Source organism: Ostrea edulis, chromosome 9, assembly GCF_947568905.1.
Source record: "Ostrea edulis chromosome 9, xbOstEdul1.1, whole genome shotgun sequence".
NCBI classification, from domain to species: Eukaryota; Metazoa; Mollusca; class Bivalvia; order Ostreida; family Ostreidae; genus Ostrea; species Ostrea edulis.
The window spans coordinates 53,384,563-53,528,741 of record NC_079172.1 but is presented as its reverse complement, the minus strand read 5'-3'; the positions used below and the strand labels follow the sequence as shown (position 1 = coordinate 53,528,741).

Genomic DNA, 144,179 nt, shown 5'->3' with positions numbered 1-144,179 from the left:
GATTAAAGTTGTAGAAAGACATGAGACAAAGAGACAAACAGAACAAAAATAACATGCTCCAAATCTTTGATTAAAAGGGACATAACTCCTGATTACCTTCACCCATTTCAGAAATTCCATTAGATGCCCGAGAGTTTTCTCCCTTGTCCTCTTCATTACACAAAATCTGTGAGGAGGGTCTGTAGTAAGTCCTGCCTAACAGATTGCGTAGTACCAAATTATGTATGATGTGTTCATCATTTTTCTGTAGGAGAGTGTCGAACAGCTTCAAGGTAATCAAACACAACTAAAACAGAACAAAAATACCGCTATAAATTGACACAAATACCGCTATAAATAGACACAACAGAACAATTATAGAAATACAGCTATCAACAAACACTCTGATTTGCGTCACAAAAGTTTTCTTTTGTTATTTTACTTTTGTTCTTCTTTTTTTTTTAAATTCAAACTATTTCACTCTATAGAATAAAAAAACCAAAATAAACCAACAACAACAAAACAAGAGGCCCACAGGCCTTAATATGAGGGCCTTAATTATCGGTCACCTGAGTACTTATAGCTAAAAGTATCACTAGTCCCAAGGGCTATGAAATCTAGAGAAAACTTCCTGTTTTCTGAATTAATATCTAAGCTAAAATCTAATATTCAGCAACAGCATAAAACAAGATGTGTTCTTAAAAACTTCAATGCCCCCCAAAGTGCATACACTGATGAAAGGTTTTACATAATATAATAACGTATTAACATTAAATGATATGACTAATTTGGACCCATCCTAGAGACAACCGTCACAAAACTCTGGGTTGTCAAATTCACCAATTTTTGTACATCCTTTTCTGCTATTCCTAAATATGCATTTACATTTTATACAGTATCAGCAAACTTGAAGTCCTTCAAATCATCATATGATAATTTTAGCACCACCCTGAAGCCAAACCCTTACACCCTAGGATGATCATCAGAGTGACTCTTTCTAAATATCCATTTAATTCCATTCAGTACACTGTATCAATAACAAGCAGATACACCTGTATCATTTATTTGTTTTGCACATACACTATATATACCAAATTTAGCCCCACCTGGAGTCAGAACCTCTACCCCGGGGATCATGAAAAATACAATTTCAGTAGAGGCCTTCCTGCTCTATATATCACTATGCATTTAGTTTTTCTTAAAGATATGCAAGTGTAGAGAAGAAGAATGATCAATTTTTGGCAGTTTTGCCCCCCCCCCCCCTGCCTTAGGGGTGTAAGAGTCCTAAAATTTACAATTTATGTCCCCCTTGTCCTAATGATGCCTCATACCAAATCTGAAAAGAATTAGAATGGTACTTATCAAGAAGAAGTTAAAAATTTCTGTTGTTCACATATTTCATAACTGACCATTTTGGCCCCACCCTGCTACCAACATCCCTGCCCCTGAGCTCACCAAATTTACAATATTGGTAAAGGACTCTGCTCTTTCGAAATATCCATTTAGTTTCAATTTAGTATCAATAGCACTAAAGAAGATGTTATTGTTTTACACATAAACACTATATATACCAAGTTTGGCCCCGCCCTGAGCTCAGAACCCCTATCCCAGGGATCATGAAATATACAATTTTGGTAAAGGCCTTCCTGCTCTACATCACTAAGCATTTAGTTTTTCTTACACATGTGCAGTTGTAAATAAGAAGATTTTTGAAAATTGGACAAAAGATGCTTCAAACCAAATTTGAAAGGAATTGAAATTGTAGTTATCAAGAAGAATTTAAAAATGTTCAATTGTTAACACACAACGGTGACCTAAAAATCAACAGAATAGAAATTTATTTTATTTTTTCCAAGCTATCATATACAGAAATCTGATTGGGATTGGTTACATTCATGAACATAATCATCAAATGTTTCTGTAGTATACAGCAACTGAGCATTAAAACATTACAAGAAAAACAGATGAAAAAGTGAAGATAACAGTGATCAATCTAATTCCTATAAAGAATACAAAACTGAGAGCAGGACAAACACGGACCACTGGACACATCAGAGGTGGGACTGGACGCCTAGGATGAGTAAACATCCCCTGTTGACCGGTCACACCAGCAGAATCACACCTATCTTAAGTCCTATACTTATATTAGTTCTGCAGACTTTTGAAGTACATATTAGATTTTTGCTCCATTAAAATAGATGACATTTCAACAAATTAATTAACTTTGATCTTTAAAGAGACTCCCAAATCCAAGCACTGTATTAGTCAGTATATTTCTTCAAGTTCTGATGGAGATGTAAGACAATATCAGCACACATTCATATTAAGAATTTATTCTTAAATTATCATATGTTAAAAGCAATGGCACATATGATTAATTGTTGTGCCTTACTTCCTCAGATAAATGGTTACAGCGCTCGATGAGGCGGTGTCGGATTCCTGGAGTGATCTCCCCTTCTTGCTCTGGTAACCTCTCTGATCCAAGAATGAAAAAGCAAAACTCTGAAAGGTCAAATTAAAAATAAATCAACGAAATGCATTAACATAGAGTCAAATTATGCTGTACATCATAAAATAATTAACATCAGCTAATGAACACTGTGAAGTCATTAATTAGAAATACACAGCTCCATAAGAAATTATTTAACGACACCAATAGGACGATTAGCATACCTGTTGTGTAAAGTGAGAAATTCTGAATATTTTACTTTTCTCTATCACCTTGCTTCAATCTTTTTGAAGGGAAGTCAAGACATTTTAATTGAATGCATCACAGGTATCAACAACAAAGTAATGCATCACAGATATCAACAACAGAGTAATGCATCACAGGTATCAACAACAGAGTGATGCATCACAGGTATCAACAACAGAGTAATGCATCACATATCAACAACAGAGTAATGTATCACAGGTATCAACAACAGAGTAATGTATCACAGGTATCAACAACAGAGTGATGTATCACAGATATCAACAACAGAGTAATCCATCACAGATATCAACAACAGAGTAATGCATCACAGATATCAACAACAGAGTAATGCATCACAGGTATCAACAACAGAGTAATGCATCACAGATATCAACAACAGAGTAATGCATCACAGATATCAACAACAGAGTAATGCATCACAGATATCAACAACAGAGTAATGCATCACAGGTATCAACAACAGAGTGATGCATCACAGATATCAACAACAGAGTAATGCATCACAGATATCAACAACAGAGTAATGCATCACAGATATCAACAACAGAGTAATGCATCACAGATATCAACAACAGAGTAATGCATCACAGGTACATGTATCAACAACAGAGTAATGCATCACAGATATCAACAACAGAGTAATGCATCACAGATATCAACAACAGAGTAATGCATCACAGATATCAACAACAGAGTAATGCATCACAGGTACATGTATCAACAACAGAGTAATGCATCACAGATATCAACAACAGAGTGATGCATCACAGGTATCAACAACAGAGTAATGCATCACAGATATCAACAACAGAGTGATGCATCACAGGTACATGTATCAACAACAGAGTAATGCATCACAGGTACATGTATCAACAACAGAGTAATGCATCACAGGTACATGTATCAACAACAGAGTAATGCATCACAGATATCAACAACAGAGTGATGCATCACAGGTATCAACAACAGAGTGATGTATCACAGATATCAACAACAGAGTAATGCATCACAGATATCAACAACAGAGTGATGTATCACAGGTATCAACAACAGAGTAATGCATCACAGGTACAGATATCAACAACAGAGTAATGCATCACAGATATCAACAACAGAGTGATGCATCACAGGTATCAACAACAGAGTAATGTATCACAGGTATCAACAACAGAGTAATGCATCACAGGTACATGTATCAACAACAGAGTAATGCATCACAGATATCAACAACAGAGTAATGCATCACAGATATCAACAACAGAGTGATGCATCACAGGTATCAACAACAGAGTAATGTATCACATATCAACAACAGAGTAATGTATCACAGGTATCAACAACAGAGTGATGTATCACAGGTATCAACAACAGAGTGATGCATCACAGATATCAACAACAGAGTGATGCATCACAGATATCAACAACAGAGTAATGCATCACAGATATCAACAACAGAGTAATGCATCACAGGTATCAACAACAGAGTAATGCATCACATATATCAACAACAGAGTGATGCATCACAGATATCAACAACAGAGTAATGCATCACAGGTACATGTATCAACAACAGAGTAATGCATCACAGGTATCAACAACAGAGTGATGCATCACAGGTATCAACAACAGAGTAATGCATCACAGGTACATGTATCAACAACAGAGTAATGCATCACAGGTACATGTATCAACAACAGAGTAATGCATCACAGGTACATGTATCAACAACAGAGTGATGCATCACAGGTATCAACAACAGAGTAATGCATCACAGGTACATGTATCAACAACAGAGTGATGCATCACAGGTATCAACAACAGAGTAATGTATCACAGGTATCAACAACAGAGTGATGCATCACAGGTATCAACAACAGAGTGATGCATCACAGATATCAACAACAGAGTAATGCATCACAGATATCAACAACAGAGTAATGCATCACAGGTATCAACAACAGAGTAATGCATCACAGATATCAACAACAGAGTGATGGATCACAGATATCAACAACAGAGTGATGCATCACAGGTATCAACAACAGAGTAATGCATCACAGGTATCAACAACAGAGTAATGTATCACAGGTATCAACAACAGAGTAATGTATCACAGATATCAACAACAGAGTAATGTATCACAGATATCAACAACAGAGTCATGTATCACATATCAACAACAGAGTAATGTATCACAGATATCAACAACAGAGTAATGTATCACAGATATCAACAACAGAGTCATGTATCACAGATATCAACAACAGAGTAATGTATCACAGATATCAACAACAGAGTCATGTATCACATATCAACAACAGAGTAATGTATCACAGGTATCAACAACAGAGTAATGTATCACAGATATCAACAACAGAGTAATGCATCACAGGTACATGTATCAACAACAGAGTAATGCATCACAGATATCAACAACAGAGTGATGCATCACAGGTATCAACAACAAAGTAATGCATCACAGATATCAACAACAGAGTAATCCATCACAGGTATCAACAACAGAGTGATGCATCACAGGTATCAACAACAGAGTGATGCATCACAGATATCAACAACAGAGTGATGGATCACAGATATCAACAACAGAGTGATGCATCACAGGTACAGGTATCAACAACAGAGTAATGCATACGTTGTTCATGCAAATTATTTCTCCTGTGATTATCGGAGACACATAGCACTATGACTACATATCAAACACCTATAAGACATCTTTTTGCCTTCTCCTACATTTTACATAAAATTTTGGAAACTATTTGTAGGAAGACAGACAATCTTTGTTATATTCAAGGAAGTCTTTAACTTTAAGGTAATTCCACCCTTCTAGAGTTATAGGTCCAATCTTATATTTGATTGTTTATTCTTCAAATAATATATCTTAGTAACATATAAAAATGATAAAATAAGTGTGTTGTGGTATTAATAAATTTTTTATCAATTAGCACACATATACATGCAATTTTCCTTAGACAGCATTATCAAAATTTCGCAACAACTGGTTAAAATGATATAATAGTATTCAAAACAATTTCATGAAACTGTTTCTTTAAAAAGACATGCAAATCAGACGGAGGAAGTGGGGCTGGATTGGACACACCCTAAGGAAGCCACCTTCCAGCACCACACACCAGGCCCTGACCAGCAACTCGCAGGGCAACAGAAAGAGGGGACGTCCAAGAAACACCTGAAGGCGTGACTCAGCGGCAGAATTAAAAGCACAGGACATGACATGGCGCGATGCAGCAAAAGCAGCCGAGAATCGTGTTTGTTAGATGACTGTCGTCTATGGCCTATGTTCCTCACAGAATGACAGGCCTAAGTAAGCAAGTTTCTTTAAAAAATATACAAAATGTTTGTGAAAAATAACAGAAATTTATCTCATAATGGACTGGATAAATAATTTCATGAAAACAGAGCTATTGCCCTTGGATTCAATATTTTGAAAAATATAATTCATTATTCATATATAACTTAGACTTTTGAAATATTTTATGGTTAACAAGAGTTTTTACAATAACTATTTAAAAAGACTTCAACAAAATTTATGTTCCTGTCGTGCATAAATCTTATTAAAACATTGACTTTGCGAAATTTTATGTTGTCACAGGAGGGTGGAACTATAATGTTTAAATAAGGAAGTTGAATCAGTTGTAACTGAAAATGGGCTCCAGAACCCAAGAAAACTATGGAACAGACACCTACCAAACTCATGATAATAATTATGATAAAGAGAAGGCAAAGATAAATAGTTTGGAATTGGGGAGATGTAATCAATTTCATTGTTAGGTGAAGGCAAACAAACAACTACTTAATTTTTGTCATCCGATATTACTTGACATACTCAAGTGCCATATGAAAAATTTAATATATCATTAAGTGTGTTGGATGTAGAATTTTATATCTACTATTTAACAATTAAGTGTGTTGACTGGAGAATTTTATATCTACTATTTAACAATTTTAAAAGTGTGTTGACTGGAGAATTTTATATCTACTATTCAAAAGGGCAAGGACAGGATTTGAGCTGAAAATGTTCAAATTTTATTTTTTCCATGCTTAAAGGTATTTCTGATGGTCAGCAAAAATTTGAATGTCAGTTGTCGAGTTACAAGACAGACACAGGACTCACAATTCTTTTTTACATAAACAACTAAGGCTCGTGTCATGTTTTTGTTTAGATAGGTTAAATATACATGTACTAGTAAAATTTTTGTTTAAATCAGACTTTTCAATTTACAACTTAATTCTGAACACAATTAAACAGATTCTGTGTTTGTCACATCTCAATTTCTTTTAAACATGATATTTTCTATGAATCAATACCTTTATGTAAACAAAAACATGGCACGAGCGGCTCAGCCTTGTTTACATAACAAGGAATTGTGAGTGCTGCATCTCACTTGTGACTCCATAAATGTCATTCAAATTTTACTGACCGTTAGAAATTACATTAAAACTGTGGAATATAAAATTTGAAAATTTTCAGTTCAAATTGTGTCCATGCCCCTGTTGACTAAAAATGTATAAAGTAATATTAAACACTGCTGTCATTTACATAGTCCTAACTAGTTAATGTACTATAAATTACGTCTGTGACATCTTGATTTAATTCCTTTATATCAAATGGTCTTCAGCATATCAGTAATTCATTATTTTTCATTCATTAAGAATAAATTGTGAAGTTTACAACCACAATAACAGATATGTCCCCTACTTTTAGTGCAAGGGGAGAAACTGTAAATCTGTAGGTCATCATATTGATCTGTTGTTTCAATATGATCTGTTAATTTGGAATTGATGCAAAATCTACAAGAATTGTATTATTAGTTACACAGTTACATGTAGTTAGTGACCTGATACGGAAAAATACATGGTGTGAACAGAAAACCTGTATGGGGCTCGGCGATACTGGTTTTCTGTTCACACCATGTATTTTTCCGAATCACGTCACTAACTAACTGTGTAATGAATTTATCACGTCAAAGACCTCCAACTTATATGTGGGGTCTATATCATACAATATATCTGTCCAAATCGCTTTGTCACCGCTGCAAGCCGAACCCGACAATAAATTATTCGCTCAATACGGATTTTTCTCGCGTGATATGGGTTTTTTTCATGGCGTCATGTGACCAAGATCTGACCAATTAGATTTCAACAATTTTGTTTGAGGCATGATAAATGCAGTTCTCAGACATCTATTGAAACTGTTTACACACCTGATACATACAATTGTCAGACATCTATTGAACTTGTTTACACACCTGATACATACAGTTGTCAGACATCTATTGAACTTGTTTACATACCTGATACATACAGTTGTCAGACATCTATTGAAACTGTTTACACACCTGATACATACAGTTGTCAGACATCTATTGAACTTGTTTACATACCTGATACATACAGTTGTCAGACATCTATTGAACTTGTTTACACACCTGATACATACAGTTGTCAGACATCTATTGAACTTGTTTACACACCTGATAAGAGTGGTGGAGAACATACCGTTCTCAGACATCTATTGAACTTGTTTACACACCTGATAAGAGTGGTGGAGAACATACCGTTCTCAGACATCTATTGAGGTATGCTGTAGCCAGTATAGCACCTGATTCACAACTGAAACATTAATAAGAAATTTACATGTAACAGTCAATTTGAATGGCTGAGCACATTGAAAAATTTAGGTTATATTGTATAACATAACTTGATAAACAGACACACCCCTTGACAACCCAGGACAGCACAAACTTTTTTTTATTTTAATTTACATTGAAACACTGTTGATTTGTAGACATTTTATGAAATGGAAAATCAATATGCACAACAAGTTACTTCTCTTTCATATATTGTTTTCTCAACGTCAAACAAGATGTAGAATTTACTTGTACGCAAATCAATATATGTACATTCTCTGTACGATATTTTAATAACAGCATAAAACAAAGATGTATTCAAATTAATGGTATACCAAGTACTTGCAAAGTTTGCTTTATTTCATTCTGAAATACATTTTTCACTGGGGAAAAAATTGCTTGATCCACCTCTCAAAGCATAACTGTGTCATCTTCCATCAGAATTTAATGTCACATGGACTTGTGGATTAAGCGATTAGTCATTAGCTTATATCTTGCTGTGCTGGATTTGTTGCATGCAATGGTAAGTTTTGATGTAGTCTAAAACTTGCATCAAATCAAAAACTGCAAATTATTGCATTTTCTGATATATCTGAAAGGTTGTTTTGTGTGATGTCAAAGAGTAAACAATTTTCCATATTTTCTGTCAGAGTGAATTCTGAGTTGATCTTTGAGGAGCAGCAAAGTAAACAACAATACATGCACAGTCTACACACATTTTCTGTTATAAAGATCTGTGACAATTAAACTTCACCCTCAATGACTATACGTTTACAAATTTGATAAATAAATTACGGTACAATCTCTATTGACCTAAGATGGCTGCCTTCATCAGTAGTTGCTAAGTATATCCTTGATTTGTATTAATCATGTACATAATAATATAATAACAAAGACTTGAATGTAGTTTTGTCTTTTTGCATTAAATTAAACGGACCCAAACCAGACTTTATTGCATAAAATACCCAAAAATTAAATAAATTCCTGAAATGCATTTTCATCCACTAACTTGTGACCAGGAAATATTATTCCATCACAAGGTATAGCAATCAAAAAAACATATGCAATTAAGAAATACATTTCATTTTTGACAAGATTGCTACGTGTAGCCATGTCCCTCACCGCAGCAACAAAAGTTGAAGAACAAAAGTCCCGTAACTCCTATAAAATTTGTCGATTCAAAATGACGGCAAAATATGATCAACTATATAGGGTGACTAACAATCCTATAAAATTTGAACAAAATCTGTACAGTAGTCTCTGAGGAGTTGCATCCACAGCGTTCCTATAGTGTAGCAAGTACAAATTCAACAAAGTCCCATAACTCTTGTAAAATTTGTCAAATTAGAATGGTGCCGCAATATGATCAACTAAATATTGTGACTAACAATCCTACAAAATTTGAACAAAATCCACTGAGCAGTGTCTGAGGAGTTGCATCCACAAAGTGTTCCTATAGAGTAGCATGTACAATTCAACAAAGTCCCATAACTCCTGTAGATGAATCAAAATGACGGCGCAATATGATCAACTACATATGGTGACTAACAATCCTACAAAGTTTGAAAAAGATCCGTTGAGCAGTTTCAGAGAAGTGTCCACAAAGTGTTTCTATAGTGCAGCATGTACAAATTCAATAAAGTCCTATAACTCCTGTAAAATTTGTTGAATCAAAATGGCAGTGCAATGTGATGAACTTCATATGGAGACTTAACAATTCTACAAAATTTGAACAAAATCTGTTGAGCTGTTTCAGAAGAGTTGTGTCCACAATTGCAAGTGGGAAGGATGGACGGATATCAGTATTTCTATGTCCCAATCTGCATTGTGGTTGGGGACAAAAATACATGATGGTATGAACTGCGATGCTTTACGCCAGCACACTTCATAAAGCATGTAAACGCTTCATAAAAAGTATGCTAGCATGAGTGTTGCTGTTGAACATACCCTCATGTATTTTCAAAAATGAAATTTATATTTTGTATTGACATTTAATTACTTTCATTTCCTTCAGAATATTCCCAACCATTAAAATGGCCACATTATATTTATCAAGATTCATGCACTCTGACAGATTCATAAGGAAATGGCAATCATTTCAATTGGTACAGATATCAAAGGTAAAAACATTGGAAATGTAAATATTATAATATGAATTGCTTTTAATGTACCATGAATTATCATACAGGGGATTGTGGAGGTTAAGTATTAAGAATGATGCACATATTTCCTCTAAAACATTGTCACAACCTAGAAGTGTGAAAAGTCCGTTTTTTTTTTTTTTAATCCATTCCACACTCTCTTACGTTTGCATTACTGAGGGTTCCATGATGACATTCAGGAAAAGTTCCCGGATAGACTTAGCCAGACTCTTGGCCACCATTGGACTGGAAACTGAAATAAGCTGATCACAGTAATCCAGCCAGGACAGAAAGCTCACCAGGTGGCGCTTTCCCACAAACGTCTTCTGATCCTCACTTTCTGTGATGACATCCAAGCTGTGAAAAAACATTAAATAGTTAGATGACATCCAGGCTGTGACAAAACATTAAATAGTTAGATGACATCCAGGCTGTGACAAAACATTAAATAGTTTGATGACATCCAGGCTGTGACAAAACATTAAATAGTTAGATGACATCCAGGCTGTGACAAAACATTAAATAGTTAGATGACATCCAGGCTGTGACAAAACATTAAATAGTTAGATGACATCCAGGCTGTGACAAAATATTAAATAGTTAGATGACATCCAGGCTGTGACAAAACATTAAATAGTTAGATGACATCCTGATTGTATTAAACAGTTCATTTGTGTTAATTACAACATCAAAATGCAAGATCCTTTGTTACTGAACAAAATACAATTGAACTTCAGTATCTCAAACATCAATATCTCAAATACCACAGATATATCAAAGGGAGTTGGAAGTCCCATGCAACGAATTACTTTCTTTACATATGTCAACCTTCATATCTTGAACCCTGGGATATCCCAGTTTTGCTTGGCCCTGTTGAGTTCAAGATAACGAGGTTTGCATGGCTGTGTTCTAATTCACTTAAATCCAATCCAATTATGTTATCTATAACATAAAAATTAATGATATCAAACTTTTTAACATGTCAATTATCTTTCAAAAATTTTGAACTTCCTTACCATTTCTTACTCATGCACTTACACAGAAACAATTATATCAATGTACATAAATAAAATCACTGTTGTATGTGCAGCTGTACTATCTTCATTACAGTCAACAATGCATACCTATAATGTCAGTATATGTAATATTCAACTTCATTGTAAGACCATGCACTCTTAGACTACTCGTTATCCAATACAAAAACAAAATAAATAATATTAACCCCCATTTCGCCTCCACATTTTCAAGATCTGCAGGATTGATGAAGGAAGGCAGTTTGAGATAGGCTTCTACAAGCCGCTGACTCATCTCGGTACAGAAAGCTGTATCCTGAACAATACACGAAGCAGCCGTTTCTTCTGGCAAACTTGCACAAAGCATCAAACCCTCGCAGGCCTTCACTGCTACTCGACTGTCCTGTTGAAATAAATTACTTTTATTTCAATCTGATTATTGCCAGGTTGTGATTTATCTGGAAATTGTGTTTTCAATATAAGTGTTAAAACAACAGACCCATGGGTCACAATGCTCACCTTAATCAACTAGTTCTTGCAGAAAATGGGCTACTTGTATTTAACGTGAATCATTATAATTGCATAAACTGAAAATTTACCAGAAAATAAAACCACAAACATTTTGAACGACTTTTTAAATTCTATTTCTAAAATATTCTGCCAAATAACACTCCTGATGCCAAAAAGGCTTTATACACAGTACTTTCAACATACATTGCATGTACAATAAAATCGTCACTTAAGTTTCTATTAACAATTAAAATATTGAACAGTAACCTAGAGGTTTATTGGCCTGAATGCATGGGCAAGCAATATATTCATTAAACTTAATGAAATCTTAGGCCCATCATTCAGGGTGTTTTATTGGCCCACAACACCTTTATAATTTTACAGTCTTAGAATTTTATCAAGTAGGACATAAAAATTAACTTCTTAATTCTGGACCATGATTAAAAGGATAGAGTGTGTTACAAAAGGAAGAAAAAATATCGGAGTGAAAAAAAGCAACCTCCAAATGAATATATATATTTTGTCAAATTTCTCCACACTAAATTATTTACTTTGAATCCATACAATAATGTTTCGGCAATTTCTTTCTATATAATCAAAAGAAATTCTAAATTTAAGATTACAACAAAATATTTCAAGATGTATGAATTTTGATATATGTCAGTGATGATTTTAAGTACAGCGAAGCTGTTTAAGTTATTTAGGTAACAATTAGAAAATATGATTTAATTTGGTAGCTAATGCCTCTTTAAGGAAAATGTTAATGGAATTGTGTTAAAGTTCAAAAGTTACAAATTGAATGAATGAGGTTTAATTGTTTAGAAAACAAATTGACCATTATTATAATGTAAATTAATTACTAATTGTCTAAATTTGGATTCTTAACATGCACTGCAAAACAACATGACATTTAAATGAAAGAAATTAATTATGAAATTAATGCATGTGTCATGATATTATTTATTACAATCAAAATAGAAATCCATTACAGCTAGTGCATGTTTAAATGAAGGTTCATAATATCACAATAAAGATAATATTGAAAGTGAAAGTAGATTGTATATACAGCCCTGCTGTGGTGCCTATAGCTAAGCTCAGACCCATGACGAATGCTCGTGATTATAATTTCTATAGCTATATAATTTCTCCTTGTTTATTTCCTTTATGTACAGGAAAACAGAAGCTTCTTAACATTTACAGTAAAACACACCTACAATGACCACACTTATAATGAATTCACACTTACTGCAAAGTAATACAATGTATATTTATTCCCCTGTGAGAGGAAATCAAAGTCCTGAAAGTACTGAAAGACGGGGTCAAATTATTCAATGCATAACTTTCAGAAATGGTGCAGTTATGCTAATTTGACAATTCATATGAAAACTCTCCAGACAAATACTTTAATCAGACATAGGTCTTGAATTGCAGATTTACGTACAACTTCCTATTCATGTTTTTGATACAAGAAAAGAAGTACGTGTTCAAATTCGAAATTTTCTTGAAGTCTGTTCCTTTTTTATGTTTTTTATGGTTTTGAGGCCAAAACCAATATCTAAAGGAATGCTTGTATTAATTGTGACCTCCTAGTCTTGTGGCCAGTTTTGTTTAATCAATATAATCCAGAACTCGATATTCTTGGTTATCATTTCGCCGAGATAGTTCCTTCCTTATTAAACCTCAATATTCTTGGTTTGTATCTTATAGTGAGGGTCACCATTTTAACTTGTGCACTTAGCTCTTCAGCTATTCATAGCTAAATCAGGTGATGAACTCTTGTGAAAAAGCATGAATGATATAATAAAGTAAATGAAAAGAAATATAGATAAAGGTATGGAACAAAGTTTAATATGTCAACAGAACAGAAAGATAACATGATAGGTTGACATATGACAGTATACATGTATGTTTAATAGCTTATTTTTTATGGATCAACATAATGAAACCAAATGTTAAAGATAAAATTGATAATGGCATACTTTGGAATTGCACAATACAACCTGTCAATAACACATGAAAGGTTAAAATCAAGTGGATATGTAAACACTCCAATTCTTTCTTTAGTAAAGGAAATTTTCTAAACTACTAAAACTGTACACAAGAACATGTAAATTGTAAACATTGTAACAAAATTGGTAACATAGTAATTTCAAATTTTTGACACACATTTAGGCTAGAAGTTTCCTATGCAATGAAAAATATTTAAATTTTACAGTCCAACATAAATAAACAAGTCCACAAGCCAGACAACTATCTTCTCAAGTGAAACAATATGACATGAAGTGTTACAAATTCAGGCATTTTAGAATATTATGCATATACCAGTATCTGGACAATTAACAATTGTAAAAGCATTACTGTTGAATAGTAATAACATCGATATAGAACAGTGAACTATGGTTGTGTAAAGAATATAATACTGTTGCAATGTGAGATTTTGAGTTAATAATACAGACTGATGCCTGATCAGGGTTAAATAAATTGCAATGCTGGGTTTCCATTGCTATTTTCAGTATCACAGAAAAGGTTATAATGAAATGGACATGTAAACACTCCAAACTTGTATAAAACAAGGTGTGTTTATGAAACACAAAATGCCCCCGATAATGGCCAATTCCGAAGATGGTCAAGTCACAAAGACCAATATCTTGGTCCCAGTAGAAAGACCTTGTCACAAGAAATGCTCAAGTGTAATATGAAAGCTCTAATATTTACCATTTAGAAGTTAAGACCAATGTCAATCTTTTTAAAAGTAGGTCAAATGTCAAGGTCAAAAGGTTCAGTACAAACTGAACGGTCTTGTCACAAGGAATACTCATGTGAAATATCAAAGCTCTATCACTTACTGTTCAAAAGTTATTACCAAGGTTAACATTTTTAAAAAGTAGGCCAAACTCCAAGATCAAATGGTCAAAAATGTTGGTACCCACAAAAAGGTCTTGTCACAAGAAATACTCATATGAAATATCAAAGCTCTAGCTCTTACTGTTCAAAAGTTATTGGCAGGGTTAAAGTTTTTAAAAAGTAGGTCAAACTCCAAGGTCGAGGTCACAGGGTCAAAAATGTTGATACCCATGGAAAGGTCTTGCCATAAAGAATACTCATGTGAAATATCATTTACCGTTCAAAAGTTATTAGCAAGGTCAAAGTTTTCAAAAATAAGGTCAACCTCCAAGGTCAAGGTCACAGGATCAAAATTGTTGGTACCCACAAAAAGGTCTTGTCACAAGAAATACTCAAATGAGATATCAAAACTCTAGCTCTTACTGTTCAAAAGTTATTGAAAGGTTAAAGTTTTTAAAAAGTAAGTCAAACTCAAAGGTGGAGGTCACAGGGTAAAAAAATGTTGATACCCATGGAAAGGTCTTGTCATAAGGAATACTCATGTGAAATATCAAAGCTCTATCACTTACTGTTCAAAAGTTATTAGCAAGGTTAAAGTTTTCAAAAAGTAGGTCAAACTCCAAGGTAGAGGTCACAGGGTCAAAAATGTTGGTACCCACAAAAAGGTCTTGTCATAAGGAATACTCATGTGAAATATCAAAGCTCTATCACTTACTGTTCAAAAGTTATTAGCAAGGTTAAAGATTCAGACAGAATTACAGAATGACTGACAGGACAAAAATAATATGCCCCCTGATCTTCGATCTCGGGGGCATGGAAATAGTTTCTAAACTACTAGAACTGTAAATATGTACATGTAAATTGTAAACATTTTAACAAATTATTTACATAATTTCAAATTTTTTGACACACATTAGGACTAGAAGTTTCCTATGCAATAACTCGACTGTATGACTAACGGGATGATTTCAGCTTCTCCATCGTCAACTTCCCATAAAAATGTAGCAATATTCCATTATCACCTGCATATGGTGTTTATATATCTCAACTGATTCGATATGCAAGAGCTTGTTCTGCATATAGTCAGTTTTTAAATCGAGGTAAGCTACTGACAAACAAGTTGATGGTACAGGGGTTTCAACAGTCTCGATTGAAGTCAACATTTCGCAAATTCTATGGTCGTCAATACAACCTATCATTGGGTCAAATGCTGTCTGACATGTTTCATACCGATTGTTAAGCCATTCTTGGCACACTGATTTTGACTGCGGATAACTCTGTTTACTTGATCCGCATATAGGGCTCACGGCGGGTGTGACTGGTCAACAGGGGATGCTTACTCCTCCTAGGCACCTGATACCACCTCTGGTGTGTCCAGGGGTCCGTGTTTGCCCAACTATCTATTTTGTATTGCTTGTAGGAGTTATGAGATTGATCACTGTTCGTTATCTTCACCTTTCATACATGTGATAGTCAATCATAAATATACAAGACCACAAGGCAGACATCTTTTTTTAAATAATATAATATAAAGAGCTGTAAATTATATAATTTCAAAATATTAAGCATTAAAGATGCGTATGGCCGAGTTGCAGTTTGGGAAATTATGCACCCTTGCATTCATAAAGTAAAACCATGCACATATTTTATATAGTTTATAAGTATGAAGCTTTAAATGGCCGCAGTAGGTAATTAGTGTGATAATGACCTTGACCTTTGGATTTCAAAAGCAACATGAATCTTGAATGTCATCAGGATTTGAAGTCTAATAAACATGCACCAGCAAGTACATGTATAAAAGTTAGAGGCAAGCTCAAATCTACAGTATATAGTGAAAAAGAGACTGACCTTTTGACCTCAAAAAGAATAAGAAAAACGTCCAAAAAACTCGCCTGTACAGTTGTTGGGGGTTATATTGTTAGCTTGCATTAAAACTATTTTTTTGCGTGCATAGAATAAATTACACAACAAACTCTGGATACATTCGCATATTCTCGGTTTCTTCCATAAAAAAGGCCGGATGTACACAAAGTAAGAATATTTGCTCATGGAAACAACAATCGTTTCTGTTTGAAAGATAATTCAAATTCATCTAAGAAATCAATGAAAAATAAAAAGATTGTTTTTTTCAAAATATTGATCTTATATTTTTCAAATCTGTGTACAAAATGATCAGCGCAATTTATGCACTCTTTTCTTCCATGTAGATTCAATTCATTGTGTTCTCCGCACGGCTTCCGTTTTGAGACCTTGACTGACAGTAAACTAATAGACGGGGTCACATGACCCCGTCTAAAAATGTAAATATTTCATTGGATATAATGAAGTTTGGTTATAACGATGTGTTTTTCGCTGGCCCCGGAGATTCGCTATAACTGTGTTTTACTGTAATATATTTTCACTGCATGATCCATGTAAGCTCCACCCCTGACTCAGGGCCATGAATTTCATAATTTTGGTAGCTAGTCTACGAGACTTCTATTTTTAATATAACTATAATTGCACCAAGTTTAAATCTTATGTCAAATCCAAATGCCCATGAAGAAAGTATATTATTTTCAAAAATTGTACGCTAATATTAAAGCTTTAAGTCCTATCCCTCGACTCCAAATAGGACATTGACCATGAAATTCAAAAATTTTGTTCCCTTCCTCATAAAAAATATTTTTAAAAAACTACTGACAAATTCAGTTTCTCAGAAGTCAAAACCATTCTAATTTAACAACACATGATTATGGATATTATGGATGGGCACAGATTGTGTAGCAATAGCTCTTTCAAGTGACTCAGGTGACCTAAAAATCTGGTGTGTATTACACTTAAACCTGTCTAAGCTTACACCATGTAATCCATTTCACAGTGAATTCTGATCTAATCTATAGTCAAAATCAGTATGTAAAGAATGGTTTAACAATTGTCATGAACATGTCAGACAGTGGTATTTGCAAATTAGATAATAAAAACCATAGTATTTGCAAAATGCAACGTTAAACAAGAGCATTGAAAACCCTGTTACATCAACTTATATGTCAGTAAGCCTGCCTACCAGTAAATTTAACAAGAGTACCACAAACGGTACAACATACACCCATTAGACCTTCAGTACAATATCTGTATCAATAATGAGAAAAAGTTCAGAAAACTATTTCCTACTTTTAGCCCTAAAGTATGCCAAGGTGCACCAATCAAGTTGAAGTGTGAATTGATTATGTATTTTTTTGAGAGGGAGTTTGTGACAAAATTTCAGGGCAATACCTGTATTCATAATGAAAGAAATGTGGACAACTGTTTGATCTACTTTTACCCCCTAAAGTAGGTCATGGTGCACCAATTCAGATGAAATGCAAACTAAACTTATATTCCTTTGAGCTTGTGACTAAATTTAAGGGCAATATCTGTATCCGTAATGAAAACAAGGTTTTTCTACTAAGTGATACTACAACCTTGACCTTGAGAAACAATAGGCATCCTCTGCTAAGTTGGAAAGTCCTAGCCCCAACGGTTCAGTCTGTATCCTGTCTACAAGGTTTTCCTACTAAGTGATACTACGACCTTGACCTTTGACCTTGAAGAACAAAGGCGTCCTCCACTTGGCATGAGGAGTATGTTTACTAAATTTGATGGTCCTAGCCCCAATAGTTCAGTCTGTATTCTGCTTACAAGGTTTTCCTATTCCTCTCATCATGGTGATCAAATGTACCAAGTTGCAAGATCCTGGAGCTTAGGGTTCATTTTTCATTTTGCCTACAAGGTCCGTAGAGACGGACAGACAGATGGAGGACGCCATACCATTACATGTCCTGTCTTTGACCCGCATATAAAAATTTATCATATGAAGAACACACTCTTGTGTATTGAATGATTTGAGAGACATAAACATCATATGCAGGTGACAATGGAATATTGATAGATATAAATATAGGAATTTGATGATTGAGAAACTTACCCATTTGTCAGGAAGTTGTGTTGTTGATTTGCTGTTAACATTTATACTCAATAAAATATCCAACACTTCCACTCCTCAAATTTCTCAACATTTCTAAATGACCATTCCAAACTTAACAAGAAGATATGAAAATAACTTATTCACAAAAACAAGTGTTTTGTGCACTAAACCCAATCATCGAAGAAAACAAAATAACCCTCATGAATAGAACAGGAATTTCTTTCTATGATGTCTTTTGATTTTATGAATCCAATATGAATGTGCACTTTTATTATCAAGTTCCCGGGGACTCAGATGACAATGACAGAGTATATATATAAGAACCTATAATTAGCTCGCAGTAGGTGTTGCTGTTCTTCCCCCTTCTCAGTGTGGACCACCACTTCATGATTCAGTCTGATAAAGCTACTCATGCAATGTCAATAATAAAGCATAAATTTCACTGACCTTTGTTAAATTCAAACATTGATTTCATTAAAAAAAAATACCAAAACAAAAATATGACACGTACGATAAGTTCACAGCTAGAGTACAATTTTTACTACAAGAAATAAATTTCTGAAAATAGGGTATGAACTGCAACCCATTATGCACGCATACTTCATGAAGCACACATTATTTTCAAAATTAATTTTTTTCCTTATATTTGCTTTCTATTTTAATTTCTGTAGGATTCCCAACTGTTAAAATAGACATGATATATTTATCAAGTATATAGTTCTGTATTCATATGCAGGATATTGTTTACAACTGCAGCACATTCATGGAAAATGGCTATCATTACAATTGTAAAGAAATCAAAGGCAAAATCATTGGAAATGTAAATATTAAGAAATAAAGGCAGGTACACTTCATGTAGTATTAACATATACACACATGCCCTTGTGTGGATTTAAGCTTACAGCCTTTTGAACAGCCTTCAGGCAAAATATGATCATGAGGCACACTAGATGTACTGCTTGACCATATCTATAGCTTTGCTGAATTATATGTTTTCAATGCACATGAAATTCTCACAATTATGTCACACATGCTACATAAAGCAAATAAATCTTTCCCATAAGCTAATGGGGGGGGGGGGGGGGGGACTTTGATAAGTTCACTAATTCACTGGAATGTGTTCTTGTGTTCTCTATTGCTGATTTAAATTCTAATACATGTAAATATTCACTTAAATAAATAGTATATATGTTTGTTGATGTTCACTTTTCATTTGTGTTCCATTCCGTAATGTGTTTACATTTTGTTCCATGTCCATTCCCCAATCACTCCTTACTGTTCAACCTCCCCAATCACTCCTTACTGTTCAACCTCCCCAACCACTCCTTACTGTTCAACCTCCACAACCACTCCTTACTGTTCAACCTCCCCAACCACTCCTTACTATTCAACCTCCCCAATCACTCCTTACTGTTCAACCTCTCCAATCACTCCTTACTGTTCAACATCCCCAATCACTTTCTACTGTTCAACCTTCCCAATAACTCCCTACTGTTCAACCTCCCCAACCACTCCTTACTGTTCTAGTTCCTCCCCAATCACTCCTTACTGTTCAACCTTCCCAATAACTCCCTACTGTTCAACCTCCCTAATCACTCCCTACTGTTCAACCTCCCCAACCACTCCTTACTGTTCAACCTCCCCAACCACTCCTTACTGTTCTAGTTCATCCCCAATCACTCCCTCCTGTTCAACCATCCCAATCACTCCCTACTGTTCAACCTCCCCAATCACTCCTTACTGTTCAACCTCTCCAATCACTCCCTACTGTTCAACCTCCCCAATCACTCCTTACTGTTCAACCTCCCCAATCACTCCTTACTGTTCAACCTCCCCAATCACTCACTACTGTTCAACCTTCTCAATTACTCCCTACTATTAAACCTTCCCAATCACTCCTTACTGTTCTAGTTCCTCCCCAATCACTTACTACTGTTCAACCTCTCCAATCACTCCCTACTATTAAACCTCCCCAATCACTCCTTACTGTTCAACCTCCCAAATCACTCCCTACTGTTCTAGTTCCTCTCCAATCACTCCTTATTGTTCAACCTTCCCAATCACTCCTTACTGTTCAACCTCCCCAATCACTCACTACTGTTCAACCTCCTCAATCACTCCATACTGTTCAACCTCCTCAATGACTTCCTACTGTTCTAGTTCCTCCCCAATCACTCCTTACTGTTCAACCTTCCCAATCACTCCCTACTGTTCAACCTTCCCAATCACTCCCTACTGTTCAACCTTCCGAATCACTCCTTACTGTTCAACCTCCCAAACCACTCCTTATTGTTACACCTCATCAACCACTCCTTACTGTTCAACCTCCCCAACCACTCCTTACTGTTCAACCTCCCCAATCACTCCCTACTGTTCTAGTTCCTCCCAAATCACTCCCTACTGTTCAACCTTTCTAATCACTCCCTACTGTCCAAACTCCCTAATCACTCCTTACTGTTCAACCTTCCCAATAACTGCCTACTGTTCAACCTCCCCAAACACCCCTTACTGTTCAACCTCCCCAATCACTCCCTACTGTTCTAGTTCCTCCCCAATCACTCCTTACTGTTCAACCTTCCCAATCACTCCTTACTGTTCAACCTTCCCAATCACTCCTTACTGTTCAACCTTCCCAATAACTCCCTACTGTTCAACCTCCCCAATCACTCCTTACTGTTCAACCTCCCCAATCACTCCCTACTGTTCTAGTTCCTCCCCAATCACTCCTTACTGTTCAACCTTCCCAATAACTCCTTACTGTTCAACCTCCCTAATCACTCCCTACTGTTCAACCTTCCCAATAACTCCCTACCGTTCAACCTCCCCAATCACTCCTTACTGTTCAACCTCCCCAATCACTCCCTACTGTTCTAGTTCCTCCCCAATCACTCCTTACTGTTCAACCTTCCCAATAACTCCTTACTGTTCAACCTCCCTAATCACTCCCTACTGTTCAACCTCCCCAATCACTCCTTACTGTTCAACCTCCCCAACCACTCCTTACTGTTCAACCTCCCCAACCACTCCTTACTGTTCAACCTCCCCAACCACTCCTTACTGTTCTAGTTCCTCCCCAATCACTCCCTACTGTTCAACCTCCCCAACCACTCCTTACTGTTCAACCTCCCCAATCACTCCCTACTGATCAACCTCCCCAATCACTCCCTACTGTTCAACCTCCCCAATCACTCCCTACTGTTCAACCTTCCCAATCACTCCTTACTGTTCAACCTCCCCAACCACTCCTTACTGTTCAACCTTCCCAATCACTCCCTACTATTAAACCTTCCCAATCACTCCCTACTGTTCTAGTTCCTCCCCAATCACTCCCTACTGTTCAACCTCCCTAATCACTCCCTACTGTTCAACCTCCCCAACCACTCCTTACTGTTCAACCTCCCCAACCACTCCTTACTGTTCAACCTTCCCAATCACTCCCTACTATTAAACCTTCCCAATCACTCCCTACTGTTCTAGTTCCTCCCCAATCACTCCCTACTGTTCAACCTCCCTAATCACTCCCTACTGTTCAACCTCCCTAATCACTCCCTACTGTTCAACCTCCCAAATCACTCCCTACTGTTCAACCTTCCCAATCACTCCCTACTGTTTAACCTCTCCAATCACTCCTTACTGTTCAACCTCCCTAATCACTCCCTACTGTTCAACCTCCCCAATCACTCACTACTGTTCAACCTCTCCAATCACTCCCTACTGTTCAACCTCCCTAATCACTCCCTACTGTTCAACCTCCCTAATCACTCCCTACTGTTCAACCTCCCCAACAATGTAATAATAACAATAAGTGTAATCATTTTCAGATTTTCTCCTTTTTGATGAGTTTAACCTTGAGGCAAAATCTATGTCTGATAAAACCATATGATTCTGATACAGTTCTAAGACATGCATTTAGAAAATTAATTAAAATATAATGGTACATGTATACTATAGACATTTTTAAACAAACTCTTTCAACATAAGATTTTTGCATAGTGTATCTGAGGGCCACCTTTGACATATATTACATGTGACTGGGCCACCTTTAATTTATGATTGGGCTACCTTTGACATTACATTAATTAATTACTTCTAATTATTACGAATTAATTAATACATTGTATGTGATCGAGCCACCTTTGACACTCACATGTACCTTTGCTTGCGATTGGACCACCACATTTCACATATATTATATATCATTGGACCACATGTTTCATATATATTATACATGTATGTCATTGGACCACCACGTTTCACATATATTATATGTAATTGGGCCACCTTTGACATCACCTTTGAGATACATGTACACTGCATTTGATGGGGCCTGTCCTACCTCTGTTTGCCCTCTCATGATTCTATATCAAAAGGTATGATATCTTAATGTACCTTGGCATGTTTTTCTTAGGGTCATTTAGGAAAAAATTGTCATTTGATTGTTAGATCAGACAATTTTACTAAAAATTATTTCATGCTAGTACATGCTAATCATTATAACTATATATTTGAAACAGCTAAAATTTTGAATTTTAAGTGCAAAAAGGTTAAATTCAATGTTATCTTATTGTCTCGTTAAGGATTTCTGGTAGATTTTGTAATTGTCACATACTATATGTATAGGTAGATAATGAATACATATTATGCAAACTTTTCTTTGATATGACATTCATAACGATGGAGCACATATCCTTGTTGTACTCATTAATGTACATTTCATTAAGTTCCTGTTTCCCTAACCTCCGACATTTTGGTGATCAACATTTGAAATTTTTCAAGGTCCTTTCCTATGTAGATTTGTTTGTTTTGTAAAATTACGTAACTTTCCTCAATCTTTGAACAATAATACAACACCTAATGTTGACATTTTTGCTTGCACATATATCATTCTGTATCAGTACAAAGGGAAACACTCACCGCACTGTGAGAGAGATTCAGTAGAGAATTCATCAGGCTGAAATTCCGTTCACCACTGGCGTCATTGGTGGCACTGGCCAAGCTGTTGGCATTTGCTGTGTTGGCAGTGGTCACATGACTTGCAGTTTGATTTGTTGGCACATCTTTGGTAAGACTAGCTTTTCTTGCATCAGTTTTGAGCTTTGGCACCTAATAATACAAAAAGCGTTTTCATATATAATGCATTACACTTAATATTCAATTGCAAATTTTAAAGAAGAATACATAACATATCCTCATAATGACTGACTTCCTTTCAAATGAAAAAAAACAAATATCAGCAATATGCTCATTATCCTTTCTTTGTAATGACAGTCATTTCCTCATGAATGCGGTGCAGTTGTAAACATTGCATGTAATATCAACCTTGATAAATCAGTATTATATCTTAATGGCCGGGAATTTCAACAGAAATTATTTAGAATGTATATACATATAAGAACAAGAGTTTGATGATCCACAAAGAGGGGCATCCCCTCATAAAGTCCCAGTCAAGGTACCTTGACCTATGACCATTTGACCACAAACTCTAGTACAGGATTCTTTCTCTTAATATCAAAGCATAAAACATGTGAAGTATCAAATAAATTGAGTACAAAATGTGGCCTGTTGAGTGTCTACAAGCTTTTTTTTTATGAACTTCCACTGTGACCTTAACTTTGACCTTTTGACCCTAAAATAAATAGGATTTCAGTTCCTCTATGATAATGATAGTAAGCTATACATTCAATTGTTGTGACGTATCAAATCAATCAAGCATAAATGTGGTCTGTAGTGTCTACAAGCTCAGTGTTACACACTCACACACACACATGAGAGTATCAAATCAAATCAATTGAGCATAAAAAAAAATACCCACACATGAACAGTCTCATTACTCTATCCGCTCTCGCAATAAATGAAATTATCAATAAACTTTTTGAAAATACATGAGGGTATGAACTGTACATTACAGCATATTTTTGATAATGCTCCATGAAGTATGCCAGTGTGAAGCATACTGTTCATATATACCCTTAATTTTTGTTAGTATAAACGTATTTTTAAAATTCTGAACTGCACAGTGAAATATATTATGTACTTGTACAAGAAAATGGCTATTAATTTCCGTACAATGGTGAGGTCCTTGGGTACATTAATATACTATTCTATTCAATCTGCTACAAGTCTGCAATGTATGCACTACAAATGGAATATATAATAATCAAAGTACAGAATGTATTCCATGGAGTTGAACTTTTAAAAGTTTTCAAAATTCAAAGAAAAAAATCAACGCAGTATTAAGTCTTCCCCGGAAGACATGTGTCGCCTGCTAGTTCATTCTATATGTAATATATCACGTATAATGTTGAAAAAGTAAATTATTCAAATGGTTTTTGTCAGTTTAATACTCCTTTTAAAGGTTTTGAGAATTACTAAACATTCTTTAACGATAACTTAATTGAAATTGAAAGATGAGACATTATTATGGAATGGAATTTTTGGGAGAATCTGTTTGAAATTAAGACATTTATTAAATGTAGACTGAATGAAAACATATGTTTGAAAATAAGTATCAACCTGTTACTGTGCTCTTCAAGACAATGGTAATAACCATAAGTAATTATCTGTTGGGTTTACTGCTTAGTCTTGTTGTCTTTTTATATATCCAATTTACTGTTTCTCAAGAAAAATCATAATTAGTGCTGTTCTGAAATCATATACTGTCCTTCAGTATGGGAATTACAAATACTGTTCTTTTGTACATAAAAATACTGTCCTTCAGTTAATCATAAAATAAAATTCTAAGTCCCGGCAAACAGGAAGTTGATAAGCGACAGATTCGAAAATGTCTTACACAATACAGTTGGCCACACTGATGCTCTGTGCCAAATATCAGGGAGTTGCCCCATGTGGTTCTTGAGAAAACTGTGACAGAAATTTTTTTGCTGTAAAAAATTCTAAGTCCCGGCAAACAGGAAGTCGATAAGCGACAGACTCGAAAATGTCTTACACAATACAGTTGGCCACACTGATGCTCTGTGCCAAATATCAGAGAGTTGCCCCATGTGGTTCTTGAGAAAACTGTGACAGAAATTTTTTGTGACGACGACGACGCCAGATGACGACGCAGGACGACGCATAGTGATCCCTATATGTCGCCACTGCGTGTAACGCAGGCGACACAATTACTGTATATATCAAAGTAAATTCCAATGTTTTTTAAAAATCAATTTTGGCACTAATTTATTTTCACTAAATTGATGTTGTTGTTTATTAGTCAAAAGCAAATACAACTTATAGACAAAGTATACAATGTAATAAATTTATGATCATATTATATATATATATATATATATATATATATATATATATATATATATATATATATATGTGTGTATGTATGTATGTATGTATATACAAATGTATATATATATTGCAGTACTTATCAGAAGATTTACAGGCTATTTTTGGCAAAGAATTTAATTGACCTGCAGTGATTATTAGCAATTTATGATTACTATTAATCAATTTGATAGGCAGCCTTGGGAAGTTGATTGTAGTGTAAGCTAAAATTCCAGTACTACAGGTACATGCTTCATCTAATCATAAAAGGTAAATCATATTGTGTTTCTAAATTACAATGAATATATTATATAGTTTTCAATCCCACTAATTGGTTCACTAATAACTATCAAATATTCAACTGAAGATAGATGACCGACAGAATGACAGTTTACATCATTATACTTTCATGTTAAATATTCAACTCTGATTGGCAGAGAAATGTTGGAAAAATCATGTTTCCCTCTGTGAGTAAAAACCACACCCTACATGGTGAAGATAATCTAGGAACTAGAAACAGTGACTTGACAATCAGGGTTAAACCTTATCAAAATTGTTGTATAGTTTTCAGTATGCATTTCAGAGTTTGAGATGATCTAGACAAAGTAGAATCAAATCATATATACATACAGACCCTGAAACGTGCTGCTACACCTCAAAGTATTTCATACAGTTCTGTACAAATCGTTCATTGTTTTCTGCAAACTGTTCTACGTAACATTGCAAACCATGCAGGTTTTCATTCATACCATTCAGCAGAATGTGCAATTAACTGTTCAGAGAACCATTCCCTTCAAAAAATGCTCCATTAGGAAAAATGATTGAAGAACAAACACTCCAATGTACACCTCTAAAAATGTATTGACTGGGCAAACTACACTCCTAAAATGTGTAAATGTTAACTGGCTGGCACTAAACCATTGCATGTAACATGATCTAATATGCTTTATTCTAAATCTGTAAAGAAAGGCCAGGAAATATATAATTATATTGCCATTTTTACAAGCACAGTTCAAACCATTAATTCAGTGTTTCATGCAAACTATTCAGTGTTTCATGTAAACCATTTAGTGTTTCATGCAAACTATTCAGTGTTTCATGTAAACTATTTAATGTTTCATGCAAACCATTTAGAGTTTCATGCAAACTATTCAGTGTTTCATGCAAACCATTCACTGTTTCATGTAAACTATTTAATGTTTCATGCAAACCATTTAGAGTTTCATGCAAACTATTCAGTGTTTCATGCAAACCATTCACTGTTTCATGCAACCCAGTTAGTGTTTCATGCAAACCATTTAGTATTTCATGCAAACTATTCAGTACGTGTTTCATGCAAACCATTCAATGTTTCATGCAAACCATTTAGTGTTTCATGCAAACCATTTAGTGTTTCATGCAAACTATTCAGTACATGTTTCATGCAAACCATTCAATGTTTCATGCAAACCATTCAATGTTTCATGCAAACCATTCATTGCTTCATGCAAACCATTCAATATTCAGCATTTCATGCTAGAATAGTTTTATACTGTCCCAATTAATACAAGTGTTGTAGTCGTACATTTTGGAGTCTGTATTTTACTGTACTGGAAAACATTTTTATAATTATCATCATCTGTCCATTATTAACAAGATTTCCCCACAATACTGTTCCTTAAATCATTATGGTCATCAGGTACTTAAAACTCAGGTGCCAGTACATGAAAGGTATTGAGATTAACAAAGACATTAAATTCACCTCAAAATTCAGCCCTAATATACTTGTGTGCATGTATCTAGTTGTACTTAAATTCCCAATTAAATGACATATTGAGAAGTTTATTTCAATGATGACATCACAAACTGGGTCAAATAAGATTTAGTACATCAATGTCTCCTTAACATTAAAGTGTTGTAAATTAGACCTCCATTTATTTATCCACAAATGAAACATGATTAATGTTAATTTATATGTCATCGTCATTAACAGACAACATTAACTTCATTTCAAGAATGGGGAAACAATTTCTTAATTCAGCTTTAAATAGCACTATATGTGATTGCATGTCTTTTTAAAATTTCATTTTATATTTATATAATCATATATTTATGTGGTGAACACGATGAGAATCAGTAATTAAAAGGATAATTGTATTTAGATGTCCCTATCATTTTCCAAATGATTTGTTAATCAACATGTTGCTGAATCATATAATGTTTAAACATTTAGATACCTAGTAAAATGACTATAAAAATATTAGCAAATGGATTCACTGTTATTAAATGAAAAATACAAACAAATGCTACAAATTATTGTGGGGAACCTGTCAACCAATAACTGTCATACAGTTTCCAAAAGATAAACAATCTTACGTTTACTGAAAATACTGTAGCTTTTTACAATGCTCAGCATTGCTAGATTATATATCCTTTATAAATAAATTCTACTGCAAACGTTATACCTGTTCATGCTGGGCATTGCTTTCTATAATTATCCTATATACATCAACTCTTTGCAAACTGTTTAATGCTTGGCATTGCGGTGAAGCAGTGAAATACTGAATAAAAATGGATAATTTCAGTGTGAAAATAACAACTGTCCGGAACTACTTGCCGCAATATTCAAATGTATTGATTTCTACAATGTATATATTTGACATATTTCTTAAGGTACTTAGAATAGAGTAATCCAATCAGAGATTAATATACACTTATGGAACTCAGAATTGACTTATGCCTCATTCACACAAAGAATTTCATTTGCATATAAATGTAAGTTAATGCGTATTAAATCTGAACCTCGTTCACATGGAGATCTTGATGCACATTAGTTTACTTTGAATTAAAATTATCCCAGTGTGAATGCAAAGCGAAGCTAATGTGATTAAATGTAGATACATGTGTAATGGCAAATTTGGGTCACATGCGAATTTATTCAACAACTTCTATGTGAGAAGAAAAAATCTCTTGCTGTCGCCTTCAATTCGACATTTAGTTATATCGATGGTGTATCATCTATTAACAATAATAACTTTCATTCATATGTTGATTCAATATATCCCAGTGAACTCGAAATAAAAGACACCACAGAGTCGTCCACTTCTATTTTATTGAAAGTATAGATATTAACTGCAAACTAACAACTCAACTTTATGACAAACGGGATGATTTCAACTTCTCCATCGTCAACTTCCCATATCTATGTAGCAATATTCCATTATCACCTGCATATGGCGTTTATATCTCTCAACTGATTCGATACGCAAGAGCTTTTTCTGTGTATGGCCAGTTTTTAAATTGAAGCAGGCTACTGACAAACAAGTTGATGGTGCAGGGGTTCCAACAGTCTTGTTTAAAATCAGCATTTCGCAAATTCTATGAATCGTTATAACGATCTAGTTTCCCAATACAATGCTGTCTGACATGTTTCATGCCGATTGCTAGGCCGTTCTTGGCACACTGATTTTGACTACGGATAACTCCGTTTACCTGATCAGGATATAGGGCTCATGGCGGGTGTGACCGGTCAACACGGGATGCTTACTCCTCCTAGGCACCTGATTCCACATCTGGTATATCCAGGGATCTGTGTATGCCCAACTCTCTATTTTGTATTGCTTATAGGAGTTATGAGATTGCTCACTGTTCGTTATCTTCACCTTTCATGCATCATACCCGTGGTTAATTATAGGTATTAATGTTACTAGTTTTGAGCGAAAAACTTATTTAAATGATAGTATAATCCCTAAAAAACCTGACAGCACAGACATTATGTCATCAGATAATATCAGATGTAAATCTGTGCTCTGCATACTGAGTAATATATATGGAAGGAATTGCTTTTAGATACGATAAAAATGTTTTAAAAGGTGATATTAATTTTCTTTTTTTTTTAACATTCAACAAATGTTTATTTATTTCATACCATATGACATCATAGTTGTAATACGCATCCGTAATTAAAAATTACGTCACAACATTAGTCAGCGGAAAGGTGAAAGAGACATTCCGAGGGTTAACTGGGCTCTCTCGAAGCAATACATTGTCTTGATTGAATGCCATCAGAGGAAATAATAAGTAATTTCTTGGGAACATATAAAAACTGCAAACACAATAAACTCCTTCTGTGTAGATCAGTTACATATACTTTGTAAATATGTGCACGTAGTATAAGTGTTTTGAACAATGAATTCTGTATATTGATCTGTATAATATTCATTAAAATATCTATGAAATAATTTTCAATGATATACATGTAATCTATTTTATTCATTTTGCGCACCCGTTTATTTAGAAATGCATAAGAATTTAATGCGCATTAGTTTAGTTCGCATTAAATATTACCACCATGTGAATGCTATTTAATTTGAATTGATTTAATGAGCATTATTTTACTTCACATTCAATTTAATGCGAAGTAAAATTTAATGCGCACCCATGTGAACAAGGTATAAAAGAACACAGAATAGAGAACTCCATGTAATTTGAGATTAATATATTGTAACACTGCATTGATGTGTCTCAGGCTTTAATTGCATTTCTAAACAATTCTCTGAACAAGTTCTTGTATAACATAGGTAAACATTATTTGGGAAACAAAAAATTCTTTTAAAGTTTAATCAAATGTAATACATTTAATTAATTTTTTTCATTTTTTGTTAATTTGGTTCATGTTTTATCATACACAATGATAAAACTGTCTACCAAGGCCATTAAGAATAAAATATTGTGATCAAGGGTTCAACAAATTAATACATCAAGCCTGAAAATTCAGTTGACCATAGTGTTTAATGTACATGTATATACTTGTCCATTTGCCCAACACAAATAAATAATTGTGAGGATCGATAAATCTAAAAGACAGTCTGCCGGTAAAAAAAAAATCATGTTTGGTTCAAGAAAAATCAAGGCCTTCACCCATAACAGACCAGGTCAAAATGTACAAGATCAGTAACTTTGCTGGTTCTGTTAAAATACACTGGTGACCAGTGCTTTGTTATGAACATGCAGAATAATTCTCACCTCAATAAAGAAATTGACTAGATAAGGAGTAGATTTAACTAATGAACACACGGTACATAAGAACTGGATTTCCTCCGTCTCCGTGGGGGCTGCCTGTACTTCACCACAAGCCTTGACCAACCGCTGAAAATGGAATGCAAAAACTCAAAGAATGCATGACTGATTTGATTTCATAAACTGCTTTAAATTTGAATTAATTAATATGCAAACTCTCAAACTCTCTCTCTCTCTCTCTCTCCTTAAATCATGTTGTTTTAAATTAAACCCAACAATTGATAAGGATCATCTTCATCTTAAAACAAGTCTCTGCTGACTCCAGGTGTGATGGGAAATCACTTAAAGCCCAGAAACTGTTTTGTTATATCGGGTCTCCGGTTCACTTGACCTTTGACCTCAAATGATGATTCTTGTTCCATGTTTTATTCACCATTGGTAAAAGTAAAATCAATTCAACTTGAGCAAGTAATTGAATGTCAATTTTAAAAACTTAACCAGATTCCCAGACAGATTTTATGCACTTGATTTAATGAACTCTTCTCTCACATTCTTACTTGTGTTAGACATTTGTCCACTGAGAGCTTGAGACAGCAGTGCGAGATTTTTCTGTATGTGTTGCTACTTGTGTTAGACATTTGTCCATTGAGAGCTTGAGACAGCAGTGTGAGATTTCTGTGTATTGCTACATCATTGATTCTAATGTCATTATATTTTCTATGACTTATGTTACATAAGGATCGTAATTAATATATTTTGTTTTATTTAGTCATCATTTCCATATAATGAGAAGTCTGTGTCTTAAGTTTCACTACTCTCAGTAAAAAGGTAAATTATCAGTATTCTGTTGACCCTACCTTTTGACCCTATAAAATTTCATCATTCTTCAGCACAATACTGAAATTGAATAATTGCTTTTAGATGAATCTCAACACGGTGATTCCTGTACATACCACCCCCTCCCCCAATCAAACTTAGTAAAGTGAAGGGCAGATTAACAAGAGGCCCATGGGCCACAATGCTAACTCTACAGATGAATAAAATTCTAAATTTTGATCCCAAATGGTTACATGACATAGACCCTACATTAGAATTAGTGGTTCTTGGGAAGATTCTTAAAAAATACACTTTTTCATAATCCTCAATCATCTCCCATTTGAAAAGGATATGGTAATTCATATAAACAAATTGAAATCCCCTTCATTCAAGGATATGTTTGTGTCAAGTTTGGTTAAAATTGGCACATCAGTTTCTTAGAAGAATTTAATTATATAAAATGATAACACTAATGAAAAAGACTATGTAAAAAACTCACTCCAGTTCAGGTGCACTAAAAATGAAGACAATTTGGACTCCCTGAATACCTGACACTAAATATTAAAAGCAGGTATATTTCTGTTGGCATTATTTGACACCTGATTTCCGATGCTTGGTTTGAATTTCAATTAAATACATAAGGAAAGTAAGTATGATCTTACAGCATAAATCAAGCCTTCAAAAAACATCAAAATCTCCAAATGTCAAATGATCAGTTTTCTTATTCCCACAAAACTTCAGTGGATAATTAAATGCAAAAAAAAAAAAAAAAAAAAAAAATCCAAAACACACACACATATTGTAATTCAATGAATGTTTTAAGACACCATTTTTTCTAAAAATATATAAATATATAATATACAAAAACTTAGGAAACATTGAGTGATTTATCTTTCATTTACTGGGAATTTACAAAACAAAAAATTTAGACTTATATATACATGTAAGCAAAAACAAACTAAATTAACTTTTCTATGAATTTTTTACATTCTTTGAATATAGATTTGGTCAAAAGCTTGATAAACATGTTTTGAATACCCTAGCTAACACAATTCTCAAAAGAAATATCTTTAGTTATTGCAAGTTAAGATGATATACTTTAATATTGACAGCTCATTCAAACATTCATAATATTGCTATTTAAAAATACTAAGTAACAACTAACCTTTGAAAGCCAAATCATGCAATTTGGGTTTTAATTAAAGCATTTAGCAGATGATACTCCATATTGCTCTTAATGGTAATCCCGTATATATAATTATAAGTGATTAATGGTAATCCCGTATATATAATTATAAGTGATATTTCTAGTGAATTACCTATTTTTCTATAAATTATGGCTGATTTTAGCGACTTTATAATTGCAAGAAAGATATACATGTAGCTATTAATTACCTCTGATATGGAATAAATATTAGCGATATTAACACTGTCGCTAACATTACAAAATTTAATCCTCACTTAAGATTCTGCTTACACGGAGCGTGTAAAGAATCTGGGTTGATGTTTTCTTCAACATAAGTCATGGATTGAGCTACTAATTAAATTTCAGGTTTATATTGTAGAAATTACTGGACATTCTGCCACAGAAAAGTGGAGACAAAAGTCCACAATCTAAGTGGAGACAAAAAGTCCTCATTCTAAGTGGAGACAAAAAGTCCACATTCTAAGTGGAGACAAAAAGTCCACATTCTAAGTGGAGACAAAGGTCCACATTCTAAGTGGAGACAAAAGTCCACATTCTTTGGGAGTATGATCATATTCGATATTTTTGACGCAATTTTAAGAGCACACAAGACAAAGTTCCAAATATAATTGATACAAAACCATTTTATCCTAGGTTTTCTGGACAAAAGGAGGGCACATAAAATGTTCTGGATGTTATGGACATATATTTAATGGTGTTGAGTGAGTTTGCGGAATTATGTTAGAATTTTTTTTGAATTTTAACACAAACATAAAAATGACGAAAATGAAAAACTTGACACCTGCTAGAACCAAAGTCTTTCCCTCAAAAACGTTTTTATGAAACTGTTACATGCTTGATAATCAACTGAAAATTAATTGAAATTAAAACTGTCACGATAAAAAACACAAACTGCAAGTGTTAATCCTAACTGACACCATTTTGGCTAGCCAAGGGTTCCAATCCCCCACTGTTAAATTATCTTCCTGACAGTAGCAGTTCTGAAACCAAGTCTGCAAATGGTTCGTAAAGATGAAGTGGAACTAGAGGAGACATATAAATCTTGTTTATAAAACATTAGAGTCTTACAAAATAAAATATTGGATAATGGTGACCATTGATTTCCATCTGCACTTTTACATGACTACTAGATTTTCTGAACTCTCATAGTTTAAAGTAAACACCTATTTTGATGATCCCCTAAATATTTAACAATACATAAGAATTTCATATTCTCTGACAATCTTTCAATTTTTATATAATGACTAACCTTGTATAATTATTAAAAAATATTCAAGATGTTATAATTAAATTTTGCAGCTTTCATGATCTGTTTTTAATGAGTTTCTATGGTCCAATATTTAATCACATTGAATTCATATTCTGTCTGTGTAAGTTAAAAACTATACATAACCTCACAGCATGCTGCATTCATAGACACAGTTGAGTTTCAGTAATAAGAAACGCAGTATCCACACTGGATCTTGCTGCTCAAGCAGCGAGTTTGACAGTGTGTTTCAGATGATGCTGAAATGCCCCCCTGACCATGACCATATAGAAGCTGGGTTGGGTGGGGGTGAAAGGGATTAGCTCTGTTTCAGTAATCACATTTAAAGTAGCAGGGTGGAGTCACATGTGAAATTTGAACCTGAAGCTGCCCCAAATTAACCCCCTTACCAACAGCTGCCCCAGAATTAACCCCTTACCAACAGCTGCCCCAAAATTAAACTCCTTACCAACAGCTGCCCAAGAATTAAACCCCTTATCAACAGCTGCCCCAAAATTACCCCCCTTACCAACAGCTGCCCCAGAATTAACCCCTTACCAAACAGCTGTCCCAGAATTAAACCCCTTACTAACAGCTGCCCCAGAATTAACCCCTTACCAACAGCTGCCCCTGAATTAATCCCCTTACCATCAGCTGCCCCCGAATTAACCCCTTTACCAGCAGCTGACCCATAATTAACCCCCTTACCAGCAGCTGACCCGGAATTAACTCCTTAATCACTCCAAGCAAAGTTAGACCACTTTAATACTTCATCACATTCAAGTAATAAAATAATAGAAGACAGGTGACTCTCAAAAACTCAAACTCCACTGGCTCACAATAAAACTTTGAAAGATTGAGATTTTCAGTTTTCATAAGTCCGGAAATCGGCACTTTGATGAACCAGTTAACTGGATACAACATGTGAAAGTGATAGAATTCATAATTTCATTTTCGCAGGTAATCAATTTAAAACTTTAGATGAATTCATTGATAAACAAACTTAGTCTATCAAATATTTATATTTCTATCAATTCATACTTGATTTGTTCCAATGAAAAAATTAGTGTTCCAACTCATAATCATCTTTCAAATTCAAAATTTAAAAAATTGAATTGATAGTTAGAGCTTAATTGCGATCATTAAAAACACTAAGTAATATATCCCTATGCTGGTTGGATATCTGGTGCATTGTCCTTACTAATTACGAAGTCTGCAAGTTGTTAACAACGGTTTTCCAGAAATTAAGGTCAAAGTGTTGTTAATTAGGCCATGAATGACCAATAGCTTGTGTAAGCAATTAGCACTTAGCAATATCAACTATTAAAGATTATATAACAGGACTGAAATCAACATTTTAAAAATATCAAGAGTTTGAAAGAACAAGAGTAAATTTGCTTATTTTCATATCAGGGGAAAATCGGGACCAAGAGATTAACTTCACAAATTGAGAACTTTGAGTGATCAAAGTTCAAGTCTGGATTGAGAGTCGCCTGTATACATGTACATGATACATTGAACATCAAGGAGTCACCGACCATTCCACGGAAAACACACTGACATGAGCTAGGATTGGTTGATGGAAATTTATGTGAACAGTCCTGTGCACACTGACATGAATTACAATTGGTCCCTGTTCATGCATGCACACTAACATGAGCTAGGATTGGTTGATACAAGACCTATGACTGGTTGATAGAAAACTTACGTGAACAGCCCTGTGCACACTGACATGAGCTAGGATTGGCTGTTTTAGTCTTGATAGTAATTTGATGAAGAACTGAAGAACTATTTGCTTCATACCAGGAGGATGCTGAAAAAATGAATTTACATGGATCATGTATCTAAAATTTAAAAGAAAATAGACAGTTAAACTGCATCAAGTTTGAAATACAATGTACAGATAATTTGCCATAAAAAAAATGTAATTCCATGTAAGTGAATCTATTTGATTTGCGTTTTTAAAATGGGAAATACATAAATAGGATGAAGATAAAGATACTCTCTGCATGCTCCATGATTGCTAAATCACAACATCCATCAAAACTATACAAGTATATCAATGTCAAAGTTCATTACTAAAGCTTTAATGATATCATAGGGGACCACTTAGAAATTATTTCCTACAAATTTTTGTGACCTGATGACCTTTGATGTTTAATCTACAGAACAATGAGTATCACACTTAAAGTGCTTACACTTTCTGTGAAGTTTCATAGCTTACACCAAACCACAGGCACTAGACTGAATGCATCATCAGGGGCAGATGGACTTGTGAACTGCCTGTCCCTGGAACTGAATTAGATATGTCATCCAATAATGAGTTAATCCTAATGTGACCCAGTCCTGGTGATCGATAGGGTTAATCTTCAGTCACAGAGACTTTTTGAACATCCATATCATACAAGTCCCTACACCAATAGTATTTCAGAAAACACCTAGAAACCATTTCTTATAATTTAATTGTCAACTTGACCTATGAATCTAAAAAAACCAACAAGGTCATTCCTGTGCGAGGTTTCACAACTAACATTTGAATCTGAGATACTGATTAGTAACCAAGACATTACAGACTGACTGGTGGGTGGGCTGACCATTGATGAAGCCTACATTTTCGTTGAGATCACTCTAAATCTTAACTGCTGTGGGCCGGGACCACAAGAGTAACTTTATGACTTTGCATGCAAAATAGGTGCCAATACTTGACATCAGATCCCTCTAAAAATGAACAATAACGCACATTGGAGTACTAAGGCGACACCTACACCAAGTATGGCGACTTGGCATGTTACCATTCCAGAGAAAAAGTAAAATCTGTATCAACAAATCAAAAATTTTGGTGGCCATCTTGAGTTCTGCAGGACAACTGAGGTAAAATTGTGGTGGCTGGGTAGTCAGTCAATCTGGAGAAGTTGATCTTGTTATACGATCAAAATCCATGGTAGGTAATTGTATACATGAATTCAGATTCCTAAGGAAACTTGCTATACTTGTAAACTGTGTGAAACCATTCAGAAGAAAATATAAATGTAATAGTCTACTACAGTCTTCTACAGATAACATCAATCACAGACAAATAATGATAATGGAATAGGTTCATATGGGCCTAAACAGCCAAGTGCCAAAATGACAAACCAAAACAGTGTTCAAAGCTGAACAAAACAGTTAAACAGCTGACACATTGTGCCAATGGAAGTCATGACTCCCAACACATATAACAGACACCATAAAATTACCACATAGTTAATTCTGTGGAACTGAACAGAAATTAATTCATAATATCTTTATGACACATGTTGAATTCTTTAAAAATTCACCATTAAATATAACGTGGATATTTCTTAAAAAGATCTCATCTGGCCTAACCAAAAACTATTTATAAATAATTATATAAATTCAAATATAGAAATTTCGTGAAAATATTTATGCGCATGACTAATGTTAAGGTTTAACGCTATCATTAGTATTCCAGGGTGCACTGCTTTAATTTACATGTGCAAGTCAATTCTAATTCCTTTTCATCATTTCTGAAAACTTTTTTATGATCAGTTCTTGAAATTTAAACCACAACCCCCTCTGTTCAACCATGTACACACTGTTAATTAAATGAAGAATAATGCATTCATTAGTCAACGATTTCAATCTATCACTTCCACTGACAAGCTTGTCAGGAATAATTATTTTCATTATTAACTCCTCATTTTCATAACGTTTTATGTATGAATTAAAAAATATAAGTACATTTTGCAACATGAAGTAAATTGATTTTAAAATATGACTTTAAAAACTAACTGAATGCCATATTTTAAGACCTACAGGTAACTACTATAAACAACAAGTGAGACAGAAATAAATATGTCTAAGACCACTGATTGAATTTAAGAACATGTACCACAGAAATAGTCACCTTCCTTAAGGACATATACGACGTTTCTCAATACAGTGTAATGTATAATTTTCATGTCATTTCAGACACGCATAATTCACTTGCATTCTATCTCGTTTCTACAAAAAATTTGGGGGTATATTTCCATGTCTGCATTAGAGTTAGTGTAGTTTGATAGTCCCTGGTTGTTGCAAGGAAAAATGTTAAGTCAGCTCTAACATAAGTTGTACAAATGAATATTACTGTAGCAAAGATGGATAGAAAAATCTTTGGAACGATCGGGTATTGAACGTAGGGCCCTTGTATTACTATAGTTACAGTGTAGGTGATATAACCATTGAGCTACCCAGATCAAGACTCAAAGTATGGCAATATTACTATAATATAAAAGTTAAAATTTTGGAAATCATACAAGAACTCTACATATCGAGGAGATGAAAAAATTAATTTAGAGAAAATCTCGGAGACGTCACGTACATCCTTAATGGTCTTATCATGAGTTAGACTAAAAGAGTTCCTATGAATAAGACTTTTTAAGAGTTCCCATAAGTAAGACTAAAAGAGTTCTGGCATAATATGATCAACTACACATGGTGACTAACAATCCCACAAAATATGAACAAAATCCATTAAGCGGTTTTGGAGGAGTTGCGTCCACAAAGTGTTCCTATAGTGTAGCATGTACAAATTCAACAAAGTCCCATAACTCCTGTCAAAATTGTCGAATCAAAATGGCAGCAAAATATGATCAACTACACATTGTGACTAACAATCCTACTTGATATGAACAAAATCTGTTGAGCGGTTTCTGAGGAGTTGCGTCCACAAAGAGAAGTGGGACGGACGGACACACGGACGGTAAGACGGACGCACGGACACCGGTATTTCTATGTCCCCTTCCGTGTTGCGGTGGGGGACAAAAATAGTCCTGGTCAGTAATTACAGGGTCCTTATTGTTGTTGAATGTACTCCATCTTGTATCTATACAATGTATTTGTGAAGTACCATTCCTACAGTGAGGTAAGGCACCATTAGTATGTACTGTAGTATGTACTCCATGTAAGGCCTTGTATCTGACAGTTATTCCAATCATTTTTGTAGTACTTGTGCTAATGCCGGTCCTTACCAGTCAGCTAACAGTCTACAGCTGTTGTAGGTATTCCATTCAAGTCTTGTGTTTAACAATTCATAATAGTAGTACTTAAATCAGTCCTGTCCAGTGAGTAGTTGTACTTACATCAGTCGTGTCCAGTGAGTAGTTGTACTTACATCAGTCCTGTCCAGTGAGTAGTTGTACTTACATCAGTCGTGTCCAGTGAGTAGTTGTACTTACATCAGTCCTGTCCAGTGAGTAGTTGTACTTACATCAGTCCTGCCCAGTGAGTACAGAGTGTCCAGTAGTTTGTGCTGTAGTAGGTACTCCATACATGGCCCTGTGCTGTCCAGTTCCTCGGTGTTTTCCTCTTCTTTCAACAAAACCACTATCTGGTCCAGATGTTCCGGAATCTGTGTCTGGTCTATAGGAAGCTTCTCCCCTAAAATCACAGCCAGAATTCAATTTAATAATGTTGATATCATTCCGCTTACACCCCTACAATCACAGCCAGAATTCAATCTCATAATGTTGATATCATTCCGCTTACACCCCTACAGTCACACCCAGAATTCAATCTAATAATGTTGATATAATTCTGCTTACACCCTACAATCACAGCGAGAATTTAATCTAATAATGTTGATATCATTCTGCTTATACCCCTACAATCACATCCCGAATTCAATTTAATAATGTTGATATCATTCCGCTTACACTCCTACAATCACAGCCAGAATTCAATCTAATAATGTTGATATCATTCCGCTTACACCCCTACAATCACAGCCAGAATTCAATCTAATAATGTTGATATCATTCCGCTTACACCCCTACAATCACAGCCAGAATTCAATCTAATAATGTTGATATCATTCCGCTTACACCCCTACAATCACAGCCAGAATTCAATCTAATAATAAGGCCACACCAATTTGTAAAATAGTTCTTCGGATTTTCAAACAAAAAAAGTGAGGCGAGAGGGCAAAATTATTTTACAAATATTATTTTTAATTTTGGAGATAAAAATAATGAGGCGAGCGAATACAAGAAATATAAATATTTTTAATTGAATTAAGTGTGATTTTAAAAAGCGGGCGCCTAAAAATAAAGATCTAAAATCATCAGATATCATTTGTTTATCACATAAACATAATATTTTTCAACTTTGTTGATATAGTTTACGTCAATAAATAAGAAGTATTTCAGGTTTCAAAGACTTATTTTCTTTATACCTAATACATGTACTTTGCAACATTAACTGATAAGGTCTTTTTGAAGAATTTTTTTTAAGTTTCATTTCTACAAACTTTCGATTCAGAGATATGCATATTGCTAGGGACACATCCAGTTTTGACATTCATTGCAAATGCAATATCCATTGCATCGCTTTGAGCATTTTCTTGAATTTTGATATGACATCACCAAACCTTTTGTGAATTTGTCGTTAACTGTCGGTCCGGTTTAAAATAGTCATCGATCAGTACCCCTTGCTTGTTGTAAGAGGAGAATAAATGGGACGGTCCTTCAGATAGGACTGCGAAAACTGAGATCCTTGTCACAGCAGGTGTGGCACGATAAAGATCCCTCAGTGCCATAAGCGCTGAGCATAGGCCTAAATTTTGCAGCCCTTCACCAGCAATGGTAACGTCTTCATGTAAGTGAAATATTCTCAAGAGAGACTTCAGTCAATATATCGGCTAATCAAACAATCAATCATACGCTATCAATGTTCTCTAAATAGTGGCATCGAATAGCGCTTCAAAAGTTTCATCGGCTTCCAGTTCGATTCCAGCATAAGGAACAACTTCCAATCCAGTGTTATGAAGTATCGTACATATTAAGATTGACATCATGAATAACTTAACCGTATTACACTGTTACGAAATTTCTCGAGAGCCCGCGCTTCTGTCATTTGTCAGCATATACATCAAGGTTATTTGTGCGCTTGTTGTAAAAACTAAAAAAAATATTTACAGATATTTTTGAACACACGGGCGGATATTATTTTTTGATAATATTATAATTTGGATTTGTTACAAATAGAAGCGGCGAATCCGACGAACTAGATTACAAATTGGCATGGCCTAATGTTGATATGAAATCTTGACATGTCACCAATGAAATCTGACACAACAAACAACAATATAACAATTTGAAAATGATTTTTAGGTCTAAAAACCAGAAGTAAATGCTGCTTGTATAAAACGCCATCAGATTATCACTAAGGTTGATTGTATCACTAATGTGATGTTGTCACTAAGATTGCTGTTGTCACTAAGGTTGATGTTATCACTAATGTGATGTTATCATTAAGGTTGCTGTTGTCACTAAGGTTGATGTTATCACTAATGTGATGTTATCATTAAGGTTGATGTTGTCACTAAGGTTGATGTTATCACTAATGTGATGATATCACTAAGGTTGATGTTGTCACTAAGGTTGATTGTATCACTACTGTGATGTTGTCACTAAGATTGCTGTTGTCACTAAGGTTGATGTTATCACTAATGTGATGTTATCATTAAGGTTGATGTTGTCACTAAGGTTGATGTTATCACTAATGTGATGATATCACTAAGGTTGATGTTGTCACTAAGGTTGATTGTATCACTACTGTGATGTTGTCACTAAGATTGCTGTTGTCACTAAGGTTAATATTGTACATATGTACAGGGAAATCCTAAGTGAGAGTGTTTATAGATATCCAAAGGCAAGCTACAGCAATTAGATTAAATGAAGTTGTACAAGTGGACCCTGATTCATTCTACAATGTTCCTTTCATTCACCACGTACTTTGGCTTTGAGATTAGACTATTGCCTTGCTCAAAAATTAGCAGAGAGTTTGAAATGTCTTACCCCCAGAACTGGATTTCAATGCTACAGTATGGTGAAGAATTATAATGTATTGGTATATAAAGTGTTAAGTATTATTTTATAATGTACTGAAAAATATAGAGAATATTTAAAAAAAAAAAAAATACCATAGTTTTAAAGGTTGGTAAATTCTAAGAAATAAAATTTCATTTATCTCAATCATGCTGACTTTTAGAATATCAGGTGAGGTATGCTACGCTTGCAACAAAACTGCAAATTCAGTCTGAAGTCATTGAAAGTCAAACAAAATCAACCAAATCAAACATCAGGAATATATTCATATTGACGCTGATAAATGATTAATGGTATCAACAACAAAACTTAGTGAACTAAAGAGCATGTCAGTTGATGACAAAGATGCTGCTGATCTTGCTTGTGATATGAACATAGACCTGATTTCTGCCTTCATTTGCCAAGATAAATGTCATTTGCACACACTGACAGTTTTAAACATTAATAACTTGGTGTTTCAATAACTGAAGGGATCGAATCATCATGCAAATTAAGAAAAACAAATACTAGGCTATCTATAACTGAGCAGTCTTTAGCAACAAATTAATCAATGACAGCTATATGAACATTTGTGAATTGATCTATTATTTCCAAGGCTTTGATAAAAGTTCTGAATAAAAGAAACTTATCCTAGAATATTTCAAACTTGTTTCAATGATCAAATTTTTACTAAAAATATTACTATCTAATATCAATGAAATATCACAATCAATGATTTTCTGTGGTCTTCAACTTCCATACGATATAATTTAAAATTCAGTGTGTCAATGTGCATTTCCTATGTACATGTCATATGAAAACAACTGATTTTCTGATCGTTAGTATTTTCGGACAAATAACGATATATTTCTGGTTTATTTTCTAGGTCCTCGGTAAATGGGTCTGCTGTATATAATCATAGTACACATATCTTCTAACTGTCTGCTGTATATAATCATAGTACACATATCTTCTAACTGTCTGCTGTATATAATTATAGTACACATATCTTCTAACTGTCTGCTGTATATAATCATAGTACACATATCTTCTAACTGTCTGCTGTATATAATCATAGTACACATATCTTCTAACTGTCTGCTGTATATAATCATAGTACACATATCTTCTAACTGTCTGCTGTATAAAATCATAGTACACATATCTTCTAACTGTCTGCTGTATAAAATCATAGTACACATATCTTCTAACTGTCTGCCGTATATAATCATAGTACATGAACTATTTTTTGCTGGCCCTGGAGGTTCACTATAACTGTGTTTTACTGTAATTTACAGACAATATCCTCCAGGTTTCCTGGATGTAACCACAGAAGCTTCATGAATGTGCAAAATGACACTGGGCATTAAAACTAGATACAACAGAGATAGAATCTATCATTGGTTTTTGTTTTGCATATTAAAAGGAGGGAGTGGATCAACAGGGGTGTGGGTACAAATGTCAGGTGCTTGTGGTACTTTTCTTAATACACACTGTATTACACAATCACTGCCTACACATTCTAGGAATCCTCATACTCCCTACCTTTGTTGTCCATGAAGAAAGAGGTAACTGCTTTCCAATGGTAGACAAACTCTTCCTTCAAAGACAGTTGAGGTGCCAGCTTCAAATAGAAATTAGAAACAAACACTGGTGCTGCAATTTAACTGGGTAATGACAAGGGTCAATGTCATACATAACTAGAAAGTAAATGTGCGTGTAAGAAAGTCTAAAACCAGCTGGAATTGTTTTCTGTAAGTTTACAACCACAACCTTGACCTTTGATTTTTTGACAAGGATATCAATTACATGTCTATATATACAGACATCATTCTGTCTTCACTTGCAAAGTTCAGGTTACAGTGCTGTTAAAGTTTATGTACCATGCCAAACATTGCTATGGGTGGATACGAGTACACACATACATGTGTAGCAACTACATGTAGTCCAGTTTATACTACATGTATACAAGTGTATGCCCTGCAACAAATTTCAAGTTAACAGAAGTATGGAGATTCTTTATCTTGAGAAATAATTAATAGAAAATGAATTCAAAATAGTGCATTGTATTGTAGCGAATGCAGTGAGCTCTAAAGATTAGGACAGAAAAAATTCCAGCAACATCTACATCCAAAGAATTTTCGACTTCAAAGTAAACTACCATAACGACCACCCTTGTTTATCGCAAAGTCACATCTTGTTGAACTGAGATTATGAACTTACGCGCAATACATCAATTTCATCCTAGTCTTATGACATCCCCCCCCCCTCCCTACACACACGATGCAATGAACCGTATTTCTTGGAAATGAAATATGATATTAAACAAAGCTGGGACAAGACAATAGATGTGACATATAGGTCTTTGTTTTGATGATTGGATCTAATTGAGGAGACTGTTTTGTGCAACCTCTGGTCTTCCTGCATCTGAAAATAGCAATTGCTCATGTCAAATTTCTTGTTCACACTCTTCACTATTAACTGCCTGATAATTCAAAACATGGTGACACCCACAACCACACTCTTCATTGCTTTAATGTTAGTTTAGAATGCAGAATTTTTTTTACAACATATGTCTATGAACATCATATGGATTAATTCTAGGCTTTTGAATAGATCTTTAGTTACACACACAACAAAAGAGAAATGGAGGGGGGAGAAGGTGTAAATCTAACATGTCACAAATTTGAATCTAACAACACAATGTATTTGCAAATTTTAACATTTTAAAATCATTCCTAATTTGTCAAAGATTTAAGATTCTGTACAATATAGTATTGTTCTATTTTGCTTTTTAAAAATATGTCAATGCTACATGGGTATCAGCTATAATTATATAAAACTGCTATCAAAGAGAGTTGAAGATTATTTTGTATTTTTCGTGCAATTTTCATTATACTACAGATATTTTTCTCATTTTCTTTTAAGGATATTGGCAGGACAATGACATAAAAATTATTTGTCACTGAATTTTCCTCATACTAACTTGGTAAAATCCTAGTATAGAGGACCCTCAATACAAATATGTTTCAATCATGTGAGGGTTGTTGTCATTGAAGAGAATTAGGTTTATTAATTAACATGGTCAATAATTGATCTTGATGAACCTGTGAGTCTTGAATATTTGTCTATAATTTGCTTCAGATAAGAAATATTCAAGATGTCCAACAGTATAACGTCATAGCATACTAAGTAAATTGACAGCCACTATTCTTGTTCTTGGATAGCCGTCAAATCGACGATGCTTTCAGTGTCGCATCATGTGACTGCAGAGTCCAAATGCGGATGTGCAGTCTTCCACACTGGACAAACTATGTTGCGTTAACTTGCGTATGTTGCGGGATGTGCTCTGATGTCTCTCTTTTCTTGCCCGACGTTTCACTTCCAGTTCCAGGCCATCAAGACATTTGGTTTCCTTGCATCACGGTCTTTGGCCAGGGACTCCCATCCATCAACTTTGATGTCACAGGCTTTGAGAGAAGTCTTGACTGAATCTTTGTAGCGTTTCAAGAGAACTCTTAGATTGCATGTGCTCATAGCAAGTTCTGAGAGAAACAACTGTTTGGGGATACAGTCATCACCTGCTTCTCATCAAATGACCGGTACATCTGAGTTTAACCTTGATTAAACAAGGCTTCAACCCCAGGTAGATTTGCACACTTTAGCTCCTCTGCATTGGTGATCCTATCTTGCCACTTGATACCCATTATTTTGCATAGGCAGCAGTGATGGAATTGGTCCAGTTGCTTTATGCGGCGCCTATATGGAGCCCAGGTCTCACAACTGTACAGTAGTGATGTCAGCACAACTGCTCTGTACACAACTACTCACTCCACAGTCTAGTCCAGAGGTGACCGAAGGAAGCACTAGCCACTATTATGACAGTGTTTGAAATTGGTTTTAAACTTGGTATAGACCACGAGTCTATGCCAAAACAAGATGACATAGACCTCATTGAATTGGCATAGACTGCAACATTGAAAAGAAATATCACAAAAAACATTTTCATTTACTTCTAATGTACTTAGAAAGCATATTTCCTTTCCATTTCCATAACGATATCCTCCTTTCCTCATAACATTTATCAGACATCGACTGACCATGTACCTTGTAAGGTCCTTTGGAATAACTTTAATGCTTTAAATCTGGAAAATCGGCAGAGACAATTTGGTCTATCTCAATTACAATTCGCATAGACCTGTGTCATTTGATATAGACTCGGTTTATCGGTCTATGGTTAATTTCGAACACTGTTATGATGTATGACATAACAATGGGAATATTAAGGGGTTGTAAAAATATTATGCCAGGATTGTGTCTATTTTACCTTTCCCAATCTAAGGAACCACATAAGATGCCATTTATGATTTGACTTTCAAACTCTTTCTCGATACCTGGAGAAAAGGACATGCCCTATCAGATTCTGCTTCAAATTTTTCTGGACATCTGGATAGTATGTTCCCCGATCTGAGTCTGTTACCTCTAATTATATTTAATTTCCAACATCCCCAAACAGTATATGTCATCAAAAGAACGCAAGATCAGTACTGATAATCTAAGTGTTGCATGTTTAGCAAAGCTGAGGATTCCAGCATATAATGATTTAAACAGAACAATATATTGACTCAACACCAAAAATCACCTTTAGCATTTTGTTCAGATTTTATATTCAAATTCTAAAGTATGCATAAAAAACTGAAAATTTCCAAATATATGCATGGGTACTGGAAAGATAATGATAATTCCCATGTAAAATTTACATTAACTTTCAGCAGTGTAACAGGTTGGGAACAGTTCCCCTATAGCGAGATCTTGCTAAAAGTAAACATTACCCTAATAAGGTGTTTTGGTGTCTTTGAAAATAAAGGCAAATTCCATGTATTGCTGAATAAATGTGACAAACACTAATTGTCACTATAAAATGTACAACACAATCAAGAAATTTCATATCAATGTTGCTGCATAAGAGGGAAGGGGGCTGAAATATAATACACACCATGAGTGTTTTAGTGGGTTAATATATTTGCAGAAGTATCAGACATTTTAGCACTTTTTCTTCTTTTCACATGAAACACAAAAAGAAGTACTCCACGGGTGTTTTTTTTCTTCTTCGGTTGTACGGGATATATTTACTCTCGCAGAGAAGGATAATCGCGTTTGTGCGAGAATATCTCGTTTTGTTCAATACCCATGAATCTTCTCCCAGTTCAATCGCCATGCTCTTTCTTACTACAAGATTGGGAAAATCCACGGTTTTGAATACATGTATGTAGCAGACGTTTAATCTAATTGAAGAGACAACTGAACGGGGTGTGCAGCAACATAAACATGGTATACAGTTACACACTGCAAGGAGCAAGAAAAGAACATACCGCCTCAACTGCGTGATGAAGGATGTTTGAAAATTTAGAAAACATTTTCTTCTTCATCTGTGTATCATTTTAAGACAGTAAGCCAAGCACAATTCGTATCTAATTAAATTAGACAATTTACACATACGAAGGCAACATCAGATTTGTTTTGAACGGAACCGGAAACATGAACGCATATAATTTTAAAATTCGCTCGACATTGACTAAATATTTCCGAAATAAAATCTCCACATAGCCTGTCGACAGCGAGCGAGAGAGAAGAGCGAGAGAGAGAGAGAGAGAGAGAGAGAGAGAGAGAGAGAGAGCGAGAGAGAGCGAGAGAGAGAGTATCTTCATATTAACCAGATAGTTTTTATTAGATATTTATTATTGAAAACCACAGATTCGCAGTCGTTTATATATACACATACGCGTGACTGGTAAAATTGTCCATCATGCGTCACGATATTGGCACCGCAGTCTGTATTTCTAAATGTTGCTTAATTAATTACTGATGCAATTTTATGAAGTACAATTGAATAGACTGGGCTATTCATTGTACATGTATATGCAATTTTAGTTTTACACATTTTAATTCACCTTGTATAATGAATTTTAGTTTTACACATTTCATCTTGCATGATGCACTTTCGCGTTAAAATTTTAATTTTGATTACGTAATCTGAAATGTGTGCTTATGGTGAGAAAATGTGTAATTTTTTCAATGTTTAAAGTAAAAAATATGGCTTCATTCGAAACTTATGATTTGTGATGATCACGCTCTACTCCGTTAAGTCTTAGAATACTAGAAAATATAAATTCGTTAGTAATCTGTATATGATATAATACAACGGTACAATCAAAATAGTCATCAAAATTTCGAATCCACTACTAACATTATTTTTTTAAATTAACGTCAAAACAAAGGCCGTGAATTGGCACATTCATCGACTTGTCCCGGCTATGATTGATATATAACATTTAGTTATACTCAATACGGGTAATTGTGCTCGGAGGGGGGGGGGGGGGGGCTAGGCTGAAATTAATGTAATGCACGTAATTCATAATATCAGTTCAACGAGATGTGATTTTGCGAGATAAAAGGGGTGGGGTGGGGTGGAGTTTATCCTAATCCGCTTGCTGATATGCTGAAGATGCTACAGTTAAAGACGAGCAGCTAGATACTTCAATACTCTCAAACTTTTATATCATACTTAAGCTTCTGTTTATATATATTTTAATTCTGATATGTCAACATATTCAACATTCGAATTTTCAAAAGATAACCGAAAGAGATCAGTGTTTTCACGTATTCGATATCAGGTATCACAAATGTAAAATTATATGAAGCGCAAGAATTTTTTTTTAACCGTTTAAATGAATGGAGAGGGGCCGGGCTTGACTACGGGTGAGCTGTCCAACGATGAGGGGAAGTGTCGTAATCCTGAAACCAGTGAAGAACGAATGCATTAAAAAGTGCAGATCAGCGCGCCCTCTGTCGTCATTAATTAATGGTGCATTTCCATACAAAATATTTGATTTACTGGCATGCATTCTAACCTCCACATTTTGATTTATTTACATTTTCTTGAAATTTACAGTCGGTCTAGTTCTAGCAGTCTAATTCTGACTAAATATTTTTATATATTTATAAATTTTTACTTATTATTCAATCAATAAGCAAACTTATGATTCAATGCACATTTAGCTATTTTTTAGGTAACCTAAATGAATAAATTATGTATGATTATATTACACACAAAATCAGATATATTAGGGATGCATCTCTAAACCAATAGTTGATTTAGAATGACGCTGCATCCTCGATAATTGATATTCTAGTGAGACTCTGATAAACAGCACGAATTTGTAAATTTGTAATCATACAGACACATTTCAGAATTAACACAAGGTCATGGTTAGTTTAAACAAGCATTCTGAGAGTATTGCATGGCAATACATAGTCCCCTATCGGTTGCAAAAATTACTGTACCACAACAATATTCAAAGTTCATTATGAAGCTAAGTTATGGTTAAATGGAAAATTGGGGAACCAGGATAGGAACTAATATTCCAGCAGAGACTAGACCAGGGGAAAAGGCAAATTTATAATTACGTTTAGGTCTTTAACCAAGTCAATACACTATGTCATGTAGGTGATCATGAATAATTTAGTTATATTGTTATATTACTATGCTAGAAGTTTTAATGAGTGTAGTATTCTTATCTACAGAGATGAGAAACTTGGATGTAAACTAACAATTCGTGCTATTTTTCTAAGTCCAAGGGCCATAACTTAATGGAAAATCAACGGACCGAGATGAAATTCGAACTTGATCTGTAACTTGTTATGACAAAGCAATGTACCAAATATCAAATGAAGGAATCGGATTCATTCGTCAACTTTGAGAATGATTTCCTCACTCACAAGGCCTATCACTTCGCGCATTGTGGATTAACTTAAAGGACACACGTGCTAATTCGCTCCCTAAAAATCGTTGATTATTGCGACGTTCATGTAATCTGCAGTGAGGGCACTTTTGTAGATGTATTGTTAGTTAACCACCTCGCTTAAAACTTTTTCATTCGGCCTGAGGACGGGTCCGGTCATCCCTAATTTTTGACAATCTATTTTTTCGTGTCGTTGGTCATTTTCCAAGTTCCAGAGAAATAAAAGTTTTTGTAGATATTCGTAGAGGGGAGAATGCTTTATATATCAACAGAGGACATATCAGACAAACTTTTATTATACACGGAGCAACAATCAAGTGATGTAAATTGAAATGACTGTAGTTAACTTTTTCACAACACCTGATTCTCGTGATGTTTTCCCCCCATTTTCCTTGACTTTAAACTGAACTATGTGTTGACCTATATCCGGATTCCTTACCATTTTTATTATAATTATCATTACAAAGTTCTACGCCACCAGAATTTTCAGACATCAAATATAGATACTATAGCTTTTGTTTATTTCCTGTTACCTCTAGATTAAAGCTAATTAGCAAAATCTGTATTACATCATTACACTTTCTCATTAGAGCGTTTCCATGTCTCTTAGGAAGCAACAAACGAGAATGTCTTCATTACGTAAAATACTTTCAGGCTTGTGTCCTGTGTCTAACGTAGCAAATATTATGTAAACTGTCGGGAAAATGGATTAAAGTCGTACAATTTTGAAAATTCAAAGCCCCAGCCTTCTTTCACTTGTCATATGGCTTATAATGCCAATGATTCGTTTGAAACAGACATGCTCTTCACTAATTAATAATTGCAATAAGTTACATTTTAGATACTTTGTGCTTTTTTTTTTATCGTTGATAACAGTAGAGGACTACAGCACACGTTTGTATCAGATTACCTAATTACACCCTTGTCACACTAATTCAAAAATACTGGTTTAATTGATGCAAATTCTATACATTTATTGATCACAATTAAACATGATTCGATTTAGGGGTAGGGGGAATAGAATATTATCCAAATAAAGAAATGGCTTGAGATGAATTCACGATATTCTGAGGGATATACACGCTCCCTCAATATTTATGATAAATTTTCAGTCTAATTCTCCGTTTCATAAGTGAATTAATCTTTTTTCTTTTCAATTTTCATCTCTTTTTAATTTCAGCAAAGGGGGTCATCTGTACGAACTGTAAAGTGAAGTTTTACTTAAAATCTTAAATTCTCCACAGGAAACAATATTAAGAAACTAGTCTGTCCAAAGAATCCAAAACCTCATGAAAGTCCTTTTTTTTTTCTTCAATTGATTGAAAAATTCCAATAATATTTCACTGTACTCATGCGGAAGTTTAATGATGGCATGTGTAAGGTTTCCAACAACTGACTACTGTAAAACCGTACCTGACTTGCATTAAAGCGTTAAAATTTATCAGAATTTTGTGACATGATCAGACGTGACATTAAAGTTTTAAAATTTCAAAATTGAAGGAAATACGAACAATCTTTTTTGTAACATCTGTACTTGGAGATTTAAGAAAGACTTGATGATGTCGGTTTTAATTAAATATTCATTAGCCATTCTGAGTATTAATTCTTACTAACTTTGGTCTTCCTTGCTGACCTTTTGAGAAAAATAACCCACGGAAAGAACTTGATGACAATGATCATAAGTAATATCACAATGAAATTGACTGACGTGCAGTGACAAAATTTTGAAGGTTTTCATCTCTAAATGATGATTTATGACATGTAAAACGCATGAGTGGATCAGTAGGGATATTTGGTGATTTTGAAAACTGTTTCCTATTGGCAGGGCCTCTGTATATATAAACCGTCGGTAAAAACAACACTCTGTCACTTCTGCCCAATCCTAATCAGGGAGTTAATTTGAAGGAGGTGAGTTGTGAAGCACAGTAAATCACGGGGAAATTGTCATTAGGTATACGTAGATTGCTAACCTGAAACGTTTCGCAGATATAGGATTTATCATAGCTTCTGAATAGCCTATTTTGTGTAAAGTATACTATTCAATTTTTTTTAATCAATTGATAAATAAACCATCAATTATTTTTACGGTTAACTATAAAAATAATTGATATTCACTATATAATAAATATATTTTTATTAAAACAACATAAAAACTTTGCATTTAACTAAAAGTCAATTTTTTGAAACATAGATTTATAAAACGTGCATGCATATTTTGTTTTCTCCAAATGATATGAGTCATGAAACTCTCTTGAAAATATATTTACTTAAGAAATGAATTTCATTTAAAAAGAAAAGAGAAGAAGAGGGTATGAACAGCGACGCGAATACTGGTGTGTGCGATGTATGTCTGTTTCTTATGTTTACATTCTCCTTTCATTTCTGTCGGAATTCTCAGGCGTTAGAATAGACATGCTATACTTATAAGGTAGTTCTGTATTCATACGCGCATTGTTTACAACTACAGCGTGTTCATGAGGAATACCTACATGTATCATCACTGTAAATGTGAATATTATGTACTGTATATGATGAAATTTCATTGTCTTAAAAAAATTACTAATCGAGTCTGACATTGATAACTTAAGTTTTAATTTCAGTTTCAACATTAATAAATTGCAAAATTACCAATATTCATATCTAAATTGCAGTTAATTTCAGCATATATAACAAATCAAGATTTTAACATCAATGAAATCTATATATGATAATTTTAGTTTCAACATACTACTTTTAGTTTTCTCCACAGTAATATGGTTGAAATAATGACAAAACCATAAACAATCAATTAACTCTTAGTCCCCCCCCCCCCCCCCCCCATTATGATACTTATATCTTGCGTTCAGTTTCATTATTATAATACTCATATCTACATTTCAGTTCAAACGACCATGAGAGTTCTACTTTTCGTTGTTCTTTTGGGCCTCGCTTTGGCCGACGAGGAGGATAATGTCGGCTGGAATTGTGATGGCCAGAACGGACAGAACTGTAACGACTTCTTCAGCCAGTTCCAACAATGGCAGGCAAGCCAATCTAGTGGTGGTAGCGGCGGAAGTGGTGGTAGCGGCGGAAGTGGTGGAAGCGGCGGAAGTGGAGGATCTGGCGGTGGTGCCGGTGGTGCCGCAGCCGGAGCTGGAGCTGGAGCCGCAGCCGCAGCCGGAGCTGGTGCTGCAGCCGGAGCTGGTGTAGCTCTCGGCGCTGGGATCGGTGCAGGTGGTCATGGACAAACTGTGTATCTTGTAAATGGAGGCAATTTCTTGCAGTCTCTCCTGGGCAGTGGTTCAGCTGCAGCTTCCGCTTCAGCAGCCGCATTTGGTCGTGGTGCAGCCGCAGCAGGTGCAGGAGCAGCCGCTGGATTTCGAGGAAGAGGCAGATTTGGAGGAAGAGGTTCTGCCAGCGCTTCTGCATCCGCTTCCGCTTTTGCCGGCGCTGGTGGACGGGGCAGACAAATCATCATAAATCGTCATCATTACAATTTCAATCACTATAACCCATGTTCATACCCCTACGCCCTCCAAAACGCACACCTTTGTGGACATTACTACCCACGACCCGCACCCTACCCCGTGCCTTATTTCGGAGGATCTGCCTCTGCTTCTGCTTCCGCCTCCGCCTTTAGTGCCGGTTCCGGAATCTTCGACGGAGCTCTGAGTCGTGGTCCCTTTTCTGGTCGGGGATTTTCTTCAGGCTTTAGACGCTCCGGATCTGTATTCGGTCATGGTTCACGTTTTGGAGGGTCCAGGAGAGGTTCGGGTCTCATTGACTCCATCTATAGCGGAAGTCGTCATGGTGGAGCCGGTTATTACCCCAAAAAACATTATGTAAGTTTTTAAAACTGATATCATCATTCGGTAATGTTTCTATAAATAACCACTGGGTGAAATACGTTTGACATTAACATTGCTAGCACCTGTAAACACGGTGTGTATGTTTTTAAAAATTACAAGCTTCAAACGTCATGTCTGATTTAACGGAATATCACTTGAACAAAGAACCGTTTTATCAATAAAACTACGATGAGTTTAATGCACAAGAAAAATTGTCATAAAATGGCACAATTTGTCCAGTGCATTTTAACCAGAATAATTTCCCTGTTTCTTGTCAATCTGATTTCATATTAATTTTTTAGGACCTTAAACTAATATCATTTGTTTTTGTCATTCCAGTGGTAAAGGCAGCCCCGTGAAACCACAATCCTAGATTTATTGTAATTGTTTGTAAATAAATGTTTGTTATTTATCTTTGAAAATTTATTTCATACTTATTCAAATCCCCATCTTCGACAAAGAACTAGGGGTAAGATGTACTAATTCATGACTTCAGTCCATACGTCAATGACTTTAAAACTCTTCGGGTCATTTAAACATGGAACAGATATACACAATTAGGTAAAGTTTTACACACATTTCATGTAAAAAAAAAAAAAAAAAAAAAAAAAAAAAGTACGGTTGCTTTTTTATTTCAAAACTGCCATAGTATAGTAAGCACTGCTGTGTGGTTGTCATCCTTTACATGTTCACCAAGGAGATCCTGAATTCAAATCCAGTTGGATCTAGAACATTTTTGAATATGGTATTCAGTCCGATTCCGAATGATTCTGCAGCTTACGGAAGGTAAAATGCAATTTTTAAGAAGAGATAATATATGATTAGAATGTTCTCATATATAGATGTCAGTTACCAACCGCCCACGTGACAAATTATATATCCTTACCTTTCCTATCATGGAAAATCAAAGGTACCATCTGCTACATGTAGATCATGTGCAGACTTCAAAACTAATTATGTCAGCAGCAATTTTTATATTACTTGAGAGGAATTTTCATTAAGAATCATCTTATCAGAAAAATAATGTTCCTCTTCCTCTAGGAGAATATGTTCCCTGCCAAATATAAACAAAATATGTGATAACTTTAAACCTACTGTAGGAATTTATCTTTTCCTATAGAAAATTTTATTTCATGTAAGAGAATTTTTCAAATAAATCTAAAATCTATATTTCATTATATTTTTTTGAAAATTTTGTTCTATTCGTGTTTCCTGTTTAGTATTTTACTCGCAACTGAGTCATCTGTAAATGATGTACTTAGCGAGTTCTCCCTGGTTCACCCTCGTTTGCTGAGAAATGAAATTACAAGATCATGACGCTTGTTGTGGTCAGTCAATATTTCATGATTGATTTTATGTTGTTTAACGTCCCTCTCGAGAATTTTTCACTCACATGGAGACGTCACCATTGCCAGTGAATGTCTGCAAAATTTAGAACAATATTTTATGAAGATACATCAGCGCATGCGAAAAGTATGCGGGGCGTGAAGCGTCGCAGTTCATACCCTCATGTATTTCCAAAAATGAAATCCATTTCTTACATTTACATTTTGCTTTCATTTCTGTCGGAATTCTCAGCCGTTAAGAGAAACGTACTATATTCATCAAGATTCATACGCGCATTGTTCACATCTACATAAAGTCCCATAAACTCCTGTAAAATTTGTCGAATCAAAATGGCGGTGCAATATGATCAACACATATGGTGACTAATAATCCTACAAAATTTGAGTAGTTTAGTAAGAGCTGCGTCCACAAAGTGTTCCTATAGTGTAGCATGTACAAATTCAACAAAGTCCCATTACTTCTGTAAAATTTGTTGAATCAAAATGGTGGCGTAATACGATCAACTGCATATGATGACTACCAGTCCTACAAAAAAATTTGAACAAAATCTGTTGAGTGGTTTCGGAAGAGTTACGTCCACAAAGCCAAGTGAGACGAACAGAACAAACGGAATGACGGACGGACAACGGTATTTCTAAGTCCCCTTCCGCGAATAAACCACTAAAAAACAACAACACTCAACATCCAAAGTGTCAGATCTAACAGTATAAATAGGATATAAAAAGCTCTAAAATGACTAACGACACGAACAACAGTGAATTGTGAAATTTTGGTGACGACCTGTCCATTCCTCAGGCTGATAGATATACCAAAAAAATAAATAAATAAATAAATAGAAAAGCAAAATAACTACAAAAGCTGATAACAAACAAAACATCTATCCACATATTAAATTCATCGAGTGTTATATGTGGCAATAGGAAAGTCTGTTCTGATCGAGTGTCACGACTGAAATGTAATAATCAGTATCACACTGGATAAAGTTAAAAACAAAGAACGAGTTCTCTTATTTAAGTATGTTAACTCGTTCTAATGACGGCTTATACTGAGTATTTCGTACCTGGAGGTGTAAAGTTATATAATTAGTGTTGAACTGTGGTAAAAAATAGTATTATAAATAAAATGATCTGAAAAGATGAAATAGAATAATAAATCAATAAAATCTAGTATTGGAGTATAGAATAGCGTGAAGAAAAAATAAATAAATAAGGGGACTAAGTACATAAATACATGTAATAATGAATAGATATTAAAACATGAATCGAAAATTATAAAATTGACTCTAATGATAATGTTGTCACAAGAAGTAGACGGCAAAATGAAAGTGTAAAACAAACAGAGCAACACTGAGGTAGTGCGCATGCGCGGTAAATCGGGACGTCAAAAATGTCGACCTCAAATTTTTCATGATTACATGTATTTGGATTTTTTGGAACTTTATCATCAGATGGTAAAAATTGTTTAATGTTAAGTGTAAGTATCCAATCCCGCTCGCGCCGATAAGTGAGAAAGTTTCCCAGTTTACTTTCGGAAGGTCGGTGGTCTCTTCCCAGGTACATTGTATCTGGGTTCTCTTTTCCACCAATAAAAAAACTAGGCGCCACCTGCAGATAACTGAAAAAGTGTTGAGTGTGGCGGAAAACATCAATAAATCAATCAATCAATCCGATCACTCATCATCGATCGAAACTTTTCTTCAGACACTTATTAGACACCATATACATGTAGGACCATCCCAAAACGGCGGGGAGACAAGGTAGACATACACGAGGGAAGAAATTAACATCAGAGCGTTCTGAATCAGGTAACATTGACAGCGACAATATAATTATTTGTTCGATGTGTTTGGCACCGTGTCTGGAGGAGGATGACAAACTGTTAGGGTGTGGGGGATGCGAAAAGTGGTATTCTACTGAATGTGTTGATACAATAATGGTGGCGAACAAGTGTTTGCATTGATTCTGTGAGGAATGTGAGAAACCAGCACGGTCGGCTGTTAGGAGTGATTAAGACATTGAAGAAATGTGTAGAGCATACATGAGCAAGTTAACAAGTAGAATTGATGGAATAGAGGAGAACTTGAACAGAAAGGCACCCAAAACAGATGTTGAGGATCGTGTTGGACAACTGGAAAATACAGGCAGGGCTAAGGACCCGCAGCAGGGAGTAGTAGTGTAGCACAAATTGACACAGTTAGAGAGACAATTAATGAACAACGGGAGAGGGAGCTTCGTGTGAGGAACATTTTTATACAGGACCCTCTAGAATCCGAGGAAAGTGAATTCGAAGTGAGGCAAAAGGAGGACGAAGAGCTGGTCAAGAGATGACTGAGAGTGATTGATGTAACATATGAAAGGATTGAATCATGTATCGACATAAAGGAAGTTAATAAGGTCCGTATCATGAAGATTACTGTGGATAATGTGCAAATAACACAACAACTTTAAAGAACAATAACGATTACAACGATGTCTTCATTAGACCTGACCTAACTAGAATGCAGCGAGAGGAGAGATTCAGACTGAGGGAAGAACTACGGGAAAGGAAAGACAGAGGAGAGATTCAGACTGAGGAAAGAACTACGGGAAAGGAAAGACAGAGGAGAGACTGAATTTTTTATCAGGGGGAGAAGAATTGTACACTATATGTATATTATATGTTAAAGCACATGGAGTTGATGTTTTAGATAAGGGTGAGGTCACTCAGGATCTTAAAGAATCGGTATGGGTGAATGTAAAAGTGGACAGAAACAAATCGGTGGTTATAGGATGTGTGTACTGTAGCCCCTCAAACACAAGCGACAATAAAAGGAACCCAGAAGTGTTACTGCGTGGAATATCGGACATTAATTTCCAATGTGGAATGGAACTCTAAGTTAAAGAACAAAGATACAAGAGGCATGGGACTGTTTCAGTGAACATCTAGAAATTACGATGCAACACCATATTCCGACTCATACTCTGTCCGTGTTTGCCCAACTATCTATTTTGTATTGCTTGTAGGAGTTATGAGATTGATCACTGTTCGTTATCTTCACCTTGCATACTAGTGGTGGGAGGAAAAACAAGAAGAGACAGTCGTATATGGATAAGCAGGACATGAGATTGATGAAGGCTAAGCAGCAAGCATGGAAGCACTATACTAACACTGAAGACTCTTAAGACTATCAGAAATACTGTACAGCAAGAAACAAGCTCAGGAACTACACAAGAGAACTATCATGACAGAACTTCGAGTGGGGGGGGGGGGGCTTGCACAGGCGGTAAAGACTACAGCAAAGGCTTTCTGGAAATATACGAAATCCAAGATGATCGTAAAGAGCGGAATGGCTGACTTATAGGATGAAGACAATGTTATTCAAAGTGATGACTGTGCTAAAGCAGATACATTGAATGACTTCTTCTGGAGTGACTTTACAAGAGATGTGGAAAATGCTCCAAAAATGGAAGATAGATCTGGCGGACAGGAACTGTTGGACACATATTTAACGGAAGAAACTCTCATACGACATTTACAGAAATTGAAAATTAGCAAGTCATCGGGCTCAGACGGATTTCATCCTAGAGTGTTGAAGGAGCTGGCACCTTGTATCGATATACCCCTCAACATCATCTATAGAAAGTCTTTGGACTCCGTACACTTACGGACGCTGTAGAAGCAGGGCCAGGTTACACCCATCTTCAAGAAAGGGGACAGAAGTACACCAGGCAACCATAGACCCGTTAGTTTGACATCGGTTTTCTGTAAGGTTATGGAAGGCATTGTGAAAGATGTAGCAAATGATGAAGCAGATGACTAATCAGGACTTGTTTTGTGATGTCAGCAACACAGGTTTGTACCAGGACGCTCCTGTATGACACAGCTGTTAGTGTGGCTGGATGAGCGGTCAGAGGCGCTGAGTAGAGACACCCCCTTGACACAGTCTATCTAGATTTCAAAAAAGTATTTGATAAGGTTCCACACAAGAGACTACTGAACAAGATTGGAAGCTATGGCATCAAAGGGAACAACAGAACATGGATAACCAACTTCGTAAGCTATTAAATAGAATCCTTCTTGATTAGTAAATATTCTAAAATTGATTGAACCTACTTTAGTTTTCGATAAACTCTGAAATAGCAAAACATGAGAGTAAAGTGGCATTAGCGGATCAAAACCAGTTTTCTTTTTATCGAAAAAAAAGACAACTGAAGATAATACGATATGAAGTACATGTAAATCTGTTGTTTATCGTTGCTTGATTTTGATCTTACAAAAGAAATAAGGTTTGATAATTATTGAATAAATAAAATATGCCAGTTTGTTTCTTCAATCCGTGATTTTAGTCTTGAATCAGCCTTATGGAAATTTCCAGAACGAAGCGCCCAGAATGAGGCAACATCATAGACGCTTAGATCTATAACCAATCGCACATTCTTGGGTCTTTCCGGGAAGCTGAGAAGCTGCGATTGGTTTACAGCATGATCAGCATAAAATTGTGTTGGTGTTCAGTGTCAGTTATACTTATAATAGTTTTGACTAGGCCCATTTTTATCATTTTATGAAGATTTATAATTATGCTACTTATATACATCTCATTCAACGAAGGACCCCCCCCCCTCCTCCGGAGACCAACGATCTGATGCATCGATAAATTTGTAGATATGATATTCATATGATATTTTCGATGTTTAATTTTTCCCGTGATCATAGAAGTAACTCTTACGACTTTTTGGAATAATTTATTAACAATTAACATATGGATAAACACAAAATGTTCTTATTTTCGTTGAACATGTTTTGTGATGACACAAATTTTGAAAGTATGTCTAAAGCTGTCTAATATGTCAGATATTGAATGGTCCGGGACTCTTCTGGAAAGTTTGCGCTTTATAACTTAAACATTTTACTGAAATTAGGTTTTACACTACCAGGTAGCCTGACAATGTTCAAGAAATCAGGCCACTGTTTACAATAGAGCAGTTTTTCCTGTTCGCCATTCATTATATGGTGCTCTCTGTTTTCAATTATTGCGTTTGACGAGAAGAAACGACATCTAATGATGATTTTGCCCTGAAATTGTCACAGTGTTATGCTGGCATATTTCTGTCACCTACACCCGAGTTATTGTTCTATAATTTATGTCTACATGCAGGATAATTATGTCAACATACAGGATAATTATGTCAACATTGCAGGATAATTATGTCAACATTGCAGGATAATTATGTCAACATTGCAATATACATGTACATGTAACTATGTTGACAAGCAAGAAAAATGTAATCAGATAAGAATTGGTAAAATATTCTAAAATTATCAAATATCGCCCACATGTGACTTCCAACATGCTAGATGCAACTTATTTATGTTGACATGCAACTTGATTATGTTACCACACGAGATAATTATGCAAACGTGCAACATATTTATGTCGACATGTAACTTATTAATTCATGTCAAAATGTAACTTATTTATGTTGTCATGCGACTTATTTATGTCAACATGCAACTACATTATTTATGTTGACATGAGAGATAAAAAAAGGGGTCCGGTGCCAATTTCACGATATAATAGTCCAACTGTTTTTTTAAGTGTCCATGCATTCAGGAGTCCGGATCGATTTGTTGGACAATCTGAATCTGGATGGTATGGCCGCCATGACGGTTTTGAAGATGGCCGCCACCGGAATTTGTTTTAACCCTATCATAGGTTGTCATGACTAGAATTGATTGATGTTTACATCAATTATACCAAAATCCAACACCAGGAAGTCATTTATGCGTTTTATTTTTGCATTGGATCACGAAAATTCATGTTATCGCCAGTCTTGTTTTTTAAACATGAGCAAAAACAGGCAAAACTGAAGACAAAGAGTACTTTACAGCAGCAATCTTCTTTTGGTTAACTTTAAATGTGTACTATCTGTACTTATCTTCACAAACAATTGTTATTATTTGTTTGTCAAATTGCGTACATGCACACATCGACGCGACATTTATATAACAAATTTGGCAAAACCGATACATTTCTCAGTTTAACTCTATTGTCAGGATTATTACTGATACAGTAATTTTAATTGTCATGATAATGTTCATAAAGGTAATGGATTCATTTTATGTCAGTTATTTGCGTCAGATTCTTTGTAACATAGAACACGGCCTTACACAAACCTTAAATGGAAACCGCAAACACAGCTCATAGTTGTCAACTGATTTTTAACAGTAAAATGATTCCTGCAATGTCATTTGCATTCACATGCTTGTGTGCATCGAAGTCCATTCTGTGTAAATTTGCAATGTCGAGCTGCACAAGACACACAACATTTGTATGTTGTAAGTTACAAACACATTGCAGCGATTGGCTTGCCAGTCATCAATCTTGGCTGAAGCACCTCAATGTCTTCTTTTCCTCCAGTTCCTATCCACTATCTTCAGGTGCAGGCGGCAGATGTGGTTTATTTTCCAGGGCTCTTCTCCTCACAAAGGTCTGACAATGTGTCCGCCTGATGTGAAGGATCAGAGCATCACGCATTGGAGGCAGATTCTCAATTGTTTTTGATTAGATCACGCCTGACGTCCTAAATGGAATAATCTTGGCTATTGGGAGCATATAGCTTGCAGACAAAGGACTCTGCATCAGCAAACACATTGTCATCTGGAAAATCTTCCCTGTCTATATTCTGCAGAAGCTGAGGATACTTCTGGAAGACAGACCATGCAGAGCACTTCCCAATTCCAACAAACTGGCTTGTACTGTTGCAGCATTAAATGCCAGAATCTGTAATGTTGATGGAGTGAACATGAACAGAGTGCTGCTTCTTAGTCGTTCCAGCTTTCATCCACACAAAGAGGCTGAGCTGCGACAAGAAGAAAAATGAGGACATCAGTGTCTCGACTCACCACAACTGTTTGCAGATATCCCTGCTCACGTGCGTTCTTCGCATGAAGAAGAATTTTCATATATATAGTTTTCCCCTAAAATAGCTCTAGCAAGTTTATCGTTATTTCGGATTTCAAACATTTCGGTTGAGCATCACCGAAGAGACATTATTTGTCGAAATGCGCATCTGGTGCATCAAAATTGGTACCGTATAAGTTTTACATTATGACCCCTGGGTCGAGGCCTCTGCTGGTGGACTGTTAATCCCCGAAGGTCTCTACAGCGCAGTAGCTAAGTACTTCGTTACTAGCTTGAAAATACGGATGTATATTTAATTGCTGTGATAAAATTTAGAAATTCATTTCAAAATTAAGGATTATCTCCCTCATGCATAGCTCTTATCCTTAGACGAATTTGACTCCACTTTTTGGCACTCTGGTTTCTCCTAAAATAGACATTATTTGTCGAAATGCGCATCTGGTGCATCAAAATTGGTACCGTATAAGTTTTACATTATGACCCCTGGGTCGAGGCCTCTGCTGGTGGACTGTTAATCCCCGAAGGTCTCTACAGCGCAGTAGCTAAGTACTTCGTTACTAGCTTGAAAATACGGATGTATATTTAATTGCTGTGATAAAATTTAGAAATTCATTTCAAAATTAAGGATTATCTCCCTCATGCATAGCTCTTATCCTTAGACGAATTTGACTCCACTTTTTGGCACTCTGGTTTCTCCTAAAATAGACATTATTTGTCGAAATGCGCATCTGGTGCATCAAAATTGGTACCATATAGGTTTTACATCAACCTCTTCATGCTCAGGGGATGACAGCTTTGAGACATCTCTTCCTGACGACGTCCACACGTTTGCAGGGTCTGTGAATCCTCCATTCAGTACCAGCTCTCGTCCTTGTTGATTTTGGAACTTGGGCGCTAACTTTGTGATTGGAACGTTTGCCAAGCTAGCTTTGTTTTCATCAGAGGTGATGAGTCTCTCCCACTGCCCCGTGGACTGGTTTCTTGTATGCATGCCTCGTCTGACTGCCTTCTTTTCCCACACCCTCTGACTGCGAGCTGTTGATTTAATTGTTTCTTCGTGTACTGGTCAAAGACAATATCAACCAAGGAACAATGGTTTGAGAACATATGACTGACATGGTCAGCAACAGATGAACAACACATTCCCCGAGAGTTTTAACGTTCACCCTGTTCCCAAATGTCCGGATCATGGCCATTACATCAATGACAGTGCATGTTGGCATTGGTCGGGGCACATCATTGTGTTAAGCTTTGCAGGAGAATCTTGCTGAGGTCAGCTTTGTTGTGTGGTAGGCACAGTGTGCATCAGGCATTGCCAATGACAGTGGAACTGCACAAATCTCTTGCTCCAACATTTTGATCTCTCCCTGCTTTCATAGAGCTGACCACACGTGCAAGAGGCTTTCTGTCTGCCTTTAGTGCAACAGTGTTTTTCCAACATTTGACTTTAACAGTGTACATACTGTCGTACGTTTGCAGGTTCTTTGACTTGGTTCTGTCATGAAAACCTGTAGTCTTCTTGATCAGCCTCGTCTCAACAAACTCCGACACAATCTGCTTCCCAATGGCTTTAGTATGCAATAGGTCCATCGTTATTCGTCAATGACAATATCCCCTTTGGTAATCGAAACTAGTTCTGGGAAGTACGATCAAATGGGTTGAACAGATTGAACTTTCGCACATACTCTTGGTCTTCCATTCATTCTCTCAAAATCATTGTGTGCACATTCATGATCATCATCATCGTCTTCAGTGTCAGCTACCTTGTATATGGTCTTGGTGTTTCTGGTCAGCTGAGCTCTCACGTTGAGAGTTAGGCTCCATCTGTCACGTGTCGTGTCTGTTTTTGTAATCCCCACAAGTCATCCAGCTACCTTGCCGGCCTTGCTCACATGTTCAACAGCCTGGTCATCAGGTATCGCATTGAACTTCTGTTTTGATTTTTTTGTGACAAAGTCTCCTGCAAGAAAGCCTCTGTAAACCTCTGGAGCAGTCAAGGGCAACATGCGCATATCAGCGAGGAAGACAGCTCCCCGGTGTAAGTAGTGGAAATGATCAAATGCTGCAAATCAAGACAGCAATTAGCAAATGATGTTAAAAACAGGTACCAGTCTCCCTCATGAAGAGCGTGCGTGAATCTCAAGAGGATGGAGATCAACTTCATGTTCTCTGAGGAAGCTTCGAACTCATCAAACAGGACGTGCACCTCTTCAGTTTCTGACAAAAGGTCTTCATTAGAAGAACTCGTTCCTCTGTCATCCTTACTGTTGAAAAATGTGTAAAAAAAAAAAAAAAAAAAAAAAAAAAAAAAAAAAAACAACAACAAAAAACCACACACACACAGCTGAAATTCTGCATACAACAAACACAACACACACAAGTACGCACGCACACACCACTTAAATAAGACTTCCTTATGCCTAGACACATTACAACAAGAGGTCCATGTGCCACATCGCTCACATGAGTCACCTTGCAGATTTTCCCTGTATATTTGCATGTAAAACTTTGATACTTATTGTAGCCCAACTTACTCCCGGAGGCCATGATTTTTACAAACTTGAATCTGCATAATGCCAGGAAGTTTTCATGTAAATTTAAACTTCTCTGACCAAATGGTTCTTGAGAAAAAGATTTTCCCTATATATAGTATGTAAAACTTTGATCCCCTGGGGGGACACGATCTTAACAAACTTGAATCTGCACTATGTCAGGAGACTTTATATTTGCATATTTCCTGCCTTTTTGGCATATATTTTTATGATTAAATCAATTCGTACTGATTTGATAAACTATTTCAGGGTGTAGAGAGCCACCGTTGTCCAGGTAAACTCCCCTTGAGGGCACAAATTATCAAACCCTCAAACCCATCCAATACAAAATTGCACCAATCAAGATAAATGCTGATGATCTTGATTAGAGGATAAAAAGTACTGAAGCATTATAATAAATTAGAGACCAAAAAGAGTTTTCAGTTCTCGTGCGAAACATGTACTAAGTATGTTGTTAAACTTTTCGTGCGAAACATGTACTAAGTATATTGTTAAACTTTTCGTGCGAAACATGTACTAAGTATGTTGTTAAACTTTTCTCTCACCACTCGATTGGTCCCTCGCTTCGCTTGGCACCAAATATCTTGGTACTCGAGAAACGTTTACCAACATATACTTCAAAAATATTTTGAGCAGTATTTGTCTTGATTACATATACATGTAGTTAATCATGCATGGAAACAAATCATTGGGAATTTCAAAAATCCCAGATGAGTACAGTCCAATTGAATTGCGAAAGCAACCTGTATTCAGAACCTTTGTATGGAAATTACTATGACAATAACTCTATTTCATAGGTTTCCTTTTAGCTATTGCAGTTCTGTTTGGATTCAAGTTTTCGGGTTTTTTTTTTTAGAATAACCCCGTCAGAACAAACAATGAACAGTGTGAATGAAAGATTGATTGCACTAACAATAACCAGACCAAAGGACAACACAATCCAAGCAGAAGCCCAAGGGCCACATCGCTCACCTGAGTTACCTTGGCCCATATTTCAAGCTTTTCCTAAAATATTCGCATGTCAAAACTTTGATCCCTATTGTGGCACCAACTTACTTCCAGGGACCATGATTTTTACAAACTTGAATCTGCACTATGTCAGGACGCTTTCATGTAACTGTAAAATTCTTTGGCCCAATGGTTCTTGAGATGATTTTTTAGATTTTCCCTATATATTTGTAAGTAAAACTTTGATCCCCTATTATGGCCCTATCCTACCCCCAGGGGCCATAATTTTAACAAACTTGAATCTGTACTATGTCAGGAAGCTTTCATATAAATCTGTACTTTCCTGGCCCAGTGGTTCTTGAGAAGAAGATTTTCAAAGAATTTACATATATATTCGCATGTAAACTTTGATCCCCTATTGTTGCCCCAACCTACGCCCCAGGGGTCATGATTTTGACAAACTTGAATCTGCACTATGTCAGGAAGCTTTCATGTAAAGTTCAGCTCATCTGGCCAAGTGGTTCTTGAGAGGAATATCTTTAAATGACCCCACTTTATTTTTGCATTTTTGTGAGTATCTTCCCTTTGTAGGGGCATAGCCCTTCATTTGAACAAAGTTTAATCCTCTTTACCAAACTCCAAAGGATGCTTTGTGCCAAGTTTGATTGAAATCGGCCCAGTGGTTCTTGAGAAGAAGATTTTTTAAAGTTGTTAATGTATTTTCACAATTTCGCTATTATCTCCCCTTTGGGAAGAGGCGTGGCCCTTCATTTGAACACACTTGAATTCCCGTCATCATGTTGTGTGCCAAGTTTGGTTGAAATTGAAGATTTTAAATGTCGTCAAGGTATTTTCACTATTTCGCTATTTTCTCCCCTTGGAAAAGGGCGTGACCCTTCAGTTGAACAAGCTTGAATTCCCTTCACTCAAGCATGCTTTGTGCCATGCAGGTTTGATTGAAATTGTCCGGTGGTTCTGGAGAAGAAGATTTTTAAAAGTTGTTAATGTATTTTTACTATTTTGGTATTAACTCCGCTTGGAGAAGGATGTGGCCCTTCATTTGAACAAAGTTTACAGACAGACGGACGATGGACAACGGGTGATCATAAAATCTCACTTGATATAAAAAATATTAACTGCTAACATTCAACAGAGATCTAATATTTTTTTTATGAAGGAAGCAGAGGTAGACAATGCATGTGTAGCTAATTCATTTGTTTGTATTACTCATAAAGAGTTTAATGAAAAATCACTAGGAGCGTGAACTCCCATCTTCGCAAGCCAAGTGTCCGATTCGCTTACTCTCATCAATGAGAGTAAGCGAATCGGACACTTGACTTGCGAAGATGGTGAACTCCAGGAGATACTCAGATTTGCTCCATGAAAGAGATTCGTTGTACAGAAATGTTAGACGTTCATGTAAACATTAATATCTTTATCTACATGATTCGCCAAATCATTTCTACATCTGTACCTTCAAGATCAAATCATACACATGTATCAATATCGAAGTTTTACTCGGGTGATATGGTTGATAGTTTTGAAAACCACTGAGATGTTATATTTTAATCTAATTCTATGGATTTAATCCACGTGGAAGTGACGCTAAATGTTAATCCAAACTATGATGCTGTTTTATTGACAGTAGGTGGATTAAATTTTGATGTGCCTCCCGTTGTTATCTGTCCTGTTGTTCCCCCTCCCCCTCCCCCTTTTCACCTCAAACGCACCAATTCTTCTCTTACTAACAGCATGGGGAATTGAACAGAATAAATAAAGCAATTTATTATCTTTGTGACATTTTGTATCGCTCGTAACTTTGATTTTTTAAAAAGATATATGTATATGTGCTTAATGCGTATTAACAATATTAACCTCTTTCACGAAGTCGCTGTATATTCGCGGAAATTATTTCATCAGGATTTCAAAAATTTGGAAATACTAGTTATATAATATTTTTGACGTCATAATCATGTCGAGGGTATATTTTTAAACATCAAAACAAAGTTAGCTTTGCTTCAAACACCTAAATGGGATTGGGGGGGGGGGGGGGGGGGGGGGGCAAAGCAAGCTCATTCAATATAAGTACAATATAAGTACATACATGTGGTTATGTTTACTCTCGTAACAGAAGTTTGCTTGAATTTTTTTTTCAACTGTGACTTTTAGTACATTTGTATATAACTTCTAGAAATAAATTTGAAGATTAAATATAGTTTATGATAACTTATGTTTTGTGGGATAAAGGAAATGACTACAGCATAGTGAACTTTTAATTCTTTTCTGTGTGGTATGCGCTAGAACTTAGAAGATTTGCCTGGTAAACCGTGAATAAAAATGGGACGAATAGTTTTCTAAATCAATATCATTGGTAATAAATTAATCTATCTGATGTATTTCCCTGATGTAATTGAGACCCAAGAAAATTGCATGATTATGTTAATTTTCCACATGTTAATTTTATGGATTATTTGAGTGGGGCGCGATTTTCGTAACAAACAATCACATATTTAACCTTTGAAGGATAGCTTGATATTTTCATTTGATGTCAATATTTTAACTCTATGATCATTTATGTACCATGCATACCGATATATAGATAAAAAAAGTCTATCTGTTAAAGCATTTCTTTCCATACGTTCTTCCATTTACGACTCCTTCTCAGAAGACGAAAATATTTTAGTATTTGCAGTTTTTTCTTTCATTTTAGATATTTGGATTTTTATTTTTGCTTCAACAATATCGTTTTTCTGAAAGTTAAAACGTGAAGTAATCGAAGTTTATTTCAACAATTTCCGTTTTATGTGACGTTTTCAGATAACAGTATCAACATCTTTTCTCTCTCTAAATCTCTCAATGGCAAATAAATGTATAAGAATGACTAATAAAAAGATTTCCTTTATACGAAAACAAAAAACCCCATAAAAACCACATAAGATAAAGGCTTTTAGTGTGAAGAAGTATTTAAGGAAGAATAAACATCTTGTGTGTTGATCACCAAAATCGCATATTCGTTTGCCTGTTTTTGAGGTTTAAAAAGTGTTTGCAATAATTAAATGCTAGTGTTATTATTGAAATAATATACGAAAACAAAAAACCCCATAAAAACCACATAAGATAAAGGCTTTTAGTGTGAAGAAGTATTTAAGGAAGAATAAACATCTTGTGTGTTGATCACCAAAATCGCATATTCGTTTGCCTGTTTTTGAGGTTTAAAAAGTGTTTGCAATAATTAAATGCTAGTGTTATTATTGAAATATATAATATAGAGCAATTTTCATTGAATTCAATTTCCGGTAACAATATTACAGTCCTTTAATGAAATTCATGTAATTAAATAGAAATAAAATTATCAATGGTTTTTCTGTGATAGAGGTTTCTGATTTGAATTATTCATATCCATGATGTGGCATTAATATCAAAATGCACTAACAGTATTTCTGTGGTTGAGTTTTTGAGTATTAAAATGCAAAACTGGGTGCATATGCGAACGGAACAGAAGTATTTACAAATCATAAATCTGACCAATTAACACTAAAATCTCATTATTTTGATTTTGCCAATTCATGAGTATTTTAAACTTAATGTAGATTTCCCCTTATTCAAACCTCGAGTAATAAAAAGGATGGTGAATGAGACTGTAAATTCCCCAAATTGTTTTTTTTATTAAAGAGGTCAATTAATCTATGATTACATTAATTGGTTTAGAAATCTACATGATAATTCGGAATGCGTAACGAGAGATAACTCCTACAAGTTTTGCGTAGTACCAGGTATTCAAAAACTTTCGAAGTATCACATGAAAGTTTTTGAATTGCAACATAAAACGTAATCAACACCGCCGTTTTTCTTTTTCATACCGTGAGGACCCGGGTTAGTATAGGTCCTCAGCACCCCTTGCTTGTCGTAAGAGGCGACTAATTTGGGCGGTCCTTCGCATGAAATTGCAAAAAACCAAGGTCCCGTGTCACAGGAGGGGTTACGAAATTACAAAATTTTGCGTATTATCAGGTATTCAAAAACTTTGAAATATTCAGCCGAGCCGAATCTCATCCGAGATTATGGAAAGGGGTATTCCAATATTACCTAAATTTATAATGATCTTGGTTTCTAGGTTAAACAAATTCAATTCGCCAGTGGGAGGAAATTTTGAAACCCTTGTGGAAAAATATATGGTACATTTGTTAATGTTTTTACATTTCCAATGTTTCTGCCTTCGACCTCTTTACCACTTGTAATGATAACCATATAATCCTCATGAATGTGCTGTAGTTGTGAACAATGCGCGTGTGATTCTTGATAAACATAGTGTCTCTATTTTAACGACTGGAATTTCGACAGAATGTAAATACAAAATTTTAAAATACCTGTTTACATGAAGGTATAAACAGCGATACGTCGCGCGTTTACTAAGCCTGTTTTACTAAAGAATTTACGAACACGACCAAAATCCTATGTTGATTGTAAAATTTTGCAAATTGAATGGTTCTGTTTGAGATCGCTAACATTAGAATACCTTACTACATGTAACACTTCAAATCAGCGTCAGAAAGTAATAAGCTGGATAAAAGTTTGGTCTTGTTCGTAAGTTCTTCTGTAAAACGGGGCCCTGGTGTTATTTTACGTGATGCTTATACATGTAACGTCATAAATTGTGGCCCCCAAAAAAATCACCAAAGCAACGTCACATTTAAACAAATTCATTATCTCCAAGCTGTAAAATCATAATTAAAGCACATGCATGATTTATCGTTTAAAAATTCTGAAATAAATCTTTGTATGCGTATAGTCGTAGAATTATGAATTCTTAGTATTTTCAAATGCAAAAACATTTATGACGAAATACTCTAAAGTATACGAACTGTGTTTATTTCATCGTGCCTACAACAGCAGGTATGTCCGTCTTCATATGAAATAAGGATACCCGTTTCGGTGGGTTTTGTCTAGTTTCGGTATATTTCGTTTCATTTCGATTTTGTTTCGCATTTTACAGTACCCATCCCATGAAATAAGACTTGTAATTTTTATAAATGACCTCTGAGTGAACAAAGTAAAAAAAAAAAAAATTGCCTTTAATCCTCTCATGTATTTTCAAAAAAGGAAATTTGTTTCCTAATTCAATGTCATTTCTTTCTAACTTTCAGGATTAGTCTAAGGTCCAATTGGTTTTCAAGGTTGAATATAAATATATATATATATATATATATATATATATATATATATATATATATATATATATATATCCAATAATAAAAGTCAAGAAACACAAAACTCGAATAACATTTCACTGTTAGCGCTTTCGGCTTTAATGCCTCTTCAGACAGTTATAAGTATATATATATATACATGGAGAGAGAGAGAGAGAGAGAGAGAGAGAGAGAGAGAGAGAGAGAGAGAGAGAGAGAGGAGAACCATTTTCATATTAACCAGAGTTTTTATTAGATATTATTGAAAACCACGAATTCGCAGTCGTTTATACATACATACAGAGAGAGAGAGAGAGAGAGAGAGAGAGAGAGAGAGAGAGAGAGAGAGAGAGAGAGAGAGAGAGAATTAAAGCAAGTTAAAATTTAAATTACATTTCTTATATTTCTTATTCAATTTTCTTAAAATTTTCTTGAATGAACCCCTACACAGAAATCTAGCTGGGTGGCCATTGTTTTAAAAAAAAATATGTAGAGGGCAGGGACACTGGGAGGGTCACTCTAACATGTGTAAGTTCCTTGTAGTACACTCTGCGATTTCACTCGCAAGGATGCTATATTTTGGTTTCTAATGATTTTCAAGATACTAGATTTAAAAGGTCATGGTCACTGAATGGTCAGAATTCCAAAATTTAGGTATGTTACCTTGCGAGGACCACACAATCCCGGGTACATGAGGTGCATAATCATACAATGTGTATAATACAAACAAAAAGCATACATAGTACACGTAAACATTCATAAGAGAAAATGCGAATTAACACAGAGAACTATGGAGGACAGACGTTTAGTGGATTCAATGAAGTCAGCAGTTGACAATAATACGAAAAATTTGTACAATACTTTTTATGCATATATTTCTTCCTACATTTCGCAAAGAAACTTAGCGGAATCCGTGTTTATACTGTGGTATTGATTGGTAGAATCCGTGTTTATACTGTGGTATTGATTGGCGGAATCCGTGTTTATACTGTGGTATTGATTGGTGGAATCCGTGTTTATAATGTGGTATTGATTGGCGGAATCCGTGTTTATACTGTGGTATTGATTGGCGGAATCCGTGTTTATAATGTGGTATTGATTGGCGGAATTCGTGTTTATACTGTGGTATTGATTGACAGAATCCGTGTTTATACTGTGGTATTGATTGGTGGAATCCGTGTTTATACTGTGGTATTGATTGGTGGAATCCGTGTTTATAATGTGGTATTGATTGGCGGAATCCGTGTTTATACTGTGGTATTGATTGGTGGAATCCGTGTTTATAATGTGGTATTGATTGGCGGAATCCGTGTTTATACTGTGGTATTGATTGACAGAATCCGTGTTTATACTGTGGTATTGATTGGTGGAATCCGTGTTTATACTGTGGTATTGATTGGTGGAATCCGTGTTTATACTGTGGTATTGATTGGCGGAATCCGTGTTTATACTGTGGTATTGATTGACAGAATCCGTGTTTATACTGTGGTATTGATTGGTGGAATCCGTGTTTATACTGTGGTATTGATTGGCGGAATCCGTGTTTATACTGTGGTATTGATTGGCGGAATCCGTGTTTATACTGTGGTATTGATTGGTGGAATCCGTATTTATACTGTGGTATTGATTGGCGGAATCCGTGTTTATACTGTGGTATTGATTGGCGGAATCCGTGTTTATACTGTGGTATTGATTGGCGGAATCCGTGTTTATACTGTGGTATTAATTGCGGGACAGTACAGCATCCTATAACCCCCAACACCCACCTCAGTTAGTAGCGCTAGATTAAGTTCAATGAGTAAAGTGAATACACGATATAATTGTTCCAATGTAGAGTGACGGAGATATAATCAGTGAAATTTTGAAACGCTAATGATTTCTTTATAATTTAATTACTTCATCGTTTAATTATAACCATTATGATTATTATTTCACCTGCTAATAAAATCAAGATACATGCATATACATCTATATGTACGTGACCCAGACCCTGATTGACGCGACACTTCCGCATTGCTGATCACCAATCTCTATAGTCTCTTCTGTCGAATCAATTATTTCTGACCTCGAAGAACAAGATGGATGACGACATATCATGTCTGATATACAAATGTACATGTAATATGAATATTGCATGGATGTGAAAGTTTGAAATTTAAACCATTTTAAATATGCTTCTAATGTTATATATGCCACAGATATGTTAACATTGATTGGTACAACGCTCACCCAATTACATACATCTACATGTCCAGTGTTTTTGCTTTTGATATCTCTACAATTGTAATGATAGCTATTTCTTCATGAATATACATGTATTGTAGTTGTAGATAATGTGCGTATGGATACAGATAAATATAGTACATCTAAATAACGGCTGGGAATTCCGACAGAAATGAAAGTAGAATGTAAATATAAGAAATAGACGGTAATTTTGAAAGTACATGAGGGTATGAACTGCAACGCTTCACTCCGGCCTACTTTTCATGAAGTGCTTACGCGCTTCGCAAAGTATGCCGACGGGAATCATCGATTCAGTTCAGTTTATTCACTCATACCAAATGTTGGTACATGAGGTACCATGATAATATATATACACAAAAAAGTCAGAGGTACAAGAGATGGGACAAAAAAAGTAGACAAATGAAATTGGATTAGGGTGGACGTAAGATTTTTATGATGAAGATAATTTTATACGAAGTCGCAGTTCATACTCTCATGCATTTTAAAAATCTATCAAGAGACCTATGTCTCGTGACGTCAATTTGAGAACCAATTAATTCATGATGAAACTCAAGCAGTTTGTACTATAAATGGAATAGGTAGCACTTTTAAACTTCAGTCAAAACTGTAAAAAAAAAAAATATAAATAAATAAATAAAAATAAAATAAACGTCACTGACAAAATTCTGCATATGAAAATACCCTTCGAAGAAATGGCGAAAGCTTCAAGTGACCGCATTATTGCTTTCTGATTGGCTAAGATTTGAGGGGCTATTTAGAAAAATTTGTAACACAATGATATTGAGGTACTTGATGGAAATACTAAATAATGTATAAATTTAGAATTTAAAACAATTTAATGTTCCAATTAAATATTCGTCTATCAAGAGAGACCTATGTCGCGCCACGTCAATTTGCTGTCCCCCGCCAAATGAGAGTAACTTCAAAACAAGGCTTATTTTCGTGGATTTGTAATGTTTTTTATTATTTTTTTCCCCTCTTTTTGATTTTTTTCCTGTTTTTGAAATGAATTGTTTTTTTGTTGTTGTTTTTTTTTTTGTTTTTTGTTTTTTTTGCTTCTGAAATGACTTTTAGCTCACCAGAACAGAAAGCTCAAGTGAACTTTTTCTGATCGCTTTTTGTCCATCGTCTGTCTGTGTCTGTAAACTTTTACATTTTCGACTTCTTCTCCAGTACCACTGATTTCAACCAAACTCGGCAAAAAGCATCCTTGGGGATAGTATTGTTTCGCCGCCTACCTTCTGGTCAATTTTTAAAAGATATTTCTAAATGATTTTTTATGTCAGTATAGATATTGATATGAATGATTTTTTATGTCAGTATAGATATTGATATGAATTTCCATAAAAGTTTATTTATTTGACAAAACAAAAAGAGATAACTCTGTTGGGTTAAAGTCACGTATTTCACTATAGAAATCAATGGGAAACGGAAAATACTTTAAACACCCCCCCCCCCAAATGTTCACTCTGTGATCAACTGAAAATGAGATAAAGTGTGAGAAATGGAGATTAACCATTTTTTACTTAATGATATATAGTAATTTGACAAATTAAATGGTTATTTATTGATATCAATAAGCATTTCAAAATATATGACGTTTTAAAGCCCGGATTCATATTTTTCTACCCTCTAATCAAAAGAAGTTGAAATTAAAAGCAATTAATTGATTAACACTGGTATTAAAGTTAATACATGTAGTCAATTACTAATGGATTCTACTTTGCATTAAAAAAATTAACACTAGCAAAATTGCAAACCTTTTTAAAATATACGAGTTGAAAATGTAGGCAGGAATCCAGAGTTAGCGTGCGTGGTTCTTTGGAAAAATCATGGCACCCTTGCGGTAGTTTGGGGCCACAGTAGGTATCAAAGTTTTACATGCGAATATATTGGGAACATCTTTAGATATGGACCAAGGTGACTCAGATGAGTTTGTGGCCTCTTGTTTATTCCCCTGTGTTTGAAATGATTTTTTCTATTTTTGAAATGATTATTTTCTTCTGATTTTGAAATGATTATTTTTTCCCTTTCACGGTCATGCTACTGAGGACACACGAGTTACAGAGGACAATGTTTTCTTATCATTGCCTTAGTACAGAAAGGTCCATTCAATAAAATATCGGAAATGTCTAGTTCATTTGTTAGAATCAGTGTACTTTTTTACTCAAAAATAATTTTTATCTTCTTACTATCATGTTATTTTAGAACTCTTTGACAAAGGCCCCCGACAAAAAGGATGGAGTTTGCAATAGATATAATAAAATTTTCTTTTAAAGTTATTTGGAAAAAAAGATGAGTGTATTGCGTTTTGAAAGTCCTTGATTATATGCTGTAATTCCAATATACCCGGTAATCTCAAGAGCGAACATGCAAAAATACAAAAACTGAATGTCCATTACATCGATTTGATATCCCAAAATAAAAATCTAAAATCGTAGCTACTGTCAATTATCAATTTAAAATCACACATTGATTGCTCAATAATTAACATTGCTGAGTACTAATCAAAACTGTTCCCTTCATTAACTAATGCGATACAATTATTGACCTTTTATGTCAATAGGACGCTTCCGTTATACCCGGGGAAAACACTATTCACCGAGGACGGAGGATGAGATGAATATTGTTCTTCAAAGGTAGCTCAAGCATTGTATTGACTGAAAAATGTCAAAAATTGTTTAATTATATGATCAAATGATTTAAACCTCGAAACCGGATACTGGAGTCTATGGAAAAATACCCGATCAACCATCTTTGTTTGCAGCTAGAGTGCAATATCTATTCGAAAGTTAGTAGAAACGGGAGTTTTCATTGGACCATCAAATATATCACTAATCGTATCGATATGGAAATTCCCAGATCATTTTTGGTCCGATGTAGGAATATTTGCCTTTAAGGAACGTGGACGCTTGATTGACTAACAATGCTTATTAATAATGTTCTCCTATAAGTTTTTACGTACATGCCACCATAAGCGCAATGGACGGATATTATACAGTTTGTCTTTAGGGCCTCGTGTACAGGTGGAAGCCCTCTAGTGATCAGCATGTACTTGCCGTCTGTCAATCTCTACCCAGAGTTATCGTTCCCTACACTCACTTACACCTCTGTCAACGTCTCAAGGGTTTTACAAGATTTTTGTAAAACGGCACGTATGCTCAAATAAGGTATGGTTTTGAATTCAGTTACAAAAATATACGTAAATAAATAAATATTGAGCAGATGTCAAGTCTTTTTGTGACACAAGGAACATTGATTTGGGTTGAAACGTGGATATTGGGTAGTTCTAATGCACCAGGCCTATACATAGGTACATGGATATATAGTAATGGAAAAAAATCTACAAATAGTTGCTTGTCCTACACTTTCAAGATATCTTATAAAATAGTTCTTAGTTTTATTAGCCGTAAAAAAAAAGTGGATTTACATGTGGAATAACATTGCTTATTTTGAGACGTTAACAGAGATGTAAGTGAGAGCAAGGAACGACAACTCTGGGTAGAGATTGGCCGTCTGTGTGTTCATGCATTGACCGTTTTCCGGAATTTTATTGACTATCCGTAACAACAATTGAATTAAAAATATATATTAACTTATACCGAAGGGTTTGAGTTTGGTCTTTGTTGACATTTTTTCAAAAGAGTTAATGAACTTTAATTTGAACTTAGCAAACGATGCTACAAAGCGGGACCATGTTACCCGCCATCACAATGATATCTAGTTGGTTGGGTTTAAGCTAAATTCACATCACATGTATCTGCATGCATGTACATAAGTTTGTAGCCTGTGTACCCTAGACATGGGCATGCTCGTGATAAGTACATGTACATTTGTCTATTTATGGTCATCGATTAAAATATTGCGTTCCTTTCAGCAATTTAAATTAACTTCATAAATTACTCAAACTGAACTTTTTTAATGGCTGTTTGTCACATAATAATGTTGGTGACAATATCAATGTTTCGGAACACTTTGATTTACACTACTGCCGACAATAAAACTGCTGACCCCGTGACATTGCGCCTGTAACTATAAAAAGAGCTGACCTGGAATCCTGGGGAACACAGATGCTTCTAACTTTTTGTTTGGAGACTTTATTTTATAAGTAAAGGTGAGTAACATTCAACGCATATGAGCTAATAATTTGATATTTACATTTTCCATTGTTTCGTCACTGATAAACATTTGCTATTTAATTTATTGATAAAAACACCTTTACTTGTATCTAACCAAAGTATATACTTATCAAAAATGCACCTTGAATCACAAAATATAAATACTAGGAATAAAGATTATTTTTGCGCACTAGTATGTGTGATTTTCAGTTATAAAAACGATAGGAACACGGATTAATTTTTATGTAATAAATTAGGGTGATTATTCAAGTTAACCCCTTTATTTTTATATCCCACACTACAAAAAGACTAGACATGCATTCCTTAGATAATAGTACAAGTACAAACTTTGTTGTGTTGGTATCACAGGAACTGACAAAACATAAAGAAAAAACCATTTCAATTTCAATTCTATTTGCAGTGCCAGATACAAAAGACAAGATGAAACTGTGGATAATTCTTTCACTTTCATTTGTGATTGTTTTTGCGGACTCTGAGGACTTTTATAAGCCTTGTCTCATATTCAAGTCGGAGCAGGAGTGTTTAAAAATTATAAACAGTGAGATTCCAGAATTTGGTGCGTCTGAGTCAGCTAGTGCCGCGGCAGTAGCAGACACACCAGGCAGTGGTGCTTCTGCGGCCGCTTCTGGTTCCGGAAGTGCGACGGCTTCTGCCGCCGCAGCAACTGCATCAAATGCAGTTGGATCTTCAGTTCTTGCTTCCGATCCTGTGAGTTTGACGGCTCCCGTTGGCGCGGCTGTTGCAGCTTCAAGTCAAGGCGAATTTCCAGAAAGTTCAGCGGGTGTCTCAGTTGCTGTTGCGGCGCCGCCGAGTGTTGCTGCGGCTCCTGGACAAGTTGTAGTTGGTGCGTCAGCAACTCGTAATGGCCCCACTAAAGTAACGAAAGCTGCTGCGGCAGCGTCTTCAGTCGCCACATCAGGCGGGGGTGTGGCTGCTTCCGCCTCTGCTGCAGTCGCAGAAAGCTCATCCAAACCTGCATTTGCTATAAATCCTTTAACTGGAGAGACAAAAATTTACATAATTCCCGGATTTTCCAGCGAATCAAGTGGCTCACCCAGTATCAGCAGTAGTACGAGTTCGAACAATGATGCCATCTCCAAGACCGTTACTAGTGTACACCCCGATGGATCCGCCACTGCCACGGCTTCAGCCTCCGCTTCGGCATCGGCCACAACATCTGTCCAAAACCCTCCTCCAAATGTCATCGTTAATCGTCATGTTTACAATAATGTCGATCCTTGTCTTCTTGTTCACCCCGCCTTTGCTAGGGATTGCTACAGATCACTGTACGGACCCGTAGTTCACCCACCGCCGCCACCGCCTCCCCGCTTTTACCCTGCAGTCATGTACAGAAGAGGACCCGGACCGTACGTCTACTATCCTCAGGTGCAGGAATCCACTTTCTATTTTCCATGAGGGCACTAAATGTAGCATACATGTAAGTAGTTATGTGTGTGTTTGTAAATGACTTATGTACACTTTATGTAAGTAGTTATGTGTGTGTTTGTAAATGACTTATGTACACTTTATGTAAGTAGTTATGTGTGTGTTTGTAAATGACTTATGTACTCTTTTTGGATTTGGTGTGATAGATTAGCTTGTGAAATAAGATATATGTTGAGCAAAGAAAATCGAAGCTGCCTTTCCTCATTCATACTCAGAGAGAGAGAGAGAGAGAGAGAGAGAGAGAGAGAGAGAGAGAGAGAGAGAGAGAGAGAGAGAGAGAGAGTTACATATTTCATTTTGACAATGATGAACACATGACTAGTGAGTCTAGTCAGTATCAAGTTCCCTGAATTTGAAATTGGCAACTGAAGTTATGAATTATTTATTTGTGCTGCAAAATTGTTGTTACAGGTAAAGCTGTGTATCCAGGCGCTACATCAGTCACGATCTTAATTGAATATCCAAAAAGCGTCCTTTTTTCTGACACCCCCCTTAATTCTTTCGCTTATATATTTCACGTACATGCAGCATTATGATAACTATGTATATTATCACTAGCAGTTCATATTAAAGAAGATGAATTATTTCTTTTAGTTTCAATGAAAGCAGCAATTCAAGATGAGGTGCTACAGCCAGCCAGTTGGAGTCAATGTCAATAACATACTGTGTTATGTGATATACCTTTACTGCAACTATTGACAATCATGATATGTTGTTTAATGAATTTCTAAATAAAATACATTTAAAACTGTTATATTTCTCTCCTCTCTTTCTCTCTCTCATAGAAAATAGACGTAAATTCAATTTTTATTGGTATTGTACTGGTAACACATGTCAATTTTATTCTAGTATATACATATATGTTAGGGCTGTGCGGTGCACCGAAAATTTCGATGCACTGCAATTCATACCATTGGATTCGATCCACCGATTTCAAATACCGACGCAGTGGCCTAGTGGTCAGAGCGTTCGCCCCGCATGCGGAAGGCCGGGGTTCGAATCCCGGCCGCGACAGACATGAAGACCCTTTCACACATTCACGGATGAGACGCTGGATTATCCCGGATTTGCTAAAGGCATTCTCAGTCTCCCTACGCCACAAGATTTTCACCCCCTACGCCACACGGGGTTTTCAGTCAAATACTCGTCATATCATGGTTTTGTGTAGGTGTGGCACACTAAAGAACCTTCACTGCTCAAAGGCTGTAAGCGCCGAGCAAAGGCCTAAATTTGAAGCCCTTCACCGGTCTTGGTTACGTCTCCATATGAGTGAAAAATTCTCTCTCTCTCTCTCTCTCTCTTCTCGAGAGAGAGACGTTAAGCAAGATACAATCAGTCAAATTCCGGATTTCGGCTTGGTTCGGTTTAGATTTTACATACACCAAAAACAATAAATATAGCGTCCGAGTGATGGATTTTTATGCAAGAGAGATTTAAATCACTACTGTGTTGAGATTTAACATTTTCACCACTCAGATGCCAACCACTGGTATTAAACTGATGATAGTAACGATCTTTACTATCATCCCAAGATGGCGGAAGGAAATTCCGGAAAGACCACGTTTACTTATTATATCTATTTGTATTTTTTATTTGCGAATGAAATGTAGACAAGAAATATCATACACTAACAACAATTACGATCAGGTATTATTTTATCTTTTATACGGCTCATATGAACAGAAAATTCGTCGTTGAAAAATCAGCGAGGATGATAGTAACGAAAGTTCTTACGTTACTATCATCATTCATTTCGTTACTATCATCCTCGCTGTTTTTTCAACGACGAATTTTCTGTTCATATGAGCCGTATAAAAGATAAAATAACACCTGATCGTAATTGTTGCTAGTGTATGATATTTCTTCACAATTAACTCTTTGTCCGAAAGAGATGTACAAAATGCATATTGTCAGTGTGGTCCAACCTAAAAGAAAAAAATATTGAATGATTTCTTTTATTTTCTAGGACCTGATCTCTATGACGTTTGCGTCAAGTTGACCTTTGGGGCCAATAAGATGCTTTCTACATCAAAGGGCGAGGTGAATATTGTACTTTGAGGATAGCAATTAAAGCATCGAATAATTCCGTGCTTTCTGGGTGACAGAGATCCAACAACCCAGGAAAAATACATGTCGAACGTTACATTCACATGCACCTGTCGTCGAGATGATTATGGCATTTGAATTCTAAATCATCGGACCAAAATTTCAAACTCGATACGATTGATTATTAGTCCTCTACCGGCGTACGTCAGTCCATCTCTAGTAATGAATGACATTGTACTCTCTCTAGCTTTCCGTATTCTTTGTTGTGCGAAATCTACATATATAATTTGATGCATGCCCATTTCTAATCCAGTTCGTCTGGTTTACAGCATCTATCGACAAGAGATTGTAATTACATTTATAATATTTCCTGATTTTAGATGTAATACATGTAACCCCCCCCCCCCCCCCCTCGATCATCCATTGCCGATTATGGATTTTCGATTTTTTATTCAAACACACAAGAGATCTAGACCCCATGTGGCGACAGAAACACAAGTATAGAAAGTTTTGAATATTGAAAACGTTAGGTATAGAAGCGAGACTTCTGATTTCTATATACGTGTTTCATTCTTCAAAATACTGGAGGTGAGGTTGTTCCTAACTCCAGGCCGAGGATACGAATGAAGAATTTTATTTCGTAAACTGAAGTAAGGTATAATGATGTATTCTTCTGCGTTTCCTCTATTCACAAGCCTTTTAAAGATATCGGGCTCGGGATTTCAAAAATCCTGAGACTTCCTTCTTCCGTTGGCTTCTTTCACAAGTCTACTTTAATCGTGACTTTTTCTTCGATAAATTCGTGGTTTTTGGTGAAATATTTGATTACTTGCTTTATTAGACACGTTGTGTATACTATATAGGCACGTTGTGCAACTTTTTGACACGTTGTGTTGTGCTTATTTTACGGCACGTTGTGCATTATGGAGAAAGGCCATTTTGGCGACTAGTCTTCTGATAGTGACCCATATGAGTCGGGTCAAGAATCGAGTAGGGATGGTTTTAGTGAGGGTGAAATTGCCCAGGGGGCTCAAAGTGATGACAATGGGGACAGTTTATCAATTCATGCTGACAATGAGTCAGACATTGAAAAATTTGACCCTACTGAGGATGAATCGTCGTTCATGTTGGAGGGGAGCATGGCATCGTACTGTAGAAAGTACTTCTATAAACATCTGACAGATGAGAACATCAACAGAAATATTCTAGATGATGCTCCTGTCTTCAAATGCTTTCTGTAACCCTCCAAAGGTTGACGAGTTTGTAGAAGATTTCATAGACTACAACTCTGAAATTTCTTAAGTTGCATGATAAAAGTTTAGCTTTTATACAAAAGAAAATAACACAAGTTATGGGACCATTGGTCAAGGTTTGGTCAGCTATTGATGGGGCTAGGAAAGAACAGGAAGAAAATGACAATTTTTCAGTCATAGATATGCTCAAATTAGTGGAGCAAGTGGTCGTCCTAGTCGGGCAGGCAAATGCTACTTGTTTGTACGAACGACGCCTGAACTTCCTAGCCAAAATCATGAAAGGTGTAAAAAGGCCAAAGAGCAATTAAAAACTTACGAGCATGATTTAGCTCAGGAGACCGATACCCTGTATGGTGACACCATATATAAAGCCCTGGATCGTAGATGCAAGAAGCGTGCAAGAAAATATCCCGTGAGATCCAATCAGAGCGTAGACGTTTTGACTAGCCCTTTCGGGGGAAGCCCTCACGTGGATACTCGCAAGGTCATAGCCAAGGATGTGGGGGCAGAGTCTCGACATATCAGTCTTTCAAGCAAAGTGGGCAAACCCAAAGAAGGGAGGTTTTGGATTTAGGATCCCCAAGAAGAACAGAACTGGAGACAGCAGGTATGAAATTAAAAGAGGGCATACGTCTAGTTTTACAACAAATAGTGAAAATCTCGAGTCTGAGCAAACTGCATGCCTCAGTAAGTCAGATAGAATTCAAAGAAATTTATCAAAATAACATTCCCTTAGGGGGGGGGGTTAAAACACTTCCTAGAAAATTGGATATTGATAACAAGAGACAAATACTTGTTGAAGAGTATTTCCGGATACCAGATAGAATTTCATGCAAAACCAATTCAAACAAATTCACAATATCAAATCGTTCTGCCAGAAATGGAAACAAATGTTCTAAATTCAGAAGTAGAGGAAACGTTATCAAATAGGGCAGTGGAGTTTGTTCAGTCTCCGACAAAAGATCAGTTTATCAGTCATTTGTTTGTACGCCCAAAGAGAGATGGAGGAATGAGAGCAATCTTCAACCTGAAAAGCCTGAACAAATACGTGACTTAAAAGATGGAAGGCTTTCAGGTTGTGAGAAATCTCATACAGAAAGGGGATTGGCTATGCAAAGTAGATCTCAAGGATGCATACTTCTGCATACCAATTCACTCAGATCACAGAAAATTTCTTAGGTTTCGTCACAAGGGTCATACACTGCAGTACCGGAGTCTACCCTTCGGACTGGCATCAGGTCCACAGATTTTCACAAAAATAATGAAACCAGTTGTTGCCATACTGAGGCAAATAGGGGTCCGTCTAGTGATATACTTAGACGACATATTGTTGCTAAATCAATCACAAGACGGGCTGCAAAAAGACAGATACACTTTGCTGTGGCTCCTTCACAATCTGGGTTGGCTTTTAAACTGGAAAAAATCAGTTCTAGACTAGAATTCTTAGGTCTTACAATTATATTCATTAAGAATGGAGATAACTCTTTCAGAAACAAAAGTGGCTGGTATAAAGCAAAAATGTTCAAATCTACTAGGCAAGGAAACTGTATCAATTCAAGAATTAGCAAGTTTAATCGGTACATTAAGTGCCACAGTAGAGGCAGTTATCCAGGCTTCTCTGTACGTAAGAGAGTTACAAATGTCTTCTGAAATCACAAGAGAATTATCAGAAAATTATTACTCTTCCCAAAACATACAAAGAGGAGACAACTTGGTGGATCCAGCAGCTGGATCAATGGAATGGGAAACAAATTCGAATGTCAGTGAACCCGGATCTAATAATAGAGACAGATGCCTCAAAAACCGGGGAGGGGGGGGGGGGCAGTCTATCAGTAAAAATGGGAGGACCATGGACTCCATTAGAGAAAAAACTGCACATCAATGCTCTGGAAATGAAGGCAGTTCAATTTGCAGTTCAATCTATGACGAAGGAAAGCAAACATATTCATGTTCACATAAAGTCAGACAACAAAACAACTAAAACATCTAAACAAGATGGGGGGGGGGGGGACCCATTCAGGTTTGTTACTAAAAATAACGAAAGAGATATGGTCATTATGCCTATCCAAGCAGATCACATGCTTACTGCAGAATATCTCCCCGGGAGACTGAACATTCAGGCAGACTCAGAGAGTCGACACATGAAAGACTCCAGCAACTGGGGATTTTCAAACAGATCAATCAGAGATGGGGCCCATTAGAAATGGACTTGTTTGCAGATCGCTTGAATACTCATCTACAACAGTACATGAGTTGGCGCCCAGACCCACAATCAAAGGGAACAGATGCATTTCAAATACCATGGCAAAAGATAAAAGGGTATGCATTCCCCCCATTCTGTCTGATAACAAGATGTCTAGCAAAAGTGCTGAAGGAAAAAGCAGAAATAATAAGAACTCCAGCATGGCAAACTCAGCCTTATTACCCAATGCTTTAGGCACTGTCAATAGACAATCCAGTACTGTTACCTCCCATTCAAGAGCTGCTACTATCACCAGGGGGTCAGATGCATCCACTAATGAGAACCCACACGCTGAAATTAGTGGCATGGAAAGTTTCAGGAGAATCAAGGAAGAAGCAGGAGTTTCTAAACAAACTTCCGAACTTTTGTCAGCATTTTACAATTTTTTTACAGCCTCTACCACGTGAATGCCCTCAATTCATACGCATATTACGAAGTAGTTCCAAATTTATGATTAGAAAGTGTTTGCAGACGATTGTTGACAAGGTTTAAAGAAAATGCAAAAAGCGATATCATTCAAATTTCAAAGGGACCATGAGCTTATTATTACGCTAACTACTTGACTTGGGGCCGGTGGGGGACATGTATTGTTATAGAATACTTACACAATGCTTGCTATTCTTGATCACTAAATGAAAACTCGCGTCTCTAATCAATATAGACTATATCTTCCGATAAAATTGTAAAGAAAGGGTTACTTCCATCACGAACGAGAGCAACAATTGCTAACTTAAAGATGACCAATCAGATATCATTTGGTCAATCTAATTAAAACCAGATCCTAGAATACGCTCACAATCGCTACAATCTTACGCAGGGTATACGGCGCGGATCTAAGAAGTCTGGTTTTAATTAGATTGTCATTTGGTAAGTTCTCATGTTGTTGTCGCCGGTTTCGATGTGTTAAATTTTTACTCAAACAATAAACAAAAAATGCGTCTCTAATCACTTTCGACGAGGTGTTCTAACTGTATACAAAGGTAGTCGACCAGGTATTGTAATTTTAAAAAAAATAATTATTTTCTTCAAATATCTCCTACAATTCTCCTGCTGGATAATACAAACCTTTGACTGACGGTATTATATATGGCAGTGAATTGTCATAAAAGACAATTTACTTTTGTACAATTTAAACTGTCGCTACTTCATTCATTATTAGAAACTGACTGAACAGGACTAAATCAGACATGTAGCAAGAAGTGGAGGGGGGGGGGGGGGGCTGTCTTAATGTACGATTCTCTCCCATGCGGACCTCGGACGCAGTTTGAGACGATAATACTGATTTATAATTCAAACTGTTACAATTGCGTAAATACCAATGCATTGAAAGATGTGTTGTATATAAAGAAGTATTTATCATATATTTTTAAATAGATACACGTGCATTTGCTAAAATCTTGAATCTTAAAATCCTGCAAGATTATTTTCAGTTATTCTTTTCATTGTGATAGTGTTGAATACGTGTGCAATACATTCTTAATCCCAATGTAATGTTTTTTGTTTTTTTTACAAGGCATTTTAATATTTCTTCTCACATTACTTTGAATGAATTTCATGTTATTTTCACTATATCAAATGTAGCATTGTTTAGTGTCTTCGCTGAATACACGTTTAGTGTTCTTGGAGGGGAATTTGAATATGGTGTATATATACACATAAGTATAGTTTCATGTACCCACTCACCATGTATACAATTGATATTCATTTAATTCATATTTAAACAATGCAATTTAATCCAAATGTAAAGACACAAACATGTGCTGAATGATAAAAAATTAATTGAATATGGGTTACTATACAATTACTAAATACTGTTACACAAATTCGTCATTCAAATCGTAGCATACGCCACATTTGAATCATTTACAAATCATGAATTCATGAAAACTTTCGGAGTGAGTCATCCCGTGGGGATCCGGGTTAGAATAGGTCCTCAGTACCCCTTGCTTGTCGTAAGAGGCGACTAAATGAGACGGTCCTTCGGATGAGACCGCAAAAACCGAGGTCCCGTGTCACAGCAGGTGTGGCACGATAAAGATCCCTCCCTGCTCAATGGCCATAAGCGCCGAGCATAGGCCTAAATTTTGCAGCCCTTCACTGGCAGTCTCCATATGGGTGAAATATTCTCGAGAGGGACGTTAAACAATATTCAATTAATCAATCGGAGTGGGTCAACTAAACTTTTCAAATAATAATCACAGTACACTGATACGGCACTCTATGTAACAACGAAACGGTCCCGGAATCAGCCTAAAAAGGGGCAGTCCCCGCACGCGGTTGCAAAGCGTTGCGCGAATGACGACGCTATGTACCAAAAAGTATCGTTACACTGTGCATACCTTTGCCATTTCTGCCACTGTATATAACATACCCTCTCGTTATTATATACCGTGCCGTCATTCTATAATTAGAGGTCGCGTCATCAAGCTAGCACGTGACCTGTGTGTACACAATGCCGTGCCGTATCAATGCACTTTTATTTTTGCCAAAAAATAATAATAATAAGACACAGCCTTCTTGTTCATGACGTCGCATAAAGTAACGTCAAAATGGCACAACGTTATCGTAAACTATACTGTATTTACGTATGTATTGTATAGAAATAAAGCTTCTTACGGACATATGATAATCATTTTATAAAAACATATACCTTATTAAAGAACTTTAAGGGATATCTTTTAATTTGAACACGGGGCCAAATTTGGCCCCAAACGCACTGAGTCCTTTACAACATCATGCCTAGTTTGGTTTAGTTCTACTGAGAAGCACTTTAGGCTTCACAAGATTTGATCACGTGACCGTCCCACTTAATTCATATCTAATGCCATTATAACACGTTTCTGCACTCACACAAAAGTGAAAACAGGGGTTTACATACTGAGTTTTCATGTACAGTGTATTTTATTGATTATATTTCTGAACCACAAAGTCTGAATAATCATTGAAAGGGTATCAATTCCCTATAATCGGTTCAAAAGGACATTATTTTAGGGAAAGCTTAACGGAACAATAATTCACTAATTTTCAAGTGAAGTTATTTGCCATAACTCCATAAAAAAACCAACATAATTCCAGCTATAAGTTTGTACAGAGTGTACTGTTCTTTGCACGCCATCTAGCGTCCATTCTGTTAATGACTGATGGTTTTGCATTTGTGATAGTTCGTTCTCAACGGTGTCTGTTGATTTTGCGACTGAGTCTATTGATTTTTATTCTAAGCTAGTCTGTTATGTATTTCAGTATGTTTTTTTTTTTAAAAATTCAGTTGTTTAATTAAAAGTCTTTTTAAAATATTTTATCCGCCGCCCATAGGCTTACTATTAAGGTTTTACCAAACATGAGAAAACTAATTCACTGATATTTTTTCATGCCGTTGTCTTGTCTATCCTTAGATACCATATGGATTTTTATCCACGGTTTCTTTCCTTGAATTTTGATAAAAATGATATAGAAATCAAGATACTTGGAATTTAATTTTGCAAAAAAAATATCTATATCCTTGAAAACAAATCGGAATTAATATTGTCATTCTAAGTGGTATTACTGAAAGTTTACCAAATGTTCCTTATTCACAAGGGGTCTCAGAATTTCTCTCCTAGAGACTTTGATCGTCCACGTATAATGTACCATTTCTCCAAGTCTGACAAAAGCCTTATAAAATTGTAGCTTAAATTTTGTACACAAAACTTTGAGAATTTCTCACAAAAGATTTGGATATACATGTACATTGTAGATACAAAATGTAACAAGCTTCTTACAGAGACACACAAACATACAAAAACTGATATAATGTGTTTTGGTTTAATTTGCCACTTCCCCATACCCCACAGAACTGAAGTGAAATCTTTTGATTGTTCTGTTTTAATTCTTATTTTAAGTCGTGGGTGTAGGGGGATTTATATGGTTCTGTCGGAATTTCCTTTACGTACGATGAATTTAACCTTTCACCTACAACCTTGAATAGTATCAATCGTTTAAGTTTGATGATAACTGGTTAAGAGATGTGGCTTAAATATTGTACACAAAGCTGAATTAGCCTACACATTAACACGCAGGTAAGTTGCTATTATAATACATTACTCTTAACGTTACTGATAAAATCTCGAATTTCAGAGTAATCTTCCATTACAACGAAACACAAGTACATTTTACATTCTCTTCAGTTTACATAATTCATTTTCATTTCTTACTTTTTACAGCAAATACTATCACAATATTCACGGTTATATAAGGGAATAATCGCAGGCAAATTAAGCTGTTTCAGTCTGCTGAATTAATTGCTATCAGCAGATTCCTTATTCAGTCCCTCCTAATTAAAGAAATAATTCTATGGAACCATTGATTCATTTAATTTGCGTCATGGCAGTGTAGTTATGTGAATAAAACACATTCTTGGAAATAGCATATTTCAGACAATGTTTGTTTGCTTAACTCGTCTCCAAAAAGACATAAATTTCAGCGATTTTTCCGTGTTCATGATCATCAAATTCTCTCTTGACATTTTCAGGTATTAACCGCACGTTAAATTTTCTAATTAGGAGATTCATAATGGCTCGATAAGGCGCTTGTGATAGTCATTAAAATTTCAATCACGTAGAGGAAATGATTTGGATGGCCGCGGCTGCTTTTGTAGGTTTTACATATTCATCTTGACAATGATCATTGCTTGATGAGTTTAAACTTTGGAATGTCAAAGAATATCAGCTGCTTAAATATCATGACACAATAAAACTATATTTGTCACAAGACAAGACAGTTACAAATCTTTTCGCATTGTTCAAATATCAATTCGTCTTACATTGTAACCTGAAGAAATCTACGAAATAACAAACAATGGATGTGTTTGATAAGGAGAAGGTTTTATTTGTTTTAAAATATGAAATTAAAGCGTGGTAAAAGCAATTAAAAAAAAAATAAAATCTAGACAATGACGAGGTCATTTATCATTAATTGCTGTATTGTATGACAATGCCATACTATGATTCTGCTAAACGAATTCGAAACAAGATTCGTGTAGGAATTGTGCTTTCCTGAACAAGGTGGTGCCTTTGATTGCCTGTGTGGACTGCATTGTACGAGAGATTGGCAGGGACAGCCTCACCGTAGGTGTGATTGTAATTCTACGGTATGACAGCAACATATATTGAGAAAGACTGACGAGTAACTATGCTGTCATTACTTTGTAGTTTCTCATACCATTTATAATGCTTACGAAAATTCTGGATGGTTATTCAGGTTTGGATCCAGAAAATGTTCAAGTTCAAAAGCCAGATGGAGAGAGAGAGGGGGGGGGGGGGGTGTAGTGCTCAAAATCCAAAATGATAAAAAAAACAAAAAACACTTCTGCTAAAATGTTCAACCAAAGGGTTTCACCCACCCCCCCCCCCCATAGCCCCCTCTAAATCCGCCAATGGCTATATGAAATACATTTAAACCTTTGATCATAAATCACCTACAACGTATGGTAAATATTCTAGATACGTCAAATGAACGTGTTTTTTTTCTTCAGAGTATATTTTTCCACGTATAATATAGTTTGGTCCTGGATTCAAAATGGGCGTTGTAAACAGGTTTTTAACTGCAAATAATTAGTTTTTAAACCGACTTCGGGTTTGTTGAATCCGAGTTGTTTTTGTTACATGTAATCTCATATTTGTTATCCAAAGGGGTTTCAGTCTGCTCCTCCCAAACCCTTAGCCGATGCCGGTCAAGTTTAAATGGAGAGTTGCAGTCATCAATTAAATTTCATTTTTCATATCACGGCCTTCAGCTCGGAAAACATGCGTTAACATTTCATTTGAAATGGACTAGATCTATGAAATAATCTGCCTTACGTTAAAATATCCTCAAAAGCAGCGTGTCAAAGTTTTACAATGCAAACCCGGTACAGGTACATGTACGTATGAATAAATTTCAATTTTAATGGATAAAGTGAAATTCATTAAGATTGTCAATTCCATATGCCTGTTTTATACATATGAATAAACTTAAGTTTTAGATGATAAAGTAAAGATATGCTTGTTTTATGTTTTGAAATACAATCCACGCAGCTTTCTCTATCCGAACTTCTGTGTTAGCAATCGTAATGATTCTCGATTACCGTTCTTTGTCTATCAATAGAGGAGAGTATCAGATTAGCACATACTGACAGGTAGTTTGTATGTGAACAGTAGCACATACTGACAGGTGGTTTGTATGTGAACAGTAGCACATACTGACAGGTGGTTTGTATGTGAACAGTAGCACATACTGACAGGTGGTTTGTATGTGAACAGGAGCACATATTGACAGGTGGTTTTTATGTGAACAGGAGAGTATCAGATAAGTACATATTGACAGGTGGTTTGTATGTGAATAGATGTATCAGATTAGCACATATTGACAGGTGGTTTGTATGTGAACAGGAGAGTATCAGATTAGCACATACCGACAGGTGGTTTGTATGTAAATAAATGTATCAGATAAGTACATATTGACAGGTGGTTTGTATGTGAACAGGAGAGTACCAGATTAGCACATACCGACAGGTGGATTGTATGTGAACAGGAGAGTATCAGATTAGCACATACCGACAGGTGGTTTGTATGTGAACAGGAGAGTATCAGATTAGCACATACCGACAGGTGGTTTGTATGTGAACAGGAGAGTACCAGATTAGCTCATATTGTCAGGTGGTTTGTATGTGAATAGATGTATCAGATAAGTACATATTGACAGGTGGTTTGTATGTGAACAGGAGAGTATCAGATTAGCACATACTGACAGGTGGTTTGTATGTGAACAGGAGAGTATCAGATTAGCTCATATTGTCAGGTGGTTTGTATGTGAATAGATGTATCAGATAACTACATATTGACAGGTGGTTTGTATGTAAATAGATGTATAAGATTAGCACATATTGACAGGTGGTTTGTATGTGAATAGATGTATAAGATTAGCACATATTGACAGGTGGTTTGTATGTAAATAGATGTATAAGATTAGCACATATTGACAGGTGGTTTGTATGTGAATAGATGTATAAGATTAGCACATATTGACAGGTGGTTTGTATGTAAATAGATGTATAAGATTAGCACATATTGACAGGTGGTTTGTATGTGAATAGATGTATAAGATTAGCACATATTGACAGGTGGTTTGTATGTGAATAGATGTATAAGATTAGCACATATTGACAGGTGGTTTGTATGTGAATAGATGTATAAGATTAGCACATATTGACAGGTGGTTTGTATGTGAATAGATGTATAAGATTAGCACATATTGACAGGTGGTTTGTATGTGAATAGATGTATAAGATTAGCACATATTGACAGGTGGTTTGTATGTGAATAGATGTATAAGATTAGCACATATTGACAGGTGGTTTGTATGTGAATAGATGTATAAGATTAGCACATATTGACAGGTGGTTTGTATGTGAATAGATGTATAAGATTAGCACATATTGACAGGTGGTTTGTATGTGAATAGAGGAGAGTATAAGCACATATTGACAGGTGGTTTGTATGTAAATAAATGTATCAGATAAGTACATATTGACAGGTGGTTTGCATGTAAATAAATGTATCAGATAAGTACATATTGACAGGTGGTTTGTATGTGAACAGGAGAGTACCAGATTAGCACATACCGACAGGTGGTTTGTATGTGAACAGGAGAGGATCAGATTAGCTCATATTGTCAGGTGGTTTGTATGTGAATAGATGTATAAGATTAGCACATATTGACAGGTGGTTTGTATGTGAATAGATGTATCAGATTAGCACATATTGACAGGTGGTTTGTGGGGGAGCGGAGTAGACTGCCACAGATATGTGGCATCCTCGATATTTGATCCATTAGTTATTCTCACCTGGAGGGTGTGAGTTTCAGCACCACTTGTACCTGGCCGCATGAAACCCTAGACGTATAAGAATGAAGATACTTCCTACGCCAAACGTTCGGCATGTAGAAGTGTATGGCATGTCATTCGTTGCAAATCTTGATTTATATTCGATAATCTTGATGTTTATATTTCGTAAATCTTAATCTATATTCGATAACCTTGATGTTTATATGCGTAAATCTTGATTTATATTCGACAATCTTGTTACATGTATGTATATTCGATAATCTTGTTATGTATATTCGATAATCTTGATATTTATATACGAAAATTTTGATTTATATTCGCGATATTATTGATATTTATATTTGTATTCAATAATTTTTTGTTTATATTCGTTAAATCTCGAATAAACATAACAAAATCGTCGAATATAAATCAAAATTCACGCATATAAACATCAAGAATATCGAATATAAATCGAGTTTTGTTTCATGTTGCGATGTTTGAAATGACATAGAAGTGAGAGTCGCTAGTCTGTTTGAACAAGACGTTAAGCTATGAAATGTCATGACTACCTTATGTGGGTGTGTTTCATGATAAGGAGGTGCTTTATAGCTCACCTGAACAGAAGACTCAACTGAACTTTTCTGATCAAAGCTTTCCGTTGTCTGTCGTTGCAACTTTTCACATTTTCATCTTCGTTCCCAGATCCAATTTAAATTAAACTTGTCACAAATCATCCTTGGGTGAAGGGGATTCAAGTTTGTTCGAATAAAGGCAACGTCCTTCTTCAAGGGGAGATAATAACGAAAATGCAAAAATAGGGTGGGTCATTTAATTTAGATATATCGACGACGTTTTATTTATTAACAATATTCATTTTCACTCACATGTAGATTCGATATATCCGAGTGAACTCGAAATAAAATACATGTACATCATAGGGTCTTCCACATTTGCTTTATACCTGGATATTTTAACATAGATGTTAACAACAAACTCACAATTCAACTCTTTGACAAATGGGATGACTTCAACTTCTTCATCGTCAACTTCCCATATCTATGTAGCAATATTCCTATTGCCTATGGTGTTTATATCTCTCAATTGAATCGATACGGACGAGCATGTTCTGCGTATGATGATTTTCTGAATCGAGGCAGACTACTGACAAATAAGTTCATGTAACAGACTCGTTAAAATTCAGCATTTCGTAAATTTTATGGTCGTTATAACGATTTAATTTACAAATACAACCTGTCATTAGGTCGTTCTTTACACTCTGATTTTCACTACGGACTACTCCGCTTTCCTGATCAACATACATGTATAGGGATCATGGTGGGTGGGAACGGTCAACATGGGGACGCTTACTCCTGTTAGTCACCTGGGCCCACCTCTGGTGTTACCAGGGGTCCGAATTTGCCCTACTTTTAATTTTGTATCCTTTATATGACTGATCATATATCGTCATCTTCACTTTTTCATGCAAGGGTATATAACTTTCGGCACTTGTACAATATATCGATATAAAGTCCGAATGGCTTCCATTTTCTAGATAGTCCGACGAATCAAAACATGTTCACATAAATTCTTATATAATCATATATTCGGCAGTATGTACTTTTTTCAAGCACAGATGTATGCAAGGATATGTAACTTTCGGTAGTTGTTTTGCAATATGTCGATTTAAAGTTCAATTGACGATTCGTAATTTTATTCGATTCGAGCATTTGCTTTACGTATGTGTTTTGTCTTTGGTACTGCATATTACGATTAGGGAAAACAAAGATGTTTTCGGATGATTTTCATACAGACAGATACATGTATATATCAGTGTATAGGTTTAAGGTGTTCGTTCATTTAAAAAAAACAAAAAAAAAAACAACACAAATACACGACTTCTAAAATAAGTCAATACCATTCTTATATATATTTTATGAACGTTAACATTTCTACAAGTCTAATAACAATTCGCTCGAATTATAAATCGAGTCAATAGCTACGGTACATGAAACTAATGAATTTGTTCAAACAATATGACCAAAATATATCAACACTGCAATGGTACAAACTCCTATCTTAAGAAAGTTGTGATCTTTTCCACAGGCTGAAGAAACAAAAGGATGGAATATCGCAAGACTCGTTGCAAGGCGTTGGGAATGTTTAGCGGATTTTTCTCAAACAAACAAAAATATAAAAAACAAACAAACAAAAGAAAACTAGCTTGAAATCTTAGCGCTTTATTTTGGCACAACCTTTAACAAGTGTACCATTGACATGAATACAATATATGGCATTTTCTCATCCGCCAGAGGAGCCAACATTTCTAATGCACCAAAGTATACAGGTCAGAATCACGAGTTTACAGTCAGAATCACGAGTTTACAGTCAGAATCACGCGTTTACAGTCAGAATCACACGTTCGTGAGAAGTTTACAGTCAGAATCACGCGTTTACAGTCAGAATCATGAGTTTACAGTCAGAATCACGCGTTTACAGTCCGAATCACGCGTTCGTGAGAAGTTTACAGTCCGAATCACGCGTTTACAGTCCGAATCACGCGTTTACAGTCAGAAGCACGCGTTTAGTCAGAAGCACGCGTTTACAGTCCGAATCACGCGTTTGCAGTCAGAATCACGCGTAAAGGAGACGTTTACGGTCAGAGTCATGAGTTAAGGAGAAGAGGTAAGACTTAGAATCCTGTATACCTGGTGTAATCGTTCCCAATTTTCTCTCTAATTCTGTTGACATAATAATTTGTGCTAAATGCCACAGAACCAATCCTTAGCTGCGTTTAAATTAAAGTTTCTCCATCTTCCTGTAACTTTCGGGAGTTAATATTGATAAGGATCCTCAGTTATTGTGACATAGCCATTTCAATGGTGTGATCAAAACTGTTATAGGAACTATTGTCTGTTCAAGGCTTTAATAAAAAATAAAAAGATTCGGAGAGATAATTAATATTAAATGGTTTAAACTAAAGCTAACAATTATGAATATTTCTCAAACAAATATGGATTCTAGCATGGCTATCAGACACCCATTCGAACTATCACGAATGTAATATGTGATGTATGTGCACATGTATATATGTAGATCTTGTTTTTTTTTTTTAAAAAAAAAAATAGAAACATGATTACTCGCTTACTTATCCTCTCCGCACCCCGGAGGACACACGAGGTAGTGGAATATATGATTTTGCTAATCAATAACTGGTCTTTATTAATTCTTGCAATTCTGGTTACATTGTAAATGTTTCATTTACAACCCAAAGAAAAATATAGCATTCCTTTTCAGAAAGAGATTTATATAAATACTTGTAATACTTAAATTCGAGTTACGAAGTGCTACATTGTGATAAAGGTGGAAAACCATCAAAAGTACATCTTAATGGCCTCTGAATTGTTGATTTCTTGTTGACGTATATTATCATCTGACAGGTGTTCACAATATGTTTAACATGTAAATGTACGTTTGTACAAAACTGTCACGCACACGTGTTTCCCACAATTCTCTAGCTTTCAAATAATGGCGAGAAGTCTGTGTTAAATTGTTAGTTATCGTAGTACAAGGAGAACAGATGCAAGGAGACTGACGAAGACTGTGAGAGATGGACGAAGAAACTCGGCGCCGCCTACACTAACACCTACAAACAGTCATACAGTTATTCAATATCTAAATACAAATCCGATATCACTGTTTGAAATAGAATTGGTTGTTTGCTTTGAAATTTCGTTTTCAGTCATGGAGTCGTTAATTAGATATTGTTTCAAATCTGATCCTTCTAGATTCCAATTCAGTAATACCTGTATCTTTTCAGTAATACCTGTATCTTTTCGTTCGATTATAGGGTAAAATAATATTTGTTTACACATACATTTCAAATGTAGGTACATGTATTTTAGATGTATGCTTACCTTGGGCGTATTTTGAGCAGATAAAACCCAATTTTGCATTACAGTTGATTGTGAAATATCTTCCCCCAAATCCCAGCCAAGTGCAGTCCTTAGTGCCTTTAGGGTCTAGCGGTTCTCCCCTCCAGTTTCTGAAATTTGTGTACTTTGCTTAAACTTTTGTAAATCATGTTTTCAGGAATTTTGGAAAGGTTGGTTCTTTAAAACACGTGTAGATAGATATGTAGACAGACAGACAGACGGACGGGCAGACAGAGAGAGCTTTTTGTCATTTTGTTCTTTTTACAAAGATGTTGGCATATTAGAATCAAACATTAAAAGTAGATAAAGTACAAAAATTATGCATTAGTTCGATCAACAAGAGGCCTATGGGCCGCATCGCTCACCCCAGTCACCTTGGCCTTTGAAAAGATTTTCCTCCATGAAATACATGTATGAAGCCATATCACTCACCATTCAAAAGTTACGAGGAAGGTTAAATTAAATTTAAAGCTTTAAATAGTTACAATTTTGAAATTCAGGTCAACTTCGGAGGCCACGGTAACAAAGTTAAGGATCAAGAAATGAAATATAACTAAGGTTTTTTTTTCAAAAGGAGGAATAAACAAAATATTAAACTTAAAGCCCTACCTTAAATAGTTCAGGAGATATTGGGTCCGACTTTAGTCGCAGGGACATAAAAAATTAATCCACGGAATACTTGCATTTTGATATCTTTTAGTATTTTCCTTCTAATCTTGAAAAGAATTTGTTTTAATAAATAATCTGCATATTTCCATATAAAACTTGTTGCCCTACCCTACTCCTGAATTGAACTTGAATTTGAACTACTTGAAAATGTTTGCATATTGATATTACTAATCATGGCTCTGCTATTCTTCAGACGAAGATTTTATAAGATATTTGCCTTTATATTCTTAATCTTATGTAAAAATTTGGTTCCCTATTGTGGCCCTACCCTACCCCTGGAGGTCAAGATTTGAACAAATTTGAATCCGCACTACCTGGAGATGCTTGCATATTTTTTAAATATGACTAATCACGGCCTTGTTGTTCTTGAGAAGAAAACTTTTAGAAATTTTTTCCCTATATATTCCTATGTAAAACTGTTGTGGCCTTACCCTAACCCGGCGGCCATGATTTGAACAAATTTGAATATACACTATGTCAGGAAGCTTTGAATCTACACTATGTCAGGAAGCTTTCATGTAAATTTCAACTTTAACTTGTCTGGTCCAGTGATCCTTGGAAAGATTTTTAAATGACCCCACTCTATGTTTGCCTTTTCTAAATTATCTCCCCCTTGAAGGGTACATGATCAACTTGAAACCCTTTATCCAAGGATAATTTGTGCCAAGTTTGATTGAAATTGGCCTTGTGGTTTTGGAGAAGAAGATGAAAATGTGAAAAGTTAACGACGACAACGAATTTCAATCAGAAAACATTGGTTCAGGTGAGTTAAAAACACTCGGTAACATTCTGCATGTACTGCATTGTGCTACGAATAAATTAAGTTGCATTTACTCAATCTCACCTGTTTGTCATTTTTTAAAGCAGTGAAGTTATTTTCTATATCGGCAATTCTTCTAACGTTTGTAAAAATTTAAAAAACCCAGATGTTACTTAAAACGTAGCAACACAAAAAAAATATTTGATTTTACCTGGAGTCGCATAACTCTTGTCAGATGAAATATTTCAACGAACAAAATATATTGACGCTGTAGGGTACCTGGATACATTAACATAATGCGTACTCACATGACTATGTTATTAGGCGGGTTGTCTAATGCGTACTCACATGACTATGTTATTGGGCGGGTTGTCTAATGCGTACTCAGATGCCTATGTTATTGGGCGGGTTATCTAATGCGTACTCACATGACTATGTTATTGGGCGGGTTGTCTAATGAGTACTCACATGACTATGTTATTGGGCGGGTTGTCTAATGCGTACTCACATGACTATGTTATTGGGCGGGTTGTCCGTTTTGTAGGGATATGTCCAAGTTCCCTCAACATTTCTGTCATTCAAACCCGTCCAGAACTGTCCGCGCAGTGTAGCAGCAGTAGTGATGTTCGGTAGTATACCTTGCAGCCATTGCTGTAAATCAAAATTTGATATATTCACATTGGATTCAACCACTTCTACTATTGATAGCTTGACATTGAATTAATTTAATTCATAACTATAACTTTTAATCTGATTTAGTGGGGTCCTGCTAATCTTGAAAATGATTTGTTTTAATTTCCACTAAATTTCCATATCCGACTTTGATCTTTTGTGGCTCTAGAATTGAACAAACTTAAAATTTACACTACTTGAAGATACTTGCATATTATTATGACTAATCATGGCCCTGCTGTTCTCGAGAAGATTATTTAAAGATATGTTCCTATATATTCCCATATAAAACTTTGATCCCCTATTGTGGACCCATCCAACCCCGGGGATCATGGTTTGAACAGACGTCAATCCACACTACCTTGGAATGCTTGTATATTGAAATGAGCAACCCTGACCCTGTTCAGTGTTCTTGAAAAGATTTTAAAAGATGTTTCCTACATATCTAATGTAAACTTTGATCCCATATTTCGGTCTCAGCGTACCCCTAGGGACCACAATTTGAATCTGCACTACCTGGGGATGCTTGCTTATTAATATGAGTAACCATAGCACTGTTGTTTTTCAAAAGATTTTTAAAGATTTATCGAATATATCCTCTTGTAAAACTTCGTTCCCCCTATTGTGGCACCATCATGTCCCTGGGGTCAATGCTTTGAACAAACTAAAATTTTCACTATGTCAGGAAGCTTAGAGTCACAACCCTGGAATTGCAAAATTTACAATTTTCTTACATCCTTTTTTGCTTTTCCTAAATATGCAATTAGTTTCATAGTGTACCATATCAGCAAACTTTAAGAAGTCTTTCAAACGATAAAGACAATAATCACTATAAGCATTTTGCTCTGGAACCAAACCCTTACCTCCTAGAATCATTTTGGTAAAATACTACTTACTCCTTCTAAATATCCATATAGTTTCAATTTAGTATCAATAGCATCAAAGCCATATGTTTTGCTAATATACACTATATCACTATATATACACTATATCACTATATATACACTATATCACTATATATACACTATATCACTATGTATACGAAGTTTGGTCCCGCCCTGGAGTCAGAATCGCTACCACCGGGATCATGAAATTTACAATTTTGGTAGACGCCTTCCTGCTCTGCAACACTATACATTTAGTTTTTCTTATACATTTGCGGTTCTAGAGAGGAAAATTTTTGAAAAAAAATTCCCTTTTAGCAGTTTTTGCCCCACCACTAAGGCTCAAGGATGCAGGAATCCTGCAATTTACAAGTTATGTCTCTCAAGTCCCAAAGATGCTTTACACCATTTGAAAAGAATTGAAATGGTAGTTAGCAAGAAATTAAAAATGTTCAATTGTTAAGGCACGACGGACGCAGACTAACTGAGTTTACTCAGGTGACCTAAAAAGGTTTGACACTTCATTTGAAGAAACTTAAATTCCCTTTACCCAAGCATTTTGTGGCAATTTAACTGAAATTAGCCCTTTGGTTCTTTTAAAAGAAGTTAAAAATGTTAAAAGTTTACGGACGGACAAAGTGTGATCAGAAAAGCTTACTTGATCTTTCAGTTCATGTGAGCTAAAAATCAGAAATGCTAATCAATATCTTCAAGTGAAAGCCGCTTTCCATTTAGGGCAACTTAACAAAATATATTAAAGGGAAAGGCAACCCTAACCACATTGTTGCTTTTATGAATAAAGTATTACTTACCGGTACTGATATAGTAATGACAATCTTTAACAACAACAACAACAACAACCCTTGTTTAACGATAAAATCAATATTAATCTATCATATACATGTATTTTAAATTACCCGCCGCTAAGAGAGCGGTCATTGAAGTTTAATCTATGACGTCACACTGTTGGTTCCCATTTATTTCATCAGCAGCACTGTAAACATGACAAGTCACGAACAGTTGAGTTTGGAGCCCTATAGATTTGAGCCCGTTCTTATGCAAGAAGAAATTGTGAAAGGAAGACTTTCAGTTGAGTAGCAGACGATATACATTTCTTCATACAAATGTCTCGAATCTCAGCCTGTCATTACGCAAATGATGGATCCACAGTCTACATAGTCTTTTCTTTTCAAATGACTTTGTTGAGTCAGGAATTTCGGGGGGGGGGGGGTTCACATCTCCCCTTCGCATTAGTGCAATTAACAGCTTGAAAAGAAGGCATCAACCTATTTAATTGTAAAATCTACCACATGCACATCTTAGAATCTCATCAAAACCGGAACAGACGGTGTAACGTCAAAATTATTGATTTTTGTGGTCTTGAAAACAAAAGAGCTTCACATCATGGCAGCCTCTATAGATGGCGAGAATTTCAATTTCTATCGTTTTCAAATTAGTACCGAACCTTATCTAGGATGTATATCAACAGAATAGAATGCAAATTTCTATCATATGATTGATCCTATCATCTATCATGTAAAATTTTTGTGGGTTGCCTTCCCATTTAAGGTACATTCTGCTATCAATCTGAAACTATCAAAATTATAATACTAGTCGATGAACTGGACCATCGACGTTTCAAATACTACACGGGTGTGATCAATAAAGCAACAGTAGATGATGATAATGACGATGATAATAATAATGATGATGATAATGACGATGATAATGACGATGATGATAGTGATGGTACCATTTCTTCCTGATCGTTGACTGCCAGTAATTTAGCTGGTTGGTTGACATCAGTCGTCATGCTGTAACATTGAGTCTTGGCTTCAAACCAGTTTCTCGTATCATTGAATGCAGAAAAATAGTAACATTCATAATTATCACTTCTCTGCATCCATCCAGGGGGACAATCACCTAAGCACGAAGATATACAATGTGAAAGGAAATATAGTCAGAAATAATTAACACAAAAACATGACGATAAGCATTTACCTTGATTTAGATTGGGATATTCGCAGATGTACTGAAAGGATAAGGTGCAGTCTGAATCGTTCCAAATATAATCTGGGTTAATGGTAGCACAATCCTCGTTACCATTCCATTGATTGGGTTCTTGGTTCCAGTTTCTAAATGGATGATATATAATAGTCAGTAGGTTGTGTTAATACGGGTGTTTCTGAATGGATGATTATCAATCTGTAGGTTGTGTAAATACGGGTGTTTCTGAGTGGATGATTAACAATTAATCAGTAGATTGTGTAAATACGGGTGTTTCTGAATCGATGATTAACAATAAGTAGGTTGTGTAAATACGGGTGTTGCTAAAACGCGGGACGGGGAATATTGTATGCAGTAATGTTACGAGGAAGTCAGCATTTTGTAAAATGAAAAGGCTTATTATGAACAAGAGAAGCAGAAATTACAGAAAGTCATCCTCAGAATTCAATGTTTCATATACTTCATACTAATGCATACATATTTTAAAACCATTATAATTCATTATGAAAAATTCAAAGCAAGAACACCACTCCCCTCTTCCGATTGTGACAATATGTTGTTTCTCTATTAAAAAGCAAAATAAATTTACTGAAAAAAGACTTGAATTATCTAACTCCTTTATTTTATTACTCTATCCTGGCTGTCACCTTAGGAAAGTATTTTATGAGCCTATCCAATGAATAAAAGGTTTTGTACCCCCTCCTGAACACATTGTAAACGATAAGATAATTTTTAAAATGTACATTATGTGATAGTTTGAACATCTACCTGTACCGATGTCTCGCGGATTTGTGTCCAACCCGTAGAGATACAGTAAAAAATCCGATTGATTGATTGATTGATTGAATATTGTTTAACGTCCCTCTCGAGAATATTTCACTCATATGGAGACGTCACCACTGCTGGTGGAGGGCTGCAAAATTTAGGCCTATACTCGGCGCTTATGGCCATTGAACAGGGAGGGATCTTTATCGTGCCACACCTGCTGTCACACGGGACCTCAGGTTTTGTGGTCTCATCCGAAGGACCATCCTATTTAGTCGCCTCTTACGACAAGCAAGGAGGTACTGAGGACCTTTTCTAACCCGGATCCCCAAGGGATTAAAAAAATCCGATTGATACGGATATCCTAGTAAGAGGAATTAAAAAAAAATTATTTCAAAATATAAGAAATAGCTAAAAGGCTAACAGAGAATTTTTGTTTGAATAGAATTAAATGGTCATCTCATAATGATATACAAGTATAGATTAGAAACGAACTGCCATGAGTTATCGCCTATTTAGGATTGGAGTACCTCGGTCACTCAGCCTCTATAATAAAAAAATAATAAATCGAACACAATATGTTTAAAGCTGTCGGCGGCGGCAATTTTTTTAAATGTGTCGCTAAAACGTTTCTTCAATGCGAGATATAAAATTCTAAACTCAATTTGAACTCAACGAAGGTCTAAAACGCACTGAAAACGAGAAAATTAGCAGTACCAGAATTTTTGTCTTGCAAGACAGTCTTTTCCTGACGTAATCAGAGATATGCAAGTGACCTCTGGGTCAAACCCTCGGAGGCTGATATACGCATGTGCAGTGTATCGGACAGATTCAGCAAGAAAAAGGAATAAAAGAGAAGTTAATGCTAGATTAAACAAAAACAAAATATATGTTGGGGACCAGTACGATCGTTGGACGAAACTGTCTTTGAAAACAAACATCGAAGTTGCAAAGATTCTGCTTGACAAGTAAGTGTGTACAACTTTATTATATCCATTATTTTGCACGATATTAATGATAAGATCATATATTATCGTTGTTTTATACATACCACACTCCCTGTTGGGTATACACATACACAGTATACTGTGTAAATACATGTGCGTTAAATACGTATTACCACGAAAGGGGAAGGGGGGCATATAAACTCGGTGTGTTCTTTCTTTTCTCTACCTCGCTAACATCTCTGTCAATGCCGAAATTACAAGCTTCTTGTATAACGCTTTGCAAACTTTTATACAAAATAGTTTACCTACCTTAATCAATTGATGGTGCAGAATTTTAGAGTAACATTGTTTTACCGTTTGTAAAAAAAACTCAAAAAAGGATGATATGGATTTGCTCGAGGAATCGATCCAAAGCGAGATTTAGAATTCCGGCAAAAAAGTTATCAATTTGAGGTCAAATTTTTGTCTATCAGCACTCAAATATCTCCAAATTATAAAGTTTCTTAATTTCACTGACAACAGGGTTATAGTTGTTTTTTTTTTAAATAGATGATCTATTTGGCAAATAACACTGTTTTCTCATTTCTGTGGTCAATTTTGACAGTACTTTCCCTTCAAAGAGCAAGATGGCAATTGTGCCCATGGACAAATTAAACATTTTCAGATTTGTTGTGAATTGCAGATTTATTATAACAATGAAACTTTCATGGACACAACTGAGTTTAGAATTGCAACATCTGAACACTCGCATATTTTCCCACATTTTATATAGAACTTATTATAACTATTATAATAGGTAACACTGATTGGACATACATTTTGTATAGAATTATCCACACACGGTCTATTTTGTGAAGATGAAAAACAATTAAAGTATAAAACCGATCAAACCGAAGTCATACACATTTAACGTACTGCTCTGTAATGATACTGGAGTGTCGGTGTGTTTGGTATCGCAATTCAACCTGATTCGTTAAACACTTGCTAAATCCGTAAACTAATTACAAATCATATTTTGGTAAAGTTTTATTAGAGCTCATTATTATTAAAGTTAAGGCGATCTCAAACAAATCTATTTCACAACGATAAGATATTCACAAATAAATATTCATTTGTTGTTTTGTTTCATTCCTATATGAACTATATACTTGATAAACGCATATATAATTTAGATGGCCTTTAAAATGTTCAATCAACTCCGGAACCAGTTTCGACTTTTATTTTACACATCGTGCATAAGATTTAAAACCCCTGTAGGCCACCCCCCCCCCCTTTTTCCATATGACCCTGTTTTCTTAATTAAAATAAAGCATATTTTCCCGATTTTTTGGTGTTATATTATCTACATTCTAATTCTCAAATTCCATTCTGTTCCGTTTTCCGTTCCGTGTTTTAGCAACACAACACCTCCACCTTCCACCCCCAAAAAACTACACAGAAACGCAGGACTTGAAGACTTGCATCATCTTTTTTTCTTTGATAGATCGGTCATTTAACACATCATTTATGTCCATACGGTACAAAGAATATCGTGCGAAATGAGTCATTTACATGTCATCATTTCTAAATAAAAATAGCGTAATTTAAATGATCATTCTTTGTTATCTGCATCTCCCAAATTTTCCCGCAGAGGGATAATTCAAACGTATCTTCAACAACTGCAGTTCAAGTCAGTAGGACCCAGGGTCAGATAACAATGAATGAACCATATAGTCTAGTCAATCTAGCAAATCACCTCAAAGTAATTGCAACAGAAACAAACTCGATGGAATTTAATAAACAAAAGCTTGGTTAACAACATACAAAAAATCGGACAAAATCGGACAATGGGAAATATTTCAAATTTAGACTTATATGTTTTAGAAAACCATCGATATTTTGTGGTGTTTACGGCACGCCGTACACGTAAAGGGCAGTAACTTAACTTAATAATTCATCGGAATAAAGTTATACACGACGATTTAAAGTACATGTAATAAAAAACGCGTTTAAATAGCTTAACAGTTGTATTAAAAAGGTGATTTTAAGACCTTCTATATACATACAATATTGCTCATTTCTGTTGCAATTAGTTTGAAGTTTTGCTCATATATGAGCTACATGTAGATTGACTAGACTAATACCCTGTTTTACACTTATTGAATTACGTATTATTACACAAGAATATCAGCAAAACTCCCCCAAGTGCTTGCAACGAATAAAGTACTTCATATAATGAACGACTTGATAAAGAGATTTCTCTACTTGTAAAAGAAATGTGTAGTGCGCAAATGTGTTTCTATTCTAACAAATGTTTAGTGCTCAGACTCGCATGTATAATCACAGGCCTGTCTGTGAAAAATTGTTGAAATAAAGGCCTTTTTCATATAATTATACAAGCCACATGTTTTGAGTGACTTAGACCTTTCAAATGACCTTTGTCCAATAGTCATTCGCACAATGATCAATAACTGTTGAAATAAGATTTTTTTCATATATAAGGCATATGTTCTGAGTGACATTGACCTTTACAAAATGACATTGAGTGACCTCTATCCGAAAATCATTCGCACAATGATCAATAACTGTTGAAGCGGAAAAAAGAAACGCAAGTTCAGTTTTAGACACGTGGACGAAATTTAAATAAATAAGACATTGAGCTGCCTTCTTACACTGTGAAAATGCTCTTCAGTTAAAATTCAGCTGACCGTGACCCCACCCGACGCTCCATGCCTCCAGCAGATCTTTCAAGAAAGTGTGCATTTGGGATACTCCTGCGCCATATGTGTTGGTAAATCATTACAAATGGAACATAGGAACAGTACAAATTAGATACACAACATTCCTTTTCGAAGGGATTGTAGAGTGAAATGCCTCGGTTGAATGAAGTCAATAGGGGTAGGACCATTGCTATGATAATGCAGGGGCGTAGCCCAGCAATGTGGTGTACATGAGACAACAATATTCCATTTAGTTGGGCGTCTCAGACCCAAAGGGAGACTGGGTGACCGTCTCAGGAGCGGGAGCCCGTGCGTTACGTCACGACGTCAAGATAGAGGCATACGTCTTTCGCACTTCCGTAACTGATTTCAAATATCGACGGTGAATACACGCCAAATTTTCGGCGCTCGTGGTCGGCCAGTGTGTTCAAGAACAGTTAGGAATAGGTTGTGGGAGTTCATTAAAGGTCACGACGTCCCTATATTGGTACGCCACTTATGCAGAGGCGACGCCAATGTCGAATGCAGTGGCTGCTTGCACATGCACCCAATCGGTCTCGTTTGGCCAATTGGAGACGCGTCTTGTTCACTGACGAGTGTCGCTTAACAGGTTACGCCGGAGTGAGCAATATTCTGACGCTTGCGTAACGGAAAGCGACATATTTAGGGGAGGATTTGTAATGATATGGGTAGGGATATCTCAAGGCGTGAAAACACTTCTCGTGATCATCCATTATGGCAATATCACAGCAGTAATATATAGGAATCAGTCTTAGACCACACGCCCTTCCTTATTATCCATCAACGTAACCTTACGTTACAGCAGGACAACGCAAGGCCCCCTGTTGTTAAGGTTTGTCGTGACTTTCTGGCTCAAAACAACGTCCCAGTTCTTGATTGGCCACCAGACAGTCCGGATTTGTGACCAATCGAACATTTGTAGGACGAGCTGGCCAGTAGGGTTCGGAAGCGCGTCAACGTCCCGTATAAAGTCGCTCAACTCACGCAGGCCTTTATTCTGGAGTGGAATAATATTCCTCAAAGGACAATAAACACCTTGATGGGGTCGATGTTAAGGAGAGTAAGAGCAGCGACTGAAGCCAGGGGTGGGTACACGTGCGACTGATTTGGATCAGGAAACGGCGTAGACCTAGGATACCCTTGTTTGAACAGTTCACGAAAACGTCATCTGTGACAGCACAACAAAATCAATTTATGTATATTCTTATTCCTCAATATGTGTTTTGTCTAATTCTACCATAGTAGTCAACCGACATAAATAGCATAATGATGAAATAATAGACAAACCCTAAAAATGAACTAATCGTCAATGAATCATGTAAGATGATAAATATCGAAAATAAATATAAATCGCTAGTATATTAATGAAATCATTTTTTTTCTTCATATACCGGTATAACTTATAAGGCATAATAAAGGATTATCATTAGTGATTGCTCATTCAGACTTTACAATCTCAGTACTGTCTTAAGCTCATCTTACATGTGGCTAAACTTTTCCCAAGCCACCAGAGTAACAGTACTTTGATTTATATACACATACACTTTATACCCACCATTGGTACTATACTAGGACATGTTATACTATTCTAGTACTTGTTATATTATACTAGGACTTGTTATATTATACTAGTACTTGTTATACTATACTAGTACTTGTTATATTATACTAGTACTTGTTATATTATACTAGGACTTGTTATATTATACTAGTACTTGTTATATTATAATAGGACTTGTTATATTATACTAGTACTTGTTATATTATACTAGGACTTGTTATATTATACTAGGACATGTTATACTATTCTAGTACTTGTTATATTATACTAGGCTTTTTATATTATACTAGTACTTGTTATATTATACTAGTACTTGTTATACTATACTAGTACTTGTTATATTATACTAGGACTTGTTATATTATACTAGTACTTGTTATATTATACTAGGACTTGTTATATTATACTAGTACTTGTTATACTATACTAGTACTTGTTATAATATACTAGTACTTGTTATATTATACTAGTACATGTTATACTATACTAGTACTTGTTATACTATACTAGTACTTGTTATATTATACTAGGACTTGTTATATTATACTAGGACTTGTTATATTATACTAGTACTTGTTATATTATACTAGGCTTTTTATATTATACTAGTACTTGTTATATTATACTAGTACTTGTTATATTATACTAGTACATGTTATACTATACTAGTACTTGTTATATTATACTAGGACTTGTTATACTATACTAGTACTTGTTATACTATACTTGTTATATTATACTAGTACTTGTTATATTGTAGTTGTTATACTATTCTAGTACTTGTTATATTATACTAGGACTTCTTATATTATACTAGTACTTGTTATACTATACTAGTACTTGTTATATTATACTAGTACTTGTTTTATTATACTAGTTATACTATATCAGTACTTGTTATACTATACTAGTACTTGTTATACTATACTAGTACTTGTTATATTATACTAGTACTTGTTATATTATACTAGTTCATGTTATACTATACTAGTACTTGTTATATTATACTAGTACTTGTTATATTGCGCTTAATACAAGTACTCACACCATGGAGACGTTGTATGGGGTGTTGTCCGCCCATCTGTAATTTCCTTCGTTAGCCTGATCATTCAGTCCAGTAAAGTATAGCCTGTTGTGGCCATTCATGATCATTTGTTGTTCCAACCAATACTGCAATTTAGAAGATGTTTAATTGAGAGAGAGAGAGAGAGAGAGAGAGAGAGAGAGAGAGAGAGAGAGAGAGAGAGATGGATAGATATTTACATTCCGCATCACAAGATCGTATAAAATGTAGATACTTTATATACTGTGAAACCATTAAAACATTCATGTACAGTAACATGTTAGGAATTCATCTTTCAGTTAGTAATTAGAGTTCATCTTTCATCTTCAAAAATTCTGATGATAAACATAGCCTTGCCCTGTCGTCCATTGAATCAATCTTCATCAGATCTCCTCCCAGCGACATACAGATGGACCTGGCCTGTGAATATGTGGACGACGGTTTGTCGTAGAACTGATAACATTTCTTATTGGCTCTAACCCATCCACCACAGCCCATGTAATACTCTGTGTGCACTGTAAGAGAAGTTAAGGAGGCATCGTCATAATGGCTGACTTCCTTTCAAAACACGAATGAAAATATAAATATTACTGAAATTAAAGCTAATAACTCATTGGGTTACGGTGTCCACTGCAAATCTGTGGATCGCGAGTTTGAGTCCATGCAGCAGGAATTTTCACTCCCCCTTCCAGATTACTTTCAACTAAAACTGCATTTTTTTTTACTAAATAAAGTAAATTTGAAAGTTTTCTATTTCAAATTATTCTTGTACATAACATTCACTCTTCATCCATATCATTTTTAGCCGAGTTGCAACGAAGTTGAACTCGGCTATTGGTTTGGTGATGCGGGCGGGCGGGCGGTTGGGCGTCAACAATTGGTTTCCGGATGATAACTCAAAAAGTTTACAATCTAATCAAATGAAACTTTGATATATTGTTGGGTACCAAGTAAGGAAGACCCCTTTTGATTTTGGAGAAAAACTGTCAAAGGTCAAGGTCACAGTGACCGAAAATAGAATGAAAATTTCAGAAAAATTTGGTTTCCGGATGATAACTCAGAAAGTTTAAATCCGAATCAAATGAAACCCTTGATATATTGTTGGGTACCAGGTAAGGAAGACCCCCTATTGATTTTGGAGAAAAAAGGTCAAAAGTCAAGGTCACAGTGACCGAATATAGAATGAAAATTTCAGAAATATTTGGTTTCCGGATGATAACTCAGAAAGTTTAAACCCGAATCAAATGATACTTAAAGATATTGTTATGTACAGGAAGACCCCTATTGATTTTGGAGAAAATGGGTCAAAAGTCAAGGTCACAGTGACCGAAAATAGATTTAAAATTCCAAAAAAAAATTAGTTTCCGGAGAATAACTTGAAATTTTTTAATTTTCATCAAATGAAACTTGGTTATATTGTTGGATACCAGCAAAGCAAGGCCCCTATTGATTTTGGAGAAAAAAGGTCAAAGGTCAAGGTCACAGTGACCAAAAATAGATTGAAAACTTCAGACAAATATGGTTTCTGGACAGTAAATTGAAAAGTTTAAAACTGAAATTAGTTCTTCAAAATTATAAATATGCCACATCATTCCTGACTTTACAATGTATCCCATGCAACTCGGCTTATGCACCCCTGGGTGCATATATTGATTTTTTTTTCTGGTGTAGCATCCCTCTTTAAATCCTCATTGTTTCCCATCCACCTTACATTATTTGCTACACTAATTTTTTTTAAAATGATGCTATGTTCAGCTGCTTGGTTAACAACGAAATATAATAGAATCTCACCACTTTTGGACTCTTTGGAACAGATATAGTTAAATCGTTTGTTACAATCTTGGTCGGAGAACGTCCCGTCTGTTTTTAATATTGCACAATCCTCATTCTTATTGAGATGGTCCGGTTCCTTGGCCCAATTCCTGAGAAAATTCAAAGAATAGTTTTATTATGATATCAGAATGAATAGATCATACACAACCAGAGCCCGTACATTATCTTAAATCATTATTAATGGATTCAAAGAGCAAAATTTGGTACGTATCTAATCTGTTGAGTTCTTCGAGTCGTTAGTTGGTTTCGTTATATTTTTCTATTATTAAGGAATTGTAGATAGAGAAACCTACTAAAGCTACATAGATAACAGCTTTTAGTTTAAAGAAATATATAAGGAAGAATTGTCTTGCAAGACAATAATTATTCAATCACCTAATTCATGCACCTGCTTTGAAGGTAAAACGTGTTTGAAGTCATCAAATACTGGTGTTATTACTTAAACAATAAATTATCATTTTTTGAAAGATGTACATGTAGTATCATAACTGCAACGGCCGGTGCGTTAGCATACAATAAGAATAAGGTGCGGTGCGTTAGCATACAAATAGAATAAGGCGCAGTGCGTTAGCATACAAATAGAATAAGGCGCAGTGCGTTAGCATACAAATAGAATAAGGCGCAGTGCGTTAGCATACACATAGATTAAGGCGCGGTTCGTTAGCATGCAAATAGAATAAGGTGCGGTGCGTTAGCATACCAATAGAATAAGGCGCAGTGCGTTAGCATACAAATAGAATAAGGCGCAGTGCGTTAGCATACAAATAGAATAAGGTGCGGTGCGTTAACATACAAATAGAATAAGGTGCGGTGCGTTAGCATACAAATAGAATAAGGTGCGGTGCGTAAGCATACAAATAGAATAAGGCGCGGTGCTTTAGCATACAAATAGAATAAGGTGCGGTGCGTTAGCATACAAATAGAATAAGGTGGGGTGCGTTAGCATACAAATAGAATAAGGCGCGGTGCGTTAGCATACAAATAGAATAAGGCTTAGTGAGTTAGCATAGAAATAGATTAAGGCGCGGTGCGTTAGCATACAAATAGATTAAGGCGCGGTGCGTTAGCATGCAAATAGAATAAGGGGCGGTGCGTTAGCATACAAATAGATTAAGGCGCGGTTCGTTAGCATACAAATAGAATAAGGTGCGGTGCGTTAGCATACCAATAGAATAAGGCGCAGTGCGTTAGCATACAAATAGAATAAGGTGAGGTGCGTTAGCATACAAATAGAATAAGGCGCGGTGCGTTAGCATACAAATAGAATAAGGCGCAGTGAGTTACATGTAGCATACAAATAGATTAAGGCGCGGTGCGTTAGCATGCAAATAGAATAAGTCGCGGTGCGTTAGCATACAAATAGAATAAGGTGCGTTGCTTAGCATACAAATAGAATAAGGCGCGGTGCGTTAGCATGCAAATAGAATAAGGCGCGGTGCGTAAGCATACAAATAGAATAAGGCGCGGTGCGTTAGCATACAAATAGATTAAGGCGCGGTGCGTTAGCATGCAAATAGAATAAGGGGCGGTGCGTTAGCATACAAATAGAATAAGGTGCGGTGCGTTAGCATACAAATAGAATAAGGTGGGGTGCGTTAGCATGCAAATAGAATAAGGCGCGGTGCGTTTGCATGCAAATAGAATAAGGCGCGGTGCGTAAGCATACAAATAGAATAAAGCGCGGTGCGTTAGCATACAAATAGAATAAGGCGCAGTGCGTTAGCATACAAATAGATTAAGGCGCAGTGCGTTAGCATACAAATAGATTAAGGCGCGGTGCGTTAGCATGCAAATAGAATAAGGCGCAGTGCGTTAGCATACAAATAGAATAAGGTGCGGTGCATTAGCATACAAATAGAATAAGGCGCGGTGTGTTAGCATACAAATAGAATAAGGCGCAATGCGTTAGCATACAAATAGAATAAGGCGCAATGCGTTAGCATACAAATAGAATAAGGCGCGGTGCGTTAGCATACAAATAGATTAAGGCGCAGTGCGTTAGCATACAAATAGAATAAGGTGCGGTGCGTTAGCATACAAATAGATTAAGGCGCAGTGCGTTAGCATACAAATATATTAAGGTGCGGTGCGTTAGCATACCAATAGAATAAGGTGCAGTGCGTTAGCATGCCAATAGAATAAAGCGCAGTGCGTTAGCATACAAATAGAATAAGGTGCGGTGCGTTAGCATACAAATAGAATAAGGCGCGGTGCGTTAGCATACAAATAGAATAAGGTGCGGTGCGTTAGCATACAAATAGAATAAGGTGCGGTGCGTTAGCATACAAATAGAATAAGGCGCGGTGCGTTAGCATACAAATAGAATAAGGTGTGGTGCGTTAGCATACAAATAGATTAAGGCGCAGTGCGTTAGCATGCAAATAGAATAAAGCGCGGTGCGTTAGCATACAAATAGAATAAGGCGCGGTGCGTTAGCATACAAATAAAATAAGGCACAGTGCGTTAGCATACAAATAAAATAAGGCGCGGTGCGTTAGCATACATTTAAAAAAAAAAGAAGATAATTCATTACATTTCTGAAACCTTTTCAATGTGTGCATTTTTGATTTATATCTTAATTTTTTAAGTAAGTAGCGATTAACAGGACATCCATGAAAAGCAAAAATGATGTCATAACGTAAAAGAAAAGAGTGCGCAATGCTGAAAAAAATTAGTCCAGTTCTTGAATTGATTTCAATTATGTCTCGTAAACATCAACTTATTAACAAACCTGTACAATCTGAACTGGATTTAAATAGTTCATATCTCTTCAAATCTATCTAATTGTAAACTGCGTAGGTACACCGTACATATACGTATAGTTACTATAGGTGCCAGTGAAATTGAAAATACAATTACTGAAAGAAGAATTGTTGGAAAATCCCGCACTTGGATTAATTTCTTGTGTTTGTTTGGTGATATTGACCATATTAAAGGTAAGATAAACTTCACTGTCATTGAAATAGGTGCACTTGTGTTGTATGAGAGGGGGATGGACAACAAATTAAGCTTTATTTTCATTCTGCGCACGTGTGGTCAAGTATAGGAAATGGATAATTTGTCTGTAATAATAATAGTAAGGGTATATATCACACCACCCCCTAATAAGGGGTAATAACAATTTTATTAGGAGGTGGTATGGTATAGACCCCCACTATTATTGGTACAAAATCACCGGTTCCTGTAGGGCTAAGTGCGTGTCGCTCAACAGTGTTCATACGCCTAACAGATTTATAGTGATTCTGTCTTTGCATGTATAAGCAAACGCTTTAATGCATTTTATCACAGGATTAAAGAGTAAATGTAAATATTGAAATATATAAGATGGGGAATTGGACTCAATTTTTTTCAGCATTACACACTATTTACTTTCACCTTGTGACGTCACATTTTGCTTTCCATTGCTGTTCCGTTCATCGCTACTTACCCTGAGAATAAGACGGAAGATTTAAGATATAAATGGTTGTTTGATTGTATTTTGCTTAATGTCTCTCTCGTGAATTTTTCACTAATATGGAGACGTCACTATGACCGGTAAAGGGCTTTAATTAGGCCTTTGCTCGGCGTTTACGGCCTTTGCTCGGCGTTTACGGCCTTTGAGCGAAGAGGGATCTTTAGCGTGCCACACGTACTGTGACACGGGACATCCGTTTTTAAGGTCATCTCCGAGGACCCATAACATTCACAACTGATACCGAGCATTTGGCGATAGAACTGTCACTACCTGTTCTAACGACTGAGGTTTGTCGCGGCCGGGATTCAAACCCCGGCCTTCCGCATACGGGACGAACGCCCTAACCTTTAGACCACCGCAGCGATGAAAATCCACACATTAAAATAGGTACCAAAAATGTAACTACATTAAAGCAATGAATTATCATTTTATCATTTTTCGAAAGATGTAGTCTCATAATTGCAACGGTGCAACACATTTTCACAACGCGCTAAAGCTACGGCTTTAGAATAGACTCTAGTTATTCGATCTTTGCATTTATAACCAAATATCTTTAAAAACTGCATTATATATATATATATATATATATATATATATATATAAAAGCAGGAAAATATGCAGTTCCAAAAATATTCAGTGATTTGAATATATTTTGAAACTGCATATTTTCCTGCTTTTTTATTTAATCTATCTTTTTTCTTTCTTTCTTGATCTCCTTCATAAAATTATTCTGTGTTTTTAGAACACTTAAGTAAATTGACAATTTCCATCAGAAAATGACAATACGTATTTTGAGGCCAAAATGGTCCTGATGTTTAGTCCAATGGCGTAGCTAGGTTTGAAATATTTGTAAGCAGGGGGTCTAGGGGCGGCAGCCCCCAGAAGCTGAGGACATTTTTCGTAATATCTAATAAAAATTTAACGAAAATATTTGTAAGCACGTGCATACAGTACTACAGTGTAGCTACGCCACTGTAGTCTTTTTGATGACTAGAAGCAGGAACTACTTACACATATTGTTGTAGATATACATCGTTGTTAAACCATTTCCAGCCTTGCGGTGACTTAGTGAGACCAGTCCAGAAATATCTATCCGTGGATCCAACTACCGGCATTTCTCCAAGAACATATGTCTGAATGATTATAGAATAACACTCGATTTAGAAAAGTCAATATATATACTCATGAATGTTTGCAGCATTACGTAGACCTTGAAACATGCCTACAATATTGTCAACTAATCGTAAAAAGATAATTCTATATATTTACATTCACTGAATCTTTTCTCATATTTCTATCGAAATTGACATTGCTTTCGACCTCGAAAATGAATACATGTTTGTTGCAAACTAGTCCGATCGAGTTTTGTATTTACCACCTGTCCGCATAATTATTACCAAATATGGAGTGTCGTCAAAGTCAAAGGGTGTATTGGTTGTTCCATATAAAGTAACAAATGGGTCAACGATATTCACTTGTACATAATTACAGGACCACGATATTCACTTGTACATAATTACAGGACAATGATATTCACTTGTACATAGTTACAGGACCACGATATTCACTTGTACATAGTTACAGGACAATGATATTCACTTGTGCATAATTACAGGACAATGATATTCACTTTTACATAATTACAGGACACCCATATTCACTTGTACATAGTTACAGTCACTTACAGGACAACGATATTCACTTGTACATAGTTACAGGACAGCGATATTCACATGTACATAGTTACATGACAACGATATCCACATGTACATAGTTACAGGACCACGATATTCACTTGTATATAATTACAGGACAATGATATTCACTTGTACATATTTACAGGACAATGATATTCACTTGTACATAATTACAGGACAATGATATTCACTTGTACATAGTTACAGGACAGCGATATTCACATGTACATAGTTACATGACAACGATATTCACTTGTACATAATTACAGGACAACGATATTCACTTTTGCATAATATTCACTTGTACATAATTACAGGACAATGATATTCACTTGTACATAATTTCAGGACAATGATATTCACTTGTACATAGTTACCAGACACCCATATTCACTTGTACATAGTTACAGGACAGCGATATTCTCTTGTACATAGTTACAGGACAATGGTATTCACTTGTACATAATTACAGGACAATGATATTCACTTGTACATAATTACAGGACAATGATATTCACTTGTACATAATTACAGGACAATGATATTCACTTGTACATAATTACAGGACACCCATATTCACTTGTACATAGTTACAGTCACTTACAGGACAACGATATTCACTTGTACATAGTAACAGGACAGCGATATTCACATGTACATAAATACAAGACAACGATATTCACTTGTACATAATTACAGGACAATGATATTCACTTGTACATAGCTACAGGACAATGATATTCACTTGTACATAGTTACAGGACCACGATATTCACCTCAGCAACGCTCATCAAAGGAAGTGATATTTTGTTATTCATCTCTTAAAATGGACATCATTTGAGAAGTTGCACAGAATTTTTTAAACGAAAAACGACATTCAAACTTTTTTGTCATCAGATTTGTATTATTGGATTGAGATGTTTTGTTACCGGATTTATTTCATTAAATTCGAAAGTTATTATCTAGACCAGATTGCGTCCACTTTTGAATTTGAACTTCAAAGTCCATATTAGTCTCGCGTTCCCCAGAATTTCGCTCCTGCAAAGTCTCGAGAGCGAGAGTCTGGGGAGAGCGAGATTAGGTCCAGATCAAACTCTCAATTCCGAGGTTAAAGGTCAAAGCTACAAATATTGAATATCCATTAGGCCTATATATATTCATCATTACAGATCTAGCAATAAAACAAATACCTTGTTATCTACATTCGATAATCTTGATTTATACCCGATAAGCTTAATTTTGTTATTTATATTCGACAATGTGATTTACACATGCTAGATGTAAAAACGGAGTTCTTTGTAAAGGCAATTTTCATTGGTGGAAAATCTGAAAGTTGGATTTGGCGTAATTTTAGTCGCCCTAGCATCAAGATGGTTGGTTGCATAGTGGTATATTGTTTAAGGTAGCTCACTACACTAAAGTTTATTTATACTCTGTATGATCAATGGTTAAAGCATTGGACTGGGAAAAGAGAAGAAGAAAAAGCATTGGACTGGTGAACCGCAGATCTAGAGTTCAAATCCCCAGAGTCCTTTGTTCATATGTGTTGAAATAATTTTTTTGAAAATCATGTTTTTATCCAAATTTGTATATTGTTTTTTTTGCCTTTTTGGCATATATACTTATTGTATATCATCATATCTTTTATGATTAAATCAATTCGTACTGATTTGAGAAACTATTTCTGGGTGTAGTGAGCCACCTTAACATCCCGCTCAAGAATTCTGCATTCATACGTAGACGCCACCATTGTCGGTGAAAGGTCCCAAAATTTAGACCTTTGAACAGGGAGGGATCTTTATCGTGCCATACCTGCTGCCACACAGGACCTTGGGGGGGGGGGGGGGGGGGGGGGGGGGGGGGGGGGGGGGGGGGGGGGTTGCTGGTCTCATCCAAAGAACCGCTCCATTTAGTCGCCTCTTACTACAAGCAAGGTGGTACTTAGGACCTATTCTAGCATCAAGATGACACATGAATTCACCCATATTGATTGTAAGTGAAACGTATGATTTTAAAAGCATGTGTTGCTCAAAGTCTGTTAAGTATTGAAGTCCATCCACTCGATCGCCGTCGGAGCTTAAAACTTAACATCCCAATATCCTCCCCAAGCACAACCTTTCTGACTCAGTTATTGAGATATATTCTCTGGTTAATTTTGCTTAAAATGAATACAACTAAGGTAGAAAACTTCACATATGAAAATTTTAAAAATTGTACATGCAGTGTATGAATTACACAGGGGCGGGTCCAGGAATATTTGAAAGGGGGATCTACTATTAATTTTGGTTTTCAAAATGCGTTATTTTTACCTCTTTTTAGCGAAATTTTATGACAAGGAGGTGTTTCAGACCCCCGATCCCCCCCCCCCCCTGGATCCGCTACTATTACATACATGAATGTATATATATGCCATTAATCATATTGTGTATCGATGGATGATGCTTTTGAAATGGAAGTTGCTGAGAGCATCTCGAAGCCATGAAATATCCTATCCGATTTCCTATGCTAGTATCTCATTTCATGTTGAGGGTCCTGAGTCATGTAAAAGTGGATAAACGGTGAAACAAAGTCAACAAAGCGTCTGATGACATTCAAACTTGCAATTTCGTTTAAAAAATCATCAGCGAGTTAATCGTAGTACAGAGATTGGCGTTTTATTATAGGTGATACGCCACGGGGTTACGCGATAGTCGGAACGGTGTTTTTTAATCATGGACTCATACATGTCATTGTTACTGGTCAACGTTCACAAAGTTGGTCATAATTTAAAATCTGTTTAATTGATTTAGAATAATTAAATGCAAGACTTGTCGCAGAATTGTCGACTACTTCTGAGTATGTAATTATAATGGTACAGGTTATGTTAGTAATTGAATACAAGCAATCGGTGACTATTGTTATGGTTTATGTAAAGACTAACGTAATGTTGACCAATACGAAGACAGCAATATTCAATTAAACATTTTTTTTTTGTTTAACTTAGAATTATCATTCACCGATCGATTTGAAATTTTAAAAAAATAATTTAAATTAGCATTCACTGATAACCTTTCCTTTATATGAAGTTGTGATAAAACAAAAGAATTACGCCATCGTTTGCGTTGTCCAGTGTCACCAATTGGGCGTTTCCTGCAGGGAAATTCTTGTTGGCACACCACTGTCTGGCCTGGTCCCAAGTTAGTAGCTGTGTGGGATCGCTGAAGTTACTGAAGTAGTAGCAGGAGTTGTCAGTTATCATCCACCCATAGGGACAGCCTGTGTCTGATATCACAAAATACAGGTATTTAACTAGATACGGACAGCCTGTGTCTGATATCTCAAAATACAGGTATTTAATGAGATTCAGTTATCATCCACCCACCTGTGTCTGATATCAGAAAATACAGGTATTTAATGAGATTCAGTTATCATCCACCCACCTGTGTCTGATATCACAAAATACAGGTATTTAATGAGATTCAGTTATCATCCACCCACCTGTGTCTGATATCACAAAATACAGGTATTTAACGAGATACGGACAGTCTGTGTATGATATAACAAAATACAGGTATTTAACGAGATTCAGGTATCATCCACCCATAGGGACAGCCTGTGTCTGATATCACAAAATACAGGTATTTAACGAGATTCAGGTATCATCCACCCATAGGGACAGCCTGTGTCTGATATCACAAAATACAGGTATTTAACGAGATTCAGGTATCATCCACCCATAGAGACAGCCCGTGTCTGATATCTCAAAATACAGGTATTTAACGGACTCAGTGAAAGGAAATATTCCTGGGGAGCTAAAACGAATGCTGCATACAATTTTCTAAACGGCTTATAAAACCGAGTATGATAATTATTCATATTTTTTAGGTTATGTTAACACAAATACACACACACGTGCGCGACACACAAAATAAATTTAAAGCAACTGTTTACTTAGTAATCGTAAAGAACTGTCATCAGTCGAGGATATTTCATGTTAATGACTTTCCTTTCTTTTAACATAAGGGATAGCTAAGTTTTAGAGACAAATAATGGTCGTCGACGTCATTCTCTTGAAATCGCAAGTTTCGAGCACTCGTCATATGGGGAATCCCCGGGACCTATTGAATGTATTCCAGGGTATGAGATTGAAGCATATATCTTGGTAGTTTCTGTGGAAACGAGGGGGTTATTTATATTCGGTCTTTCCTATTCCCCCTCGTTTCTGTCCAAGCCTTCATAAAGTATATGGGAAATCAGTTGCGCTTCGGTTTGAATTTATTTTAGCTTACTTTTGATGTGAATCGTTCGAAAACTTATATAAATCAATTCATGAATGATTTTGCCGCAAGGGAATACAATTGAAACCATTCAATTCAACACTACATAATCGTCGTCATTTCAAACACTACATCCTTTCGCTATCAAATTCGCCTCCATGATAAACAATGACTTCAGCGCATACATCATTTCATTTTGTAAAACACCTAAAGGCCCAAGAGGGGTGAAATGCCTTACTTTAGTAAATCGCACAAAAATCTAACTTTTTCAGTTCGTTTTTTCATCACATGCATGGTATTTTTGTGAATGGACATATTTTTCTGAATATGAAAATACAGAAAACAATAAAGATAAAAAGGAAGTTGTTACATAAATTATTCTAAGTGTTTGGTGGAATGAAAAATAAAATAAAATGTAAATTAAATGTAATCGCATGTTCGATATTGTCTGAAATAAATGCGCATATTGTATTTGCTATACTGTTTGTTTTGAAAATGTCATTGTTATAATAAAATATAAACATTATAAAAAAAAAAACTAAAATAAAAAACCAATCAAAAAAAAAAAAAAAAAAGGAAAGACCGAATATAAATAACCCCCTCGTTTCCACAGAAACTAATATCTTGGAACTTGTTGAAATTGCAGTTATCAAAGAGACCTACCAATATCTTTTGTGTGTTCCAGTTTACGAGTACGTGTGCGTGTTCCTGATCGCAAATACCTTGTGTTTGATCCAGCTCACAAATGAAACCCATTTTTCTCGTGCACTGCCAGTTTGTCATCTTGGCCTGAACGTTGATAGCACCGCAAGTGTCCTTGGGGTTGTTTGTAGGGTATTGTTCCCAGTTACTATATATTTAATGAAGCAAAATGTTTGAATTATTTGAATATTATGATTGAAATTGCAGTATTGTACCCCAGAGCTACATGTATATTTATAAAAATCGTGTTTATAAGAAGTAATCGTAGTAATATCGTGTTTATAAGAAGTGATCGTAGTAATATCGTGTTTATAAGAAGTGATCGTAGTAATATCGTGTTTATAAGAAGTAATCGCAGTAATATCGTGTTTATAAGAAGTAATCGTAGTAATATCGTGTTTATAAGAAGTGATCGTAGTAATATCGTGTTTATAAGAAGTGGTCGTAGTAATATCGTGTTTATAAGAAGTAATCGCAGTAATATCGTGTTTATAAGAAGTAATCGTAGTAATATCGTGTTTATAAGAAGTGATCGTAGTAATACCGTGTTTATAAGAAGTGATCGTAGTAATATCGTGTTTATTAGAAGTGATCGTAGTAATATCGTGTTTATAAGAAGTAATCGTAGTAATATCGTGTTTATTAGAAGTGATCGTAGTAATATCGTGTTTATAAGAAGTAATCGTAGTAATATCGTGTTTATAAGAAGTAATCGCAGTAATATCGTGTTTATAAGAAGTAATCGTAGTAATATCGTGTTTATAAGAAGTAATTGCAGTAATATCGTGTTTATAAGAAGTAATCGCAGTAATATCGTGTTTATAAGAAGTAATCGTAGTAATATCGTGTTTATAAGAAGCAATCGTAGTAATATCGAAGGAAAATCGCAAATGCATCGTATACATCAGCTGGATTTTTATTTTCTGCAACGATTCAAAACTAATTCTAAAAATGCACGAACTTAAACATTCAAACCTTCTTCTTTTCAAACTACATGTACCAATCAAGAAAGCGGGTGAATTTATTTAATTCTAAAGAGTCAAGTTGTACTGGTATGATTCTAGCCGTCGTTTACATTTTTCATAATCAAGAGGTATCTCTAATGTTTTCGGACTTTAAAGATGTGATACTTGCATAGTTAAGTTATTCAGGGGCTGGTAGCCATCCCAGGTCCACATTCCCGAGGAAGTAAGTGTTCCATCGAATCTGAGATCTGTAAGACTGGTCCAGAATCCATCTGTAGTGTAGCCCGAAACCAGCTGCTTCAGAGCAGTCTGAATAAAATCAAGCAGTCTGGATAAAGTTAAGCAGTCTGGATAAAGTTAAGCAGTCTGAATAAATTTAAGCAGTCTGTATAAAGTTAAGCAGTATGAATAAAGTTAAGCAGTCTGAATAAATTTAAGCAGTCTGTATATAGTTAAGCAGTGTGAATAAAGTTAAGCAGTCTGTATAAAGTTAAGCAGTATGAATAAAGTTAAGCAGTCTGAATAAATTTAAGCAGTCTGTATATAGTTAAGCAGTGTGAATAAAGCTAAGCAGTCTGTATAAAGTTAAGCAGTATGAATAAAGTTAAGCAGTCTGAATAAATTTAAGCAGTCTGTATATAGTTAAGCAGTGTGAATAAAGTTAAGGAGTCTGAATAAATTTAAGCAGTCTGTATATAGTTAAGCAGTGTGAATAAAGTTAAGCAGTCTGTATAAAGTTAAGCAGTATGAATAAAGTTAAGCAGTCTGAATGAATTTAAGCAGTCTGTATATAGTTAAGCAGTGTGAATAAAGTTAAGCAGTCTGTATAAAGTTAAGCAGTATGAATAAAGTTAAGCAGTCTGAATAAATTTAAGCAGTCTGTATATAGTTAAGCAGTGTGAATAAAGTTAAGCAGTCTGAATAAAGTTAAGCAGTATGAATAAAGTTAAGCAGTATGAATAAAGTTAAGCAGTCTGAATAAAGTTAGCAGTATGAATAAATTTAAGCAGTCTGAAAAAAGTTCAGCAGTCTGAATAAAGTTAAGCAGTCTGAATAAAGTTACCAGTATGAATAAAGTTACCAGTATGAATAAAGTTAGCAGTATGAATAAAGTTAAGCAGTCTGGATAAAGTTAAGCAGTATGAATAAAGTTAAGCAGTATGAATAAAGTTAAGCAGTATGAATAAAGTTAAGCAGTCTGTATAAAGTTAAGCAGTCTGGATAAAGTTAAGCAGTCTGAATAAAGTTAAGCAGTCTGAATAAAGTTAAGCAGTCTGTATAAAGTCAAGCAGTCTGAATAAAGTTAAGCAGTCTGAATAAAGTTAAGCAGTCTGTATAAAGTTAAGCAGTATAACTTATACAATTAACTACATATACAGACGAAACCTATGTTAAAGATATAAATGTTGATGTGGTCTCTGTCAGAATCGATATTCGGCATGGGTAGAATATGAAATTAGCTACATGTACCGTCCTATCTGTATCTCAATGTATATTATCAGAAAAAAGAACCCACAGTTACTTCAGGCACAATGTTTTTAGGTCACCTGAATTCATTCAGGTGACCTATTGCTATCTGTTTTTGTCCGTCGTCGTGCGTCGTGCGTTAACATTTGAACATTTTCAGCTTCTTCTCTGAAACCCCTGAACCAATTTCAACCAATTTTGGCATATAGCATCTGTGGGTGGAGGGGAACAAAAATTGTGAAATTCGTGGTCCCTGCCCCCCTGGGGCCTGAGGGGTGGGGCAAAAACCATCAAAATGAGTGTAATTTTAAAAAATCTTCTTCTTTACTCCTGGACATCAAGAAGCCAAACTGTGGGTATAATTATAATGAGCGTTGAGCCCTCTACCAAAATTGTGAAATTCATGGCCCCTGGGGCAGGGGTTCTTGTGTTAGGGTTGGGCTCTATTGGTCATATAGTGAAAATGTAGAAATTCTTTGAAAATCTTCTCTGTCTCTGGGTATTAAGTAGAAAAACTAATAGCATGGTAATGATGAGCAAGGATGCCTCTTTATACCCCCCGCAACAAGTTGGGGGGGGGGGGTATACTGGAATCGGGTTGTCCGTCCGTCCGTCTGTAGATGCAATGGTTTCCGGGCTCTAAAGCATTATGCTTTCCACCTACCGTCACCATATCATTTATATGGACTACCCATGGGATGAAGATGTTCCCTATCGATTTTGGGGTCAAAAGGTCAAGCACACTGGACATCGAAGTAGCAATATGGTTTCCGGGCTCTAAAGTGTTATCCTTTCCACCTACAGTCACCATATCATACATATGGACTACCCATAGGATGAAGATGATCCCTATCGATTTTGGGGTCAAAAGGTCAAAGGTCAAGCACACTGGACATTGAAGCAGCAATATGGTTTCCGGGCTCTAAAGCGTTATCCTTTCCACCTACAGTCACCATATCATACATATGGACTACCCATGAGATGGAGATGTTCCCTATCGACTTTGGGGTCAAAAGGTCAAAGGTCATGCGCACTGGACATCGAAGTAGCAACACTCAGAAAAGAGGTAGTTTATACCTATTACCAACACCCTTTGGGAGATTGGGGTAAGCGGGGGGGGGGGGGGTATTCTTAGTGAGCATTGCTCACAGTACCTCTTGTTAAAAATTGTGAAATTCATGGCCCCTGGATCAGGGGTTCTGGTGCTAGGGTGGGGCTCTATAAGTCATATAGTGAAAATGCATTATTTCTTTGAAAATCTTCTTCTCTGTCCTTGGGTATTAAGTAGACAAACCAATAGCATGATTATGATGAGCAAGGATGCCTCTTTCAAAATTGTGAAATTTATGGCCCCTGGGTCAGGGGTTCTGGTATTAGGGTGGGGCCCTATTGATCATATAGTGAAAATGCATTTTATTTCTTTGAAAATCTTCTCCTCTGCTGCTGGGTATTAAGTAGACAAACTAATAGTATGATAATGATGATCAAGGATGCTTCTTTCAAAACTGAAATTTATGGCCCCTGGGTCAGGGGTTCTGGTGTAAAGGCGGGGCTGACCACATAGCTATTCAATGTTTCTTCCATCCAAAAGTAAAATTCTTATATTTAAACACAAACCTAATTCAAACATTGGAAGGTTGTTACATGATACTCAGGTGACCTATAAGGCCCCTGGGCCTCTTGTATAAGCGTATTGTGGACTAAATGATGTCTAGCTGCAATAATGTAGCCCTCTTCGATTGGGGGGGGGGGGGGGGGTATCCAGTAAAATAACTATAAAGTGAAAGTATTAAAGTATAGAATCATTTTTTTTTTTACGTTCATGATGCTGATAACACGCAACGGTCGGAATTAGCCAAATTGAATCTCGCGCTTTAGTGTACCATATATGAAATTTTATGTGTACCCTAGGATAAGCACAACAGATTAAAACAAAGAAACAATGGACGGTTATCTACGGAAATACCGGGGTATGTCACTGTAAAATGAAAAATACCGCGGTATATTACTGTAAAATGAAAAATACCGGAGTATATTACTGTAAAATGAAAAATACCGCGGTATATTACTGTAAAATGAAAAATACCGGAGTATATTACTGTAAAATGAAAAAAAAAAATTGCTGTGTCGCACGTATGAGATACTGAGTCGTACATACAACATACTATAGGTCGTACGTACGGGATATACACCTCCGTATGTATCATTAAATTTACATTCAGATGTTATGACTGATATCCATGTTTGTCAACCCACAAGTTGCAACCACCATGGAGTAGCTTTCGTTAACGTAATTGGACGGATCAGCATTGTGTTGTTTGTTATTGTTTACTGTGACATTGTGATATAAGTATGATGTCAACTTGATGTGTATTCGGCATAAAAAACACACAAGGTTTTCATATCAAATTCATGCTGATTTATAACTATATTATAATGGGTGATAAACTAAAACAAACATAAGACCGTGATACTTTATAAATATACTGACCACCTGAAGTTTCAAACTTCATTGTTTTGTTAATCAATATTGTAATATCCAGGCATATCTGATAATAACTTTGAAAAGAAATACGCAACTCAGAAACCTTCTTTGTTTGATTTTCAACGCTCGGAATGTATATGAAAGGTGAAGATAACGAACAAGTGATCAATTTCACAATTCCCGCATGCATTACATAATAGAGAGTTGGGCAAACACGGACCCCTGGATATACCAGAGGTGGGATCAGGTACCTAGGAGGAGTAAGCATCTCCTGTCGACCGGTCACACCCGCCGTGAGCCCTATCTATCTATTTATATATCATGTAGTAGACCCTATACATGTATGATATTTCCCCTAATAAATACATGTTTTGGATGTATTCGATTGTAAGGACGCTGGTGTTAGCTGGGGAGAACAATTATGAGGTGATGTTTCGATGTTACTACCATTTCCTAGTCTAAGGAGTATGAAAACATTGCTGAAACATCAATGATTGTGCACTTGAGTTTGGGGAATTAAACATTAATTTTTAAGTTCAGCTTTTCACTTCCTTGATGATCATTTCAGGTAGAAACTTTTGATAATTTTGTAATATATGAAACATTTTCTCCGGTGAATTTGTCAAATCCTAACTAACTGGCAAGATGAACTCTGTCATACCATCAAATAACTTTCCTATAAGGTTTTATTCAAATTGTTCTGGAGAACTAAAAATCCTATACTTTAAACCTCTATAGATGATAATGAACATTTAATATGTACATGTAGAACCTTTGGTTTCTCTCAAGAAATAAAAAAGGGGTCGGATTTGCCATTTTAAGATTAGGAAAATTTATCCGAGAATTGATTTACATTGTTGGAGTATACGATTGTTATAGGTTTACGAGTGTAATCATACTAACCATATCTGCAGCACTGTTAACCTGGACCAGCTTGGAAAATGTAGTCCCGCAGTCGAAGTTCGCATTCTTTCTGGACACCATTTTGGTTGTGACCATTTGGTAGCAGTAACCATTTCCAAGGTCTATCCAGCCTGGATCACAGCCCAGGTTTATATAATCGCCATAAGCAGATCCTGAGGAAATGTTATACTTAGGTAACTATGATCACAGACTATTGATGGTATTCCTATATAAACTGATGTCTACAAAAATAGGATTGAGGTTTTGAGGGAAATGAACATCTATGTTTGCAATCCATCAGGAGTTATCAGCTAAGTACATCACGACAGTTGATACGCCGTTTTATCGACAATAGTTATTTAGACAACAGTAGACTACGTTCCAGCTTTTATGACATATCAGGGCCGTAAATTACATGGAGGCGGAGGAGGCAGCTGCCTCCTCCAACTTTTGAGCCCAAAAAAATTAAAATTTAAAGTTCATTAGAATTTATGTTGTTTCCAATAACTAAGAACATGATACCTCCCTTAAAAAGCATTCCAAATCTTTCTTTTAGAATGAGTTAGTCAAGTAACATCTTAGAAGGCCCTAGAATCAAGGATTTTGCACGAAACGTGTTCAGTGTGCACAAAATGTGCTCAGCGTCTGGGGGCCTGGGCGGCCCCCAGACCCCCGCCTAATTTCCTGCCTCCTCCAAATTGAAGGTTAATTTACGGCCCTGTATATTCTGCAACTTTTATCAGTCTTCGGGACTGTAAATTACAAATCTCGGGAACTTTATTTTATTAGCATATACTGGTCCATGAAGGTACTGGCGTAGGACAGGAATGTCATCGTCTCGTGGGGATCCGGGTTAGAATAGATCCTTAGTACACTTTGTCGTAAGTGCCGACTAAATGGAGCGGTCCATCGGATGAGACTGCAAAAACTGAGGCCCTGTGACACAGTAGGTGTGGCACGATAAAGATCCCTCCTTGCTCAAAAGCCGTAAGCGCCGAGCATGGCCTAAATTTTGCATCTCTTCACCGGCAATGAGTGAAAAATTATCGGGGGACGTTAAGCAATATACATGTACAACCAACCAGAAATATTATCATTTTTATTTACCTTCCAAAATTCCAGTTTATTTGAAGAAAACTCGACACTTACCTGTTATAGATAACAAAAGAAATAATCCAACAAAATTCATATTAGCAGATAAGGAATATTAAAAGTTATACCAATGAAAAAAGTCAAAACATGGCACACTTTACAGAAGCACTACCTTTACAAAAGGGGGAGAGATATGACAGTGACTTTTGATCAGGATGACTGGATCAAACTAGCACAGTGATAACAGATGGAGATACTGCCCTTTAGTATATATGATTGAATGATTTTATAATATTCGTCCCATATAATGCTTACTCCAAATAAGTGGGTATGTAGCAGTTCCAGCACAGTCTTATTAGTCCCTTGTTTACTTGTAACATATAATCTGAAATAACTGTGTATGAAAACTAAATATCTTCTATACAAAAAATCTCCAAAGCAGTTTGTTTGATAGTGTAGTGTTTGGCACCCCGCCAGATTATCATACACGTGTAAAATGCAATAGATGACTGAGCACTGTTTTCACGTAAAAAACAACTTAAAAACCCACAATGCACAGGTATCCATTATCAAACAGAATTGAATATTTTAAACTATGCGCATCTAAAACAGTCTTCAAATGATTTGTAGGGTATGTACATCTATGAAGGACTGTGCATAATTTAACAGGACACATTATTGTCGAAAGCAAGCAAATGATAAAATGTTCATGAGTGCTGTTAGTTTCGTATCAAATCAAAAATAAATCATACGTGAGAAGTACACAGAAGGATAATATTCCTGACGGTGTGTTTGCTGCCACCCCTGATAATATCTTTAGGGCATACATGTCGGATATCCCCACCTCACCACCCAAAAAATCAAAATAATTTTTTTATGTATTACATATACTCTCCATTGTCAACTTCCCATATTTATGTAGTAATATTCCATTATCACCTGATATGGTGTTTTATATTTCTTAATTGATTCGATACGCAAGAGCTTGTTCTGTGTATGATCAGTTTTTAAATCGAGGCAGGCTACTGACAAACAAGATAATATTACAGTGGTTTCAATAGTGTCGTATAACGTCAGCATTTTGCAAATCCCGAGGTCGTTATGATGATCTAGTTTTCCAATTCAACTTATCATTGTGTCAAATGTCTGGCGTGTTTTATACCGATTGTTAGGCCGTTCTTGGCACAATGATTTTGACTACGGATTACTCCGTTTACGTGATCAAGAAATACGGCTCACGGCGGGATGCTTACTCCCCCTAGACACCTGGTCCCATCTCTGGTATATCCAGGGGCCCATGTTTGCCCAACTCTATATTTTGTATTCCTTATAGGAGTAATGAGATTGATCACTGTTACATTTTAACAGTAAAATTTATTCATTGAATAAAGATTGATATGTTCACAGATGTTATTTTCACACTGTGAAAATACATTGTAATAAAAGTGTTTCACATTGTGAAAATAACAAAATTTACTTGCCACAATATTCATTCGCGATACATAAAATCACCCTCATTTTACGTTATATATAATTGATTTTTCATGTTTTTTAAAAATAGTTTGTATATTTCTTAAGTACTATATTTTCTGTGCAATATTGGTTTGAACGTCAATACAACTAAAAGTGCTGAAGGAAAACTGAAGAAAAAATGTAATAAACAGAAAATTCAATGTTTAGGTGTTGGATATAGAATTTATTTCGCTCGTGAGACAAGATTTTTTCCATTATTTTCACGAAGCACTCGTACAAATATATTTTTAAAAAATTATGTCTCACTCGTGAAATAATTTTTTTTTTTACAACAACAAATCATTGAATATCCTCTACATGCACAAAAATGACATTAATTAAACACCCATTACAGATTAATCTGAAAAAAGTCTAAGTGAATTAAGGTTGTTTCAAATAGTGCGCTGTTGTGAAACAATTCAGATTCACTGAAATTAGACTACCGGTCATATTACAGTCTCTCTCTCTCTCTCTCTCTCTCTCTCTCTCTCTCTCTCTCTCTCTCTCTCTCTCTCTCTCATGTACCTAAACATAGAGGAGAAATGCATGTACTAGAGAAATAAAAACTAAAATTTGTCCTCCCTTTAGATAATAGGTACTGTACTGAGTTAGTCTAGGTTATTTGTACTCTTTATCTCAATGATGTTTGTGTTTACACATAGACAGGTCGCTGATATACATGTACATTATCTCGTGAACTGTAAAAATCCACAGATAGTGAACTTGACGGTGTTATGTTCTAGATAGAATAATCGTACATTATACTTTTCATTTGTATAAAAGGATAGTACATTAATACCTCTGCATTGTAATGAAAACAAGATGTACAACTACATGTAATATTTTATTTCATACACGCATAAATTATCTGTAGCCTTCACTAAATTTCTCCGACGAGAAAATGATACACATAGAAATACACAGTGACTAATATTAAGGATAGTACATGCAAATAAGATTTCATCTGGAGAGCTCAAACTCAAAGCACTTCCATTTTGTTATGCGAATTCATCCGTGTTTCCTAATAATGGTAGCAAATTTACTGAAAAGCTTTGAAACATTCGTGTACTTAAAATAGACTAAGCTACCATTTTATAAATCGTCATATGAATGTGAAATTTTCTTTGTGTTACATCGTATTTCACAAAAAAAGATACATTCATAGATTTATTTTTGCTCAATTCTTTATTCAAACTTTGTGTTTAAAACACAGATGTTGCCTGGGTCCCTTTCTTCATGGCTTCTTTGTCTGCAATAGTAACACAATTTATGTCCGTAAGAATGGTACAACAGTTTCAATAAGATGCATGTATGACCGTTTTGACAAATTACGAGAGTGGGCATTTACAGCGCATTTAGTATTGTATAATGTAATGCAATGTAGTATAGTATGATGTAATATAGTGTATAGTGCAAAGTAGTATCGTGTGATGTAGTGTAGTAGAGCATAGTGTAGTACATTAGAGTGTAGAGCGGTGTGCTGTATGACGTGTAATAGGGTATGTTGTGGTGCTAGATTTAGTCATTTACCTGTACATTTGTATGTTGTGGTGCTAGATTTAGTCATTTACCTGTACATTTGTATGTTGTGGTGCTCGATTTAGTCATTTACCTGTACATTTGTATGTTGTGGTGCTAGATTTAGTCATTTACCTGTACATTTGTATGTTGTGGTACTAGATTTAGTCATTTACCTGTACATTTGTATGTTGTGGTGCTAGATTTAGTCATTTACCTGTACATTTGTATGTTGTGGTGCTAGATTTAGTCATTTACCTGTACATTTGTATGTTGTGGTGCTAGATTTAGTCATTTACCTGTACATTTGTATGTTGTAGTGCTAGATTTAGTCATTTACCTGTACATTTGTATGTTGTGGTGCTAGATTTAGTCATTTACCTGTACATTTGTATGTTGTGGTGCTAGATTTAGTCATTTACCTGTACATTTGTATGTTGTGGTACTAGATTTAGTCATTTACCTGTACATTTGTATGTTGTGGTGCTAGATTTAGTCATTTACCTGTACATTTGTCTTAGAACCGATGCTATATGTTTGCCAAATATTATTGTATGTGCATGTTTAGTAATACATGAAAAATCAAAATAGCATTTCTTATTTATCGTGTATGTAAAATTCTGTCCTCTGTCACGGGGTTAAATTCCAGGGTACCCCAACCCTGGTATCAAACTAGTCAAAATTAATATTTCAAATGTGATTGCGCAATTGGAAAGTTTTGGGTAACTATCAGAACACCGTTTTATTCTGAATTTACACACTTCAAAGCTTTGTTAGCCCTCTATACTACCCGAGAACGCGATACTTGTGGTATATTTAGTACGAGTTTTCAAACGGAACATAATGGCTGCCATGCAGATTGGGGTGCTGAAACAGGAGCAACAGCATTCGTAACTTGTCGGGTCTCTCAGGCGAGCTCGGAAAGGCGCCTCGAATGTAATACGTTCGCCGGAAGTACATTTGTACAAAATAGATGTTTCTGTCATTGTGCAAGTCACGAACTAGTGATTATTAAATTGTTTTTAAACTTACTATGATCTCATCGTTTTTAGCAAACATTTTTGCATTTAACTTGATAAATACTGTAAATATTATAATTTTCATAGTCGTATTTTTATTTGATATAAAAATGAAGGCTATCGTAAGACATTCTGAGGTTGTTATTCCGCTTGCCAGAAAGGACCGAGAGTGTGCGATTGGAACGATAGGGCGACGGCCATCACCCCAACAATTTTGCAAAGACAGAGAGGAGGTGATGTTTGTGACAGCGATCTGTATGAATTCATTGTAACAGCGAATACAACAGTGATCTGCGATCAGTGGAGCGGCGAAGTTTAAATTCTATTGTTCAGTGTTAGACGCTTTTGAAGACCTAATAGTTGGACAGTAATGCTTTGAGGTAAAAATGATCAAACTTATCCATATATCTGGGGTACCTGTAAAGTGCGAAACGAGTAGGAAACCTACCGAACTTACCAAAAAGAAACAAAACATGAATCATTATAATTTAATGTGAAAAATATTAAGCAAGCGCTTATGGGTGTCACTCCCTTTTCCTGGCTTTGTCATTTTCTGACCCCCCCCCCCCCCTCTCCCCACCCATTGTGACAGTAGTTAGGGGAAAAAGAACCAAATATACTTAAAACGAATCATATTTATAAATATAATATACTGAAAAAGTCTTTGTTTTGTACCGTAAAATATAAAGTCCGATTAACAGCAAGTCCGATTTAAAATGGCTATGTTAAGGGAAAATTGTTGAAAAAAATTATTATATATTTTTCAATGTTGTTTCCGGGGGGAGGGGGGGGCTGGTTGAAAACCTATTCATTGGTTAGGTTCATAAAATCGTCATTTATGGTGGCAGCTAGTAAAACGTAATAAAATTTAGAAAGTTGAACTATAATTCAAGTCTTTTGCAATATATTTGCTTTTTACGACATACTGTCACAATCGGTGGGAGAAGGAAGGGGGGGGGGGGGGTAGAAAATGACAAAGCCAGGTGGGGGGGGGGGATGTAGCACCAACAGGCATATGCATTTGTATGAAGTATATGAAACGTCGGATTCTGAGCATGACTTCCCGTTTTCTCTGTGTTTTCTGCTTTCCTTGTTCATAAACTCTTTGGTCTTACAAAATGCTGACCTACTTCCAATATATCATTGCATAAAATATTTTCCGTGTTTCGTTCCGTTGTCCGTTTTAGCAACACCCTAAATACATAGAGTTGTGTCTAGCTTTACTGCATATCAATAATAATTTCTAACCGAATTGTAATCATATAATCAGTGGCGGATTTAAGTGGGCGCACACCCCCCCCCCCCCCCCAATTTAAGGTAAATCATGGTCTCTTGTTCAGAAAAAAAAAAACGATAAAAGAAGCAATATTTTTCCCACTCTCAGAGAAATAAATGACGAGATATTTTACTTTATTGAGTAACGTTCATTGGGAGAACTTTAATTTAAACTTAAAATTTGTGTCATTTTTATAATTTCACATCATTAAATGACAGAAAATAGTAAAAATGACTACATAGGAGATATATTCCAAGCCCTATAAAATAACAGGAGCTTCCTGGACCCGCAGGCAGTTGTATCGCTAGGGTTCAAATTACATGTGTACTCTTTAATAGTACATTCGAACCCAAGCGATATAATTGATTATGCCTGGACCCACTGGGGGCCTTAAGGCGCACCCGACCACTGCCTTATGAAGTTGCGCCCCCTAACATCAAGTCCGCCCCGATAACATGGTATTATATAATTTTTCCATAATTGATAATACTCGCACCGAAGCAGTTAAAGATTAAAATAAGATACTACAAGTTTCCACAGCTTTTCAACGTTCTCAGACACCAGCTTCTTTAAACAATGTTTGATGCTAACCGATGGACCGCTTAAAAATGTATCAGTCAACCCCGAAAGATCGGTTATACAGTTTCGTTTCCTTTTGTTTCGTCTGGGCAGGTTTCGTTTTGTTTCAGTATATTTCGTTTCGCATTTTACAGGTAATCATATGATCTGTTCTATTTTGCTATACATGTATTTACAATTGCATGGCATGTAAATTAAAACACGTAGAATAAACTTTGTTTTATTTCATATTGTGATATTGTCTTATCAGGAAAAAGAGATGATACTACCAAGAAGTCCACCACCTATGGTGTCCGGATAGGGCCATTTGCAAAAGCGTGACTGCGCGTTAGTCACAACACGCCGTCACGCCAACAAGCAACGCGCCTTCGCGCTCTCACAATAAGCAACGCGCCTTCGCGCAGACAAGCAACGCGCCGTCACGCTTACAAGCAACACGGCGCGAAGGCGTGACGGTGCGAAGGCGCGTTGCTTGTTGGCGTGACGGTGCGAAGCAATCAGATCACGCGCTCGTCTTTTTCCGTAACCGGTTCATTTGCGGTTACGGAAATAGCCGAGTAGTTACGATTGGGTGCGAAGGTGTGTTGCTTGTTGGCGTGAGAGCGCGAAGGCGCGTTGCTTGTTGGCGTGGTGTGACTAACGCGCAGTCACGCTTTTACAAATGGCCCTATCCGGACGCCATAACCACCACCATCCCCACCCTGATCATTTTCTCATGGAAGGTATGGTTGCGATAAAGGCGTTTTGTCTTGAGAGAGAGAGAGAGGGGGGGGGGGGGGTGTCAGACTGTGTGTTGTCTCTACCAATATAGGTGACTGTCAATGCTAAAATTACAAGATTCTTGTAAAACACTTTCATTATTAATTTTTATACTAACATATAACTTTGCTTAATCAATTTATGATGTAAAATTATAAGATGAAATTGTTTTACTGTTTGTAGTTAAATTCTTAACCCGTTCCGTTCCGCGTTTTAACAACACCCGGGGCAGCATAAGGTAAACTCTCATCAAAGTTAGCTAACATAATAGTTTCTCGCTCTTTCTTTTGAAATATTCGTGTTTCAATACACGGAATAATAATTTCTACAATGTGTAGACTAGGTGTGTTCTCAACAAGCCACCCTTCCCCGTTCGTCAGCTGGTATCACATTGAGAAGTAGTGCTATTGCAAGTTCACATAGCCCAATCTTAACCTTGCAAACTAACGTACATATAACATCTTTTTTTTTTCTTTCTTTTTTTAAAATATTGTTTAAGCTGTTGTACATTTAAAGTGAAAACATTTTCATTTTCATCCGCTTATAATGACCTTGCATGAGACCGAAAATTTATTGGGCTAACAAATTGTGAAGGCGTGCATAAAATTACGGTAAAACGGTGTCCCGGCAGTAAATCGAAACAACGTATACAAATTATACTTTGGAAATTGAAGTATACATAAATATGTGATTAGGCAATAGAAGTATACATACACTGTAGAAATAAGGTTTTGGAATGACGATATAAGCATCACCAATGACCCCATTAGGTACCTGTATATTCCCATTTAGTATCGCCACCACCACCACCACCACCATTGAATTTATTCATTTGTATCAGATCCAATGTAGATCTTAAACTTTTTCTGGAAACCACTATGAGGAAGTCAGTAACAGAACATCATATGTATTCTTTATGTTTTGCATGTTTATTTTTCTACGGTCTTTTACGACAGTTTGGCGGTGATTTATGGCAAATTGGCTGGTCCTCCCATTCACACCCTACAGAGAACCAGAACGAGCAATCTGACAGATAGAGCAGAATTACACCACAAAAAGCATGCGCTTGTCATTAATGACACGAGAGGATTAATTATCGGTGCAATTAACGGTGGCATAATTGGTTAGTTTTATGCTCTTTGTCTTAACCCGTGTAGCATTGAATCATTCTCGTTCATTTCAAGTGGTAAAAAAACCTTGAAATAATATCATTAAGACAGAATTCAAATTTCCTCGAAATCGGCAACGTATAATCTCCATCATTGAATACTGTCCTATTCTATATCAAAATGTACTTCAATCCAGTACTTGACTGAGTGGGAACTATCAAAACACGTAATCATTCGGAAAAGCGTCGTGTTTGAATTTGATTATTTATCTAATTATTTATTCATTTACTCTTTTTTTAAAAGCACATTTACGCAATATAAGTCATAATTTAAGTTTTCATACTATATCGTTCTGTTTCTTTATTATTCGTGTATAATGTGTGTGTCATTTGTTACAAGGAATTGCGTGTGTTGGGTGGGGTTAAAATTTTAATCTGAGAGATTTGAATGTAAAATTTTACTTCTATACTACGTATTGCTACGCGGAAAAAATTGATAACGTCAACGCAAAAATCTTTTACTTGCTTCAAAAATGTATGTGCACGTGATTACTGTAACCATTGTGAAGCACGTGATTACTGTAACCATTGTGAAGCACGTGATTACTGTAACCATTGTGAAGCACGTGATTACTGTAATTATTGTGAAGCACGTGATTACTGTAACCATTGTGAAGCTTTGGGTTCGCGCATAGCTGGTTATTTTCACGTTTTGTAGTTTAATTACGTTTTTTCGCAGGTTTAGATCGTAATTTTTGTGTCCGTTCTATTTTTAAAATGTTATGCTTTGGTAATATCAACTGCAGTTTTGATTTCATAATTTTGATCTGCTGCGACTTTAGTGAATGTTAAGCTTCACTATAACAGTCTTAATGTACAAGAAATGTATAAATCATATTAGTATATATATACTCAAATACAAATACATAGTATTTCATTTAATTTTGACTCGGTTTGAATAAATATATGATATGAACTGCAATGTAGGGAGCCCCTAGAACTCGAATCCGTTCCCTCAACCGCATATTCCGCAAGATCACTCTCAAAAAGCAATTCACTGTGCATTATACACCTGAAGTAGTAAATGTTGGTGATTTGTAAACTGAGAATTTCCCCATTCTTTCAAAATCTTTTTATTTTGCGAATTATAAAGCGTAAACTGACATAAACCGTGTTATATCGCTTAATACGCTCCAAAATTAAAGCCATCCCCTACATATTGGATTCATATCAGACATCTCTAAACAGAGAGTGGTATTAGAGTAACTCAATTTACTGGTACCAGAATGATAATTCATAGGCATTATATGCGATTCCCTTACTAAAGTTGTGACGCTAACACTGGAATAAAAAAAAACCTAGGTTCCACAATAGTTTAATTTGGTCTTTATTATTTTGTTATAATACAAGCAAATGCATTCACCTGAATATTCCAAAATTGTTATTCTTTCTGAGCCTTTTAGTTTTAGAAGATGTGGGCGCCGATACGCAAAATTTATAGAGTGCACATGGAATGTGAACAAATGTTTTTGCAACATATATTGATTAAATTTTATGATTATAAAACTGAAATATCAGTTATCGACTTTATTGTTGTATTGGCAAATCATGAAGTGCAAGGGAGATGTGTATCAATTTTCTCCTAATCAGTTATTACGTATGAAGGTATATCGCAAAATAATGATAGTCTCTGTTAAGATTAAAGTATCTTGAGTTAGTGAAGAAAGTGGCAATGGTCACAGCATTAAGTTTGCATGATTTATAGCAAGCACACAAAATTTACAAACGAATCACCACAAATAAATGTTATGTAGTATTTGGTCTTTATTTCAGATAAGCAACATAGAAGCATAAAGATGCATGCATTATATACAAGCAGTGTGACGAACAACAGAAAGTTTGTAGAATCACATGTCTTTGTAGACAATATTAATATCTATAAGTGATTAGTTGTTCGAAGATGTTGAATAAAAGTGCTTTTAAAATGCCACCCTTGAAATGCGGAACATCAAAGACTACCTTCTTAGGTACACCCCCGACACCTGCACTACTGAAGGCAAAGCTTCCGGCTCCAGATCCAGATCCGGTGGGTCCTGATTCGAAATGGAAAAATCCTGGTTCTCCCCCTCCGATAAATGAGGATCCTCCTGAGAAAGGGCTGGGGCCCGTTCCTCCACTGGAGAACGCTTTTCCATTACCACTGGTAAAAGTGAAACCTCTGGAAGTTCCATCAGCGCTTCTAAAATTTTAATCATTGGTCAAAAGAAGCCATTGCAATATCCGACTACAAGGTATGTGATGTGAATTATATTTACATGTATACATGTATAAAAATGATTATCATACGGAATATACATGTACTACAAAAGTCATTAATCTTCGCGGGTAGTTGCTTTGTTTTCGTGACATAGACCTCCGAAAATCAAATCCTATACAAAATGAGAGAATTTAGAGAATAAAATCTTTTTAGAACGTGTCTTTGAACAAGTTTATTTTTCGAAAACAAAGAAAACTTAATAGATAAAGAATATTACATCAGCCCTAATGGTCCTATATCAGACCGAGTGCCGAAGTTTGTAATAATCTCCATCAGTAATATTCATTATATAGCCAATACGAATATGTAACGGTGAGAGCTGAAATAGAATCAGCGCCTGCTGTCTAATCCGATTAATGCTTCCATTGTTGAATAAAACATTTCTTAAAACAAAACAGGCGATACGTTTGGGAACATCGGAAGTTCCGGGTCAGTTTATGCAACATTCAAATTCTAAGGCCAAACATGATAAGATCAACACACCTGAAAAAAGTTCCCTGCGAATTCCCGTCTCTGAAGACTTTCTTCTCTCCCCTGGGAGCATCTCCGAACTCATGGATCTGCGTGGGGAGGCCAGAGCCTGACGTCATCACGAACCCCCTGTCTGGTGCTCCGCCCCCAAACCCACTGCCCATAACAAAACCATTCCCCCCTCCACCGCCACTGGTAAAAGCAAATCCACCGGAGTTTCCGCTTGGACTCCTATAAAAATACACGTGAAATGCTGTACAATATCCAGGCAGGTTCAAAACTATTAGGATTATTTTAACAGCGTTAGAAGTCACTATTAAGTATATTAAGATATACATGTATATATCTGCCCTATCCTGAACATCTGTCCATTATCATTTCTGGATACCAAAGTACATTTATATGCGACAAACAACATAATATCAAATAGACATGTATATATGGTGACGAAGACGGTCAAACATATCGAGCTAATACACCTTAATATAAAGATGCAGCCTATTCTCTTTTTACTTATGCATCTAGTCTAAGTTATAAAGGATGCTAAGTCCATAATCCCTAGCATTATCTGAAAATGTAATATACTAAATATGTCCTTCATAACTTGCAACTAAATATATTTTTATGGTATGTAAACCTGAATAAAATTCCCTCGCCATTTTTGTCCTTGACGACTTTTTCCGTGCCAGGGGGGACATTGTTCAGGTCTATCTTTCGCATTCTTTGCATATTTCCGTGTGGATCGAACGGTCCAAAATTGCCATTTAACATTTCAAATGGGTTGTATCCGCCTGAAAATAAAACAGATTATGGTCTTTTATCAAGTGAATTTCATGGTGTATAGTGTTTAACAATTCAGTTGTTTTATGCACAGGCAGAATTGGTGTACAGTGTACCCGATAACAGGACCCTAAAGACTCATGTTTCCGTTTTTGTTAGACGAGGTCGGTACCAGTAAGAAGGGGGGTGGGGGTATATAAGAAAGAAATTTTAAAAAAGAAAGTAATGGCAATTGTATGATGATAACCAAATACGAACGTTTGAAGATTCTTGAAGGACTTTTATTATTTGAAAGTTTCCTATCACAAAATCTACTATTTCCTTTATCCATAAAATTCCATACCTGTGATTTGCCATATACATATCGAATATTTATGTGGGTTAGTTTTTTTTTTTCATTGTGGTTTAGATATTTTATGTTTCAATGAAAGAAAATAGCAGGCGTCTTTGAAGTTTTTTGTTTTATACCTTAACTAAATTTATGTCCTTCGTGATTTAAAATGTTTTTTAAAGAAACTTGGAGAAAATTGAATTGACACAAGCATATTTCCGCGAGTGGTAAGCCACTTTGTTTTTCGTACTATGGCAATTCAACATCTGTCAGGTGTCCCTTTGGCTATCATTAAATAGAGAGTATTTCCTGGATTTGATGATCAACTGACAATGCTGTTTACGTTCACTTAATGAAATTAATTCAGGCAAGTTTTAAATGCAAGGATGCACTGCAATGTGTCACATTAAAAAACTGAAACTTTTTGATGCATAAGTAAATTATTACATCGTGACTATAATATTATGAAAGGATAATTGCTAAAAGAATCATGCAACCATTGTATTTCAAAGTAGGAATAGACATTAATGAACAGAGAAATCAAAATGAATAGAAATAGGATATTCTAAAATAAATTCTCTAAAACAATCATAATTACAAATTTTTTAACCGAATGAATCGATAATACAAAATGGTGAATTATTAATCTGTGTACTTACCTGGCCAAAACATTCCGTCTGCCATACTCACCACGCCTAGAATTAATATCACTGCTTTCATTATTTTTAATCCTGAAAAAGCAGTCACTCTTTATTTTCACATTGACCATAATTACATTTCAACATATCATGTATTTGTGAATTTTGCTCTCTGTCTTCTCCACGGACGAGGAAATCTGCCTATGTGGCCATTCAACGGAGATGCAAGATATCAAGAGTGTTTTATTCTTGTAATTTCTGGTTTTATCGAACGTTTTATGGGACGAACTATAAAACTGTGCCGCTGTGACTTTTTACGTTGGAATGGGTGTTGACATCGAGTGCAGAACGATATAAAATTATGTGACGTTGCAGGGGCAGATCCGGAAATTTTTCAAAGACAGTGTGACTTAAAATGATACCTTTTCCACATGCACACATCCCAAAGAAGGGGATTGCAGGACCCAAAATGGCACAAAATGACAAATTTTGTTAAAAATGGTCAACCAAAATATGGGTGCAAAGTTAGTTTTATATTTTATCCTATGATAAGTATTCATTCCCTTATGAATACATTTTCTTTCATTTTGTACTATTTTACCCATTTACAATTTTCACTCGATTTCACCTTGATTTTTCAATCTAATAATTTATTTAATTTCATCCTTATTTTGCTTTTCATTCAGGCGTTCTAATTTGAAAAGAAAAAGTGAGCAAGATTACATACCCCACGCCCCACAATGAATGACAATGCTACACATATTGAATGACAATGCTACACACAATGAATGACAATGTTATGAATAAAATACAACAAATTCTTGATTCTGTGCTATACTGTTATATTTTCACGCATGTACTCAAGTCATATGTAATATTGTTTAGAAATGTAAATTGTATGAAATATAAAAATAGAAATATTCCAATTATATATGGCTTAAAAATCGGTTTCACGCAAGTTGCACCAAATAATATATTTTGACCAAAATTCTTTCTTCAACTTAGGGCATTAATCCCAGAAAAAATATCGATTCAGAATTTCCTGTGAAGATGCACATCTATACAGTATGTCCATATTAAATACGAAGTTACATAAATTTCTTATCAGCGATTTTCAGGGGAGTTGCGCTGACAAACTGTTTCAATAGTATATTTAATTTTCGAAAAACTTATATGTTCAAAGGGGCACAACTCCCAGGAAAAAATTAATAAGAATTTCCTGCGAAATTGCAGATCTACACAGCAGGGCCGTAAGTAGGGTTCTAAATCAGGGGAGGCAGGGGATTGGGGGCCGCCGATTGACTTTACGACTGAAAATGACACTTTTTAAATCCCAATTTATCATGTTTGTGTTTCATTTGTACTATGTAAAGAATCGTAATATGGTGTCAAAGACAAAGGTGCTTGTCTTCATTTTAAACATATATCCTATAATATAACATTTATATAATTTTATTTTCTTTTTTGCCAAAAAATCAGACGAGGCAGTTGCCTCGTCTGCCTCATCGGCAGTTACGGCCCTGCACAGTATGTCCTGTTTAACTACAAAGTTTAATGAAATTTTGTTTAATGGTTTCAGAGTTGTGCTGATAAGAAAAAGACTGATGGAGGCCAAACTTCTAAATTCAAAAGGGGAATAATTTTCAGGGGAAAAAAAGTCAAATCAACATTAATATCCTATGAATATGCACATCTGTACAGTACATGAATGTACATAATATAAATACAAAGTTGCATGGAATTCTGTTAAGAGTTGTGCTTACAAATTGTTATAATAGTACCGGTATATTTTATATTCGTCAAACTTCTAAGTTCAAAGGGGCATAACTTCCAGAAAAACATTGAATTTCCTATAAAATATGCAGATCTACACAGTAAGTCCTTATTAACTACGATGTTTCATGAAATTCTACTGAGCGGTTTCAGGGGGCAAGAGAACAGGATTGACGGAGGACAAACCTCTTAGTTCAAAAGGGGCATAACTCCCAGAAAAAAAGTCGAATAAAAATTTCTTGCAAATTTGCATATCTACACAGCAAGTTATTAACTACAAAGTTTCATGAAATCCTATTTTAAAAGCGCTTTCAAAGAGGTTGAGCTGACGAGAACAGAACTGACTGACGGGTCCCAGGTCAAAACCATAATACCTTTACAACTCGTTGCATCCACAGGCACCTAAAGTATGGATATTACCCCCCCCCCCCCCCACTTTGATAATTTTATTTTTGTGGTAATACTTTCTCTGAAATGTGTGAATTCCCTGTTTATCTCATACCTATTTCAATCTTTGTAATCTTTCACGTTTTTTGTAAAAAAAAAAAAAAAAAAAAAAAAAAAAAAAAGGGGGGGGTTTAGTAATATCCATACTGCTTGCCTGTGGTTGCGTTGAGTATAAAGATATTTTTAAAATCTTGATGCACAACATAACAGAAAACAGGGTTCAAAACACTCTGATATATTTCATTTTAGAGTTGGATATCAAACATAACACGCAGCAGCTTTAACAAATTGTCCTTATAAAAGCTGGTATTTCATTCCATCAGTTGTTGATCATGATAAATGATTTTTCATACTTTTGCTACATAGTTTCGACCTGTCTACTGAAATAAGTAATGCCAGATAATCTTAGATTGTTTAAATTGATTTTGAACACTACTGAAAATGTTTCTTCTTCTTTTATCATCTATTGTGCAAAATCTGACTTTTCAAAGATGGTCATCTCAAAAACCAGCATGGATACCCTATCTTTAGTTTGGTTGTATAATATATGGTAATGTCATCATTACTTGTGTGACGTGTCAGGCATGGTTTAAAAAATGGTGCGTGTATCGGGCGTCCTTTAAAGGACATTCCGGGGTTTTCACTACCTACTATTCACTACCCGTCAAGTCGTTTTAGGACCATGTTAAATTTGGGGATAGAATGTTTATCTTTAATCAGTAGCCCCTGTCAGATGTGTAAAACTGGGCTAATTAGCCATCTGAAGGTGACAATTAACACAATGAATTAAATATTATCATTTTTGAAGTCATGTTACATCCCTGCCTATTGTAATATACTTCTATCATGATACTCAAATGATGTAGGCTAGTCGTTATTATGGGGGTATTAGAAACATTCTAGTTATTGATTGTAATGGATAGCTTACAATAGCCTGATATACGCGTATATTTGTACGATTTGATTTTTAAACTCCTTGTACTTCTTTTCACTTCTCAACCAGTCAGAGACCTTCATTATATTTGCTTCTGTTGACAGAGACCTTCATTGCAATTGCTTTTGCTGAAAAAATTTAACATGTTTGTAAGACTCCCCACGACTGCTCAACGGACGCGTAATGTGAAAATTGACTATTTAACGATGCCTTCAACGTGTAACTTATAAAAGTATTATAAAAGTGTTTTATTTTTTTTAAAACATGCTATCTTGCTTATGTATTAAACAGAAGAAAAAAAATCAGCTTATTTTCCATTGCATGCTAATATATATACACTTATATCTAATAATTCAATATATTTCTGTTCTAAAATCATACATGTATAAATATCAAAATGAACTTACCTGTGTGCTCCCTGTCTTGTTTTGATTCTAACGTTGTCTCTGTGTGACTTGAGTATTTAATGATTCATTAAATCAAATTCCCCGTACTTTCACGTTACCCCTAGTGTCGCGACATTTCGGAATAGTGTAAAATTTGTTTTAATTGGCATTTTATGTTAATTTGTGGTTTTCTGGAAAAGACGTTTATGGTTTATTACGCAATAGTAATTTAATTTGATAAACGGCAAAAGAGCTATCATCAGATTTGTTCAACACGTGAGCTCTAACGGTTTCATTCAAGGCAAATTAATGTTAGTGATGATGTAAATCTGTTATCACATTACTGTTTTGTGTATTTTAAACAGAGCATTAGAAAACTAGGCCTGTTTTGTGAATGAACTGTAAAAGACCCGCATATATGCTGGCAAATAATCTCAGTAAAATGATGAAATTTTTGTTGGTTTTTAATTACTCAAGACAGCGCAGCTTAGTTTGTATGATCTGCTGAACACGAAATCTTTGTTCACAATTTCAAAAAATTACTATAATCATTTTCACTCCATTTTGTAGGAACTTAGTTACTCTAAATAGATATGTCACACTGTCAATTACGAGAGTCAATCTTCACTGAACTTCTGTTGTAGATCGACAGACAGACAAAACACTGTTTAATCATCAGATGCACTAAGGTTCGTGAATTCAGACAATGTATGTATAAGTTATCATCATTATTATCATCATTACTAGTTTGAGAACCGGCTGCGTTAGACTAGTGATGAAGACTCTCGTTTTTCACCCGTCAGGTCCCGTGTTCGACTCTTGACTAACATGCTTGTAGGTATCCCTTCTTCTTCGCCAAACGACGTGAAAGCCATGGGTCTATCCGATGTGACTTTGCAAACGGAGGTATCGGGGTGTCACAGTATGCATTGACACGATAAAGAACCCTCACTGCTTGAGTGCTCAACATACATGTAGGTCACAGTTTATGACACTTCGCCTAGAACTGATTATGATTGGTCCACAGTTTGTGACACTTCCCCATAAACTGGTTATGATTGGTCCACAGTTTGTAACACTTCCCCATAAACTGGTTATGTTTGGTCCACAGTTTGTGACACTTCCCCATAAACTGGTTATGATTGGTCCACAGTTTGTGACACTTCCCCATAAACTGGTTATGATTGGTCCACAGTTTGTAACACTTCCCCATAAACTGGTTATGTTTGGTCCACAGTTTGTGACACTTCGCCTAAAACTGGTTATGATTGGTCCACAATCTATCACACTTCACTTAAAACTGCTTATGATTTATTCACAATTTGTGAAAACTGGTTATGCTTTGTTCACAAGTTTGTGGCGTTTCTGAAGATAATAAAACATAATAAATTGATATGTTTTCTATTTCAAATAGTAGTTGTACTTAAAGATATCTAGTATGTTAAATACTCCCACAAATTAAACGGTTTTATATCACTGGCACGCCTTTTTTGGAATAAGTATTTAAGCTTTTATGT

General features: G+C 35.6%; 4 protein-coding genes and 1 pseudogene across 12 annotated transcripts in view; 3 read left to right on the top strand and 2 right to left on the bottom strand.

Moving 5' to 3' along the window:
* LOC125658153 (FHF complex subunit HOOK interacting protein 2A-like) overlaps nucleotides 1–47,753 on the bottom strand; it is a 56,326-nt gene extending 8,573 nt beyond the window's left edge. For 2 of the 4 annotated variants that reach the window (XM_056149621.1, XM_056149624.1), the window contains exons 1-11: nucleotides 47,580–47,753; nucleotides 43,753–43,831; nucleotides 39,612–39,781; nucleotides 36,069–36,173; nucleotides 31,098–31,220; nucleotides 23,730–23,918; nucleotides 11,725–11,918; nucleotides 10,668–10,859; nucleotides 8,265–8,344; nucleotides 2,372–2,481; nucleotides 97–286 (exon numbers count right to left, since the gene is read on the bottom strand). In XM_056149621.1, the coding sequence (XP_056005596.1) occupies nucleotides 97–286; nucleotides 2,372–2,481; nucleotides 8,265–8,344; nucleotides 10,668–10,859; nucleotides 11,725–11,918; nucleotides 23,730–23,918; nucleotides 31,098–31,220; nucleotides 36,069–36,173; nucleotides 39,612–39,781; nucleotides 43,753–43,831; nucleotides 47,580–47,636 (1,489 nt within the window). In that variant the 5' untranslated portion in view covers nucleotides 47,637–47,753. The remainder of the gene's footprint in view (nucleotides 1–96; nucleotides 287–2,371; nucleotides 2,482–8,264; nucleotides 8,345–10,667; nucleotides 10,860–11,724; nucleotides 11,919–23,729; nucleotides 23,919–31,097; nucleotides 31,221–36,068; nucleotides 36,174–39,611; nucleotides 39,782–43,752; nucleotides 43,832–47,579) is intronic. The other 2 variants (XM_056149623.1, XM_056149622.1) reach the window with 2 other exon arrangements.
* A 4,068-nt stretch (nucleotides 47,754–51,821) lies between these two features.
* On the top strand, nucleotides 51,822–54,248 carry LOC125659909 (serine, glycine and glutamine-rich protein-like). 6 transcript variants are annotated; one of them, XM_048891707.2, is made up of 3 exons: nucleotides 51,822–51,917; nucleotides 52,890–53,830; nucleotides 54,176–54,248. In XM_048891707.2, the coding sequence occupies exons 2-3, from the start codon at nucleotides 52,901–52,903 to the stop codon at nucleotides 54,179–54,181; spliced, it is 936 nt and encodes a 311-aa protein (XP_048747664.2). In that variant the 5' UTR covers nucleotides 51,822–51,917; nucleotides 52,890–52,900; the 3' UTR covers nucleotides 54,182–54,248. The 6 variants fall into 6 exon arrangements, with proteins under 6 accessions (XP_048747664.2, XP_056005592.1, XP_048747665.2 ...); XM_048891708.2 differs by having other exon boundaries at nucleotides 51,878–51,960; XM_056149620.1 differs by having other exon boundaries at nucleotides 51,878–52,034.
* Nucleotides 54,249–77,566: 23,318 nt separating this feature from the next.
* LOC125658067 (pneumococcal serine-rich repeat protein-like) lies at nucleotides 77,567–79,331 on the top strand. The gene is made up of 2 exons (XM_048889150.2): nucleotides 77,567–78,591; nucleotides 79,194–79,331. The coding sequence occupies exon 1, from the start codon at nucleotides 77,574–77,576 to the stop codon at nucleotides 78,567–78,569; it is 996 nt and encodes a 331-aa protein (XP_048745107.2). The 5' UTR covers nucleotides 77,567–77,573; the 3' UTR covers nucleotides 78,570–78,591; nucleotides 79,194–79,331.
* LOC130050565 (uncharacterized) lies at nucleotides 79,218–91,769 on the top strand (annotated as a pseudogene).
* A 2,428-nt stretch (nucleotides 91,770–94,197) lies between these two features.
* LOC125658068 (macrophage mannose receptor 1-like) lies at nucleotides 94,198–142,759 on the bottom strand. Its single transcript, XM_048889151.2, has 18 exons — nucleotides 142,684–142,759; nucleotides 139,144–139,215; nucleotides 138,011–138,164; nucleotides 137,386–137,604; nucleotides 136,604–136,824; nucleotides 125,723–125,817; nucleotides 121,037–121,176; nucleotides 119,923–120,050; nucleotides 118,033–118,205; nucleotides 114,259–114,380; nucleotides 109,752–109,882; nucleotides 108,318–108,475; nucleotides 107,943–108,067; nucleotides 100,899–101,032; nucleotides 100,651–100,820; nucleotides 97,850–97,992; nucleotides 95,895–96,022; nucleotides 94,198–95,623 (listed from the first exon to the last, which is right to left on the bottom strand). Exons 2-18 carry the CDS (start codon nucleotides 139,202–139,204, stop codon nucleotides 95,535–95,537), a joined length of 2,391 nt encoding a protein of 796 aa, XP_048745108.1. The 5' UTR covers nucleotides 139,205–139,215; nucleotides 142,684–142,759; the 3' UTR covers nucleotides 94,198–95,534.
* Nucleotides 142,760–144,179: the final 1,420 nt, after the last annotated feature.

Excerpts from the sequence above, each read along its gene's own strand:
- LOC125658067 (XM_048889150.2), top strand. The coding sequence starts at position 77,574 with ATGAAACTGTGGATAATTCTTTCACTTTCATTTGTGATTGTTTTTGCG.
- LOC125658068 (XM_048889151.2), bottom strand. The coding sequence starts at position 139,204 with ATGAAAGCAGTGATATTAATTCTAGGCGTGGTGAGTATGGCAGACGGA. Across the intron at positions 120,051-121,036 it reads CCCCTGAATAACTTAACTAT|TAACTGGGAACAATACCCTA; the intron begins GCAAGTATCACA and ends TTAAATATATAG. Across the intron at positions 97,993-100,650 it reads TCAACGATCAGGAAGAAATG|CAATGGCTGCAAGGTATACT; the intron begins GTACCATCACTA and ends TTTGATTTACAG.
- LOC125659909 (XM_056149617.1), top strand. The coding sequence starts at position 52,901 with ATGAGAGTTCTACTTTTCGTTGTTCTTTTGGGCCTCGCTTTGGCCGAC.